At 36.9% G+C, this 138,257-nt stretch overlaps 2 protein-coding genes across 4 annotated transcripts; one reads left to right on the top strand and one right to left on the bottom strand.

Moving 5' to 3' along the window:
• Positions 1 to 1,947: 1,947 nt before the first annotated feature.
• On the bottom strand, positions 1,948 to 24,042 carry RpL32 (Ribosomal protein L32). 2 transcript variants are annotated; one of them, XM_081765970.1, is made up of 4 exons: positions 23,890 to 24,042; positions 13,473 to 13,588; positions 7,677 to 7,829; positions 1,948 to 2,146 (listed from the first exon to the last, which is right to left on the bottom strand). In XM_081765970.1, the coding sequence occupies exons 2-4, from the start codon at positions 13,563 to 13,565 to the stop codon at positions 1,988 to 1,990; spliced, it is 405 nt and encodes a 134-aa protein (XP_081622096.1). In that variant the 5' UTR covers positions 13,566 to 13,588; positions 23,890 to 24,042; the 3' UTR covers positions 1,948 to 1,987. The 2 variants fall into 2 exon arrangements, with proteins under 2 accessions (XP_081622096.1, XP_081622097.1); XM_081765971.1 differs by having other exon boundaries at positions 23,831 to 23,955.
• A 52,737-nt stretch (positions 24,043 to 76,779) lies between these two features.
• On the top strand, positions 76,780 to 133,055 carry Mob3 (MOB kinase activator 3). Of its 2 annotated transcripts, XR_014132269.1 has the most exons (6): positions 76,780 to 76,933; positions 88,614 to 88,764; positions 109,926 to 110,153; positions 117,600 to 117,715; positions 122,587 to 122,802; positions 130,523 to 133,055. XR_014132269.1 is itself a non-coding variant. In XM_081765969.1 (5 exons), the coding sequence occupies exons 1-5, from the start codon at positions 76,892 to 76,894 to the stop codon at positions 122,743 to 122,745; spliced, it is 696 nt and encodes a 231-aa protein (XP_081622095.1). In that variant the 5' UTR covers positions 76,780 to 76,891; the 3' UTR covers positions 122,746 to 133,055. The 2 variants fall into 2 exon arrangements, 1 of the variants encoding a protein (XP_081622095.1); XM_081765969.1 differs by having other exon boundaries at positions 122,587 to 133,055.
• The last annotated feature ends 5,202 nt before the right edge of the window (positions 133,056 to 138,257 follow it).

Raw genomic sequence — 138,257 nt, 5'->3', positions numbered from 1 at the left:
TTAATGCTAGTGTATTAATTGCACTTTTTTTCTGAGTAGTTGTTCCTACAACGCCCTATCACTCCTACATCTTGTTAACCCTGGAAGAACGAGGATCTGTGCATTTCAGTGTGGAGTAAAAGAAATACACCACGATCTACTCAAAGGAGATTTAGTCTAAGTGTAATTATTCACTACTATATAAATATTGATTTCGATCTGTAATTCGAGTGAAATACGACTATTATTCAGTGTAAGGAGCTTCCAGAAAACACAATATATAGCATATAACATTTTCAGCATATTTTTACCCGCATGTACATACTAACCAATGGTTTCATTGCAGGAATTTTTAATTACCTAACTAACACATCTCCACATTAATTTCGATGTAATTAGGCTTGCAGTATCGGTGGGACTGTTTCTCGGCACGTTAGCTCTTTACAATAGTTAATGTGAATTATCACATTTGAGCTCCTTATTATCTAAAACGAGAACGGGAGAATGATTTGTCTCGTGGAAACAAATATTTTAGAAACTCACTGACAAGAAATAAAAATGGAGTGGGAGAGCAACATCTTCACGACTAAAAATTCAAATTTTAGGTATAGGCACCTTATACCTGTCCCCTCATCTTGCGAGGGTTAAAACTGCAAAATTGTAAATAAAACGTGTCTGTTCAGCTACTCTTTACCGAACTAAGAACCGCGAAGTCAGAGATTCAGCTCTACGGCTACCACTCGAAGTTTTTCAATATAGTGAGATATCTCAGCTTTCATATTTTCTCATCACTGAGCAGTTTTATAAGCAAACATTCTTCACACATGCGTAGGCATGGATTCGATTTTCAATGCAATACAATCTTCAGAAGGATGAATATTAAAACATTAGTGATAGATTTAGATAAATTTCAGCTACTCAAACAATCAAGTAAAGGAAAGAACTTTAAATCTCTTCTGAATCCCCATGTCCCATGGAATGCAGACACAGTCTTATTCTACAGGGTGGCTAGAAAGTCCCTTTACACCTACACTTATTGCATTCTTACGTTAATAATACTTCCACGTCGAGTTGCAAAGTGAACGCATTACAGATCCACTAACTTCTGCACATGTTTCCTTTCGGGTTGAAGGATGACCAAAACGAGAAGCATCCAAAACACTTCCCGAGCGGAAAGCTTCCTTCTCCCATGTGATAGTGATCTGATGACTTGGTGGCTCGTTACCGAACCGTTCACGAAACCTATCCACTACCTGCGGCATATTTTCGCTGTTGTATTTCCGTTCATGGACCCATACACTTGCCAAGAGCTCCATCTAAGTGAAGTCTGTGATACCTGCCATTGTTGTTCACCAATCACGGAAAGGAAAGGCAATGAACTGGTCAATGGTCAACGCACAGCCATTCTCTTCTCTCTGCGGACAGTCACGTAACAATTCACCTGGGCAAGACTTGTTATACCAACGGGAGTTTCCAATCTTAAATATCTTAACATTTTACATTCTTACACGCATTTAGTTCGTATGTAAAAGGACTTTCTGGTACTTACTTTTGAAAGTCCTTACTTTTTCTATGCATGATGTTTCGCAATTACCTATTAGCATAACCCGCTCTTAGGCGAGATTCGTGAAGTCACACATTTGCAAAATGCAAGCAGCATCTTTCTAAATGCATTTACGTGGTTAGCCCTGCAGCACTAAATCTTCACGTTCTTTACACCAGACCATACTCGTAACAGAATTTTTACTATCCTCTTCCCGTTGCACAGCCGTCAAACTGATTTTAAATAAATGTCACGAATGCAAGAAAATGACATATATAAATACATTTTCATAATCAAGGAAATAATACACGTAATTTTACTACAGCCTGCCGAAACAACTCACAACTTTAAGAAAAGAAACTGATTTCTACACCACTGCATCTATACGGACACTTACTTAAGGGAGGTACAAAGAAAATCCGAAATTAATATGTTAAAGTTTTTATTCTGTACAAAACACGATGCTTATTCATTTTCCTCGCTACGCAAGCGTGCGTTTCCATTGGTCACTCTTATCGACAGCTGCTGTGCTCTTTCAACAATAGCACGCCTCTTCTTCGAAGATACAGCGTGTGCGATCTCTGCACAAAATTTGCGATTCTGCATCATCAGAACTTCCAACTCCTAGAAGAAAACAAACAAATGATTGTGTACAGTACGAATTTGACAAATGCGTTTACAACTTCAACTGATAAGAATCAAGTAGAAATCCTCTAAACTTATGAAGATGTGAAACTATAATATTGCTGCAAGTACTCACGATTCCAACACTTTCCGTTCCACATTTATTGTGTCCCTAAATAATGGAACACCATTAATACAAGGGTCATTTCAGAAATAATGCACACTGTCTTTTGTTTACTTATCGTTTAATATTTTTATAGTATGTCTTTACAGACCTTCACTGTAGTCTCCCTGCTTTTCAATGACCATGACCAAACGTCCGGGAAGCTTCATTATTCCACCCAAGATGCCATTTTTTGTTCAGCTCTCGAAAAGCTTGGGTAACGGCGGCAGAAACCTCATATAGATATGAAAACTATCAATAATTTTCTGACCAGAGTATATACTTATTTACTGAAATTAAAATAAGATGTAAAAGTTTCAATAACTTAACGTTATCTTCATCAGGGTACTTCCACGTAACGTCTGGTTGAAGAAAACACTGTTATTGAAACTTAAGCCTTATTTTTAAGTTTAATGAATAAGTATAACTCTAGTCAGAAAAGTATTAATTATTTATGTAGTAGTTAGAGTCGAGATAGACGAAGTTACATGAAAACGATGTCCACGCTGAAGGTCGTTTCATCTTTGGGAATAGGACGAAGTCTGATGGACTCATGTCCGAACTGTAGGGAGCATACGGTAACATCTCCTTATCATATTTGTATAACCTTTTACTTATAACATTGTCGAAATACTCAGCGAGTGTTGTTGTAAACAATGAATGGCCCAGAATAGAGCCAATGAGATCAGATTTTGTGCATTTTTCTCAGGTTTTGCAAGAAGCCACGATAATACAATAGTGTGACATTTCTTCTACATGAAACTGTTATGATGATCCTACGGTGATCATAAGCAAAAATCATCATTTCTTTGACAGGTCGTCAACAGTTTGTTGATGGTCTCGGTCTTCCTCGTTTTGCATTAATTATGCCTACAAGATCACCGTGAAAACTGGTATTCCAACACGAAAATGTAGTACTACCCACTATAAACTCACCGCAAACCTCTGATAAAACAGTAGATTTCTGTCGAGGTTTTGCCACGTACAATTTCAATCTTAATGCACAATCCCTGATCAACAATTAACACAGTCCCCAAAACACATGCAACAGCCAAGACGTGTACGTACACGCCCTGCTATACAATGTAGTCAACCTGTGCATTATTTATAAAATGATTATCATGTATCTTGACTTCATACATTTCAATTACAAAATAGTACAAAGGTTTGTTTCTAGTGCTATTAACATTCTTGAATAATAAATATTCGAAAACAGTAAAAACTATATATATATATATATATATATATATATATATATATATATATATATATATATATTCGAACAATTTTAACACCACTAGCTGTTTCCTCTCTGAAGAACCGATTGTAGAACTTGAAAAGTGAGTACATTAGAGCCACATTTAATGTTGAAGTATTTCGCCACATTTACTTGTACCGCAATAACTTATAAGCAAAATTAAAATTTTGAAACAACATTCTAGAGCTCAGAAAAGTTATAAACTGGAGTGACAAGCATCTCCAAGATACCTTGACAATGAGAAATACGCTATGCGCATTACGACATATAATATGTAAATATCATATCTTCCTGATTTGGCACCATTTTTGCAGAATCTATAACTTCACATGATCATGTAAGAATTATTTTGCAGGTTGGCCACTCATGTAACATGGAACTTGACCTCATTAACAGGATGTCTACTAAAATTCCAAAATGAAATTTCGTGACCTTTTCTTTACCAAATCATAAAATTTCGTAACATTCTCAAGAACGAATTTGAGTGCGAATTAGGTCGAATTTTCATGCATTCGATAGAAGCGTGCTTTGTTTTGCGATTTGGTAGAGTCTAAAGCCGACCATAGACATTTTTGATTATGAATGTTGACGTTTTATAGAACAACATTTTCCAGTCTGTACTTATATTTATACAGATTAAGAAAAAAAAAATCGTAACCCGAAAGCTACATTTCTTAGATTTTCATGACCGATAGACATCCTGATTAAAATAAGTTTATTGTTATTGTGATAACACTAAATTTATCTCTGTATGTTGAGCACCTAAGATACTAAACATTTGGCTGTATACGATATCTTTTCACTTTTTAAAAAAACTCATAATTTCCTTTATTGTATTATATTTACTAATGAAGATAGGAAAAATAGTTTCTGCAACTGAAAATGTGTTTCAGTTATGCAAGGTGCGGTGGTACTGTTTATTGTCGACAAGTCTATGAATAGATTAGTGCCCAGCTTCCCCATACATATTCTACAATCGACTTCACACGATTTAGAACTATGATTTAAAAGACTTGAAACTATAAATAAATAAAACAAATTCATATTGTGAAATGGAAATAAACGAATAAAACATCCCATCTCTTTGGTTGCAGATCAATCTCCATTAGAAAACTAAAAAAAGGCACAATATGATGTGTTCTGAATTTCCTCAATCTGAGGATGTCACCTGTGACTCCTACCATACGTAAAAGAATAAAACAACAAAGAATGTATCAAAGTCTTTTGTAGTCAAACTGAATTTACAAGAATTTAAATCAGAGTACGAATATTAAACAGACGTAGGGCCTGTACTTACTATTCTTTATAGCAATGAAGCCCAATAGTCTTTATAGCAATGACGTTCACTATACCACGTACAAGGCACATCCAAAAAATAAGTTTCGAAAACACCCCAAAATGCTACGAATGGTTAAGAGCGGGACGCAATCCCACAGAAGTGGATTGATCTGATTTTAGCGTCCCTTTCAGTAGCAAGGCTATATGAGACGTGGACCTACAGCTTATTGTTGGGGACCCATACAACATGAGATCCGCCGGAAATCGAACCCGGGTCTCCCATGTCAAAGACGAGTACGCTAACCGCTTAGGCACGAGGGAGCTCCGTAGGAGTGAAGAAACACGTAGCCATAACCTGACGCTAACGTAGCTCTGGAACTACTAGTAAGGGAACTGTGTGGTACAATAAACATGGCTACGTGCATATAATCTCCCGCTGAGTGTGAAGTAAGCACGGTAAGAAGGTAAGAAACTGTCGGTGTCAGAGATCCACCAGAAATTCTGTGCAGTGTATGGACCGGATGTCATGAGTGAAGGTATGCTCAGAAGATGGTCCAGACAATTCACAGCACGCCATACCAATGTTAACGACCAACATCGTAGTGGCCGACCGTCCATGGTTACGCCTGACGGTGAAAAGTGTGCAAGCAAGTAATTCTGCAGAGCAAGTGGTTCACAATATCCGAACTCTCATATCAGTCTCAGCAAATTTCCTATTCCTTCCAGCAGGATATCGTCACCCAGCGACTGCAGTTCCACAACTTATGTGCACAGTGTGTTTCGAAACAACCAATAGTTGAGCACAAAAAGCGCCTAGCGTCCGAGTTGATCTTTCGAGGTGCGAGTGCCTCGATTGCAATAAGAAATATGGGTGTCACAAATCAAGTAACAGGCCATACACTGGCGACATAACGGTTCGCCCAAATTCAAACAAACACTGTCTGCTCCAATAGCGTGCACGGCGTTCTGGGACTGACAGAATGTCATCTACTTCTTGCCCCGGCAGTATAATTCTTTAACAGAGGGATGCAACAGTTGGTGCCGCGTTACGACAAATGCCTCAACAAGGATGGGGTATATGTTGAAGAGCAAGTTACGTATCACAATCCATCGGAATTTCTTTCTGCATGTGCCTCGTACATATCTGAAAGTTGCAAAATAATACTTACACAGCAGTTAGCACAATTTTACTTCAAAATATGCTTATTTTCCTAGCCATTTCTCAATAAAACCAGCCGTGACTAATACAGGCATTACAGTGTCATTTATATACCAAAAACTGAATTTCAATAACATTTAGTACTACATACAGAGCGTCGCTTCAGGTTTATAGTAACGAATTCGACTGCTAGGTAACACAAAAAGTTACTGCGTATAGTTTGAAAGTGTGATTGTGTTGACTTGCAGGGAGGACGGCAGTGTGCCCATGGGTGGTTAAATGAATCCAAAAATTACGCCTTTTTGGAAGGGCTACATTCGTGCCCTGTCTAACACTGGCTAAGAAAGCAGTGTATGACAAAATATTCCCGCGAATCAAAGGAATGGATCAATGCCATGTCTGATCGCAAAGAAATCGGCACACCTGCTGTTATTGCGCTCTCCAATATTGGGTATCGTAGATATCGGAGTCCTGAGCATACTCACGGAAAATGTAAGCCGTGAGAACTTCTGTTTCAAAGAATAGCATGAGCAATACGACGTTCCCCACCCATCGTAAATCGAACAATTACGCACGATTCACATTTTGTAATAAAGCATAAGGCTCGAGTTTATATGCTCGGCAGAAAATAGTCAAAACTGTACAAACGCTGCAGGGAACAGGTGTAAGTCTATAGTGATCCTACGCGGAGCATGGATGTCTGTCGGAAAGGCTATCTGGTTCTGTGATTCCAGAGGTCGTTCTAACTGGACGCGTGAATGTACGGAAAGTTTTCCACAGGGCTGTATGATTGTTGTGGTTACAGATATAATGGCGAACTTGTGCTGCGCAGTGGACAAAAAACAGTAAAATCAAGCAGCTTATTACCAGTCGAACATTCTGGAGCCAGTATTTAGTCATGATATGCCATCTCTATATGATACGCAACTTATCTCGCTTATTTACCAGAACAAGGTCATACGGTGAAGCCAACAATGACGTAGTCATTCATATAAGTACCTGGACTCCAAGTAATGGAATTATAACAGTCAGGGTACAGGGACTTTTGTGGGTGACTGTACAGTAGACTGTGGAGTAGATGGCATGTGGGACGGAAATTCAAACAATCCCTTTTACCGACATTCCCGTGAAATCATCTAATAAATTCTCTATGGATTTTTGTTAGTTCCCATCATTAAAACGGGCGATACGCTGGCGGCAGCTACGTACATTCAATACTCTTCGAAATTTTGTCAAGACGAACGGAACAAACTTGATCAAACTACACTCCAACCCACTTTCCTTCACTAGAAACTGAGATGCAGGACATAGCTAACAGACAGGGGTTGCACGTCGACCACAATCGCTGGTAGCGTAGTGGTATTTCCTAAGCAAGTAAGGTGTCAAACTCACTACTATAGATTTGAAACGACCTTCTGTATACACATACTATATATGGCATCAAAATATGGATATTAACTCTTTCTTTCTGTAAGTGATTCATAGAGCACATGTATAAGACGTTCCTGGATTCTAAATACCATTCTGCACAGCTTTCAGTTGAGACTATCAAAAGTATATATTTCCCAACGGCGCATCATTAGTCCTATAGGTTATTTTCTGTATTGAGAAAACTTAAAATATGCAACTTGAAAAAACGGAATATTGTATTGGGTATCTAATTTTTCCTTACCTTCACATTGTGAACAAGCACCTTCCTAAAGCCTGTTGGCAGCATATGTTTAGTCTTCTTGGCGCTTCCGTAGCCTATTGAGGGCATCAGAAACTGTCCCTTAAACCGCCTTCGGACTCTGTTATCAATACCTTTGGGTTTGCGCCAGTTCCTCTGCAGAAAAAGAAAAGAATTATAAAATTAATCAGAACTTAGTTCATCTATAATTCTGTTCAAAGAACCTGGCCACTCGCTTCTAAATTACACGTAACATTTTCACAGCCCAACGCACAAGTTATAATAATTTGGCTTCAAATGAAGACTTTAAATAATTAAAAATTTACAACTGTCTATACCATTCCGCTTCTACATAAGTCTTTTCCTTTGAACGTAACATAACATCTAATATATATATATATATATATATCGGGTGTTCTAAAAATGGCGCTCACGGACCACAGAGCACTCTTCTACAGGTCAAAATAAAACGAAAATTTCACATGATGGAATGCCCTCCGGGGCCTCCTTCAGCCGCTATGGGGAATCAAAATTTCACAATGTGGCAACATCGTATATTGACTTGGAACCATATTAATATTACTCTACAAATGCATCAAACAGTTTAATCGATTGTTAAGGTATTAAGTGGTACTTTTGTCAACATCTATTGACTTTGACTTTCATCTTACAAGAATCGATGTATTTATTTGATGGATTGGTAGATCAAATCTATGGTTCTTTATTTGCGACGTTGCTACATAGTGCAATTTCTCTCTCCAGACGATGACTCGAAAGGTATACAAATACATATATATATATTGCTTTATTTTGACTTGTAGAATAATGCTCTGTGTGGTCCGTGGGCGCCATTTTTAGAACACCCGAGATATATATATATATATATATGTTTTTTTTATCTAAGATTTTCACTTTTCTATAGCAAAATCTAAAACAAATTTAAATTAGCATTGCAATTTGTAAGTTTTGTATCGTACTCTTGGAAGCCAAGGAAAACATTATTATATTTATTTCATACAGCAAATAAACATTTTCTATTCATCACATACAAGAGCGATAATGAAAAGTAATAGCAATTATATTTTTTTAAAAAATAACTGACTAAGCTGGAAACTTTTTTTTTTTTTTTTTTAAATATGTAATGACTTGAAGAGGTGGGTAATTGCAACTGTGCCCTTCACGTAGTCAACTTCAATTTTCATGGTAAAAACAACTTATTTCACACAAAGTCCAGTTTCTAATTGTAGCCAACTGCTACTCGGATCTAATTAGTTTTCCATATTTTAAACATTTTAAATCGAACATTATTACATATTTTCTTTTCATTACTTCAATGTAAATTAGATGAGCATAGCAAAATAAATATATATTTCTAGGTAAATAGTATGAAACAAATGATAAAAGCAGAAAAGAGTACTGCAAAGATATCCAAAGATCTCTATTTTAGATACAAATCTAGTTTTTCGAAAGTAATCAAGTCTTAAATTTCGAGACTATTGAGCCACTTTATTTACAGGTAAAATAAAACGTGAAAGTGGATACTGTCTCTGTCATCTGTTCTAAGATGTTTCTAATACAGTAAAACCTGTCAAGTTGACCACCTGCTCATCTTGGTCGGGTTCGTCTTGAACCTGCATTTTCCCATAAGACACTCGCTACTTATTACTCTGTAAGTTGGCTGCCCGTCTATGATGAAATGAAACGAAATTTTTGAGTTTTACGTCCCACGTTTATACCGGCTAGGTTGGAAGGTTGTGAAAATAGTTATCCATGACCCTCTCAACTTCGTCATTCGATGTGAAGCGCTTCCCAGAAAGAGAGTTCTTCAAGTTTGGAAACAGAAGTCCGATCGTGCCAAATCAGGAGAATATGGGGATGGCTGAGCAAATCGTACCCCAAATCCAATGTGTGCACAGGTGCGTTGTCCTAGTGAAAGATGATTTTCTTCTTCTTCAAGCCAGGTATCTTCTCGCAAATTTTGGCATCCAGCTGGTCAATAATGTTGGAGTAATATTCGCCTGTAAGTGTTCTCCCTTTTACAAGGTAATCAATTAACAGGTTCCCTTTCGCATCCCAAAACACACCGGCCATGACCTTTCCGGCCGATAGATCGTCTTCACTTTCTTCGGCGCTGCACCACCGGCTTCACCCATGCTTGGACTGCTATTTCATTTCTGGCGGGTAGTGGTGAACCCATGTCTCATCCATTGTCACAAATCGACACACAAAATCGGTCGGATCACTTTCGAATCGGTCCAAAGATTGCTGCGAAAATCGTTTTCGCATTTGCTTTTGGTCGGCAGTCAGCAAATGCGGCACCCATCTTGCGCAGAGCTTTCGCATCCCTGTGCAAGATTTTTTTACCACCCGTTCCTCCGATATCCCCACCCTCTCAGCTATCTCACTCACCTTCACTCACCTGTCGTCCAACACAATATCATGCACTTTTTCGATTGTTTCCGGTGCGGTTGTGGTTTTCGGCCCTTCCTCACGTGGGTAATATTCGTGGGACGTGCGACCACGTTTAAATTCAGCTGCCCACTTTTAAACGTTGACATGGAAGGAGCAGAGTCCCCGTAAACTTTTGTCAACTTGGGATGAATTTCCGTTGGTGTTAATCCATCCAAAACGAAAAATTTGATTACCGCACGATTTTCAAGTTTATCCATTTTCACATTTAACACGCAAGACGTCTAACTGCAATAATGTGTGCACACAAACTACTTGAGAGAACAAGTTGACACCTGTTATACGAACAACTGAAAAGCACTCCCAGCAAGAACAATAAAATTTTGCTGATTGGAGTGCCATCTCTGGACCAGGCCGAGAACTTTTCACCCCGCCCTCGTATGGCATTGTAAGAAGAGAGAGCCCTCTCCACATCAACAATCAAAACTGATATGTACACTAGTTGGAGACACTTTCCAGCTATTTCTGTATGCTCATCTAACATACCTCGCTACACACTATCCACTTCAATAGATACCATTTGGAGCTCATTTTGTAACTGCATGTAAAATTTAAAAAAATTCATGGTGGTCTACTTTCTCAAAAATGGGAATTTTCATCATATTGCTAGTAATTGGCAAAATAATAATAAATAAATCTTAAAAAAGTCGAAAAATTTACTTTTGCGTAAATTTCGTGGAATATCGAGACTTGTTCCAAACTTCGCTAATTCGATAGAATTTTGCGCTTAATCGCGAGCGTTATATGGCCTAACAAAAAGTGAAAAATTATATATTTTAGACAAAACATTTTAGTACAAAACTGATACATTTCGCGTGTCACCAAAAAATCGTACCTCTATGTATCTCGTGTAACTTCTGATTACCTCTTGAAGTTTTTGTCCTGAAAATAACATTCCATTCAGTAACAAAACAGAAGGTGAATATCTCAAACAGCAAACTGCGAGGTATGTTGGAAAATGCTCCCCTACTCCGACTTTTTCACATTCAAATGCGTTTCTGAACTATCTTAAGCGATTTAGAGAAAAATTTACGTGCACAATTATAGTTTCATGACGTGCACATTATTTTGTTTGTGTGAATTTCAACAAGTGACGCTGCTAGCTAATTTTTACGAAAATGACACATCGTACAGAAGTCTTGGTTCGTCTTCTAAAAGTATGATTGAAGAAGAGATCAGCAGCAGCTCTCCAGATCATATTCAGGCAAAATACAGGTTACATATTTTTAAAATATATATTAATGTCTTCTCACAGAATACTTGTAGTTTAAAATGTGAAACCGATCATTTTCAACCAATATATAACGGTGAAAAGATGTGATTTTAAGTTTAGCGTCCCTTTCAGCAACGAGGCTATATGAGACGTGGATCTACAGCTTAACGTGGGATCCGAACCACAAGTTTCCGCCGGGAACCGAACATCGGTCTTCCATGCCAAAGGGCGTACGCTAGCCGCTTAGACAGAGAGAACTCTAGTATGTAATCGTAAATAAAACACTTACACTACGTGATAATAAATTCATGGAAGCATTCTACAAATAGCATTCTATAATTTATTTATGTTTAGAGTATTTTCTAACAATACGATTATGCAAGGGCGTCGATTTCTCTAATTTTGGAGCGAGAACGGGAGCGTTCAGATGTGTGTGTGGTTGCAGACAAGAGTTTAAGAAAGCATATATGAGGAATTAAGACACTGAATTCAAATTATGCCAAATATTGTATATTCATAAAAAAAAATACATGTAACAGTAAAAAACATTCATAAAATACTTGGGGGACCAGATGAGTATTGCCCCCCTCCCCCTAGGATCGGCGCCCTTGTGATTATGTCTGCCTCCATTCATATGTTAAACGAACACAGCAATTATCAATATCGACCACAAACTAGACATCTATTCCAGAAATGAAAGCAGAAACGAATCGGAAATTAGAAATTAAACTTTCTTTTCAGCACTCAGACTATACAAAACGGGTTACTGTTCAAAATGGACCTAAATAGAAGGAAAAAATTCAGTTTTACGTTGCACAACTATGCCCTGTAGGCTTAAGGAGGCAAACAATCGTAAAACTACAAGATGCACATCAAAATTACATGCCGTTTTGTTCAAAAGTCCACATTTTTTGTCATTTCACGAAAGCAACTGTGGCGTCCGAGATTTCCACCCTTCGTTTCTAAGCAGTGCAGGTTTTGTTTATCAAGTGGCAGCAGTTGAATCACAGTCCCTGAACGAGTAAGATGTGTTTCCGACATTGCCTAGGAATATGGAATCTTCGGTTGACGACCAACAGGTAATAGGAAATTCCTCACTGCAACTGGACGTTGTGCAATCGATATTTATCGTCAATTGGAGTGTGTGTGTGGTAATAATGCTCTTGCAGAAAACACCATTAGGAAGCGGGTGCCTGAGTTCAAAGCACGGCGAACGAGTGTGAAAGATAAGCAGAGGTCTGGATGTCCAAAACCTCAAGAAGTCTTTTCATGGACGCATTTTATCAGTGGATTATCCCTGGGAAGTGTTATTTTCCAATATCAGAAACATATTCCTAAAACTGACTGTGCTCCACAAAATGGAAGAAGCAATGGCAACTGTGTATTAATAAAGAGGAAGAGTTTGTTGAGAAATTAGTTCCCTACATTTAGCTGTTCTTAAAAATTAGAAGAGAGCGTACTTCTGCTCTTCGTAATGACTGTCACATAACTTGTGGTATGAGAATATGGGTACAACGGGAGAACCTCCAGGAAACCAACGGACCCACGTGTCACAGTTAAGCGCTTAAGCATTGGGCTATCGTGATCTGGACAATCCCTGCAGTCCTTATTGGAGACAAGCACTTCATCGGGAATCGAATCAGATCCAGATCCACATGATGAACGTGAGTTACCTACTTAGACACGGAAGTTTACAGCAGCAAATATAATTTAAAAATATTGAAAGAACATCCTCTGATTACAATGTTCTGATATTATAACTGCTCTCTCTCTCGTATATACAAGTGACAGTAAGCTTATTTCACTCGGCCAAAGAGTACTCTTCTCTAATCGGTACGTTCCTATGTTGCTATTCTTTCCTCATTGTGGAATAGCGCTCTAGCGACCGCATAGGCTACGTGAAAAACGGCTCTACAAATCTTTAAGTTGTGTAAAGGTTATTTGAATTGCCATAACTTAAATTCATGTCTTAAAAATTTGTCTTGCCCCTAAAACACTACCCAACGTACTTTAACACTTCAAGTATTAGTATGAATTATGTAAACCAATTACAATATTTAAATTACAGAGAAATCAAATTGCTACACTTTTTTTTTCTATCTAGGTATCATACATACCTTTAGCTTAACATATCGGTCACTCTGGTGCCTGGTAAACTTCTTTATCCGCTTCTTGACTATGGTGGGTCTATACACTGGACGAATAGACATGATGAACAGCGGCAACTACAGTCCTGGAAAGTATATGAACACTGTAAAAATCTCTACTTTCATAAATATATTCTACAATAGTAAGTTGAATCTCTAAGCTTAAGTTAATCAAAACTTAAACGCTATGCAACTTATTCAAGTGCAAAGTATTCAGCACCACTGCTAAGCATATGCTTGCACTGCTTCACGAAACATTATTCAATATGACTTTCTATTTTACAGTGCTAACCATATCCTGTGATCGAATAACTTGCACGATCACCACACAAACATAGACACACCGCATAACAACGTTACGCCACCAACCAGGGTTGGCAAAAACCATGGTTTTTATTTAAAAAAAAAAAAAAAAAAATGGGGGGGTTTAAATAATTTGCTCTATGTATTTATATTACATATGGACAGAAATAAGTTTGTTTCGCCTTGGTGTTATTACGCAACAGAGATATGCTGGAAGGGGTTACATAAGGTTAAAGCGGAATCCAAACCGCTTCTCGGCTTACATCAGAGAAAAATTGTCCTACATTTGGTCTCGAAGCCGGGACTAATTGACCACAAATGCAATGAGTCTGCCGACTCAGACACGAAGGACTCCTGATAAATATACGTTGTACCGATCTTAACATCCTTGTTAATATAATTGTCAAGAATCATTTCAGAAGGACAGAAAGATACAGTTGCAAAACTGAAACCATTATACAGAATTACATATAAATCGGGGAACTCCCGCCTTAGCCATTGGGAAAATCCTATTATTACTTTAAATGCAAAGAAAATCCCGTTATTGCTTTGCATGTAAAATTTTAAGGTCAAGGTATAATAATCAGTACGCTAAAACTGAGGTATTAAATTAAATTTATTATATAGATATCATTCAATAAAATTAAAACGAAGTCCAACCCAAGCTTATGTTGGAAGCTACGTAGGCAGTCGATAAATTTTGCCAAAGTCTATCAATATGTTTAAGCAACATTTGCTTCCTTATAAAACAAAAGGCATTCAGGCAAGCAGAAATATACAATTTGGTTTCGTTTGGTATGCTTAGGCTTAACATCCTTAAATAATACCGAGATTATCAAGTCGCTTAAAATGACATCCGAACCACTACTTTGTTTATACTTGAAAGGAGGGTTGTGGTTTGACCCAGAATTGAAGATGGGACGTCTTGATTAAAAGGTGAAAAGAAGATAAAACGAATGCATATGGTTTGATATGTGGAAACGTCACCATGAAGTTCACAAGATTTAAAGCATTTTTTGTTCTTTTTCTTTTTTGGTTTAAACCAGCTTTTTTTTTCTTTTTTCATCTTGGTTTAAACCAGCCAACCCTGTCACCAACCAATAACAATGTTATAATACCATGAACCATCACAGAAAAGTTAGATCACCACCGTCAACCAAGATAAAACACACTTTTCCGAGGGAAACATTCTTAATGAAGTGAGAGAAACAAACACCAAAACAAATCTTTATATTAAATTTCATTTAACATAAGCAAACTACCAAAAAGGTACTCAATGAAGGGAAAATATATTCAAAAGGGAGGAGCAGCAAGTGAAACAGTAGCCAAAGGTGACCAGATAAGACAAGATTTAATACAAAGTAAGTAGTTTAGATATTGAAAGGGGCAAACCCCTCAAAAAACTCAATTAACAATATTACATACGCATTACTCGAGCAGACCGTTCTACCAAACTTTGACAGTTCTTACATTTTAAGGTTAGGTTAGAGCATTGTGTTTAGCAGAGAATGCACTAAATGAGGAGCCCCATTACTAGTTGCAAATTGACATCAGAAGGGCTCAATATAAATAGTGTTGACGTATAGCATGAAAACTACAGTGCATAAACACGAACCAATCTGTGCTACGTGACCACTAAAATGCATTAATGGTATCTAACAGAGTCAGGGCAGGAGTGCCGAAAGGGGGCAAGCGGCAGTGAGTCAGCGACGGAGGGATATAGGCATAAACGAAGATAGTGGACGAGAACACATACATACAATACTTTCACCGTCTGCTCCAGTGAACCCTTACAATGAATATGTACCTACGTTTAATAATTTAGGTTAAGTTGAAATAAGTACCGACGCGTACAGTTCAAGTTTAGGCACACCACTCGAAATAATCGTTCAAAAATTATAATTATCTCACTAATTTCCTTCTTACAGCCTTCAAAAACATTTCCGTTGGGAAACATGCCAATACCTCACTTACCATAGATTATGTTTAACGGGAACTACCAGAAGGAAATGAAAAATTACACGATCACCGTATATATACAGCGTCCGTACATGTGCCATAAAATATGGAGTGTATAAACAACCAACCCGAGCTCGGTGGGTATTAAAATAATGAATGCTCCCTAACAGAGTCAAGGCGAGGGGTCCATGCTGTCTAAATAGAACAGATGCGTCATTGATGGTGGGTGTGAGCGTGAGCGAAAGTTGTTAAGAACACCTGGTTTTTCGCGGTGATACGAGTTTCTATAGCACTTGTCATGTTTTTACACTAGTAACACTACACTCGTAAATATAAAATAGAACTATTGTACACTGTGCAGAAATATTTCGCCGGCTGAAAATAAGGCATTAGTGCTGTATCAACGGATTACATGAAAATAAAAAAAAAATAAAAAAAAACATTATTTAGTTTCTCCCAGGGTTTGCCCAAGTGGGCCCACCTGAAAACCCCCGCCTTAAAACCCACCTGGGTTTTTGAGATTTTTGTTAGTATATTATTGGTACAACTAAGATGATCACATTGACGGTTATTTTTATCAGACTTGGGCGAATTAGATGCTTTCACTTTCAGGTAAACAACAACATTCAACATAAGACCTTTATAAAGTTCTGAATAAACTGAATGAATGAATAAAAAAAACTTCCCTTACCTTGAGATAATTATAGAACAAATTAATGTGTGGATTATGCTTATAGCCTATCTGAAGTAAAATAAGCAATTCTATATTTTAGAAAAATACTTTCCGTGAATAGTGTGCTTGCTGACTCAGCGCCGCCGAGACGTTATCCCTCATACGTTGACGGGTTTAAGGTCATAGGTGCAAGTACTAACAGTAAATATGTAAATACATTAGTAAAACTATTAGTATTATTTCTTACCTTTGGTGGTAACAAAAGTATTCAGTAAAATTTGGTTTTCCAACAACAGTCATTTGTTGCTACCCTTCAAATAGGCATTCTATAGAATCAACACCAGCAATAGCATAAAAATTCTTGTCAAAATTAAGAAGCTTAATGCTCGGAGCTCCAAAGACTACGTAACGCTTACTATTTCAAGTGTTGAATTCAAACTTCAGTATTAATTGAAGTTTCGATGTATAGTAAAGCAAGCGGCATTTTCAGGGAACCTGTCGTGAAAGAAGTGTTTGGGAAATTCCCGCAATTGAATGCGCAAAGCATCGGAAGTGAATACTTCAATAATAAAACTATTTATTTTACGCTGGAAGATATTTAATTTCATTTATTACATTTTGAAACATTTACTTTATAAAATATGAATTATAGGCCTATCTTTGATAATTGTTTTAAATTAATTTTCGGAAAAGAATGGGGTAAGTTTTTAACCGGCCTGGCCGGAAATATTGCTGTTATTTTGATTCAAGCCGCTGACGGGTGCAAACTTCTTACCAGCCCATTCATGACCGGTTTTTTCAAACTTGTATCTAGTTCAAAGTATAGATTTAAAAAAGTAGCTTTCATTCCGTAAATCCAAAACTCACCTTTCACCATCTATCAACGATTAATATATTTTGTTCATCTGCTTACATAATTTTGATGAGATGACAGGGACTGTATCACGGAAAATTTGAAATTTATTTGTAAAAAACTTTACACATTTATTGAGAGTAAAAAAAGGGCTTCTTAAAGCAATTTCCTGTACTTGAAGTGTAAATTTAAAGAATAAATTTAATTTTCCAAATCCAAAATTGTCACGTAAATTCACTTGTTTCGATAATTTTAAAAAAGTGGTGATAAATACAAAAAAAAAAAAAAAAAAAATGATCAATGTCGATTTCAGTTTCTCATTTATAGTAAGGATGGCCAATTCTGGAATTCGGAAAAATTTCTGAATTCTGGAATTTTCCGAAATCCGGAAAGTGAAATTTCCGGAATCCGGAAAATTTTGACCATTCTTAATCTATAGCATTAAGCTTATTATTGAATGCACTAAGGATATGCAGAATACAGGTGCTAATGCACTTTTGTTCACGATAGTATTTTCCTTCTCATTGGGTCCGAACAGAGATACGTTACACTTAGACCTATAACATAGGGAATTTTCCGGGGGTGCGGTTTTTCTACTTTCCATAGTTTGCAAACACTAGAAAAGAAGTCTTAAAACAAGTGCTCAGGAAATTCCCGTAATTGAACGCACAAAGCATCGAAAGTGAACTTCAACAATAAAACCATTTATTTTACGTTGACAAATATTTATTTCATATAAGACATTTTGATGAATTACGTCTTTGTTTCAAATTAATTCAACTATTTGGTATTCATATTTGGCGAACGTCATTGGGCTCCTGGGATGATCTACATTTGTTCGTTTGTCTGCCTGTACTACACAGTGTTCAACTTTCGGTCTTTTAAATTTTCAGGATACAAACTGGAGACACACTAAATTTTCTGCATAGATCTTGGCGGCATACGAACGTAAAATTACAAAATGGCTCTTTAAAAAAATAGCGGGCCTATGTTTAGCAGAAGGGGTCCAGCTCTTTTCTCTAAAAAATGTTACAATTTTGGTAATTTCTGTTCACATTCGGTTAGTTTAGAGCAGGGTGGAAAAAAATCATGATTTTTTTAAAAAAAAATCATTTTTGATGATTTTTTTGATTTAAATCGATTTTTTTGATTTAAATCAAATCTTTCTCCTCGTATAATACAACTCGCGAACTGAAGAAAAAGCATTACGAATTAGTATTAAATGCCAATTATGCCATTTAAGTGAAAGCATTGGGGTTGAATTATTCCCCAATCGTTTATCTATACCAATCCCAATCTTAACAATTTTAAAATATGGCTTTTTTTTTTTTTTTTTTTTTTTTGTAAATTATAGACTTTCAGTTAAACTTCATCCCTATTTATCCTAGGATCATGGTTCTTACCTCATTCACATCAGAATAGAACAGCCTTTAAAACGGTAACATTCACATTTTCCCTATCATGTCCCTGAAGCGGAAAATTTTGAGAGAAGTCGGGATTTTTTCTGATTTTTTTTTTCAAATTTTGATTCCCTCTGGACTCCCCTGTGTTAACGCACACATCTCAAAATCAACTGGGAAATACTAAGGGTGTACAAAATTTCAAGCTTCTATCTTGAATAGGACGGGCGGGGAAAATATTTAACAATGAGCTAAGAACATCCCCACAATACCCCAGATGTAATATAAAAATTTCCTCGCACATCCCTATTTATCCTAGAATCATGATTTGTACATTATTCCCATCAGAATAAAACAGTTTCAAACGGTATCATTCAAATGTCTCCATCGTGTAGGCTATCTGGAGCTGGAAAGTCACGAAAAAAGGGATTTTCTGTTAAGAAATATCCCCCTTTTTACCTCTCTGTATCGCCTGTATTTAAAGGTAAAGCTCTGAAACAAATCTGAAAAAATGCTAGAGTGTCCAAAATTTCAAACTTCTAGATGCAAAAGTAAGCCCGCAAAAAATAATATCCCCGATTACCGTATAAAACAGGATCTGAGGTAACAGTTTCCTGAGACATCCCTATTTATCCTAAGATCATAGTTCGTACATCATTCTCTTCAGAATAGATCAGCCTTTCAGATAGTACCATTCATATGTCTCCATCTTAGGCGGGAAAATCGCGAAGAAAGCTACTTTTTGTTAAAAATATCCATTTTTTTTCAACATTTTTGCCCCTCTGGATCCCCCTGTTTTCACGCAGAGATTTGAAATGATCTGAAAAATATTAAGGGTGCACTGAACGAGTGTGCAGAATTTCAGTCTTCTGAATGCAAAATGTAGGCCCGCCAAAAAAAAAAAAAAAAAAAAAAAAAAAAAAAAAAAAATTTATGACGTCATCACATCCTATGTCTCGAAGCAGAGAGGCGTGAAAGCATATGTAACGTGCTCTACAATGCCTTCAGTCCTGAAAAACGAAATAAAAAGCTTTATTGGTACTTTTTTAATCGAATAATGAATATTTTATCGTATCACCTAAAAATAGGTGATATAATTTAAAGGTTAAGCGTTAAGGAAAAAGTACAGCAACGCTTATCAAAGTGACACTTTTTTTCCACAAAAGTTACTGATATTTGGCAGGGGCATATTTTAAAGGAAATTGTAATTAGCTTGTGGCACGAAATACATAAATTTTGCCTAAAGTTATAAGATCTAAAAAATTTTCGGAGACGGGATAGGACACTTCTAAATACGTCCTATTATCTGGGAACAAATATATAGACGCGCACACAAAATAATCTTAGTCTTAAATGTCGATGGTGATTTCCCCGTTGGAACAGTTAACGATTTACAATATAAACCCTATGTTACGAAAAGAATAAAACAGGATTGCCCTGTTACCCGTTCAAAACGGGATTTTCCCTAATCATCCTCTGCATGACACTTGTTTTCATACTATGCTGTACATACTGTACATTTGAGTCTCATTGTATTATGATTATCATCTTCCATAATCGAAATAATAGAAAAACGGGACTTTAATTATTTTCAATTTAAATTATTTCGGAATTTGATTTAAATCAACGATTTTTATTTAAAAAATCAAGTGATTTAAATCTTGATTTAAATCAATCCACCCTGGTTTAGAGTAGGTTATGTTAGTTTAGGCTAGCTTAGGTTAGTTTATGTTAAATTAGTGAGGGGTCCCGCATAATTTTCCAAAAAATGATAGAATTTCGCTTATTTCTAAAATATTAGGTAAGTTTAGGTTAGTTTATGTTAGATTTGGTTACGTTATGTTACGTCTAAGTACTTGCATCATTCATTTCTCCTGTAAATTTTGTGTTTTTTAAGTGCTGCTGGACCCCTTGTACTAAACATACTCCAAATAGCGGATATCTACGCTACAAAGGGCAGTTTTCGATCTTTCAAGCTGAAAATTTCAGAGTAAAAGCACGAGAGACTAAATTAGTTGTATATATTTTGGCGGCCATTATTCAAAATAGCGTGTATTCATGCTACAGGGTACAGTTTTCGGACTTTTTAAGTTTAAACTTTGAGGGTAGAAGCACGAGAAATTCTAAATTTGCTGTATAGATTTTTTTGGCTACCCAATAAAAAAATTTCAAAATGGCGGCCATTTTTTCAAAACAGCAGAGAATAGAAAAATGTTGCAAGTTGTGACAATGACAATCTTGAAATATAAATCATATTTCAACATTTTTACCCCAAAGAGATTCACATATTTCGAAAAAAAAAAAATGGTAATAGTTAAGAACAGCTACTTCTCATCTCCCGTGCACGAGGATACATCTTACTGTTGCACTACCTAAACACCCTAAGTACAAGGGCAAGAACTCAGTCTATTACCTACTTTTTAACATCCTAGATAGTCAATGAATAATTCCTGAAAGTATGGCGTTTCTCGTCCTTCCCTAAATGGGAAGTACGGCTCCTTAACTATAACCAAAAAAATTAAACCCGAAAAACCCACATGGGCCCAGGTGGGTTGGGTTTTTTCAAACCCTGGTTTCTCCCCAAAATTACCAGGTTATGATCCCGGTCCATTTGGTAGTGATTATAGTTCAAAATATAGTGTGGACGTATGGCATGAAAACTAGTGCATAGAACACAAACCAACTTGTGTTAGGGGCCAATAAAAAGCACGAACGCCATCTAACCGAAAAATGAAATCTCTGAGTTTAAGTCCCACGGTTATGCCGGTTAGGCTAAAGGAGACGGTGATGATGAGTAATGAATGAAATGGTGGAATGAAGAAAGTGGGAGGAAACGGGAGAACCCCGATAAAACCCACGCACACGGTGTTTGTCCACCAGAAAGTTCACTTGGCGGGGGCGGGGATCGAACCCGGGACCCCAACCACCAGAGGTGAACGCTCTACCACTGAGCCCCCACGGCCCCCGCCATCTAACCGAGTCAGGACAGGAACGCAGCAGGAGATCCCGAGTAGCAGCGAGGGGTTGCGTCAGCGGCGGTGGGTATACGCAAAGGCAACGATAATGGAAAAACGCTTTCTATGGCATAAAATTCACGGCTTATGTATAACACAACTCTGGGGGAGATACTAAGTGTCATTTAAAAAGGTAGGCACACCAAAATGAGATAAATTAGGATAGCCTTGGTCAGTCGTTCTTTTCTGTAGTTTAAATTAATTTCCACACTTACGACAAACTGTTCGCCTGTTTAATATACTATGTCTTTCACACAATTTCAACAACTGATGCTTGTTATTTTTGTATAACACGATATGTTACGATCTTGTCATTTACGCACCATATCCAGACTGTTTCCCACAAGTAAACCATAACAAGTGTAGCCTACTCCCTGCTAAATAGTCCCTTCTACCCCCACACATAGTGCCGCTTACAACATCGAAAACAATCAACAGCATTTTCTTAACTTCAATCCTCACCTGATTTTCACTTACTCTTCAAGAAAAGAAAATAAACTCTCCAATTCACCCGGTAAATTTCCTAAAATAGATCGAGCAAGCACTTAATCTCAAAATATCTAATAGTCCTCTTTTATACGCTCTCATTTATATTCGGCATCGTAAATCACTTGTAATCAATTTAACCTAATAACCCAACACTTGTAAATATGTGTGAACTTTAGAAAGCCCGCTAAAGTTATAACACAATGGCGTAGGTAGTGCTCTTGCGCAATGGGACTATTTTCGACCAAAGAAACATACCGCTATACTTAAAAACATGCTCACCAAACACATTAGGTTATTTCAGAAGAAAAAACGCAAACTACACATGCTTTTTTATGCCTACAAAGAGAAATTGGAGCGTGTATTCTAAAGTTCATCCTTCGGGGTTAAAGTTTACAAAACCCGCTCTAGCACTAACCCTATGCCATAGATACCGCCCTTTCCAATAGGGCGTAGGCTATATTGTAGAATTTTCCCCCCCGGGGCTAAAGGTTACAAAGCAGGTTCCAGCTATAACCAAATTAACAATTGGAGGGCAATATAGGTTTAACATGTAACATGAAAGCATCTGATTCGTCCAATGGAAGTCCAAAAGCTGATAAAAGTCACTTTCAATGCGATCACCTTAGTTGTACCGATAATGTACTAAGAAAAAGCTCGAAAACCCAGGTGTTTTTTTCAGGCTGGGCCCACTTGGGCAAATCCTGACACAGCGCGCTCCACTTTACGCAACACACAAGAATATGTGCTTGCGCTATACCGGTACGTCATGTACAGACTCAGACGACACTTAACCGCGTGCAGCTAAACTAATAACGCCAATAAAAACTGTTGATAGCTAATATCATAAACCAAAAGTGAAACAAAAGAAACCAACAAGAGCTACTTTTCGATGCTGAAGACACTGGAGTGGGTATTCTAAAGTTTACCCGTAAATATAAAATAACTGCATTACTTAGTATTTAATTTTGACGCCAACAGATTAGCCATTACTGTTCCTTATGTATTTGCAAGCAGAGTATCGAATTTTACCTCTAAAATTTTACGAAATGCGGTGTGTCTGAAGTTCACCAACACCAACGCTTTTATTATGTAAACTACAGCAAAAGTCAACAAATTAATGCATGTGAACGGTCTACCACTGAGCCACCGCGACCCCTTGACAGATGAGTATTAGTTTGTGGTGGATCCCCTGTTTCTTCAAATTAAGTATTTAATATCATACGAATGGCATAGGAACATTAGAGGATAAGATTTTATAAACACTATATTTATAACCACATTTACAGTAGTCTCATCTGTACCTAATAAAAAGGGCACTAGTCACCTTGCATAAATCTTTACAACGGACTCTGGGGATATTAAGCAAAAGTATTGTAATTTTTACATATTGTTCTACTATTACCTTTGAACTGAACCTGCAGGCAAAACCACATATTATAAAAGAAAATATAATGTTATTATTTATTCATTGCTCATTTGTAGTTTTCTGTAGTTTACATATCGACATGCACAGACACGCTGTTTCCACTGCAACGTATACAACAAAAAATATATATATCAACAATAACTTTCACCCTTTCATATACAATTTATAAGTAATTTCTTTTACAAAAGAAACTTACATACTTTTCCCTTACCTTTAACGTATTACGATTACTATAATTAAAATAGATTCAAAGTAGTTTAACAAACTCACCAAATTCTATACGTATTATTGACTGAAGAGCCACCTATGAAGGAAGTTAACGACGATATAATTCACAAACGGAAGTGACGATTATAAAGTATGAAAATTTTCCCTCACAACTTTCAATTCATAATATACTTCGTAGCTTTTATAGATGGACACGTTACGGGAGTGAATGTTCAACGTAAAGTGAAATATGCGTTTCAGTTTGAGAAATTACGCTTAACAATTGTAATTGATTTTTGCACATTTTGCATGAGTTACAGTCCCAAACTTTTCGGAAGGCTGGTCTAGACTGGAGAAAGACCTAGAGCCAATTTAATATAGCGCCTGGTATCAATATCAGTAGGATGTGCTGAGTGTTACCATAGGAATTCATCAATTTTGTACTTTTATTAAATAGAATTATCTCATAATATTGAAAAACGTCATTCGGCACAAAAGGGTAGGATTTCTTACGAGATAGGCCTATTTCCTAACATTTTTTTGAAAATAAATCCTAAGTTCTCCCCTAGAATTTATCTCATAGTGTATAACAAGCATAAATGCCATGGTATTAATTATACTTAGAGCAGATATACAGGTCCATTAAGGCTATAAGTTTAATCCTATCCAAATATTTATATAAAAACCTCAAATTATGTTTTCAGACATTGATACACTAAATTTTACTAAAATGGATTTATTTTTAAAACATAATGATTATGAAAATTTTAGCAGCTCGTATTTAGTGAGAAGCTCTGATGAAAAAAAAGGAATAAAAATATGTATAGTATTAATAGTATTAATATACAAAGTAATGAATAGTATTCATACACAGAGAACCTTATTTCTTATTGGTTTGCGTTATCGCAACGAAAAATTTTCATGTAGATTTCGAAAAGCCGCCCCCACTAGGTTCGATATAAAGAACCATATCAATAAATTCCAGCGAATTGGTAGTGTTGCAGACGAAGAACATCTAGGAATAGAATAGAATAGAATAGAATAGAATACTTTATTAGTCATTAGACAACATAGTTGCAATAGACTTCGTCCAGAATAGTATTTAAATTGTAAAAATTATTGAAATGTAACAAAAAAAGAAACTATGGCTATTACTAATTGACAGTTAATAACTAATTGAAACTATTACTAACAGTTATAACACAATTTGCATTCTTCATATTTACATACTTCATATTTACATATATACTTCATAATTACTTCATAGAAGTATTACTACATATATACTTCATAGAATAAATATACTTCATATTTACATTGTTGGCACTACCACATATCAATAAACAAAAAGCCCATTATTACCATTATTAGGATTAACCCTTCTATTGAATTACATCATTCAAATTTGGGTGAAGATCCGTAGAAGCAATAGCAATGGTAATAGTAGCGATAGTAGTAGTAGATTAGGTAATTGCAGGTTTAGTTGATTACTGCTACCATGTTTGAATCCTTTAAGGAAGTATGTCGTCTACGGAACTTTACCCTCACATATTTACCAGCTATTTACATTTTATTGATTACAAATGCATTCCTCAAATTCCGTAATACTATATATACAATACTCTATTAATATATTACTAATGTGTTTAACAAACTGCTTGTTTTCCAAATAACGTACATGTAAAGGTAACAAGTTGAACAGTTTTATTGCATTATATTTAAAATTTTGCTGCGTCTTGCATAATCTGACAGACGGCGTTTCTAAATTATCTTTATACCTTGTATTATAATCGTGCACGTTAGATCGCAAATTATAACTAGTTTGGTTTTCCTTAATATAAATTAAACTATAATAAATATTTATTGAGGGAACTGTCATGATTCGGTATTCTTTGAAAATATTCCTACAGGACTCAGTATCAGGTACACCTTTAATCCAACGTAATGCCTTCTTTTGCCATTTGAATACGTTCTTTGCACTTGCAGAGTTTCCCCATAGTAAATTACCATACAATAAATGAGAGTGAAAAAGAGCATAATATACTGAAATCATCATTTCCTTACTTACAGACCTTTTTAATTTCCGCAATACGTAAAGAACACGAGCGAGTTTTTTGCATAGTTCCTGAGTGTGAACTGCCCAGTTTAATTTTGTATCTAAATATATGCCTAACAACTTCACATAATTCTGGTTATTCAAGATACACGGTGGTTTATTTAGGTAAAAGAAATGAGTTTCTGTTTTTGTCGTGTTTAATACCAAGCTATTTGTTTGGAACCATAGAGAAGAAGCCTTTAACGTTTCTTTATTTTTAATGTTTACATTGAGTATGCTATGGTCATTTGTAATAAAAGTAGTGTCATCAGCATAGATTGTTGTTTTATACGGTAGACAACTTGGTAGGTCGTTCATGTACGCTAAGAATAAAAATGGGCCTAGTACCGAGCCCTGAGGAACAGCAGTCAAAACTTCTAACTCATCAGATGTCTTATTGTTAAACTTTACTATTTGCCGCCTGTTAGTGAGGAAACTCTTAAGAAGAGATAGTTCAATGTCATTTATTCCATAAAATCGTAATTTTGTAAGTAAGATATCGTGTACAACTGTGTCAAAAGCTTTACTTAAATCAATAAGAGTAGTACGCGTATATGAGCCGGATTCAAAACCATTTAGTATTTCGCCCACGACTGTCTCGACAGCATCAATAGTAGATAACCCTGATCTGAAACCAAAATGGGCTACATTAATAAGTGAATTTTGTTCAAAATAAGGATATAATTGCTTTTTAACGCAATACTCTATTATTTTAGAAAACACTGGAACAAGGGATATAGGGCGGTAGTTACCAGGGTTACCTCTATCACCCTTTTTATATATAGGTACTGTTATTGTTACTTTTAGGCTATCAGGAAAACAGCCGTCGTTTAGTGTCCAATTAATAAGGTACGTGATAGGAAATGCAATTATATCAATTATTTGCTTTATAATAAAGGTAGATAGACCATAAAAATCTTCACTGTACGTATTTTTCATTTTTGACACAATATTTAAAACTTCATCTGCACTAACCTGTGTCCATTTAAAATTTAGGTTATTAAGTTGTGGTAAACTCTGCCTATTAAGGTACACATTAAGATCATTGTTAAGGTTGTCAGCATTGTTCTTAGAAATATTAGTTACATGTTGATTATTTACAAAGAAGCTATTAAACTCGTTAGGTGTAATGCTAGGCAACTTTGTTCCATGTTCTGTCTTAATTTCTTTTTTTATTATTGACCAGGCAGCTTTGCATTTATTACTTGCTTTGGCTATGTGTTCTTCATGAAGTTTTTGCTTGGCTATTTTTATTTCTTTTCTGTATTTTTTCTTAATCACATTGTACTTTAATTTAACAATATCGTCACCATTTTTAGCTTTAGCGTGTAAATTGACCATTATAGCTCGAAGGTTAGCTAATTTTGGAGTAAACCATGTTAAATGTGTTATAGGTTTCTTATTATTTATGTGAACAGTTTTAGATTTTATTGGACAGCACTCATTATAAATATTGACGATAGTGTTTATAAATGTATTCCATGCTGTAGACAAATTATTACATGTGCTTAACAAATCATAAAAATTTACTTGATACAGGCTATCCCTTAAGCTGCTGATATGTGACAAGCTTAGCAATCTATACCTCTTAAATGTCGTAGTGGGAGAAACGGTATGATTTAAAATAGGTAGGACAAGCCATAGACCACTATGATCTAATAAACAGGGTTCTATAGTTCCACATGATATCATACTTCTGTTTACATTAGTGATCACATTATCAATGCAAGAATTCATTCTGGTTGCTTGATCATTAACATAATAATAGTCATACGACCTGAGAGTATCACAAAATGATTTTTTTACAGTGTTATCAATTAGAACATTTATATTTATATCCCCCATGTGCACTACATCAAATCGTTTGTACTTATCAATATATAAAGCAAGTTTTTCCCACTGTAACATAAATATATTAGGATCCGAATTCGGAACACGATAAAAAGAAATAATCACCAATTTTAAACTGTTAAATACGATATCAGTTACTTCGAACACTCCTTCAATACATAGGTGATGCATATCCAACGGTTGATACTCAGTGTTAATATCTAACCGTACATAAACACCAACGCCACCCTGATTCATTATACCGGAAATATAAAGTTTTCTGTTTTAATGGTTCATAGAATAAAAATGGTGCCATAAAATATTTGCCGTTCCGTGAGTACGTATTGGTTGTCTTCCCGTACAGTGAAGAAAGCTGCATGAATTGCGTTTTAATTGCCACGAAAAATGGCCCAAAAATTAACCTATTGGAGTGCCACAATTCGAGTGTACTTTCATTTCTTCTTACAAGGGCTCGATATGTTAGTCAGTCGCTTTAGAACTAATTGAGATACATTTCGCAAAAAAAGAAGTTCTTTACAGGCAGTGTTTCTTTCAGAAACAATGGTCCGGGGCGCACACTTAGTACCGTATTCCGGGGGGAGCACTGCACGTACTATTCTATTTATTATTATATTATAGACCTATTATTTTTGCCTCCTTCGGGGAGTGGGATACTCTCAGAGCTTCGGGAGGCAGTGCCTCCCAAAAGCATGTCTGGAAGAAACACTGTTCACAAATTATTCTTTAATTGCACAAAAATCGACAGTTCCTAAAATGTCTTTCCTTCTTTCTAATGGTAAGGAATATTTTGATTTGATTTTTTTGAGTTTAACATCCCGTTCAGCAGTGAGGCTATATGAGATGTGGACCTACTGATTAACGTGGAATACAAACCACATGAGCTCCCGCCAGGAATCGAACCCGGGTCTCCCACGCGCGGCATTGTTTTGCAGTGTAATATATGAATTTAGGGGTATACATACTGTATACAATTTTGTATATACAATTACATTTAGTGAATTCAACATAATTCTAGGTTTCAGGATTATTTTGCATAACTGGAGTCTGGAGTGATTCTAAGTATTGTGGAGTTTTGATGTACTCTAAGAAAGTGAAAACCGTACCTAATGGCAATGAACATTTTTCGGGAAGCTGAAAAAGTATTTCTTTAAATGTCGTAGCATATAGTTGTAGTATTTACTGTTTTTCTAAGAGTAATAACATATAATAACATGCATGGAATTAAAGATATAAGTTGTTCATTAATTTCCAGTTTCAATATAACTTTTACGAAACAAGCCTCATTTTTCATTACTATTTGATTAATATTATCTTTTCTGTTTGTTTTGCGAATTTGTTATCAAATAAACCCCTAATCTGACCACACAATTTTCCAGACAGAATTTTAAGATGTTCATGAGCAAGGAATCGAATCTCTTCTTACACCTTCGTTGTTTAAGAGTATAAAGGGCTCGTATCTACTTGCGTTGCTCTTGTCAAGTTACTTAGTAAAATATGAAACACGATATACGGTATTTTAACTGGAAAATACAGTATCCTAATAGTTATACAACCTTTCGTCAAACAAAATGTTAGAAGCAAGCAAAAAAAAAATAACATTGATATACAAATATTGAGATCGTGTCTTGCCCCCCCACTTTGACGTCCAACCGCCGCCACTGCTTACAGGTGCTACATACAACACCATTGAAACTGCCTTAAAACCACCGTAGCAACAGATTGTTTGTAACCAATATGGCTGCACCCAGTAAAATTCACAGCAGACTACTTCACCAGCGTATTATTAGTTGCACAAACGTGGATACCACTTCCACATTGTGCACAAGCTTCTAACTGAGGATTGTGCAGCTTGATAAGTTATGTGTTCTGACCTCTTACAAGCTGTGAGACATAATAATTTGATGCAAGACATCTAGTTTAATAATGAGACAACATTACACATCTGTGGGAGTATGAATGGATACAATGGAAGGATCTGGGCAAAGGAGTAACCAAATATGCTACAGGAGAGAAAGACAAATACACTGAAAGCGAATGTGTGGCTGGGAAGAAGCTGTCAAAAGTATACATACCCTTCACTTTAGGAGAACAAACGGTCACTGGAAACACGTACCTCCGATATGTTGGAGCCCGTGTTCGATTCCCGGTGGGAGCTCATGTGGTTCGGATTCCACGTTAATCACTAGGTCCACGCCACATATAGCCTCGCTGCTCAACGGGACGTTAAACTCAAAATCAACTCAACTCGAAATGTTGGAACAATTTTTGACGTCCCAGATGCTTTTTTGTGGATTATGGATATAACAGGATGTGTTTCAACAAGATTGTGCATCATCCCATTTTCTATAATTGTTCAGTACTGCCTGAATCAACCTTTCCCAAGAGATGGATTGGTTGTAACTCATTCTTAAAATGTATTATTCCTGTTCCCCAACCCCCGTTACCCCCCCCCCCAACCCCGTTACACACCCTTGGACTTTTCGTATCATTGTCGGATTAAACCAATCGTCTTGGGAGGAGTTCTTTGTTGTGAAGTGGGATATGTTCCCCGAAATTACCCCCTCCCTCGAGAAAAAGAAGGGTAAAACATTGCTACAGAATATTCACCACAATGCCTCCTCCCCCGAAAAGATATTCTGTCTACAGACCTGGTCGTGGCTATACTTTACTAAATATTTCGCTAGGAAAAATATCAGATTAAACATTTCTTAGAACGCTCATAATGTTTCTGTATTTTAGTAAAATGAATTAAACAAAAGGACAAAAGAACTTACGACAAGTTACAACGCAAAACGTGCTTTATGGCGAACATCACCCAAGGCGTATCTGTCGATATAATATTGTTGCGATCTACGACAATGTCCCTATGGTATTCAAAAGTGCTAGTCCATTCAGCTGCTTTTCGCCAAAACGAGATCGCAATAACGTTTTCAGTCGGCGCAATGTGGATTAAGATCGTTCTGCACTGACCACGCTCGAATGCAGGGTTACAAGTATGCGCACCAATTTTCGAATAGGCAAGGAAAACAAATTTTAAAAACGCAAAGAGAAAAAAAAGACTACATACGGGTACAATATGTACTCACTTTAGCATTGTGCAGCACTTGAAGAATAGTTTGTATCCACTGTCTTAAGAGCATTCTTCCTCCGAAGTTCCTGTGTTTTTCTATTTAAAAACCGAAGTTTTGAATAATGTCCTGGTCTTGTTGAATAGTTTCAACATGGAAGTGTCTTTATTAGGACATCAAATAGTGGGCCAATCACATCCTTTTTTTTTTTCGATTGAAAGTTTTTTTTCGTGAAATTTTCGAAATACAACTTCATACTTTTTTTATTGCTTCCATCCATCTGGAGAGAAGGTGAAACGAGACAAACACATAGCCTCATATTGCCATCATTCAACTTAGAAAGAATTTCAACTATTAAGAATCAGAGACTTCAACTTTCGATATAATTTCGAAGAGTAACTTTTTACTCATAATTTTATCGAAAAGATGATACACTGGCTGTTTCCTTGCACCTGTCAAGCCTCAAATTCTTGCCACCTGGACATTTCTATGTGATCTCAAAATTAAATAAACCTCTTGGTTATAGCACACTTGCCCGTTAACCTTCATTTCATGAAATATAAGCACTCAAAATTTCTCCACATTCTCTATCAAAATTTTTAGAACTGGGGTAAGAATGCTGGAGAAAATTGTAATTTTTGAACACAACGTCGAGGTGTTGACTCATTGGGTAGGGGTATTCGGACTTATAACAGCTGATGGCTGTATAATTTATAACTGAGGCGCGTTGTATTAATGCACGAATGATATCTTAATCAGTCCATCTTACTTTTTCCTTGCCATTTATTAGCATATTTACTTGGTCCGGTGTAAAACTTTATCACTACCTAGTTTTAAACTACTCTATTGAAACGACCATGGTATTATATTTTACAACCGGTCTTTGAAATTGCGTAATTCTTTAGTATACATAGTCTAGTTTATATTAATAGTCGCTAGATGTCAGTTGTCTTCTGTTTTGCTTGGTAACCGTCATATGTTTAAAATGGCTACTCCGCAGCAGAAATCATTTTGTGTTTTCGAGTTTGCGAAGTGCAATTCCGTGATTACAGTGCAAAGACTTTCTGGTTGAGGTGCCAAATTGATCCTCCGAATGGGTGGACAATTTGGAGATGGTATCTACAGTTTGTAGATACAGAATGTGTATGTAAAGAAAAGAGTCCCGGCCGCCTCGTGTTCCTGAAGAAAATGTTGCATGAATTCAAACTGCTTTCCAACGTAGTCCTTCAAAATAGACTCGTCGTGTCAGTTGGGAGTTACAAGTGCCGCCAACAACAATTTGGCGTGTTTTGAGACGTCGGTTGGTTATGAAGCCGTAGAAGTTACAGCTGTTACAATCTCTGCGTCCTGATGACAAACGCAAACGTGAGGCATTTTGTAACGAGATTCTGGATGCTATTGACAATGATAACACTTTTGCACAACGCATCGTGTTCAGCGATGAAGCGACTTTCCGTGTTAGTGGTCAGATAAACAAACAAAATGTTCGAATATGGGGTCCACAGAACCCACATGCAGTCATTGAACATGTACGAGATTCGCCCAAAGTCAATGTGTTTTGTGCGATATCCCGATCATCTGTTTACGGCCCATTCTTCTTTAATGGAAACACGGTTAACAGTCAGCAGTATCTCGCTATGTTACAAAACTGGTTGTTTCCGAGGCTCCACGAAGACAACTTCATTTTTCAACAAGACGGGGCACCCCCACACTGGAGTCGCGAAGTGCGCGAATATCTGAATGAAACTCTACCGAACCGATGGATTGGTCGTCAAGGAGCTGACGATTTAGCATGTCTCAGCTGACCTCCACGGTCTCCGGATTTGTCACCCTGTGACTTCTTCCTGTGGGGTTTCGTTAAAGACAACGTTTATGTACCTCCCACAGAACCTGGAAAAGTTGAAGAACCGGATCCGTACTACCATAACATCAGTGACGCAGGACATGCTTGCCCGAGTATTTGAGGAATTTAAGTATCGATGTGATATTGTTCGTGTCGCTGATGGAGGACATATTGAACACCTGTAATTTGAACTTTGAACTGTAATTTGAACTTGAGAAGTTCGTAAATATGTGTGTAAAATTTCATATTCGTATGTCTTAAAGTTTAATACATATATGCATTCGAAATACGTATATTCTTTTTGAAACAGGGCATTCCACTTCTTTTAACTTCGTTTGTAAATCTATTATTGTGGATTTGTACATACTGTCAGACTTAAGTTTTTTCGTGAGCTTCTTCGTGACTAAGTGGTTGGCGTAGGCGTCTCTGGCATGGGAGAACCGGATTCGACTCCCCGCGGGAGCTCAAGTGATTTCGGTTTCCATGTAAATTTGTAGGTCTGCGTTTCATATAGCCTCGCTGCTTAAAGGGACGCTAAACTAAAGCCAAATCAGTTTTTCGTCCTTATCACGCAAAAAGGAAAGCGCTTCCTTTATTTTATGCCCCTTAGTGTCCACAGAACAACCAGAAGATCACAAAGACGAAGAGTTATTTTCTGTTTAGGTCACAATATTTGATTTACTCCCCTGTTTGATTCATCTTTCTTTAAACACCTAGCTTCCGTACACTTATTTCTTTCATTATTTACATGAGCATGGTTCACATATGACATTGGTAAGTTCAGTGAAGGCACAGAATCTCGTTTTAATCTTTTCTTGTGCGGAATATTTAGAAGCTCAGATTTTAAGTCACGTTCATAAGCTTCGGGAATTAAATGATAGGATCAAACACGGGAGTTTTCAGCTTTAAAGATGTCTTTCCGACAGCATTTCTTTAGCTAAATTTCCGCCGAGGATCCGAGGAAAATACATGATAAATAACTTAGGAACCTTTAGTAAATCTACTACACTGATTTAATGGAGGGTATACGCGGGTATACGGCGTATACTCACCTCTAATTTTTGGAAACTATCGTATAGCAACCTAAAATTTAGGAAGACTCGGGTATACGCTACATTCGATTCATAGTGTGATATGCACACTTCATTGGGACAAACAACAACTGTTCTTCATTTATTGTATTTCAAAACAGAAAAATCTGACTAAACAGGTTATCGTCAGGCTGTTGTCGCGAATGATGTCTAAACTCTTTTAAAATGTTTTTGTTTTCGGGTTGTGAGAATCGAGTTTTCCGTCAATCCCTTCTATAATAGAGAAGAGCACTCTGAATCTGCAGTGTTTTTTTCCCAAGATGTCACATGCGCTGACCCTACCTTCTGAAAGCTGACCTATTATATTAAAATAAAATAAGGCAAAGATGTTTCCAAATGTTTTTCTTGGAAACTAATAGAAACTTCTTTGTTTCTAAAGATCAGTGGAAGATAAAATGGTGAGGAGGGTGAGGAATACGGCCTATATTCATATACAGAACGGTGTTTCATCCTTATGGTAGCAATTTGCAGTCGCCAGCAGAGGCGCTAGTTTCGCGTCAGCAACGCGACGCACGCAGTACGAAGTAGCCAGACACTTGTGTACAAGCCGTGCAGAAGAGAGACGTGTGTGAGCAGAATGCCGCCGAAAATCGACCCTTTTTGGGAGGGCTACATTGTAGCACTTTCTGATATAGGCTACAGATATAACCAAATAAGAACACAGTGCAAGAAGAAACGTTTCACAGTGTCTGATAAGAGAATTAATGCATATCCATCGCAATGCAAACTCAGAGCAAACCATTGCCATGCGTCGTGAAAAGGGGCAAAAGAAGCAACCAGCTCCACAACGCAGTCAAGACGTCATTGCCAAGGTCCGCCGGTTTGTGACCCAGGAGAATCCACCCACCCAACGTGAGATAGCGAGGCGTATTGGACGGTTAACTGCAACTGTACACCGAATCATACGCGACAATTTGGGACTCAGAAGTGCACACGAGCGGCGGGTCCATGTTCTGAAGCCAACGCACATCGCAGAACGGCGCCAGATGACAAATGGCGTTATGTGATCACCTTAGATGAAGCATGGGTCTATTTGACAGGATTCCAGCAGATGCGTGCAATTTACTGCTGCTGCATTGATGGAACCGATCATTCAAAGTGGGTTCGCTCCTGCAAGGAGAGTTTTCCAAAGGGATTTATGGTAGTGACGGGTTTCTGTGCAAAAAGAAAGCTTCCGATACACCGGGTGTCATCAAATGTCAATATGAATGCAGCGTATTATATCGAGCATGTACTGGAACCCACCTATCGCCAACATACCCCGGCTTTGTATGGCAATGACACTGACAAGTGTTCATCCACCAGGACAAGGCCAGCAGCCATACTGCCAAACGAACGGTGGTCTACTTGACAAGTATGAAACAGGAGACAGGTGTAAAGGCTATCCCATTTCGAGACATCCCCGTCAAGTCACCAGATGCATTCCCTATGGACTTCTGTGTTTTCGGTCTCCTCAAACTAAACATCAATAAGCGTCGTCCGACCACACTTGGTAGCCTTTGGAAAGTGTGCAAGGAGGAGTGGGCAAAACTGCATTAGACAGTGCTCAATAGAGGTCTCCTTCAGTGGAAACTACGATGTCGTGCAATCGTTCACCAACGGGTCTCTCACATCGAACATGATCACTGGTGGAAACGGGGTTTTACGCCCTAGGGCACGGGTCTGTCCTTCACTACCATAAGGCTGAAACAGCCTTCTGTACTAACATTGAAGCTGTTCTGTTTAAACATACCAATGGCCACAGTTTTCACGGTCTCTTTGATACAAATTCGAAGCCTGCCGATTGGATACAACTTGAGCGAGGCAATATGGGATAGAACCATTCCTTTCTAACCACGGAAGGTATTTCCGAAAAAATGTGGTCTTTATTTTAGTTTGAGGCTTAAGAAAATATTAAATGCATATATATGAGCCAAGAAATCGCTGACCTCACAAAAGTAATAAAACATGTGACCTATCATTGGTCTACTTTCAAGCATACACTGTCGTTACTAATGCGATCTTCTACAACAGCGAACTCGGATTAGTACTGCTCATTTGTACCCGCAATTGACACTAAAGAAGGCGGCGATTGCTTTCGATAAGTACTTAAGCAGCTACTATTAGTAGTTTTTCCGCAACCTACTGGGTAAAGAAAGGGAAAGGGTAAAAATGAACGTTTTTCTTTGTTGTTTCGTTTTCGTTCAGATAAAAAGTAAACTAACTAACTAAAAACTAACTCTATGGCCTATGGAACCCGGAGGTTCAGTGCCGCGTTCACAAAAGCTCTCCACTGACTTCTATCCTTAGCTAATTGCATCCAGTTTCTACTTTGTATTCCTATCTCTTCGAGATCCATCTTAATATTGTCCTCCCATCTGCGCCTAGGTCTTCCTAATGGTCGTTTTCCTATGGGTCTACCAGTCAAGACTTTGAAAGCGTTTCTGCTTTCTTCCATTCTAGCTACATGACCTGCCCACCTAAGCCTCCTAGACTTGACGACCCTAACAATGTTGGGTAAACCGTATAAACTATGTAGTTCCTCGTTATGAAGCTTCCGCCATTCCCCATTCTCGTTCCTCTTGGGTCCGAATATTCTTCTCAGGATCCTGTTCTCAAATACTTTCAGTCTATGTTCTTCCCTCAGAGTAAGCGACCATGTTTCACAACCATACAGAACAACAGGCATGATTATCGTTTTATATATTTTAAGCTTCAAATTCCTCGACAGAATTCGCGACGACAAGAGATTTTGAACCGAATAGTAACACGAATTCCCTTGCTTCATCGACATTTAATTTCTTCGTGAATATGATTTTCGTCTGTTAATATTGATCCTAAATATTTGAAAGTATCCACTTTATCAAAAGCATTATTTAATATTTTAACGCCTCCACAATTTGCCGTATTACGGTCCCGACGCACTTCCATGTATTTAGTTTAATCTGCATTTACTTCTAAACCCATGTCCCTGCAAGCGTTTAATAAGATCTCTGCATGCATTTCTACTGTTCTCCTATCATCCCCTATTAAATTTACATCATCAGCATATGCCATAACCTGGTGAATGCCGTTCAACTCTAGGCCCTGGTTGCTATCTTTGATTTTCCTTATGGCGTATTCCAGCACAAAGTTAAATAATAATGGCGACAACGCATCTCCTTGTTTCAGGCCATTTTCGACGTGGAAGCTCGTGGACAAAAATTCAGATAAAAAGTATTTGAAGAAAATTTGTTAACAGGAGGCAGTAGAAAACAAGTCAGGAAAGACTTGTAGCATATGAGGATGTGACAGCAATCTTTTATCATATCAGTGCAGCCGTTACTTCGAACATAGTAGTGTTTAAACCTTCTTTATGGGTTGACGAATTAAGAGCTGCTTCGCAGTTTGTAAGATGTCCAAGAAGGTGTTAGATAATTAATTGGTTGAAAAGGAAAAGAGACAACAGCTGTTCAAATTTCGTTGACAAAATATAGAAGTAAAGACGTCGAGAAATAAGAACATGTTAAATTGCTAGCTACTACTTCAGAGAAAGACATAAGTGCATTTATTTATTTATTTATTTATTTATTTCACATTATCTAGGTTGTTATGGCATCTCCAGCTTGATGATGAAGGTGTCAGAGGGATAACGTCCTTCGTTAAAGGCATTGGGAAGGAGACTACTTGGGGCCTATAGGTTAGGTACCATTTCGAAATTTGGCTGGTGCGAAAGAAGAAAAAAAAACTCTTTTTCACATCTTCTTGACCGATTTATTATTATTATTATTTAAAGGAATTTACATCTGTGTGAACGGCCCAAAGCTTAAATTTGTCTGGAAACAGCTGTTCGTGTAATTCTATTTTAAGGAATCGATAGCCAGCCATCTTCACTGATCTTTCCAAGCTTTTCTTCGACAGATTAAGTGAATGCTGGAATAGTACATCAGCTTATAAGTCCAGGCAGCGTTCTTTCAAATCTTTTTATCTGTCAGTGTGCTCAAGGTTTGATAATTTAACATGGGCGCCCGAAGGGGAGGGCAGGGTGGGGCCCGGGCCTACCAGAAATACCAGACTTAATATAGCAACCATGGAGATGCCACCTAGAAAATTTTCTTCGGGCTCCCCTGTAATTTAATAAGTAGTGATGAAACACCTTTCAATATCTGAGAAAATCTCTCATCACGGAAATTGTAATCTTCCTAGAAGAGCTATACTTGCGGGTTTTCTTATTTGCTTCATCGGTTTTATTAATAAAAAAACAACCTTAAAAAATCAAATTTGGATTTTAAAAGTGGAAAAGCTCCCATTTTTTTAGTTTACAACTTTTGTTTCTTTTAGAAAAGTTTTTTTGTCTTTATCTGCTTTTCCATTTTCTCAGGATGTGCATTTATTTTATTATTTTATTTATTTAATAATACCAGATACAGCTCAGAGGCCATTTTACATTGGATATCTAACAACAACAATGGAAAGGATTTTGGAAGGTATCGGCCAGGGTCTGTTTATTAGGTACCATCCCGTCATTTGCCTGGTAGAACTGACAAGTAAACCTTACGTTTGGGTGAATCAAGTTGCTGACTGAGACACATATGAGAAAGTAGTACTAAATATGGTCAGTATTTCAGTGAAGTTGTAGGTGCGAAGCTCCAGGGGTTTAGGAGATACAGCTACCAGAACATCACATGGAGTACAAAATAGTCTGTATACAGTTGGAGGTAAAAGCTCTGTACGACCTCTTGTAACGACAAAAGGTGAGTAACAAATATATGGGTACATATTAGGACTAGGAGGAAGTCATATAGTAAGGGTATATCTGACGGCGGCCATCTTGAAATCCGCCATTTTGAATTAAGGCTACGTTTTTAAAATAGGAATAGGGTCATGTGATACATGATTTAAGACGCAATTTTAATCAGAAGAACAATGGTGACGTTAAATTTGATTTACGCGCAATTGGTAAAAAGTTACAGGGAAATTAATTATTGTTGCAGCATATGTGTATTAGTCCTTTACCCCACCTTGTAAATTTTGTGTTAATGATAATAAATAAAAAGCAGGCGGATAAATATTAGGTCTATGGTAAGAGTTGCCTTTATGGCGGCCATGTTCAAATCCGCCATTTTGAATCAGACAAAAGTTTTAAACAAAACGCATAACAATGACACCTTATTAATAGCAAATTTTACCATAAATCCAACGGTATAACCATTTTTGCTTTATCATTAACCAGCACAAAATTAAATGGGAATAGAGTAATGCAATAGATGACTTCGGGCTAAAAGTTAATCAGAAATACAATGGTGGCGTTATACCGTTGGATTTATGGTAAAATTTGCTATTAATAAGGTGTCAATGTTATGCTTTTTGTTTGAAACTTTTCTCTGATTCAAAATAGTGGATTTGAACATGGCCGCCATCAAGACAACTCTTACCATAGACCTAATATTTATCCACCTCCTTTTTATTTAATTATTATCATAAACACAAAATTTACAAGGTGGGGTAAAGGACTAATACATATGCTGCAACAATATTTAATTTCCCTGTAATTTTTTACCTATTGCGCGTAAATCAAAATTAACGTCACCATTCTTCTTCTGATTAAATTTGCGCCTTAAATCATGTATCACATGACCCTATTCCTATTTTAAAAACGTAGCCTTAATTCAAAATGGCGGATTTCAAGATGGCCGCCGTCAGTTATACCCTTACTATATGACTTCCCCCTAGTCCTAATATGTACCCATATATTTGTTATCCACCTTTTGTCGTTACAAGAGGTCTTACAGGGCATTTACCTCCAACTGTATGCAAACTATTTTGTACTTCCATGTGATGTTCTGGTAGCTGTATCTCCTAGACCCCTGGAGCTTCGCACCTAAAACTTCACTGAAATACTGACCATATTTAGTACTACTTTCTCATATGTGTCTCAGTCAGCAACTCGATTCACCCAAACGTAAGGTTTACTTGTGAGGAAAACCCGTGTCAGGATTGTCGGCAGAGGGAATCGAACCCACGACCTCCCGAATGCAAAGCCAACGCTCTACCTCTTAAGCTTCTTCGCTCGGAAAGATTGTCGTTTTGTGATATTTTTCGTTTTGAATCGCACCTAACGGGAAACCTAAGTCTAGAATTGAAATAAATTATTGGACTAAAGTTGTAGATAAGTATGCCGATACTATCCAACTGTAACTTCTGCGCTGGCATCAGTGCTTAATTCAGCCATAACTTGGCCTCGAATTAGAAGTACAACCACTTCTGCAGCCTAAACTACCTAACGCAGAAAGTAAAATAAGGTCTTTAATAAATCTATAATACTGTAAGTAATCTTTGCTTAGTCTCTGGTTGATAGATTAAGTGGTTCGGTAGTTATTCTCCAAAACGTAGCTCTTATCCAGATTTTTCTTGTTGTTGCTTCATATACATATCCTGCTTGTTATGCAACAGATACACACAGTCTGTAAGTTGCCTATAAGCAAGGGTATATCATAACTTTCCGAAGATATAACTATCTGATAACTATAAGGACAGATTTTTCATTAGTATTAATTGAAGAAACACTTATTAGTAGGGCAAGCATAAAGCTTAAAAAGCATATTTCAGGCATGGTTGGTACCTTATCTCTGGTTGTGACAGTTACTTATGTATATGCAAACTTGATATTTTTAAGAGCATAATAAAGCATAATGTTCCAAAATAAAGCATAAAGCATAACTGTGTTCTCAATTACTTTCTACAACAGAAAAGTTTATTTAAAATGGCTTCTTAAAAAGAATGCTTAAAGATACAAAGCACCTGCAAGTCGCTTTCATACGCAACTACGGAGAGTCCAGACTAGATCGGGTAATTTTTCTGTCTATATTTTCCTTCTGGAAGCAAGAGCTGAATAAGATGTCAATTTTGAGAGGAGTGTTTTCTGGATGTATTCTCCAAAGGTCGTCATAACCTCATTTTAGTATTTGCTGAAGTATAATGGCCCAAGTGTTACCCGCATTATAAATATTTGCTAAACCCGAAACAAGAAATATGTAAGGTCAGCCACGTAAGGATTGCGTCTCAATTGAATGCATTACTGTACTTCTGCGAATTGCTTCTCACATAATTTTCACTTAACGTAAGGTAATGTTACTTTAGTTTGCATTAGAGAGGATTGCTTATGATGCCAGTAATGTCTTTGGCTATGCTGTAGTGAGGTCATGACATTTTTTGGAAAGTACTTTCATTTGCCAATGCTCTGGTCTCGATTTTTTTAAAATTAGATATTGATGCTGTACTGAGGAACATGAATAAGAAAATATTACATCTGCATATACAGTGACCAAAGATATGCCCCAGTGGCGTATTTAGAGGGGGGCTTCCGGGCTTAAGCCCCCCCCCCGAAATCTTACTTACTATAGTAAAGTATATGAAATATCTTGCAGAATTTTCACATTTTCAGGCAAAGCTCCCCCGAAAGTTAGTAAAGCCCTCCCCGAAACAAAATCATAAATACGCCATTGATATGCCCTATTCTAGGAAGACGGGTGAAGGTCTAGGAATTCCTAGGATCTCCATGTTGTATCTTTATCAATGCTAAAAATGGGTCCTAGATAGCAGAATAATTCTGCCTTATTATTAGATCCTTATTTCACTCTAATTGAATGGATGTTTTCATACATAGGAGAGCCTCTACTTTCCAAAGTAAATGGCCAGCAAATATATAGAAAATAAATTAAAGGAAAGTTGAATAAGAAGGAATTTGATGATTGGAAAAACTAAATTCTCATTGAATTGATCAATTTAGAGATGACAAAATTTCAAACTAGGTCTTATTTGATAATAGGCTAATGTAGGACTCCACATTCATCGATTTCCTTAAAATTAGGACAAGTACATTTGGCACAAACGTTCCTATAGCTCAAGCCAAACCAAATCAAAATGTGCTGTGCCGTCGCTGCAATATTAAAAATGAGACACGTGCCCATATATTACGTGAGTGTATAGGCAATAAGCATAAAATTATTCATTGTCATAATCAAATAGTAGAAATTATTAGCAATGAATTATTATCAAATCGGTACAATGTTAGTGTTAAACCTCTACACTGAGAAAATTTGTTCTCTGGACAGCGGTATATTGTACACACATACGGAATCCTTTTGCTTACTACAGAAATCAGCACGGAACATACGTTATGCATATGCTGCATACGCTATCCTTTACGGTAGATGTTACAACATGCCGTTGCAGCATGTCTGACATCTAACAGTCTTCCGTATATTGCATATAATATACGTCCATTTGTATGTGAGATCCTGACCGCCTATATTGTTTCATATGAAAAGTATGTATAGATAGAACACTTATAGGAAAATATTATGGAACATGCGTTTTCAGTTATACGTTTGCTGTACGTTAAGTTCAAAAACTACAGGATTTATACTTGAACGTACGGCAGATACGATTTTTTTCTCAGTGTAATTTTTTGCGATAATGAAAATTTTGAACCAGACATAGTTGCAACAAATGGCGACGATGCAAAGATAATTGATATACGATTCGAGCAAAAAGAATTGGAGCATATTGCGTCTAGAGAAAAGGTGAATAAGTCTAATGGATAAGAGAAAATGTAGACAACATTAAAAGCTATAAAAAACGTAAACCACACCTGCGTTGTCAGGAAATACCAAGTTCAAGAGTATGCGGAAAGTAGATGCAGAATTTCACAAATCAAGTCAAGATTCACATATAATTGTGAATTGAATAGAGCAAGGTTTAATAAAATATTGCGTAATTTTCCGAACATCTTGAATGTTTCATTTTTCGAAAATACAAGTACGGTTTCCTCTGAAATTCATCATACTGCTTCTTCTTACACTATTAGTCTTTGCAAAATTAATGCTCAAAGATGAATTTTCTGCATTTTCTTGCGCTCATAACTCGGAATGAACGCATTTTTTCGACTTCGGTGTAGTAAACTGTTTCGTGTCTACTTTCAACCCTCAATAGCTGTAATAAGAATTATGAAACACCCGATATATATATATATATATATATATATATATATATATATATATATATATATATATATATATATATGTGTGTGTGTGTGTGCGTGTGTGTGTGTGTGTGCATGCTTGTGTCTAAAAAGGGATGTAGCGTATACCCAACAAAAAATAGCATTAAGTTCTTACATCACTGATCTACTATGATTGCGATAAGTACTGACCGTACAATTCGGCATGCTTATAGGCTAACATGAACCCTACTGTAATTAATGTTTCTTAATACAGGAAAACAAAAATCACTCACTTCCCTGCAAAAATCAAAGTAACATGACAAGAACCTTGGGTGAAAGCTGTTTCTGCTCCCACCGTGACGTAGCACTTTTACCGCATCGTCAGTTTTCAAAAAAACGGTAGTTATGACGCGTCCTTAAAAGAGGAAAGGAACAGTAGGGTTGACGGACCTTGGTTTTTACGATAGATTTATAAGTATAAATGACAAATTACAAAAATGTTATATATATGTCCAGCAGATGGCAGCACAAATCTGGATTTCAATGTAGAAACCAGAGATACGATACGGTGCTTTATTAATTAATATATTTTAAAGGCTGAATAATAAACTTAAAACTGGTACACAAAAGTAACACAACAGTTTAGTTATTTAAATCTACTTAAAATACTATGTTATAGTTTTTTTTTTCTGCAAACAGAAATATTTATTGGAATTTCTTCTAAAAGTAACAAAGTTAATCAACTGAATCATACTTTCACCAGCTTGACGTACCATACGTCACAAGCTGTCTTTTGCTCCAAGCCTAGCCTAACTGGAAAGTGTTAACGTGCCACCGAGGATATTGTGTAGGTGTAGCATACACTCTCATTGGGATTGACAGTGCTTTTCAGTGCTGGAGGGTGGATTCCATTATCATCTTTGATCATCTCACATCACTTGAACATCTGTGTTTGATCGTTGTTCTTATTCTCATTTTGCTTATATCTAACACGTTGTACTGGCTTCGGCCCTACCACAGTCTTCAAGATCCGTGAGTGTGTCCCCTCTGAACTCGATGGAGTGCAAGGGGGCCAAACCCAAAACGGGTCCCAATCCTCAAAAGCGATCAGATGATTCGCTTCAGTCACAAAGTAAGAAAAAAGAAACTCGAACACGATCTCCTTGCAGTCAAGCATCCGATAGTGACATAGATGATCACAACATGGACATTGTTTCAAACCAACCTCCACCACTTTTCAATTTTCTTCTGACCAATGCTGACACCAAATACTCAAATCCAAAACATATCCTAATTCAACTAATGAAATACTATCCAAGAGCCGATGTATCAGAAATAGTCTTCACTCGAAACGGAATCATCATCAAATCTCCAGACCAAACCTTCGCTACTACAATCCGAAACAAAGCAGGCTTTCACATTTTTGGCGACAAAGCCAACATTCAAGCTCTCTCATCAACCAGAAAAAAGCAACCACCACCACCTAGACGTCAGCCCATGTTCTCAGCAGTAATAAAAGGCGTTCCACCGGCCTATTCTGACGAAGAAATCCTTGATGAATTACGACTCGAATGTTACGAAATACATAAATGCATTCGTATCAAATGTCAGTCAGGCCCCACCTATCTTGTTCGAGTCCTCACAGCATCCAAAGAAACAATAGACGATCTGCTTCAAAATGGAGCCTATATCTATCGCAGACGACACAGAGTAGAACCATCTCGCACTTCACCACCACTTCCTATCCGCTGCGAACGCTGTCAAACATATGCTTCTCACTTGACTAAAAACTGTCCAAACTCACCTCGCTGTGGACACTGCAATGAGGACCATACCACTATCAACTGTCCTAACCTCAAAAAACCACCTCTATGCAATACCTGCCATCAACAGCATCCAACCTATAGCTACAAATGTCATCAAAAACCTGCTCCACCAACTGATAAACCTGAACTATCCGTTCCAATCCGCACGACCGATTCCGCTACACCACCTTTAATTCCTTACGAGAACCCATTACAGCAGAAGACTTGCTCCGCTTCACGACGCTTATTCTTCAGAATATCCACCCTTTCTTACGCCCACACATTCTCATGCAGGTCGATCACATTGCCCAACAACTATTTGGTCTACAACTTTCTGCCACTTATACAGGTCCACACGCTCACTTTTCCATAACATCTACCAAAACAGATCCAGAATGGCAATCCCTGTAAATACAAAACCCATCCAAACAACCTTTCTTATGTTATCAATCACCATGGCAGTCACCTTCCTCTTTCTTAACATTCGATCTCTTGCCACTCACAAAGCAGTTTTTGAACAACTTCTCCGAGAGGAAAAAGTACAGGCTTTTACCCTAAATGAAACCTATCTGAAACCTACCGATTATATCCGCATTCCTCATTTTCAATTACAACGTCATGACTGTCCTAGACCCTATCAACGAGCGAATGGTGGCACAGCAATTGGAACCTATCATACTATTCCTGTGCGGCCTCATACTTTCCCAAAACCACATGATCTCCCAGAATATTCCATAGTCACATTGTATCTTCGCACAAAAATCATTACTCTCTGCACCATATATGTCAGACCAGGCCACCCTATTCCCTACGAATTTTTTCAATACATCGACAATACGTTCAGACATTATATAATCATGGCAGACATCAATATTCATAGTCGTCCACAGAGAAAAAACATTTTCACAACTATGTTTCTAATATTCTAGCCGTCGACTACCATCATCTACCATCACCATCACGCCCAATAAGTAATACTTCACCCGACATAGTTATCAGTACTCCTTCTCTGACTATTCACAATCTCCGAGTTCTACCACCTTTCGGCAGCGATCATGCTCCGATACTCCTTGATCTTATTATCACTGCACATCCCAAAACACAACCCCCGCCAATTCACTTCTTTGACTACACTCGTGCAAACTGGGCTAATTTTCAAACCGACCTCACAACTTCATTACAAAATTTACAGGAGCCCACTAGTGAAGAAGAACTCTATAACCTTGTGGACCAAATCACAACATCCCTTGAAACAGCCACCCAAAACAACATCCCTCTTCGTACACGTCATCCGCACAAACCTCCAATACCTCCACAATATCGATCTATCGTTGCTGCTTCTAGACGTTCTTTTCGTGACTTCCAACGTACACGTAATCCTATATCATTAGAACATCATCGTCGATGGAATCGTATGCTCCACAATTACCTAGATGCCTATAGACGAAAACGTTGGATCTCAGTCTGCAACACACTATCCACTACCTCACACCCTACCAAATTCTGGCAAAAATTCCATCAGTTAACTGGCAAAAACCGTCATACTTCATACCCTATCATCTCCCATAACCACTCTCTTCAAACTGATTCTGACAAAGCAAATGCTTTCGCCTCTTTCTTTCAAGATATTTTTACCCCAACCGCCCAACCTCTTCATCCAACTCTCACCCGTCGTGTTGCACATCTTGCAAATCCGCACGCTCCTCAACTCCAACCCAATCTTCATCACCAACTTACCGCTTCACCTCTTACCGATCTCATAACTCCTGAAGATATCTCTTCCACCATCCGATCAAAACGAAACACGGCCCCCGGCTTTGATCACATTACCTATAAACTCATCAAATCATCTCCTCCCATCCTTTTTTCACTTCTCGCCACCATCTACAACTTCATTCTTCGCACCGGATTTTACCCTCCCCAATGGAAAATCTCAAAAACTCTCCTTTTCATCAAACCAAACAAACCTCCTACTGCACTCTCATCATACCGACCAATACAATTAACATCAGTCCTTAGCAAAATCTTTGAACGCATTCTAGTCAGCCGTCTGCATACTCATCTTTCCGACCATAATCTCATCCCTCTACATCAAGCCGGCTTTCGCCCACATATTAGTATCTCTGACCAGCTTCTGCGCCTCACCACCGCTATAACAAATCATTATAATACCTCAAAACCATCTTGTCTGTTACTTTTTGATCTGGAGAAGGCTTTTGACAAAGTTTGGCATGCCGGCCTCATCGCAAAACTTCACTCTTTCAATCTTCCTATCTCCTACATCCGATGTATACTTTCTTTCCTTTCCAATCGTATGACTTATATTAATATCAACCAATCCCTTTCCTATCCGATCTTTCTTCACTGTGGCGTCCCTCAGGGATCTGTCCTTTCACCTCTTCTATATATTTTATATGTCGCCGACATGCCCCCTCTCCCACCAAATGTCTCAGTATACCAATATGCAGATAATACCGCTTTTCTTGCCACATCTAATACTGTTCAAAACATCAACAGAACACTTCAGCAGGCAATTGACGCCTTTACATCCTGGTGTTCAAAATGGCGCCTCAGCATCAATTCTCTCAAAACACAAGCTCTTATTTTTCTCCCACCTCGTTGCCGCTCACCTATCCATCGCAATCCTTCACTTCTTCACATTCATGTAAATGGCACTTTCATCCGCCCATCACCACAAGTTACCTACCTTGGGATTATCTTTGATTCTAAACTCAGTTGGAAACCCCACCTACAAAAGATTCGATCACAGGCAACGAACCGATTAAACCTCCTCCGACGGCTAGTGGGCACAACCTGGGGCTTACATACTGACACCGTCATTACGGCCTATAAAGTATTCCTCCGACCTGCTCTCACACATGGCCATATCTGCTGGATCTCTGCCCCTGATGAACTATATAATAGACTCGCCATCTCTGAACGACATGCTCTCCGACTTGCTTATCGTATCAAACTACCAGCACCGACTGCCGACCTCTATCGCCGAATCAACTTTCCAACCATACTTCCGCACTTAGAAACACTTCGCACTAAATATATTACAAAAGTCATTGCAGAAGGAAATCCGATATTTCTAGACACCTTTCAACAGGACATAATACATGATACGCCCCCACGTCACCAAGCCACTCCTCTACAACATCTTCTCACTCTATACCATACCACTTTAGACGACGATGACCCTCAAAAGGCCGACTTTGCCATTTACCATCCACCTCATCTTAGTCCATGTATTTATCCATCTCTGCACTAGTGTTCCATCAATGTTGCTAGCAGCGGGCTTCATCTGTCTTCATCAGCCCTGTGACGCCCCAGGGCAGAAGATAACAATTCACACGTCCATACTAACCTTACCCTTGTGTTTTGTGACGTCCACTTGCACTTCATCTCATCTTTCATAACATACCAATAGCCCGGCCTCCAGTTACCGCAACAGTGAGTAATCAATGAAACCTACCTACTGCAAATTGATGTCTCCAAGGATATTTTATATATATATAAAAATAAATAAAATAAAACTAAAAAATAAAAAAAATAAAAAACAAAATTAAAAAAGCCCACAACTAAGATTGAAATAAAATAAAATAAACCAATGATCCAAACCCTCAATGCCCCCTATAAATAAAGAAAATTCCTTATACCTCTAATCCTAGTTCCGAAGAAAGGGCGTAACCCTTTGACCGGCTTAACCCTAAAAAAAATCAACTGAATGTTCTACCGAAACCTACACGCCCCGTCAGCAATACTACTCCTGATGTCATCACATCAACATCTCTTTCGCAGAGTATTCATATCGATGTGCTTGATTCAATTGGTAGTGATCATGTGCCTATCAAACTTACACTTCACTGTTCTCCTCGCTCTCACTCTAACATACCTCCTCAGAAAGTATTCTGCTACAAACGAGCCAATTGGGAACAATATCGCTCCGATCTGGATACTGCTGTTAATAACTTGCTCATACCTACTACACAATACGATCTTGATCACACAATTGCTAATCTTACTGTATCTATTCAAGAAGCAGCACACCGTTCCATTCCAACAGCAGAAGTACAATTACATAAACCAAAATTGCCTCCGCACTATTTACCTTTCATATCCGCTTCTCGTCGAGCACATCGTGAGTACCTCGCTACGGGTAATCTTGAAGCGCTTAGACTTCATCGCCAATACCTTAGAATTACGCACAATTATATTGTTGCCTATAAGAAACGCCATTGGATTCAAACTTGCAACACACTTGCAAGTGAATCACACCCCAGTAAATATTGGCGCAAATTCCATCAACTCACCGGTACAGTATCCCGCACACCATACCCCATTGTTCACAATAATCAGGCAGTGATCACTAATATGGATAAAGCGAATACGTTTGCATCATTTTTTCAAGATATTTTTACACCTCTTCCTGGTTGGTATACACCGCAGCGCCTACAAAATTCAATAAACAGACGTACAGATCCAACATCTGCTTCTCTGCGCCCATCTATCAGCCACTCTTTAGAGCCCAATAATCAACTTACCACTCCGATTCAACCAGATGATATACGCCAAACATTGCTCCGTAAACGAAACACTGCACCAGGCATTGATTCTGTTACCTATGTTCTCGTCAGGCAAGCATCACCTGCTTTTCTACTTTTTCTCAGCGCCATATATACTTTCATCCTGCGAACTGGATTTTTTCCAATTGACTGGAGATACTCGAAAGTTCTTCTATTTCCCAAACCTAACAAACCTTCAACTGACGTACAGTCCTATCGCCCTATTCATCTCACCAGTTGCCTTTGCAAAATATTAGAACGCATTCTAGTCCGCCGCTTGCACGCTCATCTTGCAACTCATAATCTACTTCCTATTCATCAAGCCGGTTTTCGACCCCATTTTAGTACAATGGATCAGTTATTACGACTATCTACGGCTATTTATGATCAATACAACACAGGTTTTCCTTCTTGTCTGGTAGCCTTTGATCTAGAAAAAGCTTTCGACAAAGTTTGGCACCCTGGTTTACTATACAAACTCCATAACTATTTTCTACCATCCTCTTATATCAGATTCATCCATTCTTTCTTACTAGGGCGACTAGCATATATTTCTATTAACGGAACACTTTCTCATCCGATCTTCATCCAATCTGGCGTTCCTCAAGGCTTGTCACTGTCTCCTTTATTATACCTACTGTATGTTGCCGACCTTGTGGTTCCAAACAACATCAACATATTTCAGTTTGCTGACGACACCGCCTTTTTACGACAGCCCGCACAGTACAATCCATTAGTAAAAATATGCAAACCGCAATTGATGCATTCGTTGACTGGTGTAATGTATGGCGATTAAGTATTAATTCTACCAAAACTCAGGCTATTGTTTTCCTGCCACGTAGACGCCGTTCACGTATCTACAGGAATCCAAGTCGATTAAACCTCCAAGTAGACCATACACCTGTCGTGCCGTCAAATACTCTTACTTATCTTGGTGTCATATTTGACTCCAAACTTACTTGGACCCCACACCTCACCAAGATCATACGCCAAGCGCAAAATCGGCTCACCCTCCTCAAGCGCCTAGTTGGTACAACCTGGGGTTTAAAACCGTTAACAGTACTTCATACATATAAAGCATTTATGCGCAGTATATTAACATACGGTCACACTGCCTGGACATCTGCACCGCCCAAATTCTATCAGAAGTTGGCTATCCTAGAGCGCCATGCTCTACGCCTAGCACATCGCATCCGCTTACCGCATCTGACACGGTTACTTTACGAGGTGATTGACTTTCCACCGTTATTGCACCATCTCGAACAGCTTCGTACACGGTACGTTTGCAAGCGAATTGACCAGCAGCATCCCATGTTACTTGATATCCTACGGTACGATCGGGATCACGACGCACCCTCAGCTTACGTTGATACTCCCCTACAGCACTTCATGACTCTTTATCATTTGCAACTCGATGATGGTGTAGTGGATCCCGAAATCTTTCACATCTACGAACCACTTGAGCTTTCATCATTCATATATCCATCACACGCACCGTAACCACCTATTAACATGGGCTTCCTCTGTCTCCATCAGTTCCTGAATCGCTCCAGGAACAGAACATAACTCGCATTCGTCTGTACTAACAAATACCTTGTGATGTGGCGTTCAGAGCACTTCATTTCATCTTCATCTACTTCTCTCCATATTGCCTCCTGTACCATATTCATTCCAGTTTTGCAGTCGTCTTAACTCCGCACTACATGGTAATAAACTTATTATTTTCAACAATATTGCTGTCTCATGCTTATAGTATGCTTGTACTTCATTAGATGTTATTGTCACCCTTCCATCTCCTCTCTGTTTATATGTATTTAATAAATAAATAAATATTATATACTTGTGCACCTCTTAGACCGACCACATTAAATTGCAAACTACATTTTATATAAAGCACTTACCCGAAGAAAGGGCAAAACCCTTTAGCGGGACGACGGACAAAAAAAATCAACTGAACGAAGACACAAGGTTGAACCTTCAAAAACTCCTGCACCACAGCCTATACGTTGCGAACGGTGCCTAACATACAATCAGCATGTGACCAAAGATTGTAAAAATTCTTTGATTTGTGGCTACTGTACCCAAGCCCATGCTACTCGGGATTGTCCTAATGGAAATACCAACCCCAAATGCAACACATGCTCTGCTCAGCATCCTACTTACAGTTCAAAGTGTAAGGCCAAACCTTCAGTTGATCCTACTCAGCCAGAGCTTACTGTACCAATCAGAACGTCTGACCGTCCAACGCCACCGAATAACTCATTAACTCATCCTGTTACAATTGAAGATATGATTCGTTTCTTTACAGTAACAACCCAAAACATTCATCCCTTTCTGCGTACTCATATTCTTAACCAAGTCATGCTTACAACTAAGCAACTATACAACATTCAACTTTATGCTACATATTCTGGTCAACATGTTCACTTTCAACTCCATCCTGTTTCAACGCCTGTCTAAAATTATGCATACCATCATGGACTTATCATTTCTGTTTCTAAACATCCGTTCCTTCAACACTCGCAAGGTACTACTCCACACTCTACTGGTGGAAGAAAATATACACGCCTTTGCCTTGAACGAAACATATCTTTTGCCCCACCAACATGTACATTATCAGCAATATACTATTTCTCGTTGCGATGGTCCACCTGGAGATCGAGCAAATGGCGGAACTTTAATAGGAATACGAAACAGACTACCTCAACGCACGATCACGCATCACTTTCAGGCCCCTCTTCCAGAACACAACATCACTCTGATTTATTTTCCTTCACGTACTATTGCCTTTGCTACTATATATGTTAGACCCAATGTGCAAATTCCCTTGACATTCTTCCAATACATGAACACCTCGTTTCGTCATTATATTATTATGACTGATCTCAATCTATCTAGTCGCACTCTTACGCAACGACGGAACTTCTATCAATTTCTTATGCTGCACACAAATGCCGAACTATGCGCATTACCAAGACATACCCGGCCTTCCTCGAATACAACACCTGACGCAGTCATTGTCTCCTCTACATTACAACCATTCGTAAACTGTCATGTTCTATCTTCCATTGGTAGTGACCACGACCCAGTTAAATTGACATTACATTTTCCAAACCACCGTCAAGCTCTTGACACGCCACCACGTACCTCTCTCTGTTATGACCGTGCCGACTGGAACAAATATCGAGAAGATTTGACTACTACCTTATCTAATGTGCCTACTCCATTACATCACTCTGACTTACATAACACGCTTGATGCACTTACTACTGCTATACAACATAGTAGCCATCAACATATACCCACGATTAAGTCTAATTATACTCGACCCGCACTTCCTCCACAATATCGCACTCTAGTTGCTCTTGCACGGCAGGCATACCATGAATATCTTCGCACACGTGATCCAGGGCTTTTACAACTACAGCGCCAATATTTACGGCAAGTTCATAATTATATCATTGCCTATAAAAGACGTAAGTGGGTCCAAACAGTTAATCATCTTGATCAAGAACATAATCCTACCAAATTCTGGAATGCCTTTCACAGGCTCTGTGGGACACGCTCTTCTCTCTCTTATCCACTCATCGTCAACCAGACCTCAGTACAAACTGATACAGAGAAGGCTAATGTGTTTGCTCAATCACTTCAAAGCATTTTACGCCACCACTCATCACCTACACTCCTGAACGTTTACGCACTAGAATAAGCAACGTAACAGATCCTCATCAACCACATCTTCGTATTAGTTCTAGTCACGACTTAGATTTGGATCATCCTCTTACTAGTCCAATTACACCTTTGGAGATCACCGCAGTCTTAGCCAACAAGAAGAATACAGCTCCTGGGTTTGATGGTGTAACTTACCGCCATATTAAAGAGGCTCCACTGGTAGTTCTGCTCTTACTCTCTGCTATTTATAATCTTATACTTCGAACTGGTGATTATCCGGCTTCTTGGAAAACTTCAAAAGTCTTAATGTTTCTGAAACCACATAAAGATAACACCAAGGCAGAGTCTTACCGTCCAATACAACTTACGTCTACACTAGGAAAGATACTCGAACGTATCTTAGTTCGGCGTCTACATACTCACTTCTTCCACAATCAAATTCCTCTACACCAAACTGGTTTTCGTCCTAACTACAGTCTCAATGATAATCTACTCAAACTTACCACTATTCTTACCAACCACTTCAATAGCATCCAACCTTCCTGCTTATTACTATTTGATTTGGAAAAGGCTTTCGATTCACTTTGGCACGATGGGTTACTTTACAAACTTCATCTTCTACGACTACCATTCGCATATATCAGATTAATTTATCACTACCTCACCAATCGCATAGCATATGTCTGCATTAATTCATCTTTATCTTTTCCTATTTTCCCACTTAGTGGTGTACCCCAAGGGTCAGCGTTATCGCCACTCTTATATATATTATATGTTCGAGATTTGCCTGTTCCTCCTGACCCTATCCACACCTTTACCTTTGCAGATGATACTGCTTACCTTGCCTGTGGGAAATCTATTCAGCATAACAATGCTATACTTCAAGAGGCAATAAATATGTTCTGTGATTGGTGTAATACTTGGCGACTCCGAATCAACTCCACTAAAACACAGGCACTTGTCATCATACCATCAGGACGTACCAGTAGGGTCCGACGCAATAGATCTCTCTTACATCTAACTATAGCTGGCACACGCATTTCTGTCACACGTACAGCGAGATATTTGGGTGTTATCTTTGATGACTATCTTTCATGGCGTGGACACCTTCAGCATCTCATAACTCTGGCGCAAAATAAACTAAATCTTCTAAAGAGATTAGTCGGCACTTCATGGGGCCTTCATCAAGATACGGTGTTAAATACTTACAAAGTCTTCTTACGACCATCTATACTCCATGGACACATCACATGGCTTAATGCCAATAACAAATTCTACACCCGCCTCCAGATAATTGAACGACATGCATTACGACTGGCATATCGCATCAAACTGCCTAGTCCTACCCGGCTATTCTATGATCGTATTCCATTTCCACATCTCCTTCTTCATTTAGAAAAATTGCGTACCAGGTACATCACTACTCGTTGGAGGCAAGGCCATCCCATCCTTCGCAGTAGTATACGTATCGATGCTGAACAAGACGTTCCACCTCGTCTACAACCTACGCCACTTCAGCACTTAATTACAATGTATGTTCTTACACATCCTGACGAACACATAGACGACTTTCTACTAGCATATCAACCACCAGATTTATCACCCAACATCTATCCATCGTTTGCACCTTAATTTGCACTAACAAGGGCTTCATATTGTCTCTCATTATGTGTCGAGTCGCCCCGGCACAAGAAGATAACCCTTCATCTGTCTAACTAACCAATATCATTGTGTTGTGGCGTCTGGCTTGCACTGCATCTTTCATCCCATCATACATACACAAAGACAAATAATGAACATACATTGACTGACGATTATTAATCAATTGATGAATAAAGATCCCCATATAATGGATAAATAAAGATATCAAATAAATGAAATAAAACCTCTTTGTCCTTCCACATTATCCTTAGTTTCACTATATAATTAAGTTCACTCCCAAGAGAAGGTATTCCCTTCTACGGGTTTTGCATGGTAAAAAAAATCAACTGAACTGGCATACTTTCGGTCGCAAGCGATTTTTTGCTAGCGACAACCACAATAGCGTGTCTATTGTGTATTTTGCAAACCTTCCTACTCCACATCCCGGAGACTTTTCTGTGTCATTCCTACGAGCCCTGCACTCCAGACTGATCAAGCCAAGGGTGTGCAGTGCTACGGGTCTGTCCGGAAACTTCCTCCTACCTTGGTGACTATCCAAACGGGTCACCTCACCTTCATCATATCTCATCACATCATTGTACACTGCTTTTGTACCTTAAGTTCGGGCTTCGGCCCACCTGTTGTTCTCCATGGCGGATCCTCCTCTGATCACTGGGGCTTCGATGGATGGTCGTCACGGAGGATTACCCCAGTCTTTCTCGCTCCACCGGCTCATGCCACGAAGGTGGAAAAGCGGAAGGAGGGCAGCAGAAATCGCAGAGCCTCAGAGCGCTCCAATGCCTCCACCATCTCGAACGCCTTCAGTCGATCAAGTTCGCCACATCGCATTGAGAATTATGCCGAGCGTATAAGAAATTCACCGCCGGCTAAGAGACAACATTTGTCAGATACATCGTTGTCAGCATCTAATGCTATGGATTTGGAAACTGCACACACATCATCCCAATCACCTATGATCATTCCAACATCCGAAAATCAACTACATTCATTTTTACTTCAGAATTTTGACCCGAAATTCGAAAATGTTAAATTTATAGTTCTCCAGCTACGGAAGTATCTTCCCAGCATCAATGTCACTAGAGTAGTTAAGACTCGCAACGGAATCATTCTTAAATCAACTGATCCCAAGTTTGCCATCACTGTACGCAACAAAGCCTCGTTTGAAATCTTTGGCAAGAATGCTACAATGGAAACTCTTAGTTCATCCCGGCGCAAACAACCACCACCTCCTAAGAAACCTCCCCTTTTGTCCGTGGTTATTAGGGGAGTTGATCCGTCGTATACAGACGAGGAAATTTTAGTAGAGTTACAGGCAGAGGGACTTACCATCACAAAAGCCCTTCGAATTCGCAATGATCAAGGACCGACATTTATGGTGCGGATATTAACTTCATCTCAAGAAACAATCAATACCTTACTTGCAAATGGTGCTTTCATCTATAAGCAACGACATCGAGTCGAACCCTCTCGTTCTTCACCACCGTTACCAATTCGTTGCGAGAAATGCCAAGTTTACAACCAACATACAACTGCAAACTGCCGTAATACTGCCGTCTGTGGCTACTGTAGTGGCACTCATCCTACTCGTTCATGCACTAATCTAAAACTACCACCTCGATGCGCTACTTGCAATGAACAACATCCCACTTATAGTTATAAGTGCAAAGGGAAACCTCCACCAGAAACTTCTCATCCTGAATTAGTAGCCCCATTACGAACACATGATTCATCCACCAACACAGACTTTCCAGTGGAATCCACACCAGTCACTATCGATAAACTTCTGGCTTTCACCACTCTCGCCTTACAAAATATCCATCCTTTTATCCGCCCATATATCTTACAACAAATTACTCATGCCGCCCGGATCATCTTCCATGCTTCTTTTAATGCTACGTACTCTAACACCGATGTCTATTTTCACACAACAAATCTTCCGTCCGACTTCTAACTACCTTCGCATACTTTATATCATGGGTATTGTGTTCTTATTTCTAAACATACGATCCTAATCCAAAAACAGGCTGCTTTTTGACACGCTTCTGCTGGAAGAAAAGGTGAACGCCTTCCTTCTGAACGAAACCTTCTTAAAACCTCGTGATACTATCCCCATACCCCGTTACAACATACTTCGTTGTGACAGCCAGCTTCTTGCTCACCGAGCTAATGGCGGAGCAGCTATTGGCTTCTACCACACTTTACCATTTCGACGCCCTACCTGTCCACTTACCAATCTTCCAGAGCATGTTATCACAACATTGTATTTTCCCAATATCACAATCAGTGTCATCACCATCTATATCCGTCCTGGACATCAGATTCCCCATGTCTTTTTCCAACACATTTCACATAACTATAAGCACTATCTAATTATGGCAGAAATCAATCTCCATAGTCGAACAGATAATGAACGCACTGCGTTCTTCCAATTTATTTCTTCGCATACAACAGGAATTATACATGATCTACCCACACCGTCCCGTCCTATCTCTCAGACAACGCCTGACGTTGTTATCACTTCTAATACCATAGCTTCCCACTGAACAGTCGAAGTTCTTGATCTCATTGGCAGCGATCACGCACCTCTCAAACTTACTTATCACCACAATACCGCCACTAACCCTGTCAATGCACCACCTCCTCGCACATCCCTTCGTTACAACAAAGCCGACTGGAACAAATATCGTGAACATATTACCCATTCACTTCAAAATCACGCACCACCATCTACGGAAGAGCAGCTATACAACAGCATAACTACAATCAGCTCTGCCATTTCTAACGCATCCGAACTCTATATTCCCTGTTCAGCTTCTGTTCCATACAAACCACAACTACCGCCTCAATACTTAACTATGATTCGCCGCTCTCGACAGCTATATCGCGAATACGTTCGTACTAGAAACTCAGAAACCCTTCATCACCATCATCAACTGCAACGCGCTGTTCGTAATTATCTCAAAGCATATAAACTGAGAAATTGGGTAAAAACTTGTAATAACCTCAACGAAACCAGCCACCCTTCTAAATTCTGGAAACGTTTCAACGCACTCTGCGGTAAATATACAAAACCTCATTATCCTCTACTCCATAATAACACACCACTTCAAAGTGATCAGGAAAAAGCCAACGTCTTTGCAGATTAGCTACAGGAAATTTTCACACCCACACCGCTTTCCGATCCCACAGCCCCACATCCTGTTGCCAACCTACCTCTTGAGTCTCCTCATTTACAGCCCAGTAGCAATCATACGCTTCCAAATCATCCGCTTACAACACCCATTTCAGCAACCGAAATTATCACTGTTGTTAACCGCAAACGAAACTCTGCCCCAGGTTTTGACAATATTACATATAGGCACATTAAGGAAAGTCCTCCTGTACTTCTGACGCTTCTCGCCCTCATCTATACTTTCATTCTCCGTACCGGATTCTTCCCAACGGATTGGAAAACTTCTAAAACACTTATGTTCCTGAAGCCAAACAAGCCGCCTACCGCCACATCTTCTTATAGGCCTATTCAACTGACATCCACATTTAGCAAAATTCTCGAACGCATCATCGTTAAAAGATTGCACCCATACTTAGAATCTAAAAATATCCTTCCTATTCATCAAGCAGGTTTTCGTCCTGGATTCTCTATCAATGATCAACTCCTTCGCCTCACCAGTCTCATCACAAATCATTATAATTCTGTCAAACCTTCTTGCTTACTTTTATTCGACCTCGAAAAAGCCTTTGATAAAGTCTGGCACCTGGCACTTCTTCATAAGCTTCTCCATTTTGCATTTCCCATTACATATGTAATCACTTTATCTATCACTTTCTTGTATGCCGTCTCTCTTACGTCAGCATCAATAATCAGCTTTCTCATCCCATCTTCCTTCTGTCAGGAGTACCGCAAGGTTCTGCTCTATCTCCGCTGTTATATATCATTTTTGTAGCCGATTTCCCTCCACTTCCTCCTGATGTCTACTTATTTCAGTATGCTGATGATACTGCTTTTCTAGCCTTAGGAAATACTATCCGTCAGATCACTCGAGATCTCCAACAAGCCATCCACCAGTTCACTCATTGGTGCCGGAAGTGGAGTCTTTCAATCAATGCAGCAAAAACCCAGGCCATTACCTTTATACCCCCACGCAAGCGCACCAGAGTACACCGTAATCCATCGCTACTTTCACTCACAGTTAATGATACTCCCATCATTCAAACTCGATCCGTTACTTATCTGGGCATTCTTTATGACTCTCACCTCACATGGAAACCACACCTCAAGAAAGTAGCTGCCAAAGCTTATCAGCGCCTGAACCTTCTAAAGCGCCTGACTGGCACAACCTGGGGCATCCAACCTAAAACAGTTCTGAATACATATAAATCATTCATGCGACCAGTGCTTACGTATGGGTTTACTGCGTGGATTTCCGCCCTTTCAACCTACTATGAAAAATTACGCATCCTAGAGCGACATGCATTCCGCATCGCACATCGTATTCAATTACGAAGCCCAACCCGTGAGCTGTATAATCTCGTCAACTTCCCCGACATCTCGCATCATCTTGAAGCTCTTAGACAGAAGTTTATCACTGACAGATATATTTCCCATCAGCCATTACTCCTCGATACTATGCACTATCATGCTCTTCATCCTGTCCGTCCCCGCTATGCCTACTCCCCACTTAGTCTGCTCTTCACTCTCTACTGCTATACGCTGCCACCTGCTCACCCCGATTTACTCTTACTCGAAGACTATCAAATTCATGCCCACTTACCGCACGTATTTCCATCATTTTCTGCATAGTAAGACCTTCTGTCTCTAACAGGGCTCCCTACGTCTTCATCAGCCTAGAGCAGCACCTAGGCAGAAGATAACCTCATTTGTCATACTAATTTCCTTTGTGTTTGTCCCGTGTATCGCACCTCATCCCATTATTCACCTTCATTCTCTTTTAATATAACTTCTAATTATTAGTCGTTTAATCTACAAGGATTTCTCAATCATCAAATCATATATACAGTTGTGTTTGGAGTTTAAGTATTTATGCATGTTTTCTTCATATTAAGTTCCTTATATGTTTATGATCACTTTATATTTTCACTCATTATCAGTGTTATTTCACTTTTCATTCATTCTATGTGTATATAACAATGTGTAACATCAATTTATACTTATATAGTTAAGTAGTTTCACCTCTCCTTAATTTATGATTATAATCGAAAAGGTCATAATGTCCAGATATTCGATGATAAATAAATAAATAAATTAATTAAATCACTTAGCCCATCTGCCTATTAACCCTCTATCCAATAATCCTCAATACCTCTCCCCCCTCAAAGAGGGTGTAGCCCTCTAATAGGGTGCTAGCCTCCGGCTAGCAAAAAAGAAAAACTGAACTGGCCTAAAAGTATTACATGTGACCCGACCGACCCCGTGGTCGGTGGAAAAGTGTATTTTATTTTTTTGGAGAACACAGTTTTTTGTGTTTATGTTATGCATTTCATATATTGAACGTAAGGGCGTACACGTACACATTCTGATTTACATCATTCAGCAAAACTGTCACCCATACTGAAGGAACACGGGCGGATCCAGGACGGACTTCTGGGGGGCAGTGGATTGTAATACAGCTATTTAGAGCTACTTGTAGGTGCTCCGAACTCTGGGATGGGTTTTATTTATATATGAAATAATAATGTTTCCTGTTCTAGGGGGGCAATTGCCCCCTCTGGATCTGCCCCTGCAATCCTTCAAGTTATGCTGTTTGCATCGTAGATTCTACAGTAGCCTACCTATGGAAGGATTTTTTTTGGCATTTGGCCCCTCAGTAGGAGTATATATATTTCGCTTAATATACAAGGTCCAAACTTAAGTTTTTGTACAAATATTAACCTTGATTTTGGGATGACATCAAGAGATACAATCCCTAATGGTAACGAAGAGCGGCTGACAGATGCGGATTAAGGCTCGGGCGCCAAAACGAGCCTCAAAAATTAAATTTTATAATGTGTTTTCAATTGGCTTTTTTGGTTTATATTCTTGTAAAGTATCGTCAATTACATGATCTTTTTATATTCCGTTTATAGAAGAAAAGTTTTATAGTATTGGGAGGGGGAGGGCTGTATCGACAAATGGAAACATTGCATGTAGAAGAAAGAGTGAAGAGAGAGCTAGTGTTGTTTATAGCGAGGTATGTAAGATACGTTTTATGAATGCTATGGACTTCAACTACTAGGACCTACATAAAAATTACTATGCATATTGCTGTATTTAAAACACGTCCAATATATGTGAAATGTATTTATTGGTATTTCACGTTATTAGAATAGATTGTTACATAGTGGGATATATGGTAGAATGACTACAAATCTTATTGATATAATAAAACAATTTACAATACAGTATAATATACAGTATAATACATATAACAGTAATCATGTCACTATTAGTAATATTTAATAAATGGTGTTCGATATTGCTTTTGTTTATATAAATAGGTACATAAATAATAATAATAATAATAATAATAATAATAATAATAATAATAATAATAATAATAATAATAATAATAATAATAATAATAATAATAATAATAATAATAATTAATAAACACAATGTATATTTTTAAGCACTCAATATACCAGAGGCGGATCCAAGGGGGCTTCGGGGCGATCGCTTCCCGTAGAAGTGGAAACTTTCTAATTATATATATGTAGCTCTAAGTAGCAGTATTACAACCCACCGCACCCCCAGAAGTCCGTCCCGGATCCGCCCTTGAAATATACGTATATCATGTATTTGAGTATTAAGTTTTCTTTTTAAATCTGGGTTTAAAATATCAAAATCACTGTAGTAAAATATAAAATATAGGCTAGGACTGGAAGGGGAGCGCAAAAAAAGGTCATTTTGCCCGATTGAGAATTTTGCTTTGGTCCGTTCCTGCCGCCTGAAACTGTTTCTTTCGTTCACAACATATCAGAAACATTTAGACTTTAAACTTTAAATTTTGTATAAATATTTTCACTTTATACTTGATGGGGATAAGATATAAATTTTTCAGTGCGATTCCTAAGTGAATCGAATTTAAGATTATATATTAACGTAAATAATATAGTGAATCAATGAACTCAAAACAAGAAACAATAAATGAAAAACTAACGAAATTGGAATATAAACTAACGTACAATTAGAAATCATAAGCACTGATGGAGATGAGAGATGAAGTAAGGTGCACTTGACGCATAGTAGGAAGAAGAAGCGGAAATCCAAGCCGGAGAGTCATACGTAAGAACTGGCCTGAGGAAGACTTTGTAGGTTTTCAGTACAGCGTTGGCTGTAAGACCCCAGGTAGTGCCGGTTAGTCGTTTGAACAGGTTCAGACGGTTGTAGGCTTTAGTTTTGATACTTCGGACGTGTGGTTTCCAGTTGAGATGGTTATCGAAGATGATTCCTAAGTATATGACAGTGCGTGTTGGAGTGATGAGTGTATCATGGACAATGAGCGATAGAAGGGATGGATTGCGATAAACTTTAACACCAATGATATCTACTGGTTGTGAATATTTTCATTTCTTACAGCCAGTAAGTAGTTGTTTCAAAGCTTTTCACAGTATATTTGGCATTTGTCTTTCTTGTAATTGGCCACAATAATCGTTTTTCAAACTTGTGAATAGTCTGACAACAGTTACATGAGTAACAGTTGTGCCATTTGTTATTCTTATATGCTAGGACATAAGAATAACATAAAGAAAAAAGATTGCAGCACTGCTATTCATACATTGTGGCTTCAATGTTATGATTTTTCCTTTTTGTTTTTTCGCCATTTTCTTCCTCTGTTGCCTTCTGCTTGTGCTGGATATTGTAATCGTGCTCTGTCAAGATGTAACTCTATAATTTCGACTGAATAGACAGTAAATAATAAACATGTGTTGTAATTCTTGTAGTACTAAATTGTCCACGTAAATCAGCTTCCTTTAGGCTATATGTTTCACGCATCAGACACTTTCCGTTAACCAGGTATGACCCAAGTGTTGGGTTAAAACAGTCTTGGGAAGTAACGTAACGCAAGTAACGCGTTACTTTTTAAGTAACGTTTCCTAGTAACGCGTTACACTTTTTCCAAAGTAACTGTAACGGTAACGCGTTACAAATTTTTAAGTAACGTACCTAGTTTGCGTTACTTTTTTCGCGTTACATTTCGGATGAGTAACTACAATATATGTATTTTTTTTCGAAAACAAATGTTTCCTTCCTGTAAGTGAATTTCTCAAAATGAAACAATAGAGCATGAACGATGTCAGCGACCGACGATTCCTGCACTGTTCGCCTTTTCCTGTTTCGCCTTATGATCTCTAGCAATGAAATTTGCATGTAAAACCTGTTATCACTTTTCATCTTAATGTAAGGCGGAACGGGAAATATCGATGTGCATTTTTCCGTTTCGCCTTACGAACTTTATGTTGGTAGGCTTGCAAATACATTCATAGATACAATTTGATTTGTTTATTTATATAACAAAATATAGTGCCACTTGCTGTTTTTTGGAAGATAAGGACAGCCTCAGGGAAATAACGTGTACTGATTGCAAGCACCTGAAAGATTTTGTCTTAGATTTTGACAGCTCCAAACCAATATATCCAGTGAGTGAACTACGAGTGCAATGGTACTGGTAATCTATTTTACTTTGATTGGTGTTGTTTCTATAAAGATGGAGAACGAAAATATTTTATCGTTCGAACATTTGAAAGAATATTTTTCTTAAAAGCTGAAGATGATGGTGAACAGAATTTAAAAGTAAAGTGGCGCCCCGACGGGAAATATTTATCAACAACTAGGGTGTCATAATTAACGACATTCAGTAAGGGGTTGATATGAATAAACTGTGTTCTGATGAGCATAGGGATGCTCACGAGACAAGATTTGTGGCTGTCTCGTCTCAAAAATGTCCTGTAAAAGTGATGTCTCGACTCGAAAAATGTATATTTCTCTATTGGAAGAGCCGTGTCTCGACTCGAATTTTGTCAGGAAAATCCTGTTTCGACTCGTCTCGTGCGCATCCCTAGATGAGCAGGCCTACTTTATTGATGTAATGTTGATGGTATGTAATATTAGAGTTCTTTTAGATCAGTTTGCATATCCTAAAGTCCCGTTGATTATAGAGTTTGGAACAACTAGCTTTAAAAAGCATGTATCGATTTTAGAGTTATTGGCAAGTTTTGATTCACCCCCAGTTCATGTGTTCTCATTTTGTCAGTTGTAGTGTAATGTTTCTCTATATTCTGTATTTTTAATTTTACATAGCAACATTATTATTATTATATAATTAGTTTAGCAGAATAATAAGCGACCATTTTTTCTAACGCATAAGGATGGGCACGAGTCAAGCTAAAACTCGACTCGAATCCAAGTCGGATTTCGAGTCGAGTTAAAAGTAATATTCTCGAGTCGAGTTCCGAGCCGATTCACTGCTTTTGGCGTCGAGTTTCGAGTCGAGTCGACTTTGATAAATGGCTCGCTTGTTTTAACTCGTTTTGAAAGCATGACCTGATTACACTGGAAAGCAAAAGCCATGAGTACTATAAGTTAAGCAGTAATATGGAATACTTTTAGTGTTGCTCACGAGAGGGGACATTGCTCGCATCTCATCTCGTCTCGATAGCGAGACTACAAGAGATTTTTTATAACAAGCTTAGCTCGGCTCGACTTAACTGAACCGATGGTTCGAGCCGGCTCGCTTGGTGGTTAACCATCGGCTCGAGCTGGCTTGGTTGGGATGAGCCATCTGCTCGGTTCGACTCAACTGAGCGAAGGGCTCTAGCCAACTTGGTTGGGTGAGCTGTTGGCTCGGCTCACTTCTCGTTTTGGGTTGATAGTGAATGAGTTGTGAGCTTATCTGCTCGAGTCGTTGACAATTCTAAACCTGGGCCGAGCAGTTTTGAAGATATTTGGCCAGTGCCCTATAACTTCTCCCAACTGGGCTCGCGCTCACTCGCGCTCGCACTCACGGATCTTATCTGGGCTCGCACTCACTCAGGCTCGCGCTCACTTCTGTCCACTGGGCTTGCACTCACCCGGGCTCGCGCTCACTTGTCTCAACTGGACTTGCGATCACTAGCGCTCGCGATGATTTCTCCCAACTGGGCTCGCTCTCACTCGCGCTCGCACTCACTGATCTTATCTGGGCTCGCACTCACTCGGGCTCGCGCTCAGTTCTGTCCACTAGACTTGCCCTCACTTGGGCTCACGCTCACTTGTCTCAACTGGGCTCTCGCTCATTTGGGCTCACGCTCTTTTCTCTCGACTGAACTCGCGCTCGGGCTCATTTCTCTCAATTGGGCTCGCGCTCATTCGTGCTCGGGCTCAGTTCCCTCAATTGGGCTCGCTCTCACGTATTTCATTGGGGCTTGGGCTCAATTATTTAGCCCGAGCCCAGTTGAGTGCCAGAGCCATGCTCGCGAGCTTGTACACCTTAATGGGCTGATTAATGGCGTATGCCCCCTCCAAATTCAACCCCTGATGGAGTTGTTACAATTAATCGGAGTTTTCTAACTTTTTTTTTTTTTTTTTTTTTTTTTTGCGGCAGCCCAAACTATTTTCTAAATCGATTTTTGTTAAAATAATGTTAATCACTTTTATATCGATTTTCATTGTTTCTGTTTGCAGAATCTACGTGGATAGAGCTATCATTTAGTTACAAAATAATGTTTTTTTCTTATCTCATAGAAATACCTGACACGTTAATACTAAACTTCGTTAAAACAGCTGCTTTAACAAAATGAACTAGTTCTACAAGTCATAGGTTGTTTATGCAGCTGAAATTTGAAATACTGTTGATTGATTAATTGATTATCTTTCCCCGTCCCCTTTCATCAGCGAGGCTAATAATTAGAGACATGGATTTATAGTTTTAACGTGGAATCTGAACCACTGTCGTTCAATACTTTCCCACAGGGAATCGATCGTCAAAGTCGCCCGTGCTAGCCAGTAGATCAGTGGGAGGACTTATAATACGGTTTTCCAATGATTTTTATTAGGAATAAATTATAGGTAATTTTTTTATCGTTTAGTCAGCGTAACGAAGATGTCCAAATTACAGTATGATATACTGATTGTGAGTGATAGTGCAAGTATTGAACCATTGTGTGGTCCACAATTCAGTATACACCTTCTGAACCCTTGTCACCAAGCCATTTAAAGTGAAAGTGTTAGTGCTCTGAAGAATGTTAACCCTCCCCCCGTCCCATCCCCATTGTTAAGAAACCAACTATCCAACCCCGAGTCAGTGAAGCGGAAATCGACCTTGGCCGATGATAATTTTTTGCTCAGGAACTGCATGAATTAGTAAGTACAACAAAATTAGTAAATCCCAGGTACGTTAAAAACAGACATTCACCTTCAAGTTTTATTGTATTGCCAACCCTCGAGGCTCATTCATTGTCGTGCTCTGTACATAATAGCTATGTATCCGAGACCATGCTTCAAAACCATATACTGAGAAAAAAGTGTACGTGGCGTACGTAAAATCGTATGTTACATTTGTAAATCCTGTAGTTTTTGGACTGCAAACGTATAACTGAAAACGCATGTTTTATAATACTTTCTTAAGTGTTCCATATGTACGTACTTTCCGTATGAAACAATATAGGCGGTCAGGATCTCATATATAAATGGACGTATACAACATACATATATGTACAGGGCCGGATTTAGGGGGGTGAACCGGTGCGCGTGCTCCGCCTTCGTGGTAAATGTACACTATCTAAAATGAGAAACTAGCAGTGAAAATAGCAAAACTTTCCGAAACTTTCTGACCTCATGTTTCCGTTTGGGGATTAAAAGAAAGAGAAGTTTTGCAAAAGCAATAGTTTAAGTTGATTTTTTTGAATGTTCAAGGAAACGGATTCACCAAGCTAAGCAATATAACATTTGTCAAGTAGGGAAGAAACAAGCCAGGAAGAGAGAAGAATTTTTCCTGCATCTCGTTTGCGACCCTCTTTAAATGTCGCCGACATAAGCTCACCTATGTTAATGCAAAAGCGGACATAAGCTCACCACTAATAATATAATTGTGTTATAAGATAATTAATGCAATAAAGAACACAATAATAATAACTAACTACATTTATAGGTTAATTAATTTAATTGCAAAGAAAAATAAACCTGAATAAAATAAATACAAGTAAGCAATGAAAAATGGCAAACGGAAAATATGACAAAAATGAAAACTAGACTTTGAATATTAATATGAAGTAGATTTTGAATATTAAAATATAAATTGAAAACGGATTTGGACAAACAAAAGAATACTACTTCCTTTTACTGAAGAAAGCAATCCAACCCCTTCCCCTATGCTGAAACTTTCGGTGCAAGAAATTTTGCAGCACAGAAATATCGGAAAACGATTTTGGGGAAAGGGTATCTCCTTTTTTTTTTTTTTTTTTTGCTATGGCTGAAAGTATCTGAGATATATTTCATTTCGCTTTAGCAAAACGTATGATGGGTATAAAGAGGTATTAAAATGTAGACTTTGACTAGCAGTAGTCCTAATTCAGTAGAAAATAGAGCTATTAATGCTATATATGCTAAATAGAGCTTTTTGTCAGATATAAAAATAAAATAATAAGGATGTTGTAGGGTTTAATGTATTAAACGTGGGCGGACTTTAAGGAACTTGAAATAAAATGCTCCTGATATTTAAATCTGGGCTTTGACTACTAGTAGGTCTAGTTCCTCAATAGAAAATTGGCTATATGACTAACGTCATATAGGAGTTATCACACATCAGAATAAAATATTAAGATTGTTGCAGAGTTCAGGTCTTAAGGCTGTCATCACACTTGCAGACCAATACTCATCAAATGAATCTCTTTCTTATTTACTAAGATCAAAACAACTTATGAACAAAAAAAAAGCTTAGTGTTAGTAAATAAGAAAGAGATTTGTTTGATTGTTGGTCTGCAAGCACGACGGCAGCACTAAGAAGCAAGGCCTAAATATATCTGAGTATGATTTTTGTAAATAATAATAATAATAATAATAATAATAATAATAATAATAATAATAATAATAATAATAAAACACCAGTCCTGTTAGCAAGCAAACTCTATTATGTAAGTATTCATACCTAATCATGAAATTATTTTAATGCAGTTGATGAATTGTCAGGCTTATAAGAAAATTTTGGTTCGAAAATTTCCAGGGCCAAAATTAGGCTTACTGTCACCTAAGCTTCACACATTAAACTTGCAAACATCCCTATTTTATTCCGATATATGATAACTGCTATACGACATTAGTAGCTCTACTTTCTACCGAGTTATTTGGCCTATTTGTAATTGTAGTCAAAAGCTAGATTTTAATATCCAGGGCATTTTATTACAAGTTCCTCAAGGTCTGCCCACGTTTAATACAACGCAACTCCGCAACGTCCTTATTATTTTTTTATACCTATAGATAAGTCATATAAGATAGTAGCTCCATTTTCTGCTTAGGAAGTAACTAACATCTGAATTTCAATATTCGGTGAATTTTATTACAAGTCCCTCAAGGGAGCTTATGTTTGCTATCGTTGAGCTTTTGTCCGTCCCTGTAATATAAGACTGTCGGTGAGCTTTTTGCCGGTGAGCTTATGTCCGATACCCACATTACGCATAGATATCTCTTGTTTTTAACTAACACACAGATTCTTAGGTTTTAATTTTTATGTATTTATATTTTTGTGAGAAGACAGCTTTAGAAGTAAAATTAGAGGTAGAAATTTGAGGAGACATTACAGGTATTCAACATTCGTGAAATTACAGAACTTATAATAACAAGAGCTAAACGTTTCCCAAACGTCTGCTAAACGTTTGGTAAAGGAAGTAACAGGATCTGATATCAGTGATTATAAGTGTTGGTTAAAACCATTTTATAATAAAACAACCCCTGCGGAAGCTAAAAGCAAACCAAAAGGAAAAGTGAACTTTTTCTGACTCCTTTATATCGGTTTTGAATGTAACACAACGAAATAATAGTACTGCACTTCAGAGGTGTTGCAATACGAATGGTCTCATAGGCTCCAGTAATACTTGCAGGAGTTCCGGCCTATCCTACAGGGACGTGCTAATCAAAGCATTAAAAATTAGCGATTTTTGAGAAACTTTGATAATGTATACCTCCAGAGCAATAACTTTTATATATATAGAGAAGGAAATGTAGAAAAATATTTTCTATTTTTTTAAATGTACTTTTAATCGGAGGAGTCTTGTAAGAGAAATAACACGGATAAAAATTAAACGACTTTTTGTTGCTTCAAAGTGAAAGAGCAATAATACTATATTATTTGTCGTATAAAACAATCAGGGCCGGACTTCAGCAGATTGGACCGATTGCTCCCAGTCGGGTCCCGCGCTAGAGCGTAATCTACTATCCAGTGCCGTCTTAGCAGCATAATGTTCCCCTGTGGAAACCAGTGTGGCTCCTATGACTAAATTCTGCAAGTAATATATGTAATTAATACATTCTGCTCGCGGGACACTCGGCCAAGTGATCATCAGACTGTTAGATGGCTCTGTTACTCTTGGCTTGTGAAGTGCTCATAATAACATATTGTAATATACATTCATGAACATAAACAAGGGAGCGTATAGCCTGTTGGCTTCTATCTAGAATTTGAGAGAGTGAATAGTTTGTATTTACAAACAAGCAATATTTTCTAAAGTTAATTCTGCAGTAGTTTGTTTATTTCTTTACGTTTCCAACTTCTGATGAAAAATTAGGCCTATTAAGTGATATGACACCTCCATGAATACCGGGATGATATAGTCTTAATGCGATTTCTTTACATGTTTTTCTGGAACCTGGAGCCCCACAATAGTGTTCCCATTCGGGCCTGCATCTTCTAAGTCCATTAGATTATTTTTCCCCTTACTTTGAAGCAAGAAAACTTTAATATTTTAACTTTGTGACTTTCCTCAGGAGCAGCCTGTACTTTTAATTATGTATTTGAAAGCATATTGTCCTGCTAAAATACATTAAATATGAATATTTCTTAATTTAGGCCAAGTTTAAGAGTATTACAACTAAAAATTTGAAAGTGTGCGTTGATTATAGCCTGTATTTTGTTAAAACAACACCAAAGAAAATTAGAAGTTAATGAAAGCTCAATAAAGATTTTTATGAATGAAATTTACGTCATAACATCAGTTTGAGTCGAGAATTTATGTGTAATACTTTCGAAAATGGTATGCATATGGTGGTCATCTTTACATTTCCTTATGTATATTAAAAGTCGGTTCTTTAATGGCGTAACATAACGGAAAAATAGTACTTATCTAAAATGAAGTAATATTAAGGACTACGTTAAAAGCGGAAATGTAATTATGTCAATTTACGAAGCTATCGTGAAATTTAGAATTTTTTGTGTTTGTTTGTTTGGAGCTTAATATTCTTTTTCATCAGTGAGGTTATATGAGATTTCGCTCGTCTGGAAGATGAGAATACTTACCACTTATTCACAGTGAATCAATATAAATAAGTGCTGGCAACCCTTAGCTATTTCGTCAGGTATGTGCTAATCTTCACGATAATAAGATTTGATAAATCCGCAATGAAAATATTGTGTCAAACAACATCAAAATCGAGTTTTAACCAGGGGTAAAAATGGATCTGAAAAGGTTGGGAAACGCATGACGTCATGCCGTCCCCTTTGCCTATCTTTGCCTACTATATTTTTTAGGAACTGGAGGGACGCCATAGAAATTTTTGAAAGTGGGGGATGACATCCCTCGTGTTTTCCCTCACTTTTAACTCTGGTTGAACAAACGACACGCCATCGTTTCAGGGTAGCTTTCGAAAAAAAACTTTAATGAAAGGAGGTTTGTGTGTGTCTTATTTTTTTGGATGTTGAATTGCTTCCTTTTTTAAAATAGCCCATTGACTTATATGAGGAAGTATTTTTCTTTTAAATAGACGAGATTTTAATCATTCAATTTTACTAATTTCTTCTTCTGGCCTATTTAAGAGTTCCTTGCTTTAAAAACATTCAAACAAACATGTAATATTGTTTTAGTTTTTATTTATACCGGTATATATTAAAATTACATAATACAGTAGTTAAATTTCGCATAGAATACATTTAAAGATCTCAAGAAGAAGTAGTCAGTAAAATTAACAGGCTAAAACTCTTTTATTTCAAAAAATTAAAACAATGTTTTCTTATATAAATTAATGGGCTGAATAACCATTATGGTGCAAGTTATCAACATTCTTAAGAGCTACTCTTGTTTATTGGGATTTAAAGAAGCTACAATTAAATAATACATAATTATTTTGCTCGACTTTTCTATGAACGCATAACTTCATTAGTTGCTATTAGTAAATAAATCCTACTTCGCAAGGTCAAGTAGTTTCCTTACTCTGGGATCTCACAAAAAAAAAAAAAAAAAAAAAAGCTTGGGTCATGGAAGTTGTTACTAAAACAACAAAAACAAATACCTCCCGCAAACAAATACCATCTTCTCATAATAACCACGAAAAAGTCGGTTCTCTATCGAAAGGTGTTTGAAGTCCTCTGGACAATAAAATGACAGCTCAGACCTCAAGAATGTGCTTTTTCTTTTTGTAAAGTTGTTTCATTCTTCCTTTACAATTCTGCACATGGAATGAGTTTCTTATTTTTGACTCTAAAGCAAATGAGTGCACGTGAGTGTGAAGTGAGCGCGGGCTCGCACTCAATTTAACTGGCGCTCACTCGGGCTCGCGCTCACTTGAGCTCGCGATCATTTCTCCCAACAGGGCTCGCGCTCGCCAGTCTCAACTGGACTCGCGATCACTAGCGCTCGCGATCACTTCTCCCAACTGGGCTCGCGCTCATCTCTCTCGACTGGGCTCGCACTCACTCGGGCTCGCGCTCACCTGTCTCAACTGGGCTCGCGATCACTTATCTGAACTGGGCTCGCGCTCATTCGCACTCGCGCTCATTTCTCTTAACTGGGCTCGCGATCACTCGAGCTCGCGATCACTTCTGTTAACTGGGCTCGCACTCACTTCTCTCGATTGGGTTCGCGCTCACTTATTTCATTGGGGCTCGGGCTCACTTGGGCTCGCGCTCAATTATTGAGCCCGAGCCCGGTTGAGCGTGAGTGCCGACCTCACGATCGTCGGGCTCGTGAGTTTGGACACCTATGCCGCATACTATATATTTCTACTGGGATGATTGTAATCAGGCCTTGAATTTGGGTTTAGAAGTCTATGAATTTTTTTCTTCACCAATTTCCAGCTTTAAACTACACAGTTAAGTTTCCGCTTTTCTTATTGAAGCTTGCGCGCTCATCGCGACCCTTAACTTCCTCCAGCAGTATTCGTCCAGCTCTATAAACACAACACTAAATCTTCACTTCAATTCTTACAATCCTCCATCTGGACTTCGAAATTCTCCTGGATTCTCTCTAAAATCCGTCTACTTCTTATGACTTCCGTCCTCTCACCTCCAGTGAAAATCACCAATGCATAAAATTTATCTCACAAGTTTCAAAACTCTTTCAAAACGATTTTGCCACGGTTTGAAAATCGCCATTACAAGTCAGTGTTGCCATATTATTTTGTTTATTATTTATTTCACTTGATTGCACTAACAAAAATTGAGCAGCCCGTTAAGATTGTGCCCGTTGGGATTAAAATTTATCTGTACAGGCATAGGCGCCGACTTGAAGAAAATATTGGAGGGGCCCAAACAATGAATAAATATATCATCATATTCAGCTGTTTTCTTTCAACTGTTTGATGAAACTGCTTTCAAATCCCACGTGTCACTCGTTTCCAGTCACTAATTCAACGAGGAAAAGAGTAAAAGTTTACATGTATGACAGTGAGGAAGAGGAAGAGAATGAAAAGGATTAATCAAGTGGCAGCAATGATCACTAATGAGTGGGATAGATGTGTGGTGGAAATAAATAACCTAAACACTTTATTCTAAAACCTTAATTATTCAGTGACAAACAGCATGTGCAATTTTTATTGTCTTGAAGTTTAATATTCCTTTCTGCAGCGACGCTATGTGAGACTTTGATCTACAGCTTAACGTGTGATGTGTATCACATGATCTCCCCCCGGAAACTGAATCGAAGTATTCCGTCCAAAAGAAAGTACCGTACACTAATCATATATTGTATTGGATTTATTTCGTCCTTTTTTCATACATTTAGCACTGTATTACAATACATATGAAGTGGACACGTTATTTATATATGAATACAAAAGTAAAAGAAACAATAATACTGAAAATTATACACACTTGATTAATAATTAAGCCTTACTTCTTATATCTTATTACACTGTACATTTTACATCACATCATTGTTAAAAATAAACTTAGCAATTATTACTTGCAGTGTATTTAGAAATCCTCCAACAAATATCTAATGCTAAAAGCGAGTAATGACATTGATTTACTGTTCATCATGTAACATTTCTATTCACTTAGCAGTTCATGTATTCCTCTACCGAGTAAAATCAATGTTGTAATAAATATTTCTGAAGTTCTTTTTTAAATTTAGCAACAGAGTCCTGAGTTTTTTATTTCTTTCTGAAGTTTAATGTAAAGCATGCTACCCGCGTATTTACACCCTTTTTCATATAATACTGTTCTGTGTTCTACAATAGAAAAGTTTTGTTTGTTTCTTGTATCATGATCATGCTGCTGTTCTACACGCGTAAGGATACCTTGTAGGCAGGGGTGTAGCCAGCAGGTTTATGTAGGGGGGCCCGTCCTTTTTGAGGGGGGGCCAGCTACAAAGCCATAAGAAATTATGTTGCAACTAGTGTTTTTGAGGCCTGAAAAAAACGACAAATTTTGTTTCCTTCCGGGAAACTAAAAACACTGGTTTCTAGATTATTATTATTATTATTATTATTATTATTATTATTATTATTATTATTATTATTATTATTATTATTATTATTTGCTTTTTGTCCATAAATTATATTCCAGGTAGTTTTTATTATGTTTAACCAATAATTACTGTCCCGGACCAAACGTTATACCTTTGTGCATAACTATTTTAGTTTAAGCCCTTGCACACAGAACCTATCTACATAAGGCTGATTTTCTTTGGAATTTCACTTATTTTCTTTAAGATTTTCTGACAAAAATAATTTATTATTATTTGTGACAAAAAATATTTTATTAACATCCATGTCTCATTTCCTGTTCTAGGGGCCGTCCACATATTACGTAACGCTATTTTGACCAAGTTTTACCCCTTCCCTCCTGCTTGTCACATTTCGTAACGCAAGGCCGAACCCCTCCCCTTTGTTACGTAACACTTTTTGATATTTGTTTTTTCATTACTTTGATTATTTTAGGGGTTATTACAATAAAAAACTATTTTTAATGGTAGAACTTTTTATTACAAAATGCTTATATTATTGTGAATATATTTGTAGCGTTTTCGCCAACAAATCAAAGTATTAGAAAATGGTAGACTCGTAATAATCTTTTATCCCCATAAGGTTGTTTAATTAACCAATCCTAATTCTTCAAAACTACTGTCGTTTCCCCAAGGAGATCGCATCCATCATTTTAGGTCACTGGTGATTGGCATGGAGAAAGTACTGCGGAAGATGCAGTTAAAACAGGATTTAAAGAAATAACATCTACCTCTTCTTCCGAGATCGAGGATGCTTCGTGCATTTGAGGTTCACCAGTGTTAACGATGCAGAGTTCTGTTCTTCGTCGACCATAGATTCGAAGTGGCTGCACACGTGAAGAAACAGGGACATCTCGTTTGTAAACTAGCTTTCGAGCATCTTCTTTGGACTTCGGACTTCAGTTTACCACTTTACAAATTATTTTTTTCCTAAATCAGTGCGAGAATGCGAATAAACTCGATTTCTTCAGAAATATTCAAATAATAAAAAAGTAGTACGACATTAATATCCGACGAATTAGGTTTTTAATATCTTTAGGTCTGCAAATCGTGCATTGTTCCGTCTCGAAAAATACTCCACAAAAAAAAAAGAAGAAGAAGAAGAAGTTTCTTCGAAGAAAAGAGTGAGTAATGATTCGAATCAGTAGTTTTAAATAACATTCTCAGAAATAGCGATACAAGTGGGAACTCGAAGGAATTTTAAAACGGTGGTTACGATCACTAACAACTAATTACAGAAAATCGTGTGACGTAAATGCAATGCTGCGATACCCGCAAAACAGAGTTTTATTGTATTGTAATACACACAGGGTTCTTCACCAGTCATGCTGGTGTCTAGTGCGTCTACGAATAACTTCTGTATGATTGAATTTATATAGGCTATAGTTCGCAACTTTCCGAAATAATGTAATTATTTATTTATCTATCTATATATCTATATATACAGGGTGAACGGTAACTATGTGGACGAACTTGGACGGGTGATAGTACATCTTTAAAAAAGCAAAAAAATACTAGTAAACATTGGGGAAACTCCGTCCTGTTTAGGAATGACAGAATGTTGAAAGCGTGGGGACATGAACTTCAGGGGCCAACAGCTTAAAAACAATACATCGTGGAGAGTGCGGTTAAAAACGTCACTTAGAAAGTCATACCTACTCTATTGAAAAATGCATATTTGAAAACGCAGCTACGTGTGCGCACGGGATTAACAACGTGTGACACTTCTTTCCTTTAAAGTATGTTCGGGAATCCCTCCGTTCCTTTGGGGAATCCCGTGAGCACGCATAGCTGCGTTTCCAAACATGCATTTTTCAACAGAGTAGGTATGCCTTTCTAAGTGGCGTTTTTAACCGCACTCTCTATGATGTATTGTTTTTAAGCTGTTGGCCTCTGAAGTTCATGTTCTCACGATTTCGACACTTTGTCACTCCTAAACGGGACGGAATTTGCCCCATGTTCACTACGACTTTTTTTTTTTTTGCTTCTTGTTAGATGTACTATCACCCGCCCAAATTTGTCCACGTAGTTACCGTTCACCCTGTATATATATATATATATATATATATATATATATATATATATATATATATATATAATGAAATGACTACATTTGTAACAACTCTTGAGCAACCCGATTGATTTCGATTAAATTTTCAACGTAGATGAGGTTCGGGCCTGGAATGGTTTTTATACCTTCACTTTGAAGATGCACTTTGAAGAGAAGGGCAAGATATACAAAAATGATCGAAAATGTCCAATATTAATGTCGAATCATAGTTTTCGGAGTGGCTGATATGAACAGTGCCACTTCCGATGCCGTTTAAATCCAAATTCAGTCCCCATTAGTGCTCCTAAGGGGGATGGTGACATGTAAAAATAATTGAAAATTACCAATTAATTGAAATCAATACTGAAAGCGCTGTTTTTCACCACATTTTTCATCTGATATAAATATGTTTTTTTAAATACTAGTAACATAAAAAAATGTGATGCAGACCTACTTACAAATCAGTTTAGTACCATTGTTTTATGGTAGTATTTACAGTACCTTGTTGAAACGTTTGTCTTCAAAGTGTCAAATATAAATCGCAATAAATTGAATAATCTGCTGTAAAAGAAAATTACACCATACTGTTTTCCGATAGGTATAAGGAGCAGATGCCATACTATTTTTCGATTAGTATGGTAAAATAGTATTTTTCCATATTATTTTACCGTAAATTATTAATTATATGTAAACGTTGTTATTTTTAAGTGACTGAAGCGAGGTAATGTTACAATGATGTTTTAAAAGCTGGTCATTTGGGGGGGCCAGGAAATCATTTGGGGGAGACGGGCCCCGATGGGTCCCCCCGTGGCTACACCCCTGCTTGTAGGTGTGTCTTTACAAATATCAATAGATTTAAAATATACAAACAGGGTACTGGAAGTATACGAAGTTTTTTAAATATTGGTTTGCAGTGATCTTTTGGTTTAGCAGTTGCCATCATTCTTATTATTCGTTTCTGTATCGTAAAAATTAATTTGGCCTTGTGTGTATTTCCCCAAAATATAATACCATATGTTAAATTCAATTGGAATAATCCAAAGTAAATTGTTTTTAAAGTAGACTCTCTTAAAACATTTTTAACTACTTTAATTGCGAAATATATTTGGTTTAATTTTTTGCTAAGGTTAGTTATTTGCACATCCCAGGAAAGATTTTTATCTATCCAAATTCCTAAGAACTTAGTTGAGTTTACATATTCTATTTCGTTATTTTGAATTACAATGTTCCTAGGCTGTGCATGTTTGTTGCGCATGTGATGAAAATTGATTGCTTGTGTTTTTTCAATATTTAATACTCACTAGGCATCTTGTGTTACTTTTAATTTAGAATAAAATACAAGTGGGCGCAGTGAATGTAAACAATATCATACAAATTACTTTACTTTTATATGCGTATAGATGGGCGTTCGATCTACTGAAATTTTCGAGAACTTGCCACTGATATTTTATGTATCTTAGTTGGCAACATTGTCCACTGCTGTAGCAGGGGTGGAATGGCATTGAGCGGCTTCATGGAGTTTTTTCAAAAGGGAAAAGTAAGTATATTTGTAATTGTATATGAATTATTCCTTGCTCTATATTATAAAGTTATAATTCTGGTGAATTTGTGCTTTGTTAGTAAGTGATAACTGTTATTCACACAAGCGGAGAACTTATTACTCTATCGTAGACATCCACTTCCTGTATCGCCCGACACTTCCTGTATTATATACACAAAAAATCGGTAAACTTAACAACTTCGGAACAGTATTACTCCTCTTCATTAATTTTTCAGGGCTGTTCTAACAAGACGGACAAGGATTTTAATAGTGTGTGTGTTTTATTGTTATTATTGGAATAATTATTTGGTTATCAGCTGAGAGAATTGCAACAGGATGCGAATAATACGGGCAGTGCGAAGTTTATGCTGTATGTCTGTTACAACAACCTACATTAAGAATAATGGGAATAGTTCTATCATTGAATACATATAAGAAATATAGATTGAGAAGTTTATATCGTAGAATATTGTTGAAAATAAGATAAATTCAACAATGATAAACTACTCAGGAGTCCCTTTATGAAACTGAACACTCGATAGTATTAGAAAGAGCTCCGTTTGTTTCTTGTCATCACTATTGCTGTATGAGCTTACATATTATTTAAACCGGCCTTTGTTCCGTAGAGTAGTACAATATTTTCAGGCCTAAAAACATTAAAATTTTGTTAAAAATTAGGAAATGCATTGTTACTACTTTGGTAAGTGTTTCTCAAGAATTCCTCAGCGCACATTCATTTTAAGAGAACTTCTGCGTTTTGCATGTAAATACTGCGTCCGGAAATATGCCACAAAAAGTACAAGTGTAGAAACCACAAACCAATTTTTACTAGGTGGCTACTAAAAGCACGAACGTTAGCGAGAGGGTACGTCCGTAGGAAACAGGTGGGTAGGAAACGAAAAAACGGGATTTTTTTGGGTAAAATATCCCTTTTTCAACTTATAGCCCCTTTGGACCCCCCTGTTTTAACGCAGAAATCTGAAAAAAAATCTGGTAAATACTACTCGGTGGACTAAATGTTTGTGCAAAATTTCAATCTTCTACGTGCAAAACTAAGCCCGCCAAAAAGAAAAAAAAATCAGAAAATGCCCCATTTTACCCTATACACAGGTATATATTGAAAAAAAATCCCTGACACATCCCTAATTAACGTAGAATCATGGTTTGCACATCATTCTCTTCAGAATAGAACTGCCTTTCAAACGGTATGACTCACGTGTCTCCATCATGTATCTAAGGCGGGAAAATGACGAAAAACGGGATTTTTTGATAAAAATATCCCTTTTTTCAACTTTTAGCCCCTCTGGACCCCACCCCCTGTTTTAACGCAGAGATCTGAAAAAAATCTGATAAATACTACTAGGTAGGCTGAATGTTTATGCACAATTTCAATCTTCTAGGTACAAAAGTAAGCCCGCCAAAAATATATATATACTGACAATGTACCATATTACCCTATACAGATGGATATTTTTTAAAAATTCCCTGAGACATCCCTAATTACCCAAGGGTCATGTTTTGCCCATCATTCTCTTCAGAATAAAATTGCCTTTCAGACGGTATGACTCACGTGTCTCCATCATCTATGTGAGGCAGGAAAATGACGAAAAACGGGATTTTTAGGGTAAGAATATCCCTTTTTTAAACCCTTTGCCCCTCTGGTTCCCCCCTGTTTGAACACTGACATCGGAACAAAAAATCTGGTAAATACTACTCGGTAGACTGAATGTTTGTGCAAAATTTCAATCTTCTACGTTCAAAAATAAGCCCGCCAAAAAATAATGAACACAGGCTTAATAAGGGAAAAAATATATTTTAAGATTATGACGGCATCACCTCCTATGTCTGGACGCAGGACGGTCTGAAACCATACGTAATGTCTTCTACAATGCCTCTGGACTTGAAAAAAACCCGGACGAAAAAGCTCAAATAGAAGAGAAATAACGCAATGTACCATGAAAAACGTCCATGGTACAAAATGTACCATAGGATCCCCAAAGGGCTAATCTAGCCTGAACATGTAAGATAGTCTCAAAACTTCTTAGAGCCGTCTGCTTGATTAGTGCCTCTTATTTTTTTGGTGAATGCCAAAATAATAGCACGCAGATTGATATGTTTTTGCAAACTAATATATGATATAAGTCATTATTTATGAAAGAAAAAGTACCAGTTTCTGACAGATGGTTACTACGGCTAGGACCCGCTGATCGCAAGCACACGAATCTGTTTTCAGCGGGCAAGGTTCTAGATTACTAGTTCCCCTTCCCATTGAGCAGTAATAAAGACAGAAAACAACGTGCCCTGCGGGGCTCTAACCCGCCTTCACTCGCTAACGCTCACTCGGCAATACTATAAATTAAATGCATAAACTTTATTACAGGAAGAAACCAACCCAGCTACTAACCTACATGGGGGACCAGTAATCTAGAACCTTCCATTTCAGCGTTATATTTCTAATTAATTGAGGTTATGTTCCTGTACCTTACTTAAAATTACTCCTCCATTGCTAGTAATTGTTATTCGCAAATATTTGTTATTTTCGTGCTTTCTTGTTCACCCCGGTTACTATGAATGAATCCATATTGGGAAAATTCTGAAAAACTAAAATTATAAAACTAATGAAATAGCCTATAGTTTACGTACATTGTTTTAGTTCTTTTTCGATCCTTATTCTTTTCTGTGTTCTTTTTTTCCAGCTTTTGAACTTGTTTATCAGTGAAGTATATTATTACCAAAACTATGAGCAGTAAACTTCAATCTTTGAACCTTCCATTTTCGTGTTTGTTTACTTAGCCACGCTATAATGTACTAAAATTTTAGATAAATGAAGTTTTTTTGTTATTTCATGACTTTACGTGCATAAATTTTATTTGAGTTTGCTTTTTATTTTATTCGAAATTCCATTCAGTTTCGTTTTCGTATTCGGAGTCGATGTTGAATTGTTCATTGGCGGTAGACATGGTAGTGATTATATTGTGTGAATCTATCGAAGTATTTATGTGGTTGTGCTTTACACGTCATGTTCCTCGTACATTTTATAGTTTCTTTTAGTGTTCTTTTTCTTGATTCATGTGTGTTTGGGTTTTGTGGGTTTACAAAATGTTTTTTGTGGCATACAGTGTGGTGTTCTTTGAAATTCATTTGTTCGCAATGGGTTTATTGTTTTGCATTGTGTGATGTTATTGATGTTGCCGGTTAGTTTTGTTTTTTTTAGAGCAAGGTGGGTGAATTAGGACAAGATAAATTATTTTAAATTATTGATTAACCAAACTTCCACTTGCATTGAAGAATTTCTTTTAACAACATACATTCTAAAATAATATATGTCTGGGGTGTGTGGGGGCTCTTCCCGACCTGTTATTTTATAATTTAGGAAGAAATCCTTTATGCAAATGGTATTTTGGTTAGTTAATAGTTTGAAATAGTCTACTCTGGGTCATGGACCTAGAGGGGGCCGTCTTCTAGAACCTTGCCATCTATATTGTATTGTTGCGCAAAAGTAGTATCTTTAAACTCTCATGTGTTGGACACTTTGTATATCTTGACCAGCGAATGAGTGCAGATTGCCGATTTTGCAACTAAACTTGTAAATAATTAATCTATCACATTTCTTATTGTTCTATTCATAATAAAACATTCACTCATATGTTCAAGTTAAGACAAAGACAGTTGCGGAAGATATTTCCAGACAATTTTAAGTCCTCGGAAAGAAAGTATGCACATCGATAATCATTTGGTAAAAACTTGAGAAATAAATTGATCTCAATTTTGTACAAAGAACTTGCTCAACCTGCGCTCTCTACACAGCGCATCATTCACATATGAGCATGAATCTCCTTGTTATTCCTCACACTTGTACATATCCCTTTACAGACACAAGTGAAAGACGTCTTGATAAAATCAGCAAGAGATATCGTAAAGGGAAGATTTTTTTCGATTACTTTTTCAATATCTCGCATCATTTGCAAGATTTGAGCCTACTTCCGGTTGGGGTTTTTAATTCATGTATGATCAGTGTTTTCTTTCCTCTTGCATGCAGTATGTAATAAGCAAATACATTACACGCACAATTAAGTATAATGTTAGTGATATATGGTGTTCATTGGGCAAAACACTCCAAACAATAAAGATTCATCTTAGACTGGAGAAATGGTTATGTTTCGTTTTACATTATAATTTGGCCATGAAACAAACGCCTGAGAGATATGCAACCCACGTATGTAATTATGTGGTGTTGGGATGTATAATGCGTAGGATATGGTGCTTTATTATTTTTAAATTTAAAAACTTTCAGTGTCCGGTACCCGTAAAAGTGTAATAAAGAAATAATGTCCATGGTTTTAATTATTCAATTAGAACTGGACAATCTACGCAAAATTTGCAATCGATCAGTGAAAACGTCATCTTTCTAGAGCCTGTAGTTTCCGAGATCTCATTGTCGAAAGGATTGACCATAAACATATAAACGTTCACAAACATATAGTTTAAATGAACTCCAAAGATGGCAGCACAATTCATTTGCATTGATTTTGGAGAAGACTTATTAAAATACAAAGGGTTTGAACAATAATTTAAGAACATAAACTTTATGAAAAAGATCTATTTAAATAATTCATTTAAAGTACACGTATTTTAAAATATTTGACTGTGTTAAACGTGAAATCACAAATAACCGTAAATCAAAGGTTTGAAATCAAAAGTTAGAGGTTGGAGCTCAGGCGCTTTTATAATATTTTAATAGGAAGATCTTATGGCAAATAACTGAGTTAAAGTTGGTCTCTTCGACTTGTTTGGAAGTTATTGGCGAGAGGACATGCAGGATATGTTTTATCTCAATGCTCGAATATGCCAGTCAAAAAGAATTGGTCGAAAATCGCCAGGATTGTAAAAGCAGACTTTTGAAACGAACTTAGTGCAGCTCAAATTCAAGGATCTTAAAAGGAGCGCGCTCAGTCACGCTCAATTTTTTTGAGCTATGCTCACAGTAAGTAGGATTATATCCCTACACGCTCATTATTTAATTTTCGAATGGAAGTAACTGCCAATATCAGAATAGAAAAAAAAAATGACTTGAGTTGATTTTGAGTTTAACGTCCCGTTGAGTAGCGAGGCTATATGAGACGTGGGATCCGAACCACATGAGCTCCCGCCGGGAATCGAACCCGAGCCTCCCACGCCAAAGGCGCCTACGCTAACCGCTTAGCCACAGAGGAGTTTTAGAAAAAAAAATCAGACATTTGCATCCACAAAATAGATTTCGACTAGAAACTGAATGGTTTTTTGGTCTCTTATCATGAGAAGAATGTCTGCGATGGAGCATGGAGTATGCAAAGCATGAAGTAAGTAAAGCTAGCTTGCAAAGAACAACAAGAGGTTAATTCTTATTGTAGAGAAAATGTTCGATTTCTCAAAATAAAAGTTAAATGTATTAGATATTTTCTCGTCTCACAAGTATAAATTGTTATCAAAAACAACAACAAAAGTAATGATACGATTATAGAATAGAGTTAATTTACACAAATTAATGATGAACCTTAACTAGTGTGTTGAGTTAAAAGAATATATTTAACCCCTTGCATTCCAGGTGTGATTTTCCTATGTGCGTGCTATAATACAGGGTTCCTATTGGTCAGGGAAGTCAGGGGAAAAGACTGGAAATCAGGGAAAGTCAGGAAAGTTTTATTTTTTTTTTTTTTTCTAGTATTACTTGTACACCGGTTTCAGCTTAGCCAACCATTAATGATCGCAGTATGGAACGTTGCTCAGATTTTTATGGGAAATAAGTGGGATGTACGTATGAGCAATTAATTACTATTTGTCTCTATAGAATAAATGTTCTCATATAAATATTCATTGTTATTTATTCCTTATTTATATGTCAACGTCATCCGAAAGTCAGGGAATTTCCTCCCAAAGGTCAGGGAAATAGATTTCTCCAAATCAGTAGGAACCCTGTAATACCAGGTTTTCATTTACTGTTAAGAGACTATTATATAGGGCATAGTGTTTGTGCACGCGCGTAAACCTTCGTATCACTGATAAAAAAAAAAAAAAAAAAAAAAAAAAAAAAAAAAAGCATTGTGGAACATTTGCACTGAAAAAGGGAATTTTGATGTTTTGAAAGGATTTTTGTGCTGTTTTGGGTTGGCAACACTAACCGGAGATCAAAGACAGTTTTTTTTTTCCGATCTCGAAATACGATCTTAAAATTGCCAGTTATCGTCAAAACAAACACACGTGTGTCGTAATTGAATGCTCTCTTAGTCCTGCTATCTACTGAGACAAAACATTTTTTTTTTTTTTATTTTGTCAGTAAGGTGTTGTCACGAACTAACTCGTGGCTTGCACCCACTAAAAAATTTCATCATCTCTAGGTTTAATACGACCCTAAAAGGATACGTCTTATGATATCCCCATGGACGACTACCTGTAAGGAAATGTATTAAAAAGCAGGAAAAAAACTTAAAAGGTAGAGACTGCCCCATTAAACTTTCTCGCTCTAATTTCTTTAACTAAATCAAGTTATTTTGCAGTTATTATTGAGACATTTATTTACGAAATACAACAAAATTATAAGGCGATTTCGGAAAGCTTCGTCCGAAGAAAATTCACCCGAAAAGTAAATACCCCTTCTCGATTTTTTCGAGATATTTCTGTCATTTATTTAGGTTATTAATGAAATATTTGTTCATAAACTATCAACAAAATTACACGAGTCGTATTTAAGGAAATTCTTTTTAAAAATCATCCCCCTAAATAAAGTACTTTTTGTGAATATTTTCATGGCAAGAGATTTATGCATCTTTATAAGGTTATTAAGGATTTTTTTTTTCTTCTGAAATATGGATAATATCGCCTGCTTCGTTTTGAGAAAATAATTTGAGAAAATCACTTCCAAGAGTAAATTTCCTTGTGAATTTAGTAGAATAAACCAGTTGAGAATGCTCCACAAGTATTGCCAGAACGAACTTAAAAAGAATTATTTTTTATTATACCTTCTACAGGCTTTATAGCAATTGTTCCATGTACTTAATTACTATACTCATTAAACAATTCTTGTAATATATCTATCCATTTATAATTCCCTTCAGTACTAAATTTTTTCCACATGTTTTGTTTAAGAGTTCTGTTAAAATGTTTTACGATATGTTGTATTACGAAGACACATGCTCAAAATGGAGAACTGAAAATCAAAAAATTCGCAAAATATCTCTGTATGACTTACGGTTCCCAAGGTATGGCTCCTTAAATCTCCCGAAATTTGAACTTTTTTTGGCCAATATCTCGGGAACGACAACAGTGACACGAAAAATATTTCATCACTTCTTTGAGATAGTTGTTGATGCTCTATTTAATGGAGGGCTCAAAATTGAAAAATTCGCTAATAACACACACACAGACACATAAAGAATTCAGTAACGAAGTATTTAAGTTCGTTGAAAATGAGTTATGCTATATTGTTAGGTTATTAGTGAAACATTTACAAGTAGTGTGTGCGCGTAAAGAGTATGTATGACTCGTTAGGAAAAGACAACAATTTGCAAGTTAAGACCGTATTTTACATACAAGTAGGCCTTTATAACAATTTCTTTCAATAAAATAAACGCTCTTATTATTAAAAACGAATAGGAAAAAAGTTACTTTTTGTAGTTTCTCGAAAACTACACATTGGAATTTACTCTCAAGCGTGTGATCTATCGACTGTATGCTTTATATTTGGACAATAGTTTAGTTTAATAGTAATTAAGATGGCAGATTTTATGATAATTTTAGGCTATATCTCATTAACCAAACTGTGCTGTTGGCTTTCTAGTGTCATAATGTAGAGATTAATTAGTATAAGTTTTATGTTAATAAGTGGAATGGCTCTCCTACAGCATCAGTTTTTAGGTTTACAAATTAATTAGTTTTTCTCCATATTTTTTGGAAACTGTGCTTGAGTTTTTCATTCATGCATGTTGTGTTGTTCAGATCAATAAACTTTATCGATGCCTTTGCAGTCTTTGCTTCTGAGCCAAGCAAGGGAAGTGAGTGTTCTTTTAGCTGCTATTTATTTGGGTTTGTTGCATCTTTATTGGCGAATGGTAATTGGGTGGTGAAATTTGAGTATAATATGTGGTATGTTAGGAGGATACATGTGTTATTAGTAGGTTCGATTCTTCGATAGTGTCTCACTTATATTTTATACAGGATTGAGAAATATTTTTTCGCTTGTAAGTATCGTAGATATTGCAACGAAACTTGAAGAATAAGTTACGTATAGGCCATAATATTTTTTCAAGGGAGATTATATTCGGGTACCTGTACCGGTAACCGCTCTAGGGAGCACCAATTATATTTAAAAAAAAAAAATAAGGGAAGTTTGCTTTTGTTCATACTTCATGAACACATGTGATACATACACATTACGTATAGACCATAGTATTTTTCGAAGTGTACCTGTAGCTGAGGCGAGCGGTCCCAGGTTCGATTCTCGGTTGAAAAAGTGTAAAAAGTTTTTTTCAGGCCAGCCATCCAGAATGAGGTTTTTCTGGGTTTTACTCATTCACACCAGGCAAATGCCGAGGTAGCACCTAACTTTTAGATCCGAGGTCGCTTCCTTTCTTTCCCGTTCCCCGGATAATGTGCTCGCCGTCATGCGTCATAACGTGACGGGCTAACATAGCCTTAGATGCCGAGAGCCTAGAATTTTAAATCCTAAATCCTGTAGTCGATCCCGGTCTAGGAGTCACAAAATTTCAAAAAGGGATTTTTTTTTTTTTGTTTTTGTAGGGCATTATCGCGATTTTTCTTTTTTGTTGTACATCATGCTTACGTACGCATTATTCCATTTGAAAGCTTGTTTTATTCTGAAATGAATGTCGTATCAGCCATGATACTCGGATGAATAATACTGAAGCAGTAGCTACTTAATTAAAAGTTACTTTTCTCAAAAAAAAAAAAAAAAAAAAAATATATATATATATATATATATATATATATAAAAGGGTTAACTGGATTTTAATTTTTTTTTTTTTTTTTGAAAGAATGAAATGTTAAATGGAAATGAAGTGGAAATCATATTTAAATTCTCATTTTCAGTTGCCAGTTTGCTTTCTTACGATTAAAATACCTTTGTAACATGCGATAATCGTACTGTACATAGCGTATTTCACCAAATACAGAACAAATCGGGAGTTTCCTGATCTTTTTAATAGATCTCCGATTTTTCGTTTTTTGTAACTATCCAGGCATCCCGTTGAGAAAATAGAGGTAGATCCTCAGTGATTTTCTCTTTGCCTTCGAGCGACGAAAGGAGAGAAGAAAGTATGGTGATCGTATATATATATATATATATATATATATACACTAATTTACACGTTTCGTGGCCAATACATACCGAAAAATTAATTTTACAATATCTGTCTGTTTGTTCTGGTGAGCATTCACCTAGAGGCAATAAGGTTCAACGTATCGAGACCAAATTTATAACTTAAAGATTCTTATGTGATTTTCCATACGGGTTTTTCTTCCCACCCTTAAAATTAAGGGTAGTTTACTGAAACGTGAAAATCGAAATTTGCAATTTTCTCAAAAACGACTCTTAACAATTTTGTTTATATCTCATAAATCAGTTTTTCAATAACAACCCCATACCGTGGTATAAGCCATATATTTGGGAAAATATTGAGAAGGGGTAGTTTATTCTTGGGGAAAATTTCCTTTGAACGATTTTCTCAAAACCGACTCAGACAAATTTATTCACATTTTATAAGTAAATATTTCAGTAATAACCTGACAATATGGCATAACTCATTTGCCCGAAAAAATGTACGGTACGAAGGATACTTTATTCTTGGATGTGAACTCTTAAAAAACAAATCAGGCGTAATTCGTCATATTTGATACATAATAATATTTCATTAATAATACTATGGCATAACTCGTCTACAAGGGGTAATTCATTCTTAGGGATTAGCTTTTTCGGGCGATTTTCTCAAAAACAAAACAACTCAGGCAATTTTGCTCAATTTGCTGATTTACAGGGTGTCTATCGGTCACGAAAGTCCTGAAGAAGTCACGAAATCGGAAAACGGTCCTGAAAGTCAAGAAAAAGTCAGGAAATTTAGGTTTTGGGTCACGATTTTTTTTTTTTTTTTTTTTTTTTTTTTTTATCTGTACAAATATAGGTACAGGCTGGAAAATTTTGTTCTATAAAACGTGAAAATTCACAACCAAAACTGTCTATGGTCAGCTTTACACGCTACCAAATCGCAAGCAAAGCACGCTTCGATTGCATGGATGAAAATTCGGTCTAATTCGCACCCAAATTCGCTCTTAAGAATGTTACGAAATTTTCAGGTTTGGTAAAGAAAAAGTCACGAAATTTCATTTTGGAATTTTAGTAGACACTCTGATTTAGCACTAGTGGAATCAGAGAATTTCTAACTCTTCTCCCAAATCAAAAAGGGCCTCAAAGATAATAATTTTGCCACCGTAGAAGACATCCAAACCAACGCAGCGGCTGAACTGTGGAGCATATAACAGGATAGCAATGGCAGCAGCGGTGGAACAAGTGTGTGTGTGTGTTCACAAGGAGCCTGTTTTGTGTTAATAAATAGTTACAACGAAATTCCTGGTACTTTTTGACTGTTCCTCGTACACATTTATCCCTTGTTTTGTATTGTATATCACAGAAACCAGAACTTGTTTTCTTTCTTTGGGAGTTATAGTTTCACTCCATATATATAGCGTGCAGTAAAAATATTGTTCAGAAGTCACCATGAGCGTTGAGACACTTGTCCTACTGTGTCACTAACTTACAAATGCCGTCCATGTAAAAGTTGGACGGCTGACTATCAAACCAATCACGCACAGTGTCCTGAGCCTCAGCATCAGACTGAAATCTCTGACCTTTCAGTGTCTTTTTTAAAGGCCCAAAGATGTGAAAGTCACAAGCTATGAATTGAATACTAATGTGTCTGTCCGCAGCTATAGCCGCATTCACCTTTTCACGCGCGTCTTCTGTGGCAATAACATGGGCTTGACCAGGACGGGGATAATAAATGGTTTGTTCACGCCCCTTCCGAAACATTCTGGCTCAGTCCACCACTGTTGTTTTGGAGGCGCATGCATCACCATATACGTCTTTCATACGCCGGAACACTTCAGCTGGTTGACAGCCTTTGACACTCAGAAACTGAGTGAGAGAGATACTTTCTTTATTTCTGGGCCGGGTCTGGATCAATTTCGAGGGATAAATAGCCCATCGTCTAAGGAATAAGAATTGTTCTATTTGGGACAGGCTCTGCTCGGTTCGCTTTATATATGGCATTTGGTTTGTAGGTTCGCACACCGGGAGCTTCGGAGTTCGGTTCACCGACTGAGTTCCACTTATAGAGAATACGTAACAATCACTGCTTTTCTTGAAATTTCTAGCTACCCGTATCTGAACACACAGTCCTTGACAAACAAACTGTTTGTATTAAATCTTAAAAATTCTCCATATGAAGTCACCTTCTCTCGGGAGATGAGAACACACACAAACTTAAACCATGAGTTTGAACTAAACTGCCTGTTTCCTTTTTCATTTTTGTCTTTCAGTACTTCCTTTCCAGATCTGAAATTACGACCTTTTTCTAAAATCTGTTGCCACAAAATACATATGTTAATAAGAATAATTTTCTTTTTCTTGTAGACTTTTCGGCCGAAGAAGAAGTTTGAGCCTGGCACCTTGCGTTACTCACTCCACAAACAGGCTCAGGCTTCGTTAAGCTCCGGAATCAACTTGAGAACAGTTGTCAAATTACCAGCCGGAGAGGACCTCAATGACTGGATTGCAGTCCACGGTATGTCTTGGAAAGTTTTCGCTTTTCTTTCTTTCTTTCTTTTTTAAAAATTTATTTCTGTAAGGGTTTGAAAAGTTTTCAAAATTTGAGTTTAGTAAACTAATTAAGTTTGTACGATAGTTGGCAATCGACCATATTTATTTTGCATTTGTTATGCTTTTATTGATCTATTTAGTAGCAAAAGTAAGTGAAAGTTAGCGGTGTTGATTACCCGCGTCATCGTTATGTCTTTTTTTAATTCATTAATTTTTATAGGGAATTATTCTTTTCTTTTCTTTGCAATGGGCGGAATTTTAATAGTTTCGTTTTATTACTTGATTCTTTAAACATTGTTAAATGTCCTTTGTTTTGTCAAAATACATTTCCGTTATACAAGATTAGCTTAAATGATTAATCGGGTTTCAAAGCACCGTTTATTTACAAGTATACAACGTACAAAGACTGGTGATACATGGAAAGATACATACATTCTCCAAGTTTGTGGTACATTCTGCAAATGTTCAATGTGTGCGCTCTTGGTCACTCGATAGACATCCAAATGGTAATCCAGTTCCATCCATACGTTCACTAGCATGTTTTCGTGAATGTCCGTCACAGTCGCAGTTCTACAGTTCTCGCAGCGTTGTCGGCATTTGAAGTACATAAACTTTGTTCTTAACGTAACCCCACAGAAACAAATCACATGGTGTGAGATCTGGCGACCTGGTGGCCACGGCAACAGGAACATCACCCAGACCAGCGCGATGTATCCAGTGATGTGGTCACTTCTCTGGCGAAAAGAACGCAAAATACTGTGGTGACAAGGTGCAGCTTTTCCGTATGTGCATACGAATGCGCGCTGAATGCTCGTAACCGACGAACACTTCGTATATTTTAACACACATATACTCTTCTGCATTGCTGTCATCTTGTAGTGCCGTCACATACCTGCTATCTAGCGTGCACGCTAACTACGAGACGGGCTCTTTAAACTTGGTGAGTATATATTTTTTTTTTTCATATATCACCCCGTCTTTGTACGTCGTACTTAAATAAACAGTACTTTGAAACCCGATGAATTATTTAGGCTAGCCCAGTATGTACTTAATTTTTCATGAAGTAACGGCGTTTAAACGAATTTGAAGAAGTAATCAGTTGAATGAAATCATTAAAATTCCTTTTCATTTCGGACAAAACAAAAAGTAATTCCCATAGAAGTCAGCGACCTAAAAAGCGAGGACGGTGTACGTTCAGCATCTTTAAAACCGTACCTACTAAGCTTGTAGGTTAAAAAGTTTCCATGTGTTTTAGAAATAGCTTCTTCGTAGAGTTAGCGTCAATATTTTGCGAAGTGTTTAATGTTGCTTCCTGCAGCGAGACTGTAAGACATGGATCTTGGTTTAGGTGGTAGTAGAAGGTTGTTCGGTTGATATCGGACCGATTTTGAAGAGTACTCACTATACGAAAAATGAAATGAAATCTTTGAGTTTTACATCCCACGGTTATGCCGGTTAGGCTAAAGGAGACGGTGATGATGAGAGATGAGTGAAATGGTGGAATGAAGAAAGTGGGAGGAAACGGGAGAACCCCGAGAAAACCCACGAGCGCGGTGTTTGTCCACCTACTCACTATACGAGTAACTTAGCTGCCACGACCGATGGTGTTCTATTTGAACCCCTTCATCTCTCGACATTGAAGTTTCCATTGGAACACACCGACAAAGCACAGCGAGAGTGCGCGGATGCTAATGTTGGAGACTTTTTTTTTTAACAGGAAAAAGCCGCCGAAATCCATTGAACTGGTGTCTGGGATAACGGAATGATACAAATACCTGACTCCCGTTCAATTTCATGATAAAAACCCACAAATGTTCTGGTAGCATGACTTGAGCCTTATCATATAACTGAGTATGAACCGTATGAATCCTTATCATATACCTGAGTTTTTTTTTTCTGCCTTTGCCAATTCTTCCGCTCTTATTAATGACAGACATTATTTACCTCAGCCTTCTTTTTCTCTCCATTTCATTTCGTTACTTATCTCTTCATTTGGCTTTCAAATCTTCTGCAGGTTACGAGGCTTTTTTTTTTTTTTTTTTTTTTTAAGGGTACGTTTGAATTGTTTTAATCATGCCCTATTTTTTTCTGTCTCATTTTCTTTTCTTTCTTATTCTTTGTTTGTTGAATTATCCATTTTACAAAGCCATAATAATTGAAGAGATACAAGCTGAAAAGAGAGAAAAATAAGTAATTAGTAATATTAATGAAGTTGTTTCTTGGTTTCTGGTTCTCACCTTGGGGAGTATTTAATTTATTCATTTCATCTCGTGTGGAATTTTGTTTTCTTTATTTATTACCACCACTAAAACACATAAGTTCTCCATTTTGGTACTTGGGAATTGGATCTTCAGATTTCTTAATGTTAGTTGTCCTTGAATTTGGTATTATATTTAATTAATTATTTTTTTTTTCTTTTTTTAATATGCCAATTGACACTGGCCTACGGAGGAATTTCTTTCGGGGGGTCGAAACTCAATATGAGGGTATTTTATATTAAGTCTTAAAATTGCTCCTAAGATTAGTCTAAATTTACACAAAAGCTGAAATTTCGGGGGAAGGGTTCGGACTCTCCCCTTGCGTACGTCCCTGCCAATTGAGGTAATTCAAAGTGTACGGGAAGCTGGAAAAAATTACAAGTTTTCCTGAATGAGAAGAATGGCCGACCATAAATTTTCTTAGAGATTAAGTTATATCGTTGGTTAAGAAATCAAATGCACAAATATGGGAGGACTAAGAACTACTTTCAGTATAGCTTTGATAACGGAACCTGAAACTGAAATTAACATGATACTGGGAAATTTGAGGAAAGGCTGTAAAGAATGTGGGAGAAAATAAATATTAAAAGGACGAATAGTAATTATTAAAAAGAAAAATATGTCCACTATAAAAGTTGAATGGCAGCGAGCTGCTACTTACCATTCGACTCAAGAGGTATTTGTATCTCTGTATGTTCTATTTAAAATTTATCCGCTTCTGTAAAATATATCCGATTCTAATGAAACGTACCATGTTCGTTCCTCCAATCTGATGGTTCAAGTGAGCTCATCCTATTTATAAAAGACCAACACATCAGTGCTTCACGCTATACCCTGGCCGGTGAAAGATGATTTCTGACAGCTTTGCACAAGGCCACGGCGAGCGAGCGAGCAGAAGACAGCAGGTCAACCAACCTTAGGCTCAGAACCTGTCGCGTCTCCATGGTAATCACCGTACATTGCCAAACTTTCACTCACCCCCCCCCCCACCCTCATCGAGGAAGCAGACGCTTCTCCCCCTGCGCGAGAAGCACATGGCAACACCGCACTCCTCAGTCGTCCTCGCGAGCTGAGCTGTCAGAAATCATCGTTCGCCGGCCAGGGTATAATTCCTAACAGTGAATAGCCAGGCTAGTTGGTGTAAATAGCATGGAGGCAATTTTCAGATTTAAAAGTATTGATACGAAATAATTGCAGCCTGGAAGCTAGATTGTTTCAATTTAGGTATTTCAAAATAGGATAAGGAGTGCAACCATATTTAGATTTGTGTAACCGCAAGTGAAATTAAACAATTACAGCACTTAATAAAGGATCTTTTTAATGTCTCATATACAGAGAACCGCAACAAGTATTATACAGGGTGGAAGATATCAACACCGAGAAACTTTGGGAGGTGATTCCTTATATGAAATGAAAGTAAAAAAGTTATAATAAACATGGGTCGAAAAACGTCTCCTTTCAGAGTTATGAACCGCCAAAAATTCGAAAAATCACGTTTCCAAACTGCCTGGCTTAGAAACTATAGGACCTATCCCAAACGATTTAAGGAATTACACAGGAACTAGAATACGCTCTATCTAAATATCCATGTTTCCCCATCCTCCGTTATCGGCGAAACGAACTGTAAAAAGGAAGTTGAGGTATAGGGATACTGCTCTAAGTACTAATGGTTTGTTCGTTCCGCTGGTGCCAGTGAATTCTGAAACATGGATATTTAGAGCGCATACTATTCTTTTGTAATTCCTTAAACCACTTGGGATAGGCCCTATAGTTTCTAAGCCAGAGCATTTTGAAAGGTAATTTTTTCGAATATTCGGCGGCTCATAACTCTGAAAGGAAAAAGTTTTTCGGTGTTGTTACCTTCCATCCTGTATATATAATGTGATAACAGAAAATTTTTTCCGTATAACGTACTTACAACTTATTTGATTTTCGTACAATATAGTGTATACTTTCGTATGGTTTCTTGATCACCACTTCGAAGTTTTCTTATTTAAAAGATATGGTAAAAATATAACGACATTTCGTTAGAATTATTTAATTTCAATGCATTGTGTCGTATATTTGATGCTTTGCAATCATTCTCGGTGTTTTGGGTGTAAGTATATAGTGGATGACCTTTTTCATAGTATACAGGGTGAACCTGAAAGATGTGCACAAACTCCGGGAATTGATTCGTCACATGAAAAGAAGACGAAATCCTCTTGTATATTGTCGAATTCCGCGTCGTGTACGAGTGACAGTGTGCACACCTTTCTGTTCCGTTCCAATAGTCAGGATTCTAGTTTCGTTTCAAAGTTGGCATCTTTGTCACTCGTACACGACGCGGAATGCGTCAACATGCAAGAGGATTTTTCGTCTTTCGATGTTACGAATCACCTCCCGAAGTATGTGCACATCTTTCTGTTCCGTTGCAATTGTCACGATTTGATTTTCGATTCCAAGTTGTCACCCTTATCACTCGTACACGACGCAGAATTCCACAACATGCAGGAAAACTTTTTGTCTTCTTTTGATGTCACGAATCACCTTCCTGAGTTGGTGTACATCTTTCAAGTTCACCCTATATATATACACACATAAGCTAAAATGCCCATCTCACAGGAAGAATAAGATTATGGAAAATATTTGAATCCCCTTCGCCCTTAGGATACTTATTTCAATGCAAGTATAATGATAAAAATACAGAAGATACTCTACTCTTGCCATAAATTTTGAAACATCCCACACAATATGCTCTTTATTCAAATTGATGTGATGAAAGGGTGCTTGAGCTTGAGGTGAGGTGGGTACTATATTCCAAAAGCGATTTCAAGTGCATCAGCCGTTTTTCTGACCCCGAAAACTACAGATTACACACTAATACCGGAAGTTTTCCATCTTTTTTGATATGTCACCCCTCCCATTCCCCAGTTTTACCCTCACTGGGGCTGAAGTTGAACTTAACTTTTTGGAATACCATCGCATCAGAGTGGTGCGATGGAGTTCATTCCCTAAGTGGTAGCTGTAAAAGCCCTTTACTTGCACCAAAACCTATATTTTATGGTTCCACCTGTGTTTGGAAGGACCCCTGAATAATGTAACGGGTTTCTCCGTGAGACAAACACTTGTAGGCCGGTGACGTCAGAGGGTAGGGGGAATTTCTGCTGCCTCACTATTTTAATTTCAATTGTTTTGTAACGTCATAACCCATACAGTGAAGCGTAGGTATTTTTCTGCGTGTTTGCGTAAGATTGCATGATGGATTGTCCAATATGAAAATGAATACATGGCTTCCCCTCTTCACCATCCACTTTCCTATCCCCTCATTTTATTTGTCTTACATTGATTGACAATAGATACTATTTCATTCATCATGCTTTACTTCATATTTTTGGAAAATGTACTGAAATATATCAAAAAGCATTTGTTTCCATGTTGAGTCAAGTGATATTTTTTTGACATTATTACCCACAAGCGAGTCTACTGTCATAAGCAGAATGCGTATTGTAAAAATTTACATGGCTTTCAAGGTACATTATGGTTGCGTACTCACAAAAGAGGCCGCTCTAGGGGCGCCAAATTAGCAAAGAGAGATTTTTCAGAGAAATCTCTTTCCTCTTACGTCTTGGCACTATTGGTGTGACCGGCTTTGGACAATATCTTTTATAATGAAGAGAATGTCTTACTAACCATGAAATTTGGGTGGGTAGTACCCTGTCCGGAAATGTTTATTTTACATCGTATAAGTACTGATTTCTGTACGATATTTTGTATATTCAAACATGATTGGGAAACATTTTTTCCTATGTCACTGTTCGGGATACGGGCATAGTATTTGGAGCAAACATTATCAATACCCGAACGTAACTTTCAGGGTACATTAGGGTTGGTAATCTTATCCTATCTGGGGTCGCTGTAGGGAACGCCAAACTTACAAAGAAGGATTTTTAAAGACAAATTTCCCGAATTACTCTAAATTTTCCTCTCTCTCTGAGTTATACGGATAGCGCGATGTTACGTTGAAAACCTGACTTTTTCACCTACCCTTCCTCCCCGTCTGCCAATGGGGGAGGAACTTAAACTACATTGGGAACGTCATTGTTCATTTCAGCGACCACGAAAACTATGGATTGCACATTAAAAGCAGTCGTTTTCCATTACTTTTTACATGTCACTCCTTCCAATTTTCGGAGCCGCGGTGGCTCAGTGGTAGAGCGTTCACTCTGCGGCTTGGGGTCCGTGATTCGATCCCAGCTCACGCCAAGTGAAGTTTGTGGTAAACAAACACCGTGTGCGTGGGTTTTCTCGAGGTTCTCCTGTTTCCTCCCACTTTCTTCATTCCACCATTTCATTCGTTTCTCATCATCATCGTCTCCTTTAGCATAGCCAGCCTAACCGTGGGACGTAAAACTCAAAGATTTCATTTCATTTTCCTTGCAACTTCCACCCCGTCCGTGATGGTCTCATTCTCACAGTATTTTTTCCAAATTGAACATGATTTGTCTTCCGTTTGTCATTGGTTAAAAGTGCTTAAGCGTTTCAAAGTTACGCTGGAATATGCACTCATATACATACACCCAAATATATACAGTATATGAATGTGTGAGCAACACCTTTGACGTTGCCCCTGTATATTCCCAATCCAGCTGACGTGCTCATTCATGCATAAACTTGGAATTAAATGTCATCGCGATTGTAACCTGATAGCTTGACGAACTCAAACTATGTATTCGACACTAATCTCAGTCATTTGAGGTATTTTATTCCCCACTCCATGCCAATGAGGACTGAGCTTGGACTTCAATGCTATAGGGAGTAGACCCTATAATCATTAATCTCAGCGACATCGAGAACTATGGATTCGACATTAATATCGGTCGTTTTCGATTAATTTTTCATGTCAACCCCTTGTCACCAGAAAATATGGCAGTGAAACATTTGAGTTTAACCAGTTCAGAATGCTCCAAGAACATTGCCAGAACGAACTTTAAAAGAAATAAAATTTTCTTATTAACTTCTACAGGCTGTATACCAATCGTTCTACTCATTAAACAATTCTTGTAATATATCTATCTATTTATAATTTCCTTGAGTACTAAATTTTTTCCACGTGTTTTGTTTAAGAGTTCTGTTAAAACGTTCTACGATATGTTGTTTTACGAAGACAACAAACATTAAAAATGGATTTAGCAGGCATGCAAAATATTGCAAAGTATAATAATAATTACAAATATATATATGCACGAGGGTAAGTCAAAAATTATCTACACTTTTAAATCTTCAGTTTATTTACATAAAGCTAGGGTTATACTATGCACATCATTTTTCTATGTAATCTTCCTCCTCATCAATGCACTTGGCCCAACGGTCAACGAGCTTACGTATTCCTTCCAAATAAAAGGTTTTCGGTTGGTCGTGAAGCCACTTTTGCACCGCATTTACGACGTCTAAATCTGAGGCAAATCGGCGACCGTGCAAAGCATCCTTGAGTGGCCCAAACAAATGAACGTCAGATGGAGCTAGGTCTGGGCTGTAGGGAGAATGTTCCAATAACTCAAATTTCAGCTTGTTGATGGTTTCAATAGTGTGATGAGCTGAGTGTGGACGTGCATTGTCATGCAACAACAAAACTTTCTTCGACAACAAATCTCGGCGTTTGTTTCGAATTGCCGGCTTCAGGTTATTTTCCAACATTTCACTATAACTCGCACTGTTGATCGTCTTTCCCTTTTTCATGAACTCTGCCATTATGAGCGCCTGTGAATCCCAAAACACGCAGTTAACATAACCTTTCCTGCTGATGGCTCAGTCTTGAATTTTTTCTTCGTCGGAGATCCAGGGTGTTTCCACTGCATACTCTGGCGCGTTGACTCTGGCTCATACTGATGAACCCATGTTTCATCACCGGTGACTGTTCTGCTTAAAAATGCATCACCTTCGTTGTTGAAGCGAGTGAGTAAGCGCTGACAGACCCTAACACGAGTGAGCTTGTATTTTGCAGTAAGCTATCTTGGTACCCACCGTGCACAGACTTTATGAAAACCGAGCTCGTCGTGGATGATTTGGTCGGCAGAGCCATGACTAATATTCAAAGCAGCTGCTACCTCATCGATAGTGATTCGCCTATTCGCCAGGACTATCTCTCGAGCTTGTTGAATGTTGTCATCTGTAGTGGAGGTTGATGGCCGTCCTGATCCCTCGTCATGCGTTACACTTGTTCGACCACTTTTACACTTTTCGAGCCACAAAAACACAGTTTTAGGTGCACTTCTCCCATATTGCGATGATAGTCTGCGATGAAGGTCTGACCCTTTGACACCCTCCGACCAGAGAAATTGGATCACTGCTCGTTGTTCTTCTTTGGTTCAAACTTCTAATGGAGCAGCCATGATATATATGCAAGAGAAGGAAGAAAAACAGAGGAATTAAGATCACACTTTCACAGCATTACCACAACAGTATAACAATAAAATATGCGAGGACAGAAGACAAACTGCGCAAAAGTTACGACAAAAGTGTAAATAATTTTTGACTCGCCTACGTATATATATAATGATATTTTTTTTTACGATATGCATGTTGCGTTCTGTTAAAAACAAGGAAAAGGTCCTAAAATTGTAAAACTAATAACTAGGTTCCGGATTTGTATATGCTAAAAAAAAATTAAAATATTTATTTTTTATGTGCTAAAAAGAATAAAAAAATATTTCCTAAAAATTTAAAAAAAAAATAACAAGGAAAAGTATGGGAAAACGCTGAACAAAAGAAAAATAAATACTGGTACTCACCAATAGCTCCTATTCATCAGATGTTGAAATTCCATGTGCATTGCAGTGAGTAACTAACGTCTTTTCCAAATTGTCCATCGTAAAGCCATGCCTATTGTCACGGAATAGTATCTTATATTGCGAAAAGGAACGTTCTACATCACACGATGTTAACTTTGCGTATTTGAAAAGGCACATATCACGAATATTCATACCATCAACTTTACTTGTGTTTTGGCCTTCCAATATTTCAGATATTTTACATAGTATTTTATAGCCAATGTTTTTCTCAAACAAACCCTTAATTTTTTTCTTACGACTTCAGCTTTCGAAGCAGTAATAACATTCACTTTCTTTCAACCCACTGTACTTCCTTAACCGAAGTACTCAATAAATCTCTGGTAGTTTCTAGTTTCTGTATAGAGTGAGTCAAGAAACCGAAATTGGCAGATATGAAAGCCCAGTCACTCATTAAATCTTGAACAATTTCAATGGATGAAGCATCGTCTGTGTTTAGTTTAGTTACTACAGATACGAATGCTTCAAAATTCTCCGCATAATATAGTACTGCATTAAGTCAGGCACGAGGCACCCCACCACGTGATTACCGATGTTGGAGGAAGTGAAAGATCGGGATTTGTTTCTTTGAAAAGTTCAGTTCAAATTGGCAATTTTACGATTTTTTTCTCCTTTGATACTAACTTGTCCACTTTAGGATAAAGGGTTCGGATTTTTTGACACAATCGATGTGGGACGTGTACGACACATGTCACGTGAATCATATTAGGGTAGCATACAGAAAGAGCTTCACCAACTTTCCCCATTTTTTTTATAAGGTGCACGATCAGTCAAAAAAAGCAAAACATTGTCATATTTCACACCATTCGGCCACAAAATGTGCAAAGATTCATTAAACAGCCAGACAATTGTCACGTGATTCGTAACTGAAAGTTCTGTAGAGGCTAGCAAGAAATGTTGTTTGGAAATTATTTAATCATCTTTCAGTACACCTACTATAACATTTTCCAATTTTCTAATACTAACAGAATCAAGTGATGGTGAAAGCAATGATAACGCACTGCAACGAAACACTTCTTCTTTAGTAATATAAAATATAGTGCTGTGCCTACGATTACCGTTTCTTCACCTATTAGTAGTTTTCCCCTCAGTATTGGCTTCAAAGCGCTCCTTTCGAAGCTCTTTGTTTGGCACAAGTTACTCCAGCACAGATAAGTAGAATTTATGATGACACTGTTTCTACATATGGGAAATTGCTTGTAAATTTATGTAGCCTATTCTTTTCCCCATGTTAATTTCTTTTTTAAAAAATCGTTGTGAAATTTAGAATAAAATAACGGAGAATTATTTGAAATATGTATTTATTACAAAAATGTCCAAAATATTTATTTACATAACTTTTTCAGAAAATATGTATTTTTATGTGAAATTTTGTAATTTACACTTACAGACTCTTAATTGGTATAATAAACTTTGTTTTGGGGTTGTACATGTTCGAAAAAAAAATGTTTTTACATACAAATCCGGGCCTTACTAATAATACAAATAATAATAAAAAAAATGTCGCCCGTGTTTAATATACACACAGATTAAGGTGGTGAATTTTATGATCAACACGTAAAACAGGTGTTTAAAGAATATGAAACATCATTATTGTGCTCAAAATTGAAAAATTCGCAAAAATATATTCTCTCTATGATTTACGGTTCCCGATATATGGCTCCTTAAATCTCTCGAAATCGGAACTTTTTTGGCCAATATCTTGGGAACGGTAAGAGTGACGCGAAAAGTCCCATAACTTTCTTAAATAATTTTTGGTGCTCTACCGAATGGAGCGCTCAAAATTGAAAAATTCGCAAATAACAGACAATAAATGAAGATTTATTATAAACGAACGAACGAATAAATGAACGAACTTTTTAACTTCGTAGAAAATAAGTACTCGTACTATCTTCCGTTCGAATTTTATTGCTTGTCTTTATTTGGCTAAGTTCATTCTTAATAAATAGTATTTAAATATATGAGTGAAAGTGAACTTCATGTTCCCTTTGAAGTTATAAACTATTTTCATTGATACTCGAGTTGTTCGTGGCAGACAGGGAATGGATTATGGAGGGAAGCCTCGCGTACTGTTGAACGTTTTCAGTCCCTTCGCCATGTATGATTAAATTGATGTCGTAACTGTCCTTTCCTTTGTGTAAAATCATGCACCATAATAGTCTGAAGGCCGTGATGGCCTTGGGTAGAAAATAACTTTCTGAATAGCAGTAGCATAGCTCACTCACTGGATATTATTAATTACAGACAATTATGGAAGAAAGAATCTCTTTCACTAATGCGTCGAAAAAAAAACTATTGCGTGATCTACTGTTATTACTACTAGTAGTAGTGAGCAGTTCCTTTCCTGAATGAAACATCACTCAGCGCGTGTTTTTTGTTTGGTGTTACAACCGTATTGAGTAAAATTAGCGATTGTCTTTCATTTGAAAGCACGGAATACAAATCCTAAGTTTCATTTTAAAAATGTGTTACGTTCATTTAGCTTAGGAAACATAATGATTTTCCTGCTAATAGTTAATTCGGACCACGGTTCCTTTATTTTATTTTGGCTTATGTTATCCGTTTCTTCGTGGGTCTAGAGATAGAATGATTAACTTTGAGCGCAGAGTTTCGAATTCTAGTTGACGTCGTCTCGTGCAAACTTCACAGTTGACAGGTCTGTGATGGCTCAGCGGTAGAGCGTTCACCTGTGGTGGTGCATGGGGTCCTTGGTTCGATCCCAGCTCGCGTCAAGTGAACTTTGTGGTGGACAAACACCATGTGCCTGGGTTTTCTCGGGGTTCTCCCTTTTCCTCCTACTTTTTTTCATTTCCCATCATCACAGTCTCCTTTAGCCCAGCCGGCATAACCGTGAGACGTAAACTTATAGATTTTGTTTCATTTTTCATTTTTGACAGTTGACTGTGTTATTGACATACTCGTAGAATGCAGTAGGATAACTGCAATGCGCAGTCTGCTTTTGTTTTACGCTTTTCTCTTTACAGTAATTATTATAAAATGATAACATCTCGCTAATTCCTAACAGTTAACAGCCGCCCTAATATGTCTCTACGTGCGCTGCCTGCATGACGCCAATAAATGACGCTAGCGTGCTGGGGATTTGCCGATTTAAAATTATTGTGAGGGTTTAATAGCAACTTAAAAAGTATACTGCTTCAAAATAGGACACTAAATTAAATCTTTGTATTTAACGTCCCACGATTATGCTGTTTAGGCTAAAGGAGACTGGGATGATGGGAAATGAAGTGAAGTGAACGATGATGGAAAAGTTGGTGGAATGACAATGTAGGAGAAGACGGGAGTACCCCGAGAAAACACAAGGACGAGATGTTGTGCATCACAAAAAGAGTAGGACAAGTGCCGAAACCATATTTAATTGGAGTTCCGTGATGGAAAGTGGTTAGTGTACGCGCGTTTGGCGTGGGGACTCGGGTTCGATTCCCGGCGGGAGCTCATGTGGCTTCGATCCCGCGTTAAGCTATAGGTCTACATCTCCTATAGCCTCGCTGCTGAAAGGGATGCTAAGCTAGAAAATCAAATCAAACTGTAACCATATTTATATTTGAGTATTGATATTTGTGTATTCCCACAGTAATATATTGTGTCGATTTAATTACAACTTAAGCTGTATTGTTTCGATTTAATTATTTGAAAACGGATAGTGATTATGCTGAACATGAACGTACTTTGGTGTTTATTATTAAGTGAAGGACCATAAGCTATTTAGATTTGAGCATTAACATTTCTATAACCGCTAGTTAGTTCGTAGCCAAATAATAAAAAATGAAGTAAACAATTATAACTTATTTAAGAATGATTTTAACCTATAATGTACAGCAAGCTGCACGCTTGGGGGAATTATTAGTCATATTTAAATTAGACCAACAATTCTCAATCTATGGATCACGATTTCCTGCTGTTCTGAGGAAGTTTTTGCTCGGTCACAAAGTTCTTATTTCAGGGTAAATGTGTCACGATCAGCTTAATTATTTTATAAAATTTCATTGAGATATTTCGCTGTAAAACTTCGGGTAAGACATTAACTTTTTTTTTTTTAACTTCCAAACTGTGCAATGCGTAAGTGAGGGAAGTCTTAGAGAACGGTGTTGTCTGTCGCCAGATACTAAAACAGAAACGGTACGAGATATCAAGAAATTGTTTATATAATTCCAATGTTTAAGAATAACTTCCATATCCTATCTTAACACTCCGTTGAAATTAGAAGTGATAGAAGTAAATTATTTCTGGTTTAAACGTTCATTACCATAGAACGATAACGATAATAGATACCGAGATGAATTTTTGAAATGGCTTTTGCGTCCCAAGAATAGGTTTCCCACCAACCGGAAACGGAAGTGGTAGCAATGTACTACCATTTTTGGTTTCAGTATTGACCTGCATAGAACAGAAACGGTAACTGATAGTGAGAAATTACTTTTTGATTAGAATTCAGCGTCCAAAGACTAGGTTTCATTTTCACTCCTAGCCTTCTATTCAAACCAGAAGTGGTTTTGTTTTCACCAGTGATCACAATTGAACGAAAATGGTAATAGTCCTACGTAGCGAGAAATTTCTAATATGGATTCAGTGCTGTAGCAATACTTTCTCTTCCCGTCCTTTAAAAAACAAGAGCGGTATTGCACTTGCCTCTGGTTTGTGGGATCCCTGGTTCTATCCCGGGCCAAGTAAGTTGGTGGGCATTGTGTCCGCGGGTTTTCTCGGGGTACTCCCCTTTCTTCCTACTTTCTTATTTCACCAATTCTTCCATCATCATTCACTTGCTTTAATCATCGTTTCCCTTAGCCTCAAGAATATAAACGTGAGACGTTAAACTGAAAGATTTTTTTTGAAGAAGTCTAATCTGTACAACTTCCGATTTTAATTGTGATCCGCTTAGAACAAAAACAGCAACAGCGTGAAATGTGTTCTCTCTTATATGTGTTCTGCATCTCGGACCTTAGCGGGCTGTTGCAACCGGAAGTAATAATTTATTTGGTCTAGGAATTAATTCGTGCGGGTGGACAAGAGATGGCGCAACGAACGGAGCGTCCCACAGTTCCGTGTATCCACACATGTGTTGCAAACCCCTGTCATCGCGTATCGTTCGTAGTATAGGGCAGTGGATTAAAGCGTCAGCAACACCAGTTTGTAGTTAAGTGAACATGGCGCAATTTGTGCCTGATAAAGTGTTTTTGCGGGGTGTCCTGCTGCATTACTTTAACATGCAGAAAAGTGCGACTGAAAGTCATCGTATTTTGGTGGAAGTGTATGGTGACCATGCTCTAGCTGAGCGAACGTGTCAGAAGTGGTTTGCACGGTTTAGAAGTGGTGATTTCGGCTTGGCAGACCAAGAGCGAGCTGGACAGCCAAAAAAATTTCAAGACTAAGAATTGACAGCATTGCTCGAGCAGGATTCGTGTCAAACGCAGGAACAACTTGCAGCAGCATTAGGCGTTGATCAAACAACAGTCTCCAAACGCTTGAAAGCCATGGGAATGATTCAAAAGATGTCACATTGGGTTCCACATGAATTGAAAGACAGAGACGTTGAAAGACGAAAAACCATTTGCGAATTGCTGCTTCAACGACAGAGCAGAAAGGGGTTTCTGCATCGAATTATTACGGGTGATGAGAAGTGGATCCATTACGAGAACCCTAAACGAAAAAAGGCCTGGGTGAAACCAGGTGAACCAGGTCCATCACAACCAAAACGAGATATTCACTGTGCAAAGGTTATGCTGTGCATATGGTGGGATATGAAAGGTGTGGTGTACTATGAGCTGCTGCAACCGGGTGAAACTATGAATGGAGAACGTTATCGACGACAATTAATGCGTTTGAAGCAAGCTCTGGCCAGAACACGACCAGAATGGGAGAACAGACATGATAAACTTATTGTTCAACATGATAACGCTCGCCCACATGTCGCAAAACCGACCAAAACCTATTTAGAAAATGTCGGATGGGAAGTTTTACCCCACCCGCCGTATTCACCAGATGTTGCTCCTTCGGACTACTACTTGTTCGATTGCATGAACAACGATTTGATTGGACAGCGGTTTACTTCTTCAGAAGATATCGAAACATGGGTCTCTGACTGGATCGCTTCCAAGGATGAGGACTTCTTTCGCCACGGAATCCGTACATTGCCTGACAGATGGGCGAAAGTGGTGGCTAGCGATGGACAATATTTTTCTTAAGGTATTTATGTATTTTGTGTTTGTACTACAGCTTCAATGTGTGCGTACCAACCGCACGAATTAATTCCTAGACCAAATAGGATTTTGATTTCTGGGCTTTCGGCATCTATGGCTGTTAACCCGTCGGCAATCACACTATCCGGGGAAAGGGAAGGAAAGAAGCGTCTTGGGACGTATATGTTAGGTACCACCCCAGCATTTGCCTGGTCTGGAAGTAATGAATCTACGTAGGGGTAAGATACCCTAGCAAGGGGGAAGGGGTGACATCTAAAAAATAATCGAAAATGACTGATATTAGTGTCAAATTCATAGTTGTCGGGATTGCTAAGATGAATAGTGACACTATCAATCCTGTGTAAGCAGGGTTTGAAAAAACCCGGGCTTTTTGAAAAAGCCCAACCCACCTAGGCCCATATGGGTTTTTTCGTGTATTTTCGGGTTTAATTGGGTTTTTTCGGGTTTAATCGGTTTTTTTCGAAATATTTCAATGTCTTTGGGGTAAAAGTGTTAAAATCTGATTTATATTTCAAGATTGTCATTGTCACAACTTGCAACAATTTTCTACTCACTGCTGTTTTGAAAAAAATGGCCGCCATTTTCAAATTTTACTTCCGATCGCCGAGAAAATCTATACAGCAAATTTAGCATATCTCGTGCTTCCACCGTCAAAATTTCAACTTGAAAGACTGAAAATTGCGCTTTGTAGCGTGGATACTCGCTGGTTTGAGAAAATGACCGCCATTTTGATATTTTACGTTGGTATGCCGCCAAAATCTATACAAGAAATTTACAGTGTCTCGTGCTTGTACTCTGAAAATTTTGGCCGAAAGTTGTACCATGTAGTGTGTGTGGTAGAGGCAGACAAACGAATTAAGCTGATTTTATGTTTAACGTCCCTTTCAGTAGCGAGGCTATATGAGATGGGACCTACTGATTAACGTGGAATCCGAACCACATGAGCTTCCTCCGAGAAGCAAACCCGGGTCCCACGCCGAAAACGCGTACACTAACCGCATAGCCATGAAGGAGCTCTGCAGACAAATGAACAAATGTAGATGAAGTAATCCAGAAACCTGATTGACGTTCGCCAAATATGATTACCAAAAGGGGTCTATTAATTTAAAACAAAGATACAATTCATGTTGTATGAAATAAATAAATGTTTTAAAATGTCTTATATGAAATTAACATCTTCCAGCGTAAATAAACCTGCCACATTTTCTCCATGAGAATACGGGACACCTCAGATCCCCCCCCCCTCAACTTTCCAACCCAATGCAACGAACTGTAGTCTGGTTATGAACAAAAGTATAATAGGCCGCGGTGGCTAAGTGGTAGAGCGTTCACCTCTAGTGCATGGGGTTCCTAGTTCGATCCCAGCTCGCGCCAAGTGAGCTTTGTGGTGGACAAACATCTTTGTGTGGGTTTTCTCGGGATTCTCACGTTTCCTTCCACTTTCTTCATTCCGTCATTTCATTTTTTTCTCATCATCACCGTCACCTTGAGCATAGCAGAGATAACCGTGAGATTAAAACTTAAAGATTTCATTTCATTTATTTATTTATTTATTTATTTATTTATTTATTTATTAAGAATATAATAGATGAAAGTTTACAAAGCAGCAGCTACTTTTCTCTGTTCGTACCCTGCAATTAATTGTACAGACTGAAGATGCCTAAAAACTTCAGATGTACTATAAAAATGCTTTACAGGAAAACAATATGCAAATTATTTAAATCAGTGGTACAATCTACCTTCAATATTCTTCGCGCGTTTAGCAATATTTATTTACATGGCTGAATTTGCCAAAATTACGTTCGTCAGTTTAATCTGATGAAAAGCTGATTTTTCTCCTTGTGTCGTGTGTAATTGTCAGGACCAGATTTACACTTTTCTAAAACCTGGACTAAAGCACAATTCTGTGCCCCTAGCCTCTGAAAAAGATTATAATTCGTGTTAACTTATCTAATGTGTTGCTGGAGAAAAGATCAGCCATCTTCCCTGTGTTTCTAAATGTAGAAACATTCAAAGCCATCTTTCCGGAGAGTATCCGAGTTTCCATCAAATTCAATGAAAAAGTAGCATTGCAAATTTCGCTTGCTATCAAGTCGAACAGGGTGGTGTAATAACTTCCTCGAAACTGTTACATGCAACAGCGAACTATTCATTCACTAATTGCAGGATTCCCAGTCAATGTCAGATTTTTTTGTTTTTCACTTTTCGAATAAGCTGATATTGATAGCAGAAATGAAACGGAGTTAAAATACGGGACATTTCCCTGTCCCGACTAAATTTACGGGACACTCGGACCCAAAAACGGGGCTGTTTTTACGGGACGTATGGCAGGCTTAAGCATAAAATGAATGGTTTTATTGTTGAAGTATTCATTTCCGATCCTTCTGCGTTTAATTCGGGAATTCCCCGAGCATTTCTTTCACGGCGTGTACATCAAAACTTCCACTAGTACGGAAATTTGAACTCAGTACTTGAAATAGTAAGCGTTACATAGTCTTCGCACCCCCGAGCATTAAGCTTCTTAAATTTGACAGGAATTTTTACACTATTGCTGGTGTTGATTCTACAGAATGCTTATTTGAAGAGTAGCAACAAACAACTGAACTAAACTGTTATTGTTGGAAAACCAAATTTTAATTGAAGAAACTTGTTTTACATTAAAGGTAAGAAATAATACTAATAGTTTTAGTAATGTATTTACATATGTACTATTAGTACCGGCACCTATGACCCTAAACCCGTCAAACGTATGAGTGATAATGTCCCTCGGTGTCGCCAAGTCGACGAGCACACTATTCACGGAAAATATTTTCTAAAGTACAAAATTGCTTATTTTACTTCAAATAGGCTATAAGCATAATCCATACATTAATTTGTACTATAAGTATCTCAAAGGTAAGTTTTTTTTTTTTTTTAATTGATTTAGTGCATTCAGAACTTTATAAGATCTTATGTTGAATGTTGTTGTATACCTTAACGTGAAAGCCTCTAATTCGCCCAAGGAAAGTCTAAAATCTGATAAAAATCACTTTCAATGTGATCTCCTTAGTTGTACCAATAATATACTAACAAATAGCTCAAAAACCCAGGTGGGTTTTAAAGTGGGTTTTTTTCAGGTGGGTCCAACCCGAAAAAACCCACCGGGTTTTTTCGGGCTGGGCCCACTTGGGCAAACCCTGTGTGTAAGACATCTGTAGAAAATGGGAAGTGGATGACGTAAAAATAATCGAAAACGACCAATATTAGTGTGTAATCCGTAGTTCTGGGGGTCGCTGACATGAATAGTGACACTCCTGGTGTTGTTTAAGTCCAAGTTCAGTTCCATTGGCATAGGGGTGAGAAGGGATGGGGTGAAAAGAAGTGTCATGTTAAAGTAATCAAAAACAATATATATTAGTGCCCAGTCCATAGTTTTTGGGGTTCCTTAGGTTAATAGTGACACTCCAGATGCTGTTTGCCCAAGTTCAGCATCGATCGGCATGAGGAATGAGAAAGGATAAGAAGTAAAATGTCTAAAACAAACGAGATATTACTGTTGAATCCATAGTTTTCGGGATCACTAAGCTGATTGGTGATAGTTTCGATTATACTTAAGCCCAGACTTAGTTAAATAGAACAATAAGCTGACAGGTGTTCTGGAGTTCCTCGAAATTTCCTTTTGTAAGGGGAGGAAGGAGTCAATTTCTGTAATTACTCTCGATGCATTGAAAGCGACCTTGCCTGTTATTTGTGATTACATCACATGAAAATGATTGAAGCGTTTGAAGTGAATTTTGGAACTTCGTACCCACCTGAAGCTAGGTTTTCATCGTGCCACTTTGATTAAACAGTGCATCTTAAGTAAATAGAATTTATCCCAAAAATAGACATTACAATTTCATTGAAATGGGTATCAAATAGGGAGAAGAAGCTTCAAATATATTCCCAGTACGAAAAAAAACGCACATTTCAGCAATATCTAATTGAAAAAAAAAAAAAAAAAAAGGAATGAAATGAAACTTCACGGTCGCTAGGCCACACAACTTCCTTGTAATGATTACAATATGAGACCAATCCGTTGTACGAGGATAATACTGGTTGCATATATCAGTAATTTATAGCACCTCCTTGGGTACGGATACATGTTTGATGCGTTTTGAAAGTGAGTCGAGAGGTGTCGTATGGTTGTCTGAAGTGAGTCCATCCATAACATCTGCGCCTCGATATGTTTCAGACCAGCAGTGGCGCGTAGTTGGCGTCCGAGCTGGCCTCAAACGTGTTCAATTGCGGAGAGATGGGGTGAATTTGCTGGCTAGGGAAGAACCTCAACATGGGTTGTGTGGCCGAGCGTTATCTTGTTGAAAAAGTTACCAGCATGCACAGATGGTAAAGATACTGTGTGGTGATGCAAGATTATCCCAGGTGTATCAATCGTACAAGCGTTTCAAATATGGAAGTGAAATTGTTGAGAATGATGAAAAGGCATAACTCCCTTGAATGTCAAGGACTGCGGAAAATTTGGAGAAGTTCCGTGCACCAGTGAGAACTAATAGACACCTGACTACACAGCAACTGTCAATCATGCTTCAGATAAACAAAGAAAGTTCTAGGTTAATTTTAACCAAGGGCCTGAAAATGAGAAAGTGTGTGCTTGTTTTGCAAGATTTCTCGCATTTTTGACGGAGCAGCAAACAGGCAATAGGAAAGAGTAATGTGAGGAATTGGTGACTACAGCAATACAGGACAATAAGTTATTAAAGTGCATCGTGGCGGGCGATGAAACATTCAGCAGTTTCGTACGACGATTTCGCACTCCTTGCATTTTTTGTTTGCTTACTCAGATGCAAACAGCATCAAACCTGTTTAATCAGGCACTAATAGGAAGCTTAGACAATAATCTTTTAAGCGTTGTCATAGTGCAGTAACATAATTAAAGGAGGTGGTGGTTCTTGTAAAACTTCGGTTACTTTATGGGCACCTTTACACATACACACACACACACACACACACACACACATATATATATATATATATATAACAAACGAAACATCGGTACTTGGAGTTCATCCTATGCATAACTATAGTGGTGCGTGCACCTAGTATTTTACAAGCTTAACGTAACTAAACAAGTAACTTACGAGCTAACTTGAAGGGGAAAAATCTTCATTTATTGCAGCTCATGAATCCAAAACTACTGCATAAATTTGTTATCAGCAGGTTTCTTGTATAATTTATGTGGTATGTCGAGATTGTTATAATACCATACTGCCAAAAGTAGTGTTGTAACGATATAAAAAGAAGCTTGTCATTTGTGTCATCCAAATGGTTAGTTCCGGTTTCGGTTTTTGTTTGTCCATAGAGTTTTGGACATTGATTTGGAATCATGAGACAGTTGGTTAGCTGCTTCAATTACGAAGTATCGAACTCCAATCTAGAAAGCTGGAAATAATGGTGTTACGAGCCGATGATTTAAGTACACATTATTCAGTTAAATGTGCACTATTTGCCGGTCATAGACTTCCAAGGGTTATGAGGGGATTACCTTCCCCTCCGCCTTTCAGCAGCGAGACTATACGAAACGTAGGGTGGGTTGTTTAGTTAGGGATAATTATATCAAATGTTTCTTTTCTTATGAAATAGATGAAAGATCTGGGTTCGATTCCCGGCGGGGAGCTCATGTGGTTCGGATTCCACGTTAATCAGTAGGTCCCGTCTCGTATAGCCTCGCTGCTCGAAGGAACGTTAAACTCAAAATCAACTCACCTCTTATGGAAATAGAATGAATGTATACATAATTCTGTTATGAAGTAAATATACTAATGTTGAATATATTTGATTATTTTTCAGTGGTTGATTTCTTCAACCGCATCAACTTGATTTATGGGACTGTAAGTGAGAATTGCACAGATCAATCATGTCCTACGATGTGTGGAGGGCCGAAATTCGAGTATTTATGGGCGGACGGACATAAATACAAGAAACCTACTCCACTGCCAGCTCCACAATACATCTCCCTTCTCATGGACTGGGTAGAATCACAAATTAACAATGAATCATTGTTTCCAGTAACTACAGGTAAGTTTAACTCTGTTCTTTACGCAAACGTGACTTGAAATTAGTTCAGATTACTTTATAAACATAATATATGTAGCGAACCTATGTTGACTGAGCGAGAGAGCACTTCCTTGTGAAGCATAGCTTACAAATACTTATTTTAGTTACGGCAGTGATATTTTCTTAAAAAGTAAAGCTTTCTAGTCTTTTTGCAGCCTGTAAACATGGCAACAGATAGATGCCTCGGAAGAATCACGAGCTGAGTTTTCTTTTTCTTTTCTTTTTTTTTTTTTTTTAACAAGGTCTGATTGTTACATATTTCTTGGAATATTATCATAGAATTCCTTGACTTAATAATAATAATAATAATAATAATGCAATTAACATGTTGTTTATTCTTAACTTTCTGTTTCTATTCTATAAACTCTGATTAATAGTAAGAAAATTTCTTCTGTATGTGTAGCTTCTTCATATTTAATAGTAAATGGATTGTTCTCTTAGCATCTTTCTGATAGGCCGTAATTTTCTTGCTTCTGTATCGAAATCTTTAAATTCTACTCATGCTAATTTACGTAAGACTGTTGTTTGTTCAACTGGTATTTACAGAAAGCAAATTTCTACCTTAATATTCAGGTTTTCCATCTGGTTCTGTTTACGTTCCATTTGGTTTTGTAAAACAATTTTGCAGTAGTGAACATACGTAAACATTAGTTCAGTAGGAACAAATGCTTACAATTGAGTTTAAGTAAATCATCCGGGACTTCTGTGTTTAATTAATCCCTAAGCATACCAATTCCATTCCCTTCTTGATAGTCCGAATCACAATGACAATTACAAAGACATAGTAGTTGAAACATCAGCCTTTAGATTACATTAAAAGACATTAAAGTAAGAATTTGCTTTGTTTATTACCTTGTCAAGTAGAGTTCTGCAATCCAAATGAAGCCAGGATCTCCGATTGAAATCTTTTTAGAAATGTTACCTTCTCTCATTGTAGGTTGAAGTGTCTTCATGTTATTTGATGTTGAGGAGTTTTCTTGATCTGTATTTAATTCTAGTGCTTTATAAATATAGTTCAGGTTTTCAATAGTGTTTTGGCCGTAGGTGAACATTTGTTCCACTTTATTTTTTCCTGCGGGTCATTCCATATTATGTACCAGGATTATGTACCTGCGGGTCATTCCATATTATTTCAACACAATGACTTAACCTCACCATCTTAGATTTTAATGAAATTTGGTACATAGATGCCCTCTAGATAGACTTTCAACTTTATATACAGTGAAACCTGTCAACTTGGCCACCTCCTTATCTTGGCCTAGTTCGTCTTGAATCTGCATTTTCCCATAAGACATTCGTTACTTACTTCTCTATAAGTTGGCCACCTGCCTATCGTGGAAGTTGGCCACACTGAAGCAATGTTTACCCTATGATGATAATGATAAATTTACCTGCGTATCTTGGCCACGAAAAATACAGTTTTGTTATTTTTCTTAACTCTTTCGAATTCCCATATGAGAGGCAGATGTTCTGTATTTGTGACTGGACACAAAGCAGCATAGATTCGCACGATTTGTTCTTAAAGGTCAATGGCTAGAACACTACCCTCATAAAAGGGTGGTGAAGGAAGATGTGAATAAGAAAAAGCACGTACAGGAAATGGTTGTACGTATTTGCTTACCCTGTCTGTTTGGTAAAACCATTAGCTATATCGGCTCCTTTCATCAGTGGGAAGCTTTAATAATTCCGGAAAATTCTCAAGGTTAAAGCTCAATTGTCATTTATTGGCACCTGACTGCATGTCAAAAGGTAGCGGAGGTTTTGAGATATGAATTCCTCAAGAGTTTCTCAAAACAACTTTTGCTCCGAGCGAAACACTTCTATCTCATTAACAAGAGGTAGTTAACTACAATATTAGAATGTGCATATCTGCCAAAAAGAATAAAGCAAATATGTCTAGAATCAACCACCATTCAGTAACAACTGAAAAGAAGTCATATGAATTTCTCAATTTATAACTTAGCTTTTCTTGCTTTCAATCTGAATAACTCAGTGTGCTATAACACCTATTTCAATAAACTGCGTACATACACTTCTATTTCTTGGTTGTTTGTGTTATTGTGTTTTCAGTCCGAATAATCCAATGTACCAGACTAGTTTTCAGGAAGAGAAAGGTATGCATATATATTAAACATACTATCTAGAGCGCCAATCCTGGGGGGGACCGAGGGGGCTCGGGCCCCCCAAAAGCTCATATGGCCCTATTTTATTTATGAGTATACAATATTTGGTATAATTTGAGTGCAATTTGTCTTAAACTCTTTAAATATATACCTTCTGCATCTGAATGGGCCCCCCAAATTTACAGAGAAATCGGCGCTCTTGCATACTATAGTAATATTTTCTAGTACTGTATTTTTTTATGATTACTCTATATACATTATTTATAAGTAGCTGTCGTGCCACTGCTTATTAAATTTACAATCAAGTAATCTAGAAATTCTATTCTAAAAATACACAAATCACACTTATTTTCTGTAAGTTGGCCACCTGTCTAAGTTGGACACTTTTCAATGGAACCGATGGTGGCCAACATAGACAGGTTTCACTGTATCAACCGGTATTGAATATAAGGCTGTGTAAAGTTTGAAAAAAAAAAAAAATGCCCAGAATAGCATATTCAATGTATTTTGAAACTGGAACTGCAGCTCTCCTAATTTAGATGGTTGAGGTGTCATTTTACAGCATTTTTCATGCCCTTTCCTGTGTTATACATCATATAGGCTAATACAAATTTTGTTTTTTTCAAAATCAAAATTTTACTTTAAAATTTTTCAAAAAGTACATATTGTAGAATTTTGAAATTAATTCCATTTAATAGAGAGTATTGTTGTAAAGCACCTTGCAACATATGAATTTGGGATAATGGGTTCATTGTTTAAAAAATTCAAAACTAATACTTATTTTTTAAGAATACTCTGTACGTAGAATAATAACAGAAGATTGCTAAGTTTTACACTTCTGTGAACATAAAAATGAACACTCACTTGAAGAAAGAGTATAGATGATAGTCCATAGTAAAACTTCTCAATAAGTAATAGGATATGTTTATCATTTGAAGTTTGAAAAAGCCACATGTGTTCGGCATACATCACTTTCAAGGAGAACATAACTTCTTTCAGTAGGAGTTACAGGATTCACGTTTGTCAGAACGTCCACTACAGACATCCACAGAACATCAGCGTTTCTTGGATATGAGTGTGATGGAGATGGCCCAGGTGGATGAAGAAAAGTCATTTTTACTTCATCGAGTTCTTCAGTTTTCTGTAAAAGATATCCGAGCCACCAATTTCCTTTACACAGCGGTGACATAGCCTGATATGTTTTCTAATTGAAGTTTATTTGAAGATTGTGACAATTCCTTTTCTCAACCTGGGGGGCGCGGTGGCTCAGTGGTAGAGCGTTCACCTCTGGTGCTTGGAGTCCCGGGCTCGATCCCAGCCCCCGCCAAGTGAACTTTGTGGTGGACAAACACCGTGCTCGTGGGTTTTCTCGGGGCTCTCCCGTTTCCTCCCATTTTCTTCATTTCACCATTTCACTCATCTCTCATCATCACCGTCTCCTTTAGCCTAACCGGCATAACCGTGGGACGTGAAACTTAAAGATTTCATTTTCATTTCCTTTTCTCAACCCTGCAAACTAGCTGAAAAGTGTTTCACCAATAATGTTACTGTAGTTTTGGGAATGAATGAATGATATTGCTGTGTTCCTTTGATAGTCAATGTTTGATCGAAGCGACTTCCCAGGAACATTTCAGATTCAGTATATTCCTTTTGGGTTGAGTAGGCAAGTTTACCTTGGTAATGTTTTCAACTGCCCACTCAGAAAGTTGTCTTAGAGTTGGAATTTGATTGTCTTTTGCAAACTAGCACCAGCTGCCAGTCTCTTTACTGAACCGCCTACTCCATGCAAGGCCCTTTTCCATGTGCTATAGCCGAAAAGTCACTCTCCTTTCACTTTAAAATCTTCCTCATGAAAGCAGAGGTTCAAAAAGTTTTTCTTATTTTTGTATTGCACGGAAGACCGATCGGAAAAATTAAAAAAAAAAAAAAGTTTGGAAGTTTTTGAAATTTGGATGTCAGAAATTATATGAGTCCTTTTTGAAAGGTGTAAACAGCAACTATATTGTGCTGTAGCCAATCAGAAACAACTACATAATTAACACATTCAACTTTGTTTTCCTGTTTGAAATATATAACAAAAGGATGGATTGTGACCTATTGGCTTGTGCAGAGATAGCCCTGTGCTTCATCTTGTAACATTATGCTATAATTTTCAGAAAAATCACAGATGTCAGCAAATTCTGATTTTTTGAGATTTTCTTTTGTGTAGTTAAGGAAGGCTCCATGTTGCTTGGCAATGAACTCATGCCTACACGCTAAAGCTACTTCAATTCGTTTGGTTTGTTTAGGCTTAACGTTTTTATGTAACAGCGAGGTTATGAAGAGTTGGACATACTACTTAAAGTGGCATTTGGACCACTACCCGGTTTCGAACTGGGAGAAATTTTGTGGGCTCATCGGGACCCCTTAATTACAAGGTGAAAATTAGATTCAACTAACACAGATGATTCGACATATGTGAAAACGTCACTATGAAATTCACTTGATTTGTGGCATTTTTGCATTGATTTTTTTATACCAATTGTTTTTTTAAAATAAAAAACACCTTGTTTAAACCAGCCAACCCTGCTGTTTTACCAGTATTATATGTATACTTTTTACAAACCACGTTTATTTACAGTAACATTTTTGATTGTGAAACTTGTATTCATATTATTTTGAAATTCAAAAGTATCAGCACTTTACCTTGCTTTAAGTTAATTTTTAAAGTATGAGGTAATAAGTATAGCCAGCAGATTACAAGTCGGTATGATATGTTTTAGACCCATTATGTACTCTTCATGTTAGTGTTCAGATTTATTCCAACCAGTTAAAAAGAAATACATTCTCTGTATTTTTTCAGCTAGGTACAGGGTATTAATAAAAATATAGTGTTAGTTTTAAATTCTTTTAACAATGAATCCATTATCATCCCAAAATTCATATTTTGCCAGGTACTTTACAACAATAATATCTATTCATATGATTTTGATTTTGAAAAACAAAGTATGTATTAGCCTATAATATATTGTATAACCACAGGAAAGGGCATGAAAAATGCTATAAAACGACACCTCAAACAGCTCGCTAGTTCAATTAGGAGAGCTGCAATTCCAATTTCAAAATACATTGAACATGCTATTTTGGGCATTTTTTCCAAACTTTACATATCCCTATCTCCAATACCGGTTGATATATAAAGTTGAAATTTGGTATTTTTCTTTGTATGAATAGTAACCTGTGCAAAATTTCATGACAGTCTGAGATGGTAAGGTAAATTTTGTATTCAAATTGTGTTGATTTGACCTGGGATGGCTCCTGCGACTTGCATGGAAATCTGCCTCCGTCAAACAATTCCATTACTATTGTTTACAGATTATTCAAGTAATAAATATTACATCGAAGGAATTTATTCAATAGAAACCATTTGACTTATATGTAATATTTGTTCTTCTAAACCAAAAGTTTTCATCTACTATGGATTCGAAAGTTTTATTTGTTTATATTTTTAAATAGGACTAGCTGAACCTGCGCTCTTTACACAGCGCATCATTCGCATATGAGCATAAATCTCCTTCTCATTCCTCACAACATCTGTACATGTCCTTTTACAGACACAAATGAAAGACGTATTGATTAAAAAAAGCCAAGGAGTATCATAAAGGGGAGACTTTTTTTGATTATTTTTTCTCAATATCGCATCGTTTGCAAGATTTGAGCCTACTTCCAGTTGGAGTTTCTAATTCATGCATGACCAGTGTTTTCTTTCTTCTTGAATGCAGTATGTAATAAGGAAATACTTTACATACACAATTAATTATAATGTCAGTCATATATGGCGTTCATTGCACAAAACACTCCAAAAATAAAGGTTCATCTTAAACTGGAGAAATGGTTATCCTTCCTTTTCCATTATTATTTGGCCATGAAACACACGCCTGAGACATATACAACCCCTATATACAACAATGTGGTGTTGGAATGTATAATTCATGGGATGTGATGCTTTAGTTTTTTTTTTTTTTTTAATTTCAACACGCAATGTATTCGTAAAAATGTAATAAAGAAATAGTCGCCATGTTTTTAAATATTCAATTAGAACTGGACAATCTATATGAAATTTGCAATCGATCAGTGAAAACGTCATCTTTCTAGAGCCTGTAGAAAGATCTCATTGTCGAAAGGATTGACCACAAACATATAACGTCCACAACATCTATCTATTAAAATACTACAATAGCAATTAAAAGCGACTGAGCTCCAACCTATAACTTTGGCTTTCAAATCTTTCATTTACGGTTATGTGTGATTTCACGTTTATAACAAAGACAAACATTTTGAGTATGTGTACACTTTAAATAAATTAGTTAACTAGATCTTTTTCATAAAGTTTATGTTTTAAAATAGCCTTTATATTTTCATAAGCCTTTTCTAAAATCAATGTACGTGAATTGTGTTTCCATCTTCCGAGTTCTTTAAAACTATGTTTTGCGTGAATAAACAAAATGTTGGGAACTGAGAAGCCTCACCAAATTTGTGAAATTGTGCGTGATTCACCGAAGACGAATGTGTTTTGTGCAATTTCATCTTCAAAAATTTATGGTCCGTACTTTGACGAAGGGACTGTGACTGGACAAACATTTCTACAAATGCTTACCACGTGACTTACGCCACAGCTCGAACATGACAGTGCAAACTTCATCTGTCAATTGGATGGAGCTCCATGTCACTTTCATCACAATGTTAGAAATTTCCTTAACAACAGACTGCCACACCGCTGGATTGGGCGGTCAGGTAAAAATGATCATCAGCTTCTACGTTCGCCACCAAGATCACCGGACTTAACCCCTTGCGATTTTTTCTGTGGGGACATCTAAAAGACATTGTCTACAAACCCCCTCTACCCTAGGATGTGAAGGAACTGAAAGAGCGCATCACTGCTGCAGTGCAAACTGTTGATGCAAACATGTTGAAACGGGTCTGGGCGGAATTGGAATACCAAATAGATGTATGCAGGGTAACAAAGGGGGCCCACATAGAACATTTGTGATGTACTATTTTCACTTTTTTTTTTTTTATCACAAACTTGGAGAGTCTTAGCATTTAATTGTAAGGTTTGAAGCTATTTGGATGATTAATAAAAAAAGTTATAAGGAGTTGTAATCGTTCACATCATTTTGAATCACGCTGTATTATCATATCGAGTAGAGTTCAAACCGTAGAAGTAATGAGATATTAATGCAAAGTTCGTTCGAATTGGATGTTAAGGTATTATTTTTATTTCCATGTTTTTCCTTTTATTCAGATGTCCCATTTCCGAAGTCGTTTATAAGTTTATGTAGGAAGATTCTCACTCGTCTGTTCAGGGTTTTTGTACACGTATACATTCACCATTTTGACAGGATAGTGGCGATTGGAGCGGTAAGTACTTCCAGAGTATTTTATTGTTAAGTAGTAAATACAAAAGTCTATTATATTTTCGGTGAGGGTACACATTGTCCAGATTGCACACGCCATGACTTACGAGGTGTGTAAAATTTAAAATAACATACTTTTCTTAAATTTATAGCATGAACCTCGTGTTTACTGATTACAGATTTATAGCATGAACCTCGATAGATTGTTATTATCTAATTAATATGTAACAAAGTCTATAATTTATTTTTGACTAGCTGCAATGTTCGTTCTCGGCACGGGTTAAATATGTTTATGGAAAATACTTGAAACCTTTTTGGAAAACACTTCAGGCATGGCTTACATATTTTTGACAAATTTTAAAGCCCATGTATCTCCTTAGGACAGGCTCTTCGATCAAGTAAGACGATTTAAATAATAATAATAATAATAATATTTTTTAAAAAAAAAGCTCGAGGTAGGCATTAATTATATTCCATTAAAATGCATTTGAAATTGTTCAACCGTTTCTCTGTGATGCGATCACGAAACAACAGGCAATATCGCGTTCAATGTGAAAAAACAAATTATAGGAAATGCCTTTTCCCCCTGAGACTTTTCAAAAACTTTGGGACATAGGTTCGATTATTTTTAATAAAAGGTTTTCAGGGTTTCATCTTCCTTAATTGATGGGCTCGTGAGATACTCAATTTTTTTGCGTAAATTATGACCCCTGCCCATTCTGCCTCTTAGCAAAGTAACATGATAAAAACTCTATTCGAGGTAGTTGATAACTGTATCCAAAAATTCATTCCAGACGGTCCAGGCATTTACGTGTGATTCGATCACCCACACATCATTCATTTTAGATTTCTACTCCTGTGCATTAAGTGTCGGAAGTCTTTTAGAACTGCGACAGATGTCAGAGCAAAAGCAGTAAGAGATATCGAAATGCGATATTTTGCATTCGATTCAGCGTCCCATCTTCTCTGTTAACGCTCTATTCAAGCCGAAAGTGGTTCAAATTAGTCATTTTCAGTTTCAACGTTTAGTGCCATAAAACGAAAACGGTAACAGATAGCGAGAGGCAGTTTTTGCAAACAATTCAACGTCTCGAGGCAACGTGCCATGACTATCCTGAACGCTCTATCGAAACCGGAAGTGGTTCAAATTTTATATTACGTCCAGTTTCAGTCCTTACACGCCCATGGTACATCCGTGCGTGTGAAAGTTTTCTTGCTGACGATTTCGTGTGGCCTTCTCTCTCTCTCTGCTTCACTTTTGTACACTATACCACCATGGCTACTTCGTCCACTACGACCCGACTTACACTTGTCTTCCCGTTCCAAATCGAACACTAGTTCCCAGGTCTGCCAGCAGGAGTTCGCAGCATTGTTACACTAGTACCCTGATTTTAGTGTGTTCTATAGGGACGGTTCTAAGAATGGGAATTCTATTGGTTGTGCCTTTGTCACCGACGAGGGCAGCTCAGAATTCCAATTGAATCGCCTGTGTTCCATATTTACTGCTGACTGCAGTGAAGCTTGCCCTCGACCATGCTCTTAACACTTTTCGTTACGTCGTGTGCTGGTTTGCATCGATTCCCAGAACGTAGTTCTGCTTACTGTGTCTTCAGTAAGCACGCCCTTGTTCAATACATTCTTGTGAGATGCCATCAGCTCCAGCTGTGTCGTCGTTGTCGTCTGGGTGCCGGGTCATGTAGGCATTCGGGGAAACGAAGACTGACACAGCTGCCAAAAGTGCCGCCTTGGTCGATATTAGCACAGTCTTCCTTGCCCCAATCTGGAGCTATTTCCACAACTTGATGCGATCTTATTGGCAAGTGGATTAGGACCAGGAAAATGACAATAAACTTCACGCTGTTAAGCCACTCCTTGGGGACTGGTAAACAGCTTCTCGCCTTCATCGTCGAGATGAAATGCTCCTGGTGCGTCTGCGTATCGGACACTGTTGTGTCACTCATAATTATTTGCGGCGTGCTTTGAACCGTGCGTATTGTGAAAAAATATTGTTCCACTGAGTATTCAGCACATTCTTGTCAAATGTCCTGAATACTCAGATCTCATAGAACGTGTTAGACTGTCGCTTACTCTTAACAGGGTTTTGAGGGATGATTTCACTAATGTTGGTCGTGTTCTTGCTTCTACTCGTGCTGCAAGTAGATGCTGTTCTCTGAGCTGTTTTCTCTGTGATGTTTTTTTTTCTGATTTGTGTTTTCATATTTACTTCGTTTTATTGCTATTGTTATCTATTTTTTCCTTTATTTTATGTCCTTTTGTCCTTTTACATTCTATTGTTATTGTTATTAGTGTGATGTCTATTTATTTTTTAGCTTTTGTTTTACAATTTTAATGTTGCAGCGTTTCTTTTTACACTCTATATTTCGGCAGACTTCTTTGTCATGACCGAACAAGTGACCCCGCTGTCCCCATTATTCCCCCACTCAATGAATCAACCAATTTCAACCCTGATTTTGACAAAGCAAAAGCAGTAAGTGATATCGAGATGCGGCTATCTGCAATCGATTCTGCGTCCCAAGAATAGGTTCCATCTTCTCTATTAACCCTCTACTCAAACCGGAAGTGGTTCAAATTAGTCTTTTCCATTAGTCGTTTCCAAATTAGTCATTAGTTCAACGTTTATCGCCATAAAACGGAAACAGTAACTGAAAGCGACAAGTGGTTTTCTGCATTCGATTTTGGGTCTCAAGAGTATATGCCATCAAACATGCAACCAAAACCGGAAGTGGTTGAAATTTACTACTATCTTCGGTTGCAATACTCATTTCCTTATAACAAAAACGGTAAGAGATATTGAGTAGCAGCCAATTTAGTTTTCCAATAGTAGGTTCGGTCTTCTCGCTTAATCATCCATTCTAACCAGAAGTGTGAGCTCCTTCGTGCCTAAGCTGTTAGCGTACGCGCCTCTGGCGTGGGAGACCCGGGTTCGATTTCCGGCGGAGCTGATGAGGTTCGGATTCCACGTTATCAGTAGGTTTCGTTTCATATGACCTTGCTGTTGAAAAGGGCATTAAACTCAAAATCAACATCAAATCAGAAGTGATTCAAATTGACGATTTTCAGTTTCAACCTTTATCGCCGTAGAACAAAAACGGTAATGTATAACGAGTAATGGCGCTCTGATATGGATTCAACGCCTGAAGAATAGGTTCTGTCTTTGATCTTATTAATCTATTGCAATCAGTAGTTATAGATGTATTATTTCAAGTTTGAGTATTGAATTCCCGTAGTTTCACGTTGTGAAACGAAACTCACTTGTTTATTATATAGATAGGCCTAGTATACCTACAGTTTGAATTAAGGGTAGCTTAAATCTGGGGATACACGCTTGAATGGAAAAATATCGTTAGGGAAACGCGGAAATTATATATATATAAAAGTAAAGTTGAATACCACTGATGTAGATTATGATTCATGTAGCTTCAACGACTGAAAGATCATTGAAAGAATCTGCATGGCCATAAGTCCTTTGTTTAAAAATATTCATTGTAGTGTTATTACTAGAATGTGTAAAGTAATTCATGTGAAAACTAAAGGACCTGAAACGAATCATTTTATAGTAATTATAGTCTTTATGGAAAATAATATTGTTTAGAATATTGTTGTTCAAATAAGAAACCCTCGAGCTACCATGGAACTGAGTTGCTACTTTCGTTAATACATTTCAAATCAATTTAACAAATCTGTTAAAAGAGGAATGCGAACCACATTAAAAGGCTTCGATAGATGTGTAGGATTTACCTTCCTTTTCTTGTCAAGCTAGTCTGTGCTAGATTTATTCTGTACAGGTTGAACACGGTAAATCAATAAAATATTTTAAAAATTTTAGTGTTATATAGGCATAACATATAGTATTTTTATTTCCGAGGTCAGTGTGTATTTCACTAATGGAGGGACTTGTTATGGTAAATTCATCTTTCTCCCTTTTCGAATTGATCTAGTTTTATATACAAATTAACAAAAAATTGACTACTTATCAATGAATCATCTCTTGGGATGACTTAATATTTTCCATACGTTTCGGAACGCCAAGCTGGTTCTGTCTTCAGTGGCAAGGTAAGGATAAAAACGGATAGGAGATAAAAGGTGTAATACAAGGGATACATAGGATACACACCACTATATAAATGTAATGTAAAGAATGGATACCGAAATGTCATGAGCAGAGCACAGCGCGAAAGAGTGAGCTGAATCGAAGGAGGCGCGATGTCTGTGTTACGTCACTACTGCCTGATTCAAAATAAGCATTAAAAGACGTATTCAAAGATAAGCATTATTCAAAGACGTTTATATTTATGAATAAAAAATGATTATTTTAATCTCTTAATTCTTTATTAATAAATATAAATTGTCTTTAAATCTGAATATTGGCAACATTGATAGAACCTGGTTACCTGCCTTTGATGCTTATTTAGAATCTGGCGATAGTGCCGTAACATAGACATCGCGCCTCCCTCAATTCAGCTTACTCTTCTGCGCTGTGCTCTGCTCGTGACATTTTATTATCCATTCTTTACGTTACATTTATATAGTGGTATGTATCCCTTGTTTTATACCTTTTATCTTCTATCCGTTTTTATCCTTGCTACCTTGCCACTGAAAACGGAACCAGCTTGGCGTTCCGAAATGTATGGAAAATATTAAGGCTTTCCAAGAAAGGATTCATTGGTAAGTAGCCAATTTTTTGTTAATCTTGAACCATCCTCTCAATTTTAATAGTTTTATATATATTTAATTAATGTGCCTTGAAATATATATATATATATATATATATATATATATATATATATATATATATATATATATATATATATATATATATATATATATATATTTATTTATTTATTTATTTAACAGGAACCCCATGTCAATACCTGCTACAAACACTTCTATTATTTTGTTCATGAGTTCGATCTGATAAGTCCAAAAGAGCTTGAACCTTTAAAGGAGATGACGTCGAGGATCTGTAAGGATTTGTCAGTTGAAGAATCGTCGGGATCAAGTGTCACCAGGTGACCATTTGGTTGGTTCCAGCCAGTCTGTGAAGGAAGGAAGAGATCAAATCTAATAGATGTAACTAATTTTTTATATGCTTTTCAAAGTTGTGTAATATTACTATATGATTGGCCTGTTTTTGTGGGCTTCTGATTTTTCCCCCTGACTTTGTTAAGTTTGTTAATAGCAATGGTACTCATTTTGTTTGTTCTTTTATTTTCCATGTATATTTGGGGGTTAGTAGGGAGGTGTACTAATTTTAAGAGCGTTCATATAGAACTTTTTAGATAAATTACATAGAAATGAATGTTTAGTTTTAGCTTTACTTAGTTAAAAGTGTGATATCACCATCAGTACGTTGCTATGGTTACGCTCAAAGTGTCAGTCAATAAGCAGTAAGTACTATGCTTATTTTATCTTCAAAGTAAAACTAATCTCGTAGATCAAAGTAATAGGCTTCTATCATTTGTACAGTTTATTCAAAAAAATGTGCATGGCTTTGGTGCAATGTATCATTTTCATCATTTCAGTTAATTACAGGTAATAGTAGCAAAGTCTTCTCTCTCAAAGGAAATCCTTGTTTTCTTGGATTTATTTTAAAAAAAAAATCACTGGTACTGAAAATATAGGAGGACTATGCATTTATTGAGTTAATGCATTATGAATTAATGAATGTAGTGTAACTGTAGCTATTATTTTTTAGTAAAATTTATTCTGTAAAAGATAGTACACTACATCTAATCCTATAAGGGCACAGTGGTGGAGCGCTCATCTCTGATGCTAGGGGTCCCTGGTTCGATCCTAGATTATGTGACGTTACACAGCAAAAAAATGAGGTGATAAAAAATGACTACCACTTTAGCCTGTTACTTGTGTGTTAACACCAAAGACATCGCCTTCCAAGCATATCAGAAGTAACTAGTGATTGTCAGTGAGAATTTTAATTTGATTTTATTGTTTGCAATGAGCAAAGCTTTACGCAGTATATTTGACATTTATGCCAAGTAACTAATAACGTAATATGTTTTGTTGTAATCGGTCACGAAAATAGTTTTGTAAGCTTATGAATTGTCTGACAACAGTTACATGAATAGTAGTACTTTCATATGTTGTTCTAGCAGATGGCAGAATTGCTACTCATGTAACAGTTGTCAGACAATTCATAGGCTTACAAAACTATTTTGGTGACCAATTACAGAAAACACAGTACGTTACTCATTACTTATCATAAATGCCAAATGTATTGCGTAAAGGTTTGCGTATAGTAAACAATAAAATACAATTCAAATTCTTGCTGATATTAGTTATTAGTCTTGAATCTCTTAATTCATATTCTCTTCTTCTTGTTTTGGTGTTAATCAGTGGTGTAATGCTAGAAATTTTGGTAGGTATACGCTCGATCACTTTCAAAAGTATAGCATATGCGTACTCCAATATACGCTCATTCTTTCGTCAATTCAAGGTGAGTATACGCTGGACTTACAAAATTTTAGGTGGGTATACGCCGTATACTCCCGTATACGTCCCATTACATCCCTGGTGTTAACTTTATCACTTAAGGTCGAAATTTGGTAGATAGTATGATTTAAAAAGAAAAAAAAAAATGAGGAGTTGGAGACAGGAGAACAAAACTATATATTTCAACAAGGAAGCTGGAAGTTGTGCTTTCAGTTTTCCAATTTCTGTAAAAAGTAAAAAGATTCGTACTGTCTATCAAATTTCGACTTTTAAGTGCTAAAGTTAACACCAAAAGAAGAAAAGAAGATGAATTACAAGGTTCAAGAGTAATCCAGAAGACTATATGAATAAGCAAATAGTGGGTTTTGCGAAATATATATATACTAGGAAAATAGCAACCCTTAACGCATCACACAGCTTACAATATTCACTCTGTATATGTAAATTAGTGCGTTAATATGCATACATTGGTGTAATGCGTTGTCAACTTCAATTACATTTTTCTTCGCCGTAAGTGCAGAATTATTACATTTTCATATGTTCATATGTAGCTGAAACTAAATGGAAAATCCTTTTGATGGAAAGTTGGAAGTGATTTTATAAATTATATACAATATTAGTCCTTTTAGGAGAAAATTGGGATTTATAGCTTTTATTATGATTTCTTAGAGCGTTTACCGTAGCAACAATATGGTCGTGATGTTACAACTTAAGAAAACATTATGGGATGCTCAAGCTTTTAACTTCCTTAATTCACAGGAGGAGTAAAGATGAGGTAGTAATGTATTAAAATTCAGATAATCGTACTGTTCCATTTACAAACGCTGTCTTTTACGTATTTGCTGTGAACAGGGCAGGTTGTGTACGTATCCCGTGTTCCATGATTCGTATGAGCACATTTTCCTTTGTAGTGATGTTTTGAGAAGAAACTTATCGTAGTTTCGAAGTGCCAGACATAATCGTAGCCATATTTGTATTGTGTGCCTTAAGAAGAAAGTTGTGATTGTGTTAGCATTTATTATCTGGGCTTTTTCAGTTGATGAAGACAATGAGTTTTGATGAGCTGTGACGAATCATGAATGGAATTCAGAAAGGATTTGCTAATTGATCATAAAAAGTATAATTTTTAACAGGAAAAGGGTGTATTTCTAGAAAGAAATTAGGAACTCAGTTATTTTAAATTAGACTTGGAATCGTGCTGGGATTTTATTGTTTGGACTACAGTACCCGTAAGTACAGTAGCGTAGCCAGGATGTGTGTTTGGGGAGGGCCCAAGTGCTGTTATAGGTACCCATAGAAAAATTACAAACAAAAAAATATATAAACATAAAAATATATAAAAAATTACAAACATCAAAGTACATTGTCGGACCTCTTTGGGGGGGGAACCCCTCTGCCCCCCCCTTCCCTACGCCACTGCGTAAGTAATTCATTTTCGTGGTTACGTCAGATTCTCTGTGTAGTCTTACGCTTCCCCATACTCGAATTCTGTATTAGAGTGTCGAACGGTTTTCATATGAGTTTGCTTCTAAGCACCAAATACAAGAACAAATGCACATATAAATATATCTATTTCCAGAGTATAGTACTGTTTATTAGTTGTGTTTCGCTCACTTCATTTATTGTAAGAATTATGATTTTTATGAGAAAAGGGCTGTTTCGTTCCTTTTTTTTTTTTCTTCAATGTAAGCATTGGTGGCGAATCTGAAACAAGATCACAGATTGAAGTTACATAGAAACAAGAGCTTTAGATTAATACTGTGAGCGGAAAGAATCTCAAAAATAGAATTAGGAATATGTACTTCAGGCTAATATATGTGTGTGTTTTAATATTATGAACTCACGAAAAACTGTTCGATAAAATCTGAAGGCATAGGCGCCGAAGCCTGGGTGGCTCAGACTCTTTCACCCCTCCTTAATATTGTCGTTGAGAGGACTGAGCCTCTCGGTATTTTAATGCTGTTCTCGTGCTCTTATTTACGCAAAACATTTTTTTCATGGCTAAGTATTAAAAATAACCGCTACTCATGAAATGTTGAATATTGTATTTGGAAAAATTAGTAGAGACTATTATGGCATAAAACTGTACAATAACTAAGCCCAGCCTATTCCCTAATATATTTTTTTTTTTCGCGTCGGCGCCTCAAGAGGTTAAGGTTTTACATTTTTATAATATATTAATATTAAAGTATCAGTAGTTTGTTTGCGTTTATGAAATATATGAAGATTTCTGTAGTTTCTTTTTTAAGTTCATACACAACTGGAATGATACTACAATTTTAAATAAATTATAATAAAACTAATTGAAAAGAACAAAATAGAACAAAACATTGATATCCAGAGAAAATCTATGGGTATCTATCTATCTATCTATCTATCTATCTATCTATCTATCTATCTATCTATCTATCTATCTATATATATATATATATATATATATATATATATATATATATTTAGCATGGTCTGAGATGGAATGGTCATCAAAAATGAGTACTCTATCATTGATTGTTGTGGTACTTGTAGTTCCAGTTGGGGCTTTAAGCTCGTATGAAAACGTGCAGAGAAATTATAACCTTAGAACGTTAATAAAATACTAATATTTTAAAAGTAACAATTAACTATAACATTTCTTTCCTTCGTAAAGGAAACTTTCACAATTTGTTGTAAATATGTACATACATTCCAGCAAAGGCCATAAAATGGGAATAATCAACGGAATATATTTTATTTAATGTGATATAAAACCGTGCCAAGATCGTTTTGTAATGTCGATATGTAGCAAATAGATTGGTAGATGCTTCTGGCCATGAACTAGGCTTTAAAATAAAGAAAATTCTTCCGAATAAGTTTATCGAGAATGTTCTGCGATAAAGATAAAGTTGTGATTAATTGGAAACTTCTTAACGTCGGTTTTGATGCTAAAGTGAAATACAAAGTACAATATAATGTTTTAGTTAAATAATTAAATGAAATAAAGAGCAAAGTGGAAGTGATGAAAGCTTGTGAGCATCCTGTAAATGTAGTAAAATTATTAGGGTTATGAATTTACCAGTGATTAAGTTATTTACATTGTTGTGTCAACAAGCAAGGTATCGAGAAACCAGTAGAAGTGCTTATTTTTTATGTATTTATTTATTTTGAAAGTTATTGTATAAAAGCTCATTAAACTATATTTAGTCAGAGTTTAATGCACTAATGCCGTAGTGTATATCTTCATCCAAGATTAGAATGAAATGTTTATAATTATTTTTTACTCAGCCTGAATAGTGCATAGATTAACACTGCCGCAACATCATCGAAGATTCGATTCTTGTTTAGACCAAGCAACTTGAATGAGTCTTCTAAATGTTTTCCCTTGTATTGTTAATGGAATGCTATTATACTTATCGTTTTTTGAAATGAGAGATTGAAACTTCCCGGGTAATTGAAGCGTATTGAGTAATACTATTGTGTTTATTAATGCTTTAACATACAGACATGCGTATTGACGGGGATTCCCTGCTTTTGAAGAAAAAATGTGACTGTTTGAGACTAGCTTTACAGTGGGAGCTGTGCTGCCTTGTAGCTTCTTCTTTGGATTTTGTGTGCACATACATCACGCTGTTTTCTATGAGTTGCTGTTGTGGAAATACTATGTTTGCTGGAAAAAGCCGTCACGCGTGTGGATTTGTTCGTATTTTTTACGATCGTACTGAATTTTTTGTACGTATAATTCTGATCAAACTGGAGTATGAGGAAGAATAAAGACGTGTTTTAGAATTGTTTTAAAAAAGGTTGAAAAACGGTGCTTTAGGTTATAAGCATAGGAAGCTTCAAAAGTACGAGCAGTCGTCGTCGCTGCTTGTGGCTTCCTTTGAAAAATTTCATGCAGTTGTTACAATTTTAACTACTTCACGTAATAAGGTTTTCGGTGCGCCTACAATAGAAATTAAGAAACTTTTTTTTTATGTCCTTAAGAAATAAATATATCAATATACCTGTAGCAAAAATAACTAAATAAAATACGAGAAAGGCTATAAAGTTATGGACAGTTATTCTCAGATTGAGGTAATCCCCATACCGAGTGTAGATTTGATGCGAACAAGGCGCGTGAATCTTGAAAGTTAAAAGTTTTTCGTTATTACTGGTGATGTGTTGATTGGAGACCCAAAAGCTCCTTGATTGTGGAGAGGAGAGTGTAAAGAGTTGAAGGTAATTAATTCATTAATTCTTTTGGCGTGGGAGACCCGGATTCGATTCCCGGCGGGAGCTCATGTGGTTCAGATTCCACTTAATCAGTAGGTCCACGTCTCATATAGCCACGCTGCTGAACGGGACGTTAAACTCAAAATCAACTCAACTCATTAATTCTTTATTAATTCGTCCTGTAAATAAAAGAGTAAGTCTAGCATTATATGCGTGTCTTATTAATTACTGCCAATTGAGAAAATAAAACAACTGAAAAGTTTTTTATATGCAAATTGCTACACAGGAAAACAATAAGTGATTGTTATATCATTGTCCGAGCAGATAAATAAATATTTACATTCAGTAGATGAATTGGAACTTCCACATAGAAATTTACTAGTTACTGTTATGATACATGTTATGTTGCATAATTGCTTCTTACATCTTGTATCTTGTGGATGTTAGTGCATAAAATTGTAAAACAGTTAGAACTAACGTTGAATACAACATACTTCTATGTTTTCTCGATATTTTGCTTGAAGTTGTGAAATATGATTTCCTTCATAATTTGGTAACTTAGGTAAGGTTTAGTGCAATAGTTCTCTTTTTTGTAGTACATGAAATCTGATTCCAAATTATCGTTCGTATTAAAATGATCCAAATTGTGTTTGTAATTAATTAAATATTTCATATCTTTTGCTGACTATTGGGAATAAGACAACAGGAAAACAAATATAGTTTTACTTTTTAGCAACATTTTGATAAATTAACTTTCTGGGCAATTTAAATTACAAACAGAAAAAAGTTAAAAGGAGATTGATGAACAGAATCTATCAGAATTTACTGAAACTTAAAACACTTGGAGGGTAGATTCACATCTAATCAAACTGCAACTCAATTAGAGTCATCATTTATAGAAAGAATTCTCGTTCAGTAGTGAATTTAGAGAAATGAATAGATATTTGAAAGTAGTGATAGGTACACTTTATTTAGTACAACTAGTTAATAGAATAGGCCTATACGAACAGCAATAGCTTTATTTACTTGGAAGAAATAAATGCCTGCTTGTTGTGATGCAGATGAACTGCAAGGTTCTCGACTTTATAATCCTTTGTTATTTGCTGCTGTAGGGTGGTATTTGAAACAGGATTAATTACTCGTATTCTCTTTAAATATATTGTAAAAGCCAGTAGAGAGAGAACGGTTTAGTATATAGAAAAGCAGTAAGTGCATATTCATAGTAATAGTAGGCTTCAGAGTTATAAATTTCCTTTCAGCTGAAAAACACTGCAGTTTCCAATAAGTTACAGCATTTTTTGTAGGTTGAACTGAGAAACATAAGCTACAGCATTTTTTGTATGTTAAAGTGAAAAACAATACAATTTCCAATAAGTTACATCATTTTTGTAGGTTGAATTGAAAAACACTGCAGTTGCCAATATGTTGCAGCATTTTTCTGTAGGTTGAACTAAAGCGTAGGGACGTACTGAAGGGATGGGGCCTGGGGATCCGAACCCCACACAAATTCTGACTTATCTGTTAATTTAGCCTCATATTAGGCGTGTTTTACTGGTATTAGTATATATTTTCCTCATATTGAAGAAGCTTTGGACCCTTCCCAAAATAAATTCCTGCGTACGTACCTACTTAAGCGCTAATGCATACATTCTAGGACATCATTGTGGTAACCAGCCAATCTAGTAAGAGCATAATATTTATTACTGAGATATGTATATACGTCTACTTTTCATTGGAAGAACAGGATAGACTGTTCAAGGTTCACTGCATAATAGCTTAGTACTGATGGTTAAGAAAAAGGAACTTGTTTCCAATGACTGGTAATAAAATTGTAATCAGATAATATGTAATTACCTTAAAATTTCATTAAAAGTAGGACAGTTACGTGTCTCGTAATGAAGTTAGATGGACAGCGTGACGTATTATAATCGTAAATTATCATACATGAGCCGTTATCGCTAAAAATGCTATGATTGATATTCATGATTGATAAATATTGATTATTTTTGAGATAGTACGATATGTCGTTTCTCTCACAGTATGTGCAGACACAAAACGAGTTGTTAGATAACATTTTCTAATAATGATTAAGCACAGTGTATTGTAATACCGATAAATTCATTCATTAATGTTTTTGGGTAACATATTACAGCACTTTCAATGATTGTACTTTGAACTGCAGATGAGAATTATTTGAATTCAGTTTCGGCTCGTGAGGAAAGTCACATCGATAAAAATTACACAAGCTAAGGGAAGATAACTAATTAGTGCGTACAAGAGTTAAGACACTAGGTAAGTTTATACGTATTACTGATGTAGCTTCCCTAAAAAGTCGTCACTGAATCACTTTAATTTTCACAGAAGACGCTTAAGACGAGTATCAATCTAATTAGTATTTTAGAACATACCTTAGTATTTTACTTGTCAGCATTTGTATCTTGCTCCTTTAAATTGTATATCAATACATTACGTTTATTAAAAATGGGCATAGTAAGGCATTTTGTACATATTAAGTGTGACATACTAAGAAATTTTGGGTATTATATGCACTAATTCATTCAGTACAACTTGCCCCACCTCATTTCTTACCTTTCAAGGGTTCGGTTTGTGCTTGGATAAATACCGTAAATCACCTTAAATAATAAGTAGTTTTCGAACTTCGGGTGTTAAGTGATGGTTTTAATTTGGAATCAGATACCAGTACATCTCCTGCTGTGAAACTTGCGGCAATTGGTGTTTGGAGAACACAAAGAAACAAGAACATGTACCTGTTTCAGTATTCTTTTGGACTTCTTCCTTGGATATTATTAATTTCTATGTAATGTCTAGTCTAGCCTTTATTTTGTTGTTGTTATTTTGTACTATGCCTTTTTAGTTTTGATATGTTAGGGTCTCTCCTGTACAATAATAATAATGATAATGTGCAATCTCTAGATGAGTCAACAAGTATTGCTTTTCCGTATAATACTCATGGTTGATATATAATTGTTTTTCTTTCTTATTCCATCATCGTGTTAATTACATACCTAATTACGATCTGATTTTATAAGGTTAGAAATCACAAAGAAACAAGAACAGTCATAGTTTATATAATATATATATCTTAACGGTGGTATGATTGTCAATATTCTTAGTTCTATCAGACAGATTGTGGAATTGTATCGTACATTTCGACAGGAAGTTGTTGGCTTATTCCTGAGACTTCTGATAAGTACCAATCTAATAATGGAAACAAGAACCAGGGGGAAGCACATGGTGCAGTTCTAATTCATGGTGGGTCTCATTCTAAAAAAAATCTTTAAACTATAATACAACTGGAAGTCTAGCTAAATGTCATCACTGAAAGGTGGTTACATGGAGGAATGTAATGATATGGAATTACATTCCTATATTCTTGTGAATTACTTCTTATTATATGATCTGTTATGACGTAGACGATGATGAACTTTTGGAACCTGATTAAATCATTTTTATGCATAACTAAATCATCAATTTAACATGCTGCAGCGTGAACGAGATGCATTGTTTGTGCAAATAAATAATGGTCAACGAATGGGCGGAATGAAACTGAAGAATACAGAGAAGATTCACAACGCCAACCAGCACAACTATATAACTAGGAATTGAGTTTACGATAAATACCAGAAAGAAAACAATTTTGTTACGGAAGTATCGTTCCCACTTTTGAACTTGCGACCTGATTTCATGACCAGTAGATGAATAGTAGTGATAAGGTTAATGAAAATAAAACCGGATCTGAAGTACACTTAACAATAATAATACAATTTGTAGGGGATAACTTCATAAATATCACTGTTATCGTGCGGCTGAGCTAAGTTCGTTTTTCAGTGAGAGTCCCACGGTAAGCTATAGATGCATATCTCATAGCCTTGATGTCCAAAAGGGAATATTAAACTTTCAACAACAAATATAAATAGGAACAATTTCAGCGTTACCATGACAACGGTAGAAACGTAGGGTAATGTAGGAACAACGAGAAAAACTGTAAACTGCTCGTATGTAATTACCTAAGCTCCACAAATATATTATACTCTGCTATCGTAATGATATTAAGTTGATATTGTGTGCTGAATCTCATAAATAAGATAGTTGTGTTTTTAAGTCAGTGTTGTATAGATAAGCTCTGTTAAAAGCATTTTGTCTGTAGGATCTCTTACTATAGTATTTACACTGCATGCTTGTTGACTCATCGCATTTTCACAGTATATTGCATTGTATTTCGGTTACTCGAGTTGTGTGCAAATGGAAATAAAAGCGAAGCATAATTATTTCTCGAAACAGAGAAATTAATTTTTTTTTAAAAAAAAAGTGAGTGACGCATTTCATTTTTACTTTAACCGAAATGTAACAGAGCACTGTAATGCACGAACAGTTGTTGCACCAAATAATATTAATAAACAGTGGAATATTAGCACCTAGTCATCACATGATATTTTATTATAGACGTGTGTATAGTACAGTATAATTATTTGAGTGTGTGCAGTGTGTGTTTCTGTGAGATGATCGGTAGAATCATTTAGATGGTCTTGCTTTTATTTTTTAATATTACTCCCTGTTTTGTTCTCCTTGATTAGTCATATAAATTAATTGTTATTTAGTTTTATCAATCAATATGTAAATAACAAATATGGATTTCGAAATAGAGTATTTACCATTCATAACAATGTCATATTATTTGGATTATGTATGTGAATTTAACCTAACCGTCCATTGGTTCCTAGCTTTCATTACAGAAGCGTATATCTGATTCTTCACAGGACTTAACTATCAATTTAACCAGCACTTGATCAGTGTTAAAAGCACATACTATTACTTATTGTATTAATTGGATTGATTTTACTCCAGTAACCATCCACAGATAACATATCACATGCCACTTGACCGTAGACGTTTCAGTTACGATTCGTTACTTTCTTCAGAACAAATTCTTTAAAAGAAGAAAACTAGAATAATTACATTGTGGGCGAATTTCCTTCCATACATAAATAAAGTGAAATTAAAACCGGTTTTGAATGTTCCAAAAGCATTGCCAGAACGAACTTAAAAAGGATTAATTTTTCCTATTAACTTCTACAGGCTTTATACCAATTGTTCTATGTACTTTATTATTATACTCATTAAACAATTCTTGTAATATATCCATCCATTTATAATTTCCTTTAGTATTAATTTTTTTCCACATGTTTTGTTTAAGAGTTCTGTTAAAACGTTCTGCGATATCTTGTTTCACGAAGACATGTTCAAAGTGGAGGGCTCAAAATTAAAAAATTCGCAAAATGTTATCTCTCTATGACTTAAGGTTCCCAAGATATGGCTCCTTAAATCTTCCGAAATCCGAACTTCCTTGGCCAATATCTAGGAAACGGTGGCCAGTTGGCCTGTGGCAACCGGTTATTATTTAATACCAAAATGTTTACCATCCTCTTAGGTATTGACCAACACCAATATGATCTCTCTATGACACGGTTCTCGGGATATGGATGCTGGGTAACATTCATAACTCCTAAACGGCATAAGACCTAAAAATACAGGCACTAGATCTAAATTTTAGGTCTTGTGCCGTTTAGGACTAGTGCCGCGAAATGATTTTTAGGTCTTGTGGCGTTTAGGGCTGGTGCTGTTTAGGTTTTGTGCCTTTTTCATTCAACTGCTTTAGTTCTGAAATTCGCCACCACCACACGAAATTGCGACGATACAGTAACGAATTGGCAATAATAGGAACGTAGCTAATTCCAACGGTAACAGCTATATTTGTACTACTAAAATTATCATCATCATTATCTGTTCTGCAGTTATACATGAATTACATTATATAAACTATTTTATTCTAAGAGTTAATTATATAATTGATTAAGAAATTCGTTTCTTTCAAATGGAGATACGAGAATCCCACAACAAATTTAATTTAATAAAAATGTTTAAACAGGATATTTTACCAGACTTTTCTGAAACCAAGCAAGCATTCAGAATTGTAGTATATATGCTCCGTAGAGTATATTTTATTAGGAGTAGGACAAAAGCCTTCTCTAACTTTCCAAAGGTAGGACAAAAGCCCACCAAAGTTTGCTTAATTAGAACAAAAACCCATTAGATATTTCACAAGTGAACACTAAATACTGACTATATATATTAAGAACGCAAACAGTTACTATATTTCGCAGTGTGTTTTGATAGAGTTGATATGTATAAGCAAGAAAAATCAACAAATAACGATAAATTACTAATGTAATACGCAACGCAATACATTTGAAGACACCAATACATAGTCATTTAGGATGTAGTCTGCAAACTTTTCCAGGGGAGCAGGCTTTTTTCATATTAAAAGGAAACCAAAAGTATATTTCCAAATTACGAAAGCTTCAATAAGACTATAAATATATACATATTACACACGTACATAAATACATATATTATTATTATATTTTCAGTTTGTTACTTTTTTGAAACCTGGGTCTTGACAGTGCGTGAATTTAAAACTATAGCTTGTGGGAAATGTACGAATAAGTTAAGTCAAAAGAAATAGGAAACTGTTCATGGAAGTCCATAAGTTTGACTGTGTTTATCTTCTGTATTCTTATATAAAAGAGGTAAGATAAGTGACTTTCTGTGCATACTACTACAAGTAGAGTCGTTAAATTTTAATTTTAAAAAATCATTTTCTTACGAAAGCAGAATATAAGAAAGAATTTTTAGAAATACGTATCATAAAAGGGTGGGGTAAGAGTTTTTCAAAAAGAGTAGTGTATCTCGTAAATCTCTGAAGCTAGTAAAATTAAACTTGGCATATAAACGTTCCACTGTAAAACAAACAAAAATAAAAGAAAAAGAAAAAATCAACACACAAAATGGAAAGAACAAACGGTGCACTTTTTTTAATTTTCGAATTTCTCATTACTTATTCAGAAAATATTTATAAAGTAAAGAAGGATTTGCTTAAGCTGGATGCGTGAAACACGGTATTTCAACTTTTAACTAAAATAAAATATATGTTTCAGCGTCTTGAAAATTACATTTGTAAGATAGGAGGAGGGTCAATTTCTATAGTATTAAAATTTCCCACTACTTATGAGATTTGGGCAGAAAACTCTTTTACTTTAAGTCTGGGTACATCCAGTTAAGCAAATGAGAGTACGAAGTGAATAATTAGGTTAATTAAGTTCTTTTAATAATTTTAACATGGTGACGTAGTTTAATTGTTTTTAAAAAGTGTCTTTTTTTCACATTTTATTATAAACATTATTAATTTGCTGTAATTATTGAACTCAGACTAACCACCAGTTGGGGGGCCAAGAGTTTGTTTTGGGTGTTAAGTCATCATTTGCCGTCCATGACATAACCTTTGATTTTAACTTCACGTACAATCAAGGCTCAGGTCTCAAAAATGTAGCATATGTGAAATATTATTATTATTAGTAATAATAATAGTTTATTGCAACGGTAACAGCTATGTTAGTAATACTAAAACTATTGTTAATAATGGTAAGGAGTAAAGAGTAGTTAATTACGAGTATGATAACTATTTGCTACAGAAAGAGTTCAATACAATAAATATATGTGTAAAAAGTAATTTACTTCAAATCAGCACAAAGAAAGCAAAATTTATGACGTATATAACTAAAACACAACATTATGTTACTAATACGAGGTCAATGGTGTCGAAATAGAAAGAAAAAAAAAAGACATGAAAGGTCTGGGAATCACATTTGATAGATAGTTAATATTTTGTCACCACACAAATACTAATCATGGAACAATAGGCTTTATTTATTTTTTTAAATTCCAAAACAATAGAATATGTACTTATGCAAATTACTTGTAAGAACTAAGTTAGAATCTAGTTCTGTAATGTAAAACAGTATATCTAAAACTTTGACTAACAGATTGACAGTATTCTTGGCACGGATGCGATGGTAGCACCACAAGAGATTTTTAGATCCAGTGCCGTTTAGGACTTGTGCCGCGAAATGAATTTTGGGTCTTGTGCCGTTTAGGTCTTGTGAAACATCTGCGGTCAAGATTGCCATTGTTACCTATGGGCTTTTAAGTAAGCACAGAAAAAGCTTTGTTTATGGGGAACAAAGTGTTACTTACAATTTGTTCATTTGAAAGAACGAAATAGAAGAAAACGAACTACTCTTTTTTCCCATAACCTTTTCGGTTACTAACACAAGTTAGTTTTAAAATATGTGAGTTGAAAGTTATGTTAAACAATAAGTCTATGTTTGGAATCATGAAAAAGCGAAATTGATAAGAAATAGCACTTATTTTTAGCCATAAAATGTTAACATTTTTGTGTATATAACTATGATTCTCTTTTAAGCCAAGTACGTATTGATTTGTTTTCTCTTGTTCCTATCAATTTCAACTTCACATGGTTCGAGCATATAAGAAATTCTTAAAGATAGTGAAACAGCAGAGTTATGATTATCTAAACATCTTATGGTAACTAAGCAAATCATAAACAAATATATAACTATTCTACGTAGGGCTTCTTAAATTGCAGAACTTATTTTTGAATTTTATTTATTAGAACTAAGGAACCTAAATTGAATCTAGATAGACAATCCACTAGATTATATATAAACTATTGGACACAATACGGAGAAGGATCGGTAAAAAGGTTACAAAGCCTATTATAGCTTATGTGTGAGACAGCTGGAAGATCAATACACCAGATGATAGAAGGCATTCAACACCCATCCTCAATGTAATCACCTTTTTTGTTCAAGGACTTGTCACTACAATAGATAAGGTTTTATCATCACATGTGAGATAACGGTGATCGGTCATGTTCTATTTGAGAGTAGGGAAAAGATAAAGTCACTAGGGATAGGTCAGGGTTGTAGGGGGATGGGGATTGCTCTAGTTGTTCTCAGCATAAACTCGGAATACACTCAACAGTTTTTTTTTTTTTTTTTTTTTTTTTTTTTTTTTTTTTTGTGCTGAATGAGGTCTCGTATCATCATACAGAAGAATCACATCACTGCGGAGGAGACCAAGACATTTTCATTTGATGGCATCTCGAAATTTCAAAAGTGTTCTCTTATACTTTTCTGCATTCATGGTTTATCTTTATTTCAGATAATCAGTAGCATACCTAATAGTTCCATAATAAGGTGCAAGAAAGTTTCCTGAACGAAACAAGTACTTTGAATTTCTTCTTTCTGTGAAGAAGATGCATGCATCCATTCTATGGATATCTGCTTAGTGAACGGATGGAATATTGTTTTATCACCAATCTCTATCTGGTTAAGAAAATTATTCCCTTTCGCAGCGTGATGCTACACAATATTCAGCGACGTCGCCATTCTGGTTTCTTATGCTTCTTGGATAATTCTAGTGACACCAATTTTGCGCACACTTTTCTATACTTAAGGACATTAACTCAGTGGTAGAGCGTTCACCTCTGGTGCTTGGGGTCCCGGGTTCGATCCCAGCCCCCGCCAAGTGAACTTTGTGGTGGACAAACACCGTGCTCGTGGGTTTTCTCGGGGTTCTCCCGTTTCCTCCCACTTTCTTCATTCCACCATTTCACTCATCTCTCATCATCACCGTCTCCTTTAGCCTAACCGGCATAACCGTGGGACGTAAAACTTAAAGATTTCATTTCATTTTTAAGGACATTAACCACAATATGCAGAATACTATATGATAGTCGCAGCTCAGCTGATAGTGAGCATAATGTACTTCTCTCTCCACGACTACACTCATCTATACGAACACAATTCACGTCAGTGGTTGAGGTATTGGATCTACCGCTGTGTCCAGAGTTGTCATTAACAATACTGATCCGTCCTTCTTTGAAGGCATGATACCACTTCGCTACATGTTGCCTTGAAAGCGATTCTCCACACATCTTAACAATT

This window comes from Thermobia domestica, chromosome 7, assembly GCF_964235325.1.
Source record: "Thermobia domestica chromosome 7, izTheDome1.hap1.1, whole genome shotgun sequence".
NCBI classification, from domain to species: Eukaryota; Metazoa; Arthropoda; class Insecta; order Zygentoma; family Lepismatidae; genus Thermobia; species Thermobia domestica.
This window is presented reverse-complemented; position numbering and strand designations above follow the sequence as displayed.

Coding starts and splice junctions, on each gene's coding strand:
- RpL32 (XM_081765970.1), bottom strand. CDS start 13,565: ATGTCTATTCGTCCAGTGTATAGACCCACCATAGTCAAGAAGCGGATA. Junction 7,830..13,472: donor ACCGATATGTTAAGCTAAAG/GTATGTATGATA, acceptor CTTTTTCTGCAG/AGGAACTGGCGCAAACCCAA. Junction 2,147..7,676: donor TGCTTGTTCACAATGTGAAG/GTAAGGAAAAAT, acceptor GTTTTCTTCTAG/GAGTTGGAAGTTCTGATGAT.
- Mob3 (XM_081765969.1), top strand. CDS start 76,892: ATGGCATTGAGCGGCTTCATGGAGTTTTTTCAAAAGGGAAAA. Junction 76,934..88,613: donor AGTTTTTTCAAAAGGGAAAA/GTAAGTATATTT, acceptor TTTTTCTTGTAG/ACTTTTCGGCCGAAGAAGAA. Junction 110,154..117,599: donor ATTGTTTCCAGTAACTACAG/GTAAGTTTAACT, acceptor CCTTTTATTCAG/ATGTCCCATTTCCGAAGTCG.